Source organism: Amia ocellicauda, chromosome 2 (assembly GCF_036373705.1).
Source record: "Amia ocellicauda isolate fAmiCal2 chromosome 2, fAmiCal2.hap1, whole genome shotgun sequence".
Lineage (NCBI taxonomy): Eukaryota > Metazoa > Chordata > Actinopteri > Amiiformes > Amiidae > Amia > Amia ocellicauda.
Window position 1 is genome coordinate 43,563,440 of NC_089851.1, and position 144,179 is coordinate 43,707,618.

The window sequence follows — 144,179 nt, forward strand, 5'->3', positions numbered from 1 at the left end:
CCCTAGTTGGGAAGAGCAAATGAGGTTTGGATAACCTGCCATTCCGATTTAATTCACAAATCACTTGCTCTGTGTTGTAAATCACTGTGGAGATCCAAAGCTGTGCTTGGATATTTTATTTTAATTATTATTTTATTTTTAATTTTGCCATCTGTTATGGCACACCGTTGTGGATGCTGGAAATAAATAATGAACACAAATAATAAGTAAACAAGAGGCATTTTGTGTCAAGTCTTTTTTTTTTTTTAAGACTTATTTAGTGATTTCGTTTCCAACAATCAAAGCCTAAATAAGGAACAACTTGTTTTTTCTTACATTGTTGTTTAACTACATTGAAAATTTACTGTGAGTGCTGTAGTTGTGGCATCAGGTGCCTCTCATGTTTCCTTCTGTATTAAGCTCAGAGGCAGGGTCTATTTGAAACACTTTTACATCTCCCTACCTCATTTCTTCTCATTTCCCTCTAAGAAGATTTTTTTTCACTCACTTTAATTTCAGAACCAGCTGTCTGAGGTGAAAATGGCAATCAAAGCAGAAACACAATCACAGAGAACACAATAGGGAAAGAAAGTAAGGAATGCATTACCAGGATATACCGTTACATCAATTACCACCTTGTGCTTTTCAATAATACTTCAAGCATATGCTACAAACTAGGAAGTAGTGGATCTAAAACTGAACCATGTACAACACAGTAGCACTAAACATATGGGCTGGAAAGGAAATGGGGATAGGGAATCGTATATATGTGTATCATTTTTTTATTCAATTTTGGAATGTAATTATTGTGGAGTAGGCACTGATCAATTAACTGTAGTTTTTAAAAACAATGTCTTCTCTTGGCCTTCATATTAATCCATTACCATAATGAATGAGAACCAATGGTGACAAACAGAAATCGCTGACATTTCACCGGCTCTATATCATTAGTAATGTGTAATTATAAACGAGGAGCAGATTTAGTCTCCATTTTTTTAAAGTAAATGTTTTATGAGAACCGCGAGTGACATGCATCCAAAATCCAGTGGCCCTTAAGTAAGAAATCTTCATATTTTCATTGTACATCTGTATACGATTGCACTTTCTATATAGGTCATTTTTTTCTAGCATGTGAGCGGCAGAATGTCACAATGGCACTTCGTATGGCATTATGACTCCAGTGAAGAATGTGCTGAGAACATTGCTTCGGGCTCACAGTAGCTTTCACTGGCTGCTCATGCTTCATTAAGCTTAGAGCCATATGAAGAATATGTGTCATACACTTTGCCCTTACAGTCCTTGGGTTACAATCCACCTGATAGGAGTAAATATTTAATGTCACATGAAATTACATGTGCCTCTTTTTTTCAGACATAAAGATGGCTGACACATTATTGGCATGTGCTTTGTCTTGTTGCCAACTTGACTTTTATCAGACTGCTTTCAAAGATGTGAAAAGCAGCTGGTCAGGATAGCGGGGGCTTTCACACCTCCCAGGTATGCTCTGACATAAACACACCTACACAATCACTAAGGCTATTTTGTTTCTCCTATACTTGTCCTATTTTTAGCTATGTACTATTTTAAGAGAATGGTAAAGACCATTTGAAAAAAAACAGAAAAGGAAAGAAATATGAAACCTGATTAATCTTTATTGCTACAACTTTTTAAACAGTATTTCATACAGATGGAACTTACTTGCCCGGGTATGTACATGTCAACATGCTGGTGAAACTGCATAGTGTTTCATTGATCATTCACAGTTCATAAGGAATGGAAGCGACCTGCAATGAACTGGCACATGAGGCTTAGTACTGCAATAGATCTTTCCTGTGGCTTGACATAAGAGCCCTTGCAATTCTCTGCCCTTCAGAGGTGTTGTGTTTGCACTAAGAAGCAGGTCCTGCATTTTGCTCTGTACACTGTATCTAGAGTGTCTGTTATATAGAATTCTAGTGTATACAGTAAAACGGTCATATATTTCAATAAACACAAATAATTGTTTTCAAATAAAACAATGCAACTCAGGGAATGTCCCCCATTGCATTATCCAATTCCATATTGTATACTTGGGTTGAAAAAAGGCTTATTGCTAAGGGGAAGAATGTTATCAATAAACACATTAAGTACAATCTGACTTTTGCATCACTATTCATAAAAGCCCCATCGGCAGACTACTTATATTCAGATATAGTTTCTGAGACATCATTGGGTACTAACGGCAGCTCTCCGTCTTATGGTCTCTTAAAAATAACAAAAGTGATTATTTCAGAATCCAATAAAGTAACTATATTTAACTAATATTTTTAAAAAATACAAAAAAATCTAATCGATTCAGCATTGAAAACTTTGAAAATGTTTAAAAATGTATATATAGTAACTGGGATATGTGGATTCTGAAGAGAACATTAGCCTTAGGCAATACTCTTGTCCACCAGTCCATACATCTCAATCAGAAACACCAATCAAAACCTTCTTCAAATTCCACTTAACTCAATGAGAAAATGAAGCAATAGTAAAACAAATAGATACAACATTCATGTAAATGCATTGAGGAATAAGTCTCCCTAGGGCTCTTTTAAAAGCCCTTCATAACTTATGAAATGTGACAGATCTTCTTGGCAGATATATGGACAGCGATTCCTATATATTCAATAATCCTTCAGGGATATTTTAAGAGCCATCTAACATTTCACACATAATAGATCCAGTTGCGTCTTTGAGTGATTTTTCTACACTTTCTGTCGGTTCCAATATGATACGTGCTTTGCATCCCTTTAAGAACAATCTACATTATGAATGCTAATAGAAATTGCTAATCAAGCACCCAGTTTGAGAAGAATTACTTCTTTTTGGTTTTCGAAATGAACCTAATTGCTGTCTATTTTTATTTTTCAATTTATTTTTTACTTCATGTAAGGGTTACCTTTTACTGTGAAAGGTCACTTCTACAGTTACGTTTGTATTGAATGAAATTGCATTTCCCATGAAACATGGTAGACTTGTCTTAATGAAGAGACCGACTCACAAAATGGTTACCCCTCACAACAGACAAATCAAGCACTTGTCCACTGAAAAAAATCATTGCTAATAGCTAATAATAATACTAAACCAGTTGCAAAAATGTAAGTCAATGGCCTGAATTGTCAGTGCCAGTGCCCAGTCTTATTCACTACATAACCCTACTCACAACAATTAATTGCTTTGTATAATTACAGATTCTAAGAGAGAAACTTGTTTTTCTGAGTATATAACTATTTTATAAAATACATACATATGTTGGATAAATTAAAATGATCACTTGTGTTTCTATTAAACAGAATCCAGAGACTATGTACTATGTACTATGTACTATGAGAAGTACTGTTGTTTCTTTCAATCTCTCAGTGTATATCTGTATATTTTGTTCTGTATATGTAAAGCCTGAATCTTTCTTTCTTTCTTTTTCCTTCTGACATGAGTGAAAACTTCTATCCTTCCTGTTAGGGTTGATTTGGGGAAAACTGGTGTTGGAATCCTTCTATGTCAAAGGAATTTAATTAATTTAATTTCTCGATCCTGTATTTAGATTCATACATATCCTGTGACTATGGCAAGCATTCACCTCCTTGGACTTTTTGAAATTTTTTCATGTTACAACCTGAAATTTTGAAATATTTTACTTTCTTAAGAAATATCTTCGTTCTTGCCACTCTTCCATAAAGGCCAGAATGGTGAAGTACCTGAGCTATTGTTGACACATGGAAAGTTTCTACCATCTCATTCATGGAACATGGGTCTTTCAGGGCTGTCACTGGCCTCTTAGTGGCTTCTCTGACAAATGCCCTTCTTACCTGCTGCTCTGTTTGGGAGGATGGCCTGCTCTAAGAAGATGCTGGGTTGTGCCATATAGCTTCCACTTCTTAATGCTCAAATTGAATGTGTTCTAAAGGATATTCAATGTCTTTGAAATCTTTTTATACCCCTCCCCTGATCTGTACCTTTCCACAACCTTATCACTGAGATGTTTTGAAAGCTTCTTGGTATTCATGGCAGTATATTTGCTTTGCAAATGCACTACCCAACCTTGCAGAGAGAGGTGTATTTAATCTGAAATCATGTGAAACATTTTGATTGCACACAGTTGGACTCTGAAGGCTATTAGTTGCACATGAGCTTATTTAGGAGTGTCATAGCAAAGGGGGTGAATACTTTTCTAATGAAGACTTAAGAATTTTATTTTTAATGTATCTGTTTTTTATACTCAACATGTGGAAAAGTACAAGGGGTATGAATACTTTCTGTAGCCACTGTATTTTACTAACCACAAATAAGGGAGGGATTCATACTTGAAGAGAAGCAGAAGATCCAGACATGAAAAATATGCCCATAATAGTAAAATAGTGTCACACTTTGGTAATGACAACATAATCTGACTATGCCACCTCAATTGATAGGCGAGGGAGGAACTCGCTGCACCCCTTCGTTTTCTTTCCCCGGGCAGGCTCGATGGGACCCCAAGACACAACAGCACGAATAATAATGTTTTATTTTTACAGGGTTACTTTCCAAGCACAGGGCACGAAGGCTGTGCTGGACCAATCAAAATACAGCACACAAAATAGAATAAACTGTACACATGGGAAAGTTAATATACTGGTAAAACCTAATGCTAAAACTCACCTTTAATGATCAGGGCGAATAAAACACTAAAATGTCCTACCCAAAATAACAAACAAATAACAAAATAGACTAGTAAAAGTACATCAAATATATGTTTCCATCCTGTAAACAATTACACACTTTTTATCAGCAAATTAATCAAAAGATGTGCAATAGCAGAATAATGCAGCAGCAAAAGGATAGATAATAGATTTTCTGTCTCATCAGGTAAAGCAGCAACACCACAACAAGGACCACCTACAGGTAAGCAAGATTCATACTACAGGATGGAAGTTAACCTTCGGTACCTCCAAGACCAGTAGCCATTTCGGGCCAGACAAAACCCGGACTGGCTCCACACCGATCGACTAGGAATCCAGAGGTGGTACAGGTAAGTCAATGTCATTGGCAGAAGCCGTTGTAGATGTGCAGATCAAATTTATTAAGGTTTTTCTCTTCTTTCTTAGGTCAGGAAACCGGGAGCGGACACCTGAGGGTAGCGAGTGGTGACAGCAGCAAGTCAAGGATCTAAAATGCAAATGCTGATCTGGTCAAAGGATAGTCATGCAATGTCAAATACCACTTCCTGTGGTGTATTTAATAAAGCACTTGAATACCAGTGTCAGTGTTTCCCAATCTCAATAACACAAACATGGTTTGTCTAGCAAAAATATTAAATATAGGTACTTATCCACGCAGGGAGCCTCTGCTACAGTCCTTCACAGGTCTTGTTCCAATGGTTCTTTGTGGCTACATATCCAGTCCAGTTTCTTCATGCTATGTCTTTGCTGTCTATTTTCCTTCCACTCTCCCCTCCAGCCCTTGCCCTTGCCCTTGCCCTTGCCCTTGCCCTTGCCCTTGCCCTCCAATGCTGCCAATGTTTCTTTCAGTTGCAAATCCAGTGTGAGGTCTTGAACAACAAAACCATTCAGCTTATATAGCCGAGAGGTGAGTCCACGTGGGAATGCAACCAGCTGGCGAGCGCAATTAACTTAATAAGACACACGTGAAAACCATAAACCATTTAAAAAGCAATAAAGGAAATAAACGTTAAAGAAACCAAAAACAAGGTTACAGTAAAATATAATAATGAATTGCACACATCAAACAATTTAAAACAAGTAAAAAACTGCAATCAATAATTAAATAATAATAAGGTTATTAAGCCAGTCATGCCCTGCTCATGACACTAGTAAAATCATATACACTTAGTAGGACTCACAGGATTTTTTCAATCAGAATGATGAATTAATGACCAGTGACTTATACAATAAGTCTTAAACAATAAACCAACTAATTGTTTTTTATGCATGTAGTAAGAGGACTATAGTTATTGTCAATGCTTTGGTAAGGAGAACCCTACATATAATAAAAAGTAAATAACTATTAGAGTCTATGAAAAAAATATGAAGAAAATAAATAAGAACACATATTGTGGAAAAACAAACCAGTTATATTGTACGTACTGGCAGCAACTGAAGACTTAAGGATTGTTGTTCCCCCTAACAAGCAAGACTGAAAGAGTTAAGGAAACAGGGAATCTATACTTATTCATGCCTTGTGATAATGTGACATTACTTTGCACTGTTGCCTCAGGTAGGAACAGCAGTGTAACAGCTGCATCTAGCATATTGCGTATAATGAAAGCAATGTCATTGGATTTCCTTGGCATGACCATGTGTTAATGTATGGAATTAATACCATTTCTCATATCCCATTTACTGAAATATACCACACACACACACACAGGGAAACACACATTATAACACAGTCTGCAACTGAAGGATACTTCCATTAGTGTGAACTTAAACTGAAGGAAAAGGAAATGACGATCTCGGTAATGATGGAGATATAGAGTAGATTTTGTCAGTTGCTCGTAAGACCTTTTACAAATGATCTCTACTAAATACACTGTCGTGAAAATACAAACGTAATCTTCATCTATTGTAGACACCCATCCCAGAGCTGGGGATCTGGCAACTTCTCAAATGTGTTTTTTGATGCGACTGGTGGTGCATGATGCATCTCTTAATTTCTGCAGTCAGTTTAGTTTCCAGAATGTATGAATCCTTTGAAATGATTTTGTAAAAAGTTGAAAATGTTAAGTACAGTAACATGTAAACCATCCAGCCATCCATCCATTTAATGTAAACACTTCCTCCAGCACAGGGTGGCGGTGAGCCAGGGCCCAAATGGGCAGAGGGTACAATGCTGGGGACACCCTGGACAAGACAGCAGTTCATTGTAGGGCAGCACACACACATACACAGGACAATCTATAGTAGCCAATCACCATGTGGAGCCTGTCTTTGGGATATGCAAGGAATCAGAAGGCAAGATCACGGGGAGAACATGCAAACTCCACATAGGCAGACACACAAGGCCAGACTCATATGTGGGTCCCAGGAGCTGTGAAGCAGCAGCTCAAACCCCCCTGTGTAAAGCAGTGGAAACAATATAATTCAGTTCTTGGCTGGATCAAAAATCTAGTTCTGCTAGGGAGTCCCTTGGATTGGAGTTTTGGGAATCAGTTGTGCACTATTATTATAATTATGTCCTCATTTTATGGAGATCCCACAAGAAATGCCGACAACATTGTTGATTTACTATGTGAGTTTAAAAGATTGCATAAAACTAACAAGCTGCAGTTACTGAGGAGCAAATGCTCAATCCGTTTCTTCTGCAGAAAGCTCCACTTGTTTATTTTTCTTCTGAGCATTTGTCACAACTCCTACTTAAACGTGGATGCTGGCACTTTATCGCTACATGTAGCAACTTTTCAGCTCTGCACTGCTAACACTCCAAATATTAAGGCATGGATTTTGCCATGCCAGAATAGATGACGTTAAAGGTTAAGAACATTTGTTTTGCTCTGACAAATTTGATTTTCGCAAGCCAGCTATGTACACACACAACGGAAGGCTCAATACATTTTAAACCATTATGGGCTGGAAATGTGTTTGCAAGGGACCCACAGCCAGTGGCAGTGGTTCATTCTGCATTAGCTGCCTGAATTATGTTGACAACCTAATAATGTCTGGCTAAAGGCAAGATGTAAGCGTCCAGGAGACAAATATGTTGTTTTCCTCCATTGTACCATTGAGAAAGCCACAGAGATTAATTCAAATAATTTGATCTACAGCAGCAGCACCAAATCAATATACATTGCATATTGTAAGATGACTCAAAGACACTATTTTTTATTATGTGAAGTTAATCAATGGCTATGGATGCATACCCATGCTGTAGATTTCTTCAGCTTTTCTTCCCCCGTCTTTATTATGACCAATTAATCATTACTTGGTTTTTGCCTTAATTCCTTTAAGATTTTGCTCAATTAAAAAAGGTTGATTTTAATGATTAAAGAATCCCAGACTGAGTCATTTCTAAACACAGTGGGTGGCTGTATGTAATACTGAAACATATTTGAATAGCTAAAACATATTATGTGACAAATATAGTAGACTTTTTTTTTGGGGGGGGAATAAAAATGTGGTTGAAATAATAATTGACTATATATATATATATATATAATTTAGAAATGCAGTTGTTTTTTACTTCTATTAGTGTCAAGAAAATTAGTTTTGAAAGCATAGAGGCAGAACAATTATTTCACAGAAGACAACGCACTTTTTAGATGTTTATTTCACAAGTTTATAGCTTGTGATAGCTAATTTATAGCTAGATATAAAGATAAGTATAATCTTATTATAATGTGAAATCATTCTCACTGCTTCTGTTTAACTCGATTAAAAACGTCGCCCTTTTTGCTGGGGTGAGGAAATATATATTAGGAATGTAAATATTCATATTATTATGTTTAGTTATTAATCACACAGAATCCATAATGTGTAGACATTCAAACCAACATACATGCTAAATTACAATTCTTGAAACCCAAATAATAAATAATGGTATTTATTTATTAAACTTTGAAGACAACCTCCATAGTGTCACTAATTTTATACAACTAGAGTTGCTTTTACATTAGACAGTTGAACCCAAGGCGACCCCATTTCGAAAATCAAGCGCTTTCACATTATTATTTTAATCCCGAGACGAAACTCTGAACCCGGGGTGAAACACGTTAATGTGAATCATATTGTAGCACAAGGCCAATGTGATTGCAAGCAGGGCTGATGTCAGTCACCCTGGGGCCGCCCTGTATTCACTCAACATGGGAATAGATGGTGTAGCATGAAAACAGCTTAACTGACACCACTGACACCCTACATTCTGCACCTTCTGATCTTATAGTGGTCTGGTCAGGCCACATCCTTAATGATTTAATTAATCATTGCTGTGTTTGATTGAATAACAATAAATTGCACAACAATATAAAATAACCATCTACAATGTCATACCAATCCACAAGAAAGGGGGCAAAACTGAGCCAGGAAATTACAGACCAATCAGTCTCAACAGGAGCATCTGAATGAAAACCATATTCTTGGAGATAGTCAACATGGGTTTTGGGTTGTTTAGAGGTTTTTGAACATGCAACTACATATATGATATACTTAGATTTTCAAAAAGCTTTCAATAAGGTTCCACACCAAAGACTGATCCTCAAATTGGAAGCTGTTGGCATTAAGGGTAATGTAAGTAGATGGATTATGAACTAGTTGATATATAGGAAACAGAGGGTGTTGATTAGAGGAGTTGCTTCTAACTGGAGTGAGGTTGTTAGTGGAGTGCCACAGGGTTCAGTACTAGGGCCTTTGCTTTTTCTAATCTATATTAATGACCTGGACTCTAGGATTGTTAGCAATCTTGTCAAATTTGCAGATTATACTAACATAGGTGACTCAGCAGATACAATCTCGGCAGCACAGGTTATTCAAAGGGACTTGGATAATATTCAGTTGTGGGCCGACACCTGGCAGATGAAATTCAATGTGGACAAGTGCAAGGTAATACATGCAGGTAACAAAAATGTCCACTATAATTACACTATGGGAGGAATAGAACTAGATGAAGTAACACATGAGAAAGACCTAGGAGTCTACGTGGACTTCTCACTTTCTCCATCCAAGCAATGTGGGGAAGCAATAAAAAAGGCAAACACAATGTTAGGGTATATTGTCAAAAGTGTAGAATTTAAAACAAGGGAAGTAATGTTCAGACTGTACAATGCACTAGTTAGAGCTCATCTGGATACTGTGTAGAGTTCTGGGCTCCACACTTCAAGAAAGATATCGCTGCTCTAGAGGCAGTTCAGAGGAGAGCAACCAGACTTATTCCAGGTCTGAAGGGAATGTCCTACTGAGAGACTGAGGGAACTGAACCTTTTCACCCTGGAACAGAGGAGACTATGTGGGGAACTGAATCAAGTCTTCAAAATCATGAAAGGCATCGACCACATCAAACCAGAGGAGCTTTTCCAGATCAGCAGGGACACAAATGGAAATTGGGCTGCAAGGCATTCAAGACAGAAAACAGGAGACACTTCTTCACACAGAGAGTTGTCACAATCTGGAACAAACTCCCCAGCAATGTGGTAGAAGCTGAAAATTTGGGAACATTTAAAAATAGACTGGATATGATCCTTGGATCACTTAGTTATTAATGGATGAGCATGATGGGTCGAATGGCTTATGTTCTTATGATATTCCACAGTTTTTGATTTTGGAACATTACTTACTGTGATAAAGTATTGGGCAGGCCTGGAAAAGTCCACCTTGAATAGCACTACATCTCCCAGAAAACTCTGGGCATGACTACCTCTGGGGGAAGCAGGAGGAAAGCCTGGGATTGAAGTAAGGAGTGAACCTGTATGTCTTTCTTTTGACTACACCAGCACTGTTAAATTATAATCACCTCCTTGCATCATATTTCCCCACCTGTGTGTACCTATGTACCTAGACCCCACCGAGTCTCAGACACTGTTTGCAATCCCACACACTATCACTCACCATACATACATATGCACATTTCCTAACTGGGAATAATATCAGTTTGAATGAAAATCATATCTTTGATCCCAGGACAATAGCACCTGCTGCCTCAGAAAAAAACCTGTCATTCTATATTTACTTACAAGAGGAAACTTCACATGGAAAATTGAGATAAAAACAAACAATCTTATTACAGAAACATATTTGTTGCTCTATTGATTTGTTTATGTATGTTTGCATTCAACAAAACAGTAAAACACTGGGGGTTAAAAAAGAAATCTGTAAGGAAAATTAATGGATGCAAACATCTGAAGAGATTAATTAATCAAATGTTCATGACTTCAGTGCGCATTAATTCTTCATGTTAGTGAATTCCCTAAGCATTCATCAGCACTCTGATAGATTGCAGAATGTTACCAATAGACTTTAGGGCAAAAATTACATTCATCTAGATCATAGTAACTGTCAGTAAGCAGCTTGATGTCCACTCTGTATCAGATTTTACTCTTCCTGCTTTTACTGTTCAAATTGCTTTTCATGAATGTTGATTTATGTAGGAAGAAGTAATAATAATAATAATAATAATAATAATAATAATAATAATAATAATATTCATAATAAATAATATAGATCAAGCCAATATTTTGTTTCCATTTTTTTTTTTTTACATTTATATAACCCAATCCCCAGCCCCCCCCGCCCCAACCACGTTTTTTTTTACCCCCAAATCCTGAGTTGCCGATTTGTTAATCTTTTGTTAGTTCCTATGATGAGATGGGACAAAGAACAAATCCACCGACTCACATATAATCAAATAATTCTACTGTCTCCTGCCCTTCAAGCTGAGGATGCCAACAGCCCATCTAGCACTTCAGCCGGAGGATTGATGTAAACCAAAAAGCTTCACACCCAGGCCCAGCAGGCACCTGAAAAGACCCAGTCCTTACTCCGTCATTGAAATTCTTGGAAGGACAAAGTAATTTCACTTTTACATTTGTCACAAAAAAATGTTTAGAGGAAAAAATAAATAAAGGTGTTATACTTACAGGTTAGAATTTGCCTTAACTTAGTGAAATACATTACAAGAGTCTGTGTTTCCCTCATAAATTTGTATAGGCAGGGCAATCATTTACTACCGGATCGTAAAGGAGGATGGGAGACCGGGTTGATTTTGAGCGGATTGTCGAACGGTGGGAGTGTAGTTGTAGCAAAGATGCCTATAAGCCGAGGACAATGGTGCCTGCTGCATTATATTAATCTTTGATCCCGAAATATTTCATTAATATGAGACCCAAATGTATGAACAAGAAAACCACAATTCATGCTGTGTCTGAAACATTATTTATTGTCTTGATACTTTGATAAAGCAAGAGTATGTAAACCCATGCTGTACATAGCAATATTCATTAATTTTAATGCAGCCATTTATCAAACATGAAAATATTATAATCTTCTTGAGGCTATCAGTCTAGGCCTTCAGATGAAAAAAAAAAAAAAGATGAATCTAACTATATAGGTGGTCTTAATAATTTATTGGGTTATGAATGATGATTTTCTCCAATTGAAAATTATTAGATGGGTTTGCCCCAAGCTGTGAGTGTAGTGAATGAAAATAAAGAAAAATAGATGTCACAAACACATAAGTTTAAATCATTTCAACTAGGTCCTTTTGCTGTAAGCTGTGACAGATTCTTCATTAAGCTGTTGATGTTTATGTGACTGAGAGCATTTTTCTCAACAATATAATTGAAAAATGCAAATTGGTTATGTACAAGGGGTGCGATATTAAAATACAGATATATTGCTGTGTCCCTTTGATCACAATCAAATGTTTTGTTATGACACAGATGTATGACCTGGAGGCAGTTTTGCTAAACAAAAAAGGGATGCCAACCCATTTAGGTGAGTGTCTGCTTATCCTGTTTTTATAACTATAAATATTTGTTATATACAGAATCCTGCTGTATATAAATGAGCCAAGACAATAATAATAAAAAATAAAAAATAGAAATAATACAAACTGCTGCAAAGCACATTGCACATATCAGAGTCGATATAAGCCCCTTCAGGTCTAATAGCTTGGCCTTATGCATGAGCAGAGCCTGACATCGAGAATTGTGCAGCATTCACTTAAGACTAATCACCACACAATCATAAAGAAGGCTGATGTTAATGGCATTGGAGTAGAGGTTTGAGGCCAAAACTGGATCTGATCAGAATGTGGGATGGGAGCCTTAAAGATAAACTCAAGGTACTACAGAAAGTGTGTTTGTGGACTAGTGTGTGGCAGGCATACCTGACCTGAAAAGTGGAAAGAGTGATTGGAGAATGTATTCCTTATTATACCAAAGAAGTACTTTTCTTGAGTGGCGTCTGCCCAGGCTGGTCCACTACTCAAATGTTGCATTGACCTTGGCAGTCCATTACCAGGAGAAAATTACGTGAAAATATTAAACCCAGTCATTCCACATAGGTTGTAAGTGGATATTAGGTGGATTTCCAATGCACATTCTTGGCACTTCCTCGTTACAAATCTGCATTTATTGGTCATATTCCACGACAAGCTGAACTTCCTTGGTGCCCTGCTTCAAAATGAAGGCAAGTCTGTATTTTCTTCAGCAACCTCTGTTACCTGTTTATTAATTTCCAAAACCATGTCTAATCTACATCTTTCCTAAATATATCAGGAGCAGTGATGATCAAGATTTCGCACAAAAAAGTTTCACACTGGCTCATAAAAATCAAGCACTTTATTTCTAAATAGATTTCCATCCACCCATCTTGAATTCATTGCATTAATATTCATATCATTGCATAAATTAACAGAATGTGGTGGTTGCCATCAATTAAGCCAGTGCAGACGTTTCAATCTCATTTCATCAGCGTTTAAACAGGAGTTTAAACAGTTACGAAAACACAGCTGTAAATGTTTTTTTTTGTTAAGTATATATTCTCTCTTTCTGTCTGGCTCTCTGCCTGCCTGCACATTATTTTAAATCCATATTTTCACTTTCTCTCTGCCACTCTTAAATGAGTGCTTACTGACTTCAGTCTTACTCCCCCAGGGGATTGATTGGTTCAGCGAATGCCAAAGCTATATGATGTGAGCCTGCACATTGATAAAAGGATCCTCACGATCACATTTTATCGCACAATGGCATTAGTTCAGTAACATGGCTGGTGCTTTACATGCAAATGCACTTGTTGTACATTTTTGATAAATACAGCTCATTGATTTGTATATTGGGCAGCATGTCTGCAACAGTGATATTAACTCAGACCCCATTTTATTTCCTTACTAAATACTATTGAAATAAATCCTTCAGTGAATATACATTTTCTAATGAGCGCCATAAATTTGACAGCCTTGGGAACTTGCAACCTACTTGCCAGCAATTACTTACATGTTTATAGTTAGCTTTTCATTTGCTGGTTGCCTTTTGCTTGCTAAGTTTTGTTTCAAAGACCATAAAACTCAGGCAAAAGCCTTTGTTGTGGTTCCTGAAGTTCCCTTAGATCATGCGGAACCAAACCTCTGGAGTGCAACCATGAAAGATGTTTAAGATGAATCATAAAACACTGTAGATAGCTCTCTAGCCATCCCAGTATGGCAGCAATGCAAAAATTAGAAGACATCAGCTTTCTGAAATTAATACAGTCCTCCACACTCTTTCAAATCGAGCTTCTGAAAGTATAAATATAACCTTCAGTTGTCATTTTCTAAAAACTGACCTTTTTTCTGTGTGTTTTTTTCCCTTCAGTTATACAATTATGTGTTGGTCATTATTGCTGTAGGTCTTTTTCAGTTCTCTCCTTTCCGACAGTTTTATGATAATGAGAATGTGAATTTGGCACCTAAATGCTGCCGTTTCCTATTCTTTTCAGAGATTTTCTTTTTTATTTCCCTTTCAGTATTCTGTCACAGATTTTTTTCATCCTGGTAAGATAATAGAATGACTCCCTGAACAGAATAAGTGAGATGGGGAGGAGGGGAAAGAAAGTAATGACAATATATTTCAGAGTTCACGTAGGTTGATTAGGTGCCAGTAGCTGTGTCGCTTCTCAGACACTTTAGAAAAGATGTTTCAGAAAGATGGATGCGTGATTCTGCCGTTTATTAAATATTAAAGGTTCATGGGTAAGTGCAGGGCAGCAGTGCGCATGGCAAGCAATTGTCTATATAATTAGTGTTTATCTTTACGCAAAGCTAATACGAATAGCATGCAGTCCCCTTTGGACAGTGCGATACCATTTAGTGCAATCTGCCCTTTTCTGATGTACAGCCAGGATGCGTCCAGAGTGACACAAAACACTGTAAGCAATTCATGTCTGGACTAGTTTGAAGGATGTTCTTTGGACATGTCAAATTTTCTACCACTATCTAATATTCATGCTTTAATGCTTCCTTTATTACTATTTTTATTATTATTATTATTAGTAGTAGTAGTAGTAGTCGTAATAGTAGTAGTAGTAGTCGTAATAGTAGTAGTAGTAGTAGTAGTAGTAGTAGTAGTAGTAGTAGTAGTAGTATTGCAGATTTATTTTAAAATCTGTTATTTCTCATTTGTAACCAACAACATTGGTGTGAGTGTTTGAATTGTAATGATTATGAATCTATGAGGTTGTCTATCCACCCACTGCGATGCAGTCTACTTTATGTGAAGTGGGACATTTGGGTTTTAGGTACTGAGTAATTACTCGAGTACTTACAGTGTATTTACAGTCTCTGGTAGAGATAGAATTGCTTTTTCTTTCATTATTTACTCATTGTTTATGGTGTGGTCCAGATATGCACTGCACACACAGTAAGATGGCATACTACACTTTTCAACCACAACGTCTCCTTATATCCCATAGTAATCAAACAATAATTTGACACCATACCCATTTGGCAATTTTTTGTTTTTAAGTCTCTAGTGCAGAAATGCTTGTGTGTTGAAACCACTTCTATACTCTTTGGCCAGTGTCAAAGCCATAGGATGGAAATGCATAGCAGTGTTGCTGACAATCAGTTGCCATGAACAGTTGCAGAAGCCAGTCATTTCCAAATGTATTAATATTTCATCACTGTTTTGAAAAAACGACAACTGTTTTTCAACTCAGCTTACTACCCAGACCGTCATCTTAACATGGGAGGGATTATGACAGACAGGTGTTCTCCCCTGGAGCATGTGCTGTCAAGCTATCAGCTTCTTCTCTCACCGAGAGTCCACAGTACAAACAGGAGAGCTATAAGATCATAGGCAGTAGTAATTGAGCTCCCCAATAATAATGTGGACTGTCAAGTGCCTAGAAAGCTGCAGGGCTCTTGGTTTATGGGAAGCTGAGGAAGCATTGACGATCCAGACACCCAACATAAGCTGTGTACAGTGTATTGTCTGGTGCTTTGTGAGACACAATTGGCTAAGCCATAGGACCGTCATGAAACAGTGATATCTGGAATATAGATCTCAACCTGTGCTGGGTGGTGTGGATATTTCCAAATTTAAATTCATGAGAATATCAAAGCTTTGAGCTCCATAACATATTTTGTTCCCAGTTTCCTTGAAAGTGATGGGAAAGTTTAAAGGTGCATTCTGGCAGGAGATAGTGTTGTGAGTGTAGGAAAATCGAAAGAGAAAGTTTGGGAAGTTTTTTTCTTTCACAATGGAGCATGTAAGAACATATTTGGTGAAAAGTATGAAAGTTCTAAACTTTTGCATACATATGAAATACAGGAAGGCCTTGTATTCATTCAAGTATTTTTACAGCTCAAAATGTTTTTTGAATAGAGACTGATTTTCTTTTGTATCTATTATTTTCACGCGCTGAAACATTGTGAGAGGCCAATCGAAATCCACTCTCCCTGGATACTGCAAGATTAAAGATAAACAGGCACAGGTGGTGATCCTTTCACCTCTGATACAGTTACTTATACTCCGTAATAGTCCGTTGTACGCTGCTGAAGAAATGTGGGTTATCTGATCTATTTGTTGACCTCAGAGGTGAAGGGCCTCTAAAAACTGAAACTGATCGGAGGCAGTTTTATTCTGAAGCTTTTTTTTTCTTTAAACACAGCAGGAGGCAACATCTATCTACAATCTGCACTCAAAAATAACTGCTTGGCCTGCTTCTCTACATCTATTAATGTGCTTGCTCATGCTTACACCTGAGCCATCTTATTGGGTTATCATGTGCCCACAAAGACCTAGGGGCTTATACCACCAGGCCTACCAAATTGACACAGTCCCAGTATGGTCTTAGTGAAAAGATCAGTTTGACAAATGCTTCCTTCCAGTTTCAGTTCCAAGGTTGACTTTAGTCAGTGCATCTCACTATAACTATGCCTTCAGTAATCACATTCATTTTTTTATAATTCTCCCTTTAATACATCTGAATACAAATCTTCACTAGAGGGACAGCCTTGCTGGAAACAATCAGATGCTTTGGTGTGGATCTGTTGCATGCAAGGGAAGGGAACAGCTCTCCAGCAAGGAAACAAAAAAATACATTTCTGGGGAAGCACAGGACGTACATGCTGAAAATTCAAGCGAAAGTCAAAATAGGTTTGTGTGATTTTCTATGTACCACAAATGTAGTTTAAAAAAAAAAATGAAAGAAAATCACTGCAAAGAAACATGAAGATTAGGATGGATAACTCGGACACTAAGGGACTTGTGAAAACTCTTATCAAGAGATGTAGGGAATACAAAAAAATAATAGAATAGTCAATGAGGCAATAACAATAAATGTACAGTAGCTAAAATATGTATCTGCCTGTTTCATGGGCAAATATGTATGTGGCTCAATGTAGAAGAATACGAAAATAATCCCATAGCAAGCACTGTACAGCTCAGCCACTGCAGTGCATTCATCTAATATAAGGGCTCTCAGCTTGGACACTTTGGTCCAGTTTTATGTATGTATTTTATGTATCATTTGTTTTAATACGCACACCACTTTATGCTCCACACCAAACACCCCCATGTTGCATATCACTTACAAGTGAGGCCATTTAAGTTTTAAACAACATAATTATTATGACCAGCTAGTGGGATTAAAAAATGGAACCTCAAACACTGGATCTCACAATCTCTGCACACGTCAGTGGGAAAAGCATGAGATTTTTTCTTGAGATGTCTGTTGGTCAAACAAGCGTACTCAACCAACACTGGGACCCCAGCTGTTTCTGTCCTGAGCACTCTTTGCATCATACATTAGTTTCTTAGTGCTACATTGACATCAACAAGCCACAGGGATGGCTACGTCTGGAGACCACACTGAAATGGCAAGGGTGTTAAAATATGAATTTAAAAATATAAAACATTGAAATCTTAAAGTGAGACAGTAACAAACTTCCTTGGTGTCATCTCCGGACAGAACAGCTACATTACTCATGGCTGATGTCTCTTCTGGAATGCACTCTGATTGGTCAAGGCTCCTTTCTTTCTTTTTTTAGTGTTCTCGTGTGGAAGTGGAAGTTGACCCAGCAGTGCAAGTGTGATAGCTTGAGCCATGAACCATTAACTGTTCAAAGCATGTATTTATTTATCTGTAAGAGACATCCTTGTATTTTAAATCAAACCAAAGCAACAATCTTTAACAGAAGTAACTGCTTGTGGACTACCAATGTATTAGAAAAGTACTGTGTTTCATTTTTCATTTTTCCTATCATGTAGCAAAGCCTTACTTCAAAGGACATCTCCTGTTTGACTTGCATAGTGTAATATTTGTTATATTACAACCACACATACCATATTTTTCCCCAGCAAATTGGCATTACCTATGCTCTACTTCTTCCACTTTGTCCACTTTGAAATGGCTGTGAAGTGAAGTAATGAAATGCCAAAAGCATAATGCCTGGCTTCTGACACAATGAGGAAACAAGAAAAGAAAAAGAAAAAGAAATAATCAGAAATGTCTTTCTTTCCACCCATAGTAAAGTTAAAATTCTTATCAAAATGAAGTGTTATTATTATTATTATTATTATTATTATTATTATTATTATTATTATTATTATTATTATTATTATTAATATTATTATTATTTATTATTATTTAATGGTTAGCAGACATGCTTCCTCAGGGTCACTTAGTTGCCACAAGGTCTGAACAGGAGGGTTTTGATCGGAGTGGAGTTAAATACTGACATCGAATTACCAAAATGTGGGGAAACAGAAAACGGTAAACACAGGCTTTTTTGTGTGTATATTAAAAGCTGAACCTTTCTGGCGGGAATACTATTATTACTGATGATTTATTTCTCAGCAGACACCCTTAACCTACAGTGTTCACAAGAAACATTTTCCATAGCAAAGTGCAGTAAATACAATCAGTACAAAATACAACACAATAGCATACATCCTAGTACAAATGAGGTAACAAGTACCAGCATATAATAGTTATGTCCATGGTATGTGCTAGGGGGTAGGGCAGGCATATAAGAGAAGATACAGTAAAATGATAACAGTATGCAAGGGTCTGTGTTCCTCAGTCACTGTTTTGCAAAGCTTTGGGATTTGACAACATCAGCTTCTATTTGATTATGACATGAAGACCGGTTTTGACATACCAGAGCAAAGAGATTTTCACTGTGTCTGGGGGTTGTTAATGAACTGTGTATGGCTTACTGACGAAGGGACTAGTTTTACACAGTGGGGAAACAACCTGTGTAATTAATTTGGTATAGAGTGGGCAGTTTGGCAAAAGGTTTATTTTTAACGAGATCATTAAAAGTGGGAATTCTGTGGAGCTAGGTTTATCCTTTTGAGGGAATGTCATTTAAATTATAAAATAATTGGATGTTGTTTGTAAAGAGATATTTATACAATATCTCAGGGTGCCAGAAAGGCTTTTATATTTTGAACTTTAGCATTATAAGTCATTCTAATATTGCCCACATATATTCTGTATGATAACTGTAAACAAAGTGTTTTTCACTGAACTGTTAATACATAAAGAATGGCAAGATGTTTCAAAGCATGTTGATGTGAAAACCAGACAAGAAAAATAAACTGCACTAAAAGTGGAAACTCAGACCAGTACAAGCCAGAGTTGTGTTCTAGACAGACCAGGCAACACTAAGGACCAAAGCAAGAAGTTTTTGCCATGAAGTAAACATGTTCTTCTCACTATTAAAATGCAACACTATACCTGAAGAGCACACATCGGTGCTACAGGAAATGAACAAAGTGAAAGTGCACTCGCGAAAATGAACAACTAGATAGGTCTATAGATTATAGATAGTCTATAGCACTATAGATTATTAATTTTCTGCCCTCTTCCAGTGGCCACATGGAGCTGGTCACCATGACTGAGAATAATAACCTAATGGATGAGCTAATTTAAAGTAGATGATGTCATTACCAAGCTTAATACTTCTAATTAATACTACTACTAATAATAATAATAATTCTAATAACAAAAAGAAAAGTATAAATACATGTATAATACAAGCTTTAAAAATTATACTTAATGTCAATCTTACCTTTACCAGAGCTATAATAATCCTTTACCTCCATTTAAATAATGATTTGTACAAACATACGCTAATGAATCCCAATTACTCTGGAAAGTTAAATAAATGATTAGCTGACGAAGGACGCAGAGATGAACCGATCTCAACGATCTCCAGACTGCCAGACTTGAATGAATAATTTGTCCTGCAGTCCTTTTTTATTGCTCGAGTCTAAAAAACACAATTGCCCTTGTCTAGCTCGGGGTGATCTGAGCTCTTCAAAGCGGCTGCCCGAGGTTAGACTCTATAGATTTAAATAGTGCAAGCAAAATTAATTACAGTAAACAGAATGGAAGGCGGCCAAAAGGGAGGGACTGCAGCAGGCCCCTGGTTGCATCCTGCTGCTTGGCTCCACACTTTCTCCACAGCTTATGCAAGAAGGATTGATCTCTGAAGATGGGCTATAGATCTGTTTTCATTCACTGTCAACCGCCTGACAAGGATTTATTTACTACGTTGCCTTGCAAGTTTAAGTTAACTAAGTTTTCTTAAAGCAACATAGGGGCTTTGATTTGCACATCAAGCCTTCTGAGCGAGCAAATGACATTTCTGCTTTATTGACTTCGCTTCGCCATGGCATTTGCTCTCTGCGCCACACACCTTCTCCAGTGTTGTTTGCTCACGAGTCGATGACAAGCCCTGTCAACAGCTCCCACTTAAACGTGGGCATGACCTTGTTGTTTGCACTAAGCGATCTGTCCCCCTTCCTGTACACACATCAGACTGAAGATGCATATCGTTTTGCTGAAATCGTAGCCACCTCTTATTGACATGTGAAGGAGAATGCCATTTAACAATTGAAATTGTTTAGGGGATTGTCAAAACAGCAATCGTTCTATATACAGCATGGGCTTTAACATGCTGCCTGAGATGCCTGCTTGCCGACTGTACACAGCAGCTGTGGACTACATAGTGATGACTGTAGTATTGGACTTCCTGTTTGCTGTTATTCGCTACATCTTTTCCTACAACATGGTGTTAGATGCCCTGCAGTCACACACCTTCCCTCATGGGTCTACCAGTAGGTATATGGTGATTCCATGGCCATTGGATTTCGTAATTCGGTATTTTCCATTCTCTTTTTAGGAGTTATGTTGGGTCTTCTTTTCTAATTCCCCTTTTCAGCATAACAGCCATCTTTCTCTTCATTCTCCCCCAGCTGCTGTATGAAAGGCACACATGGGGTTTGTTTTAAATGTAGGCACTATTATATTCTTAGTTGTTTAAGAAGAGCAGTATAATGTAGGTTTAAGATACCTACACAATGACTTATTCTGTAATGGTGTCTCCCCTGACCACTGAACTCCAACATATGGGCAGTAGTGTAGAGTCGTGGTTAAGGCTCTGTTCTCCTGAGTGGTGTACCGTGGGTTAAAGCCCAGATGGGGTGATGTATACATTTATAAAACTAAAAAATAGTTATATATCACCATCTGATAAGAAACATTATAATATGGGGAATGACACAGCACAATCCCTGCACAAGGAGCCCACCAGAAGGCCATAGAAGTCTTAACCTTCCATTGGATTCTTATCAAGATATGCACAAGATTGATGCCTCTGCTTTTACATTGCAGCTTCACAGAGCTCAAGTACAAAGAGAGATTAATACTCATCACTATGTCCTTAATCTTTTCTAATGTGCTACTGACAGCAGAGTGGTAATGTAGATGTTCAAGAACATTTTTTTGTTGTGCTTGGGTTGTTATTTCTTCCATGCCACTAATTGATACAATATATATTGCCAACTGTCAAACAGTGAGATATTACTGTGGTTTGTTTAATGCCTCCCTACCTTAAACAAGAGGTTTTGACAAGATGCAATGAATGAGAAATCTTTAAGTGGAGGAAGTATTGCAATTTAATGCTTATAAAGAGGATGCTTTATTGACTGCCTGTAGAATACCAACAGGTGGCTTCATTTACTTCAGAAAATGGATCCTGTTCGTACATTGATACCTTTATTTGATCAGATCACAGACTCTGCAGTTTGTATGTTTGCATGTGTAAAATGTTACATTTTGAATCAATATATCTTCTTCACAGAATCACGCAGCAGAACAACGTAAAATGTGACTAAAAGATACTCTAAAATCCTGTTAAAGTTGCCTCAGACTTGTCAAAAATTTCATTTACTGACTATTGTCAAATGTCTCCGATTTGCTGATCTATCACACTCTGATATTTTCTTGCAGCTTAGTATTTAAAGACAGACTTATTTCCAATTCAGTAATTCTGACTAACATTTTCATTGCAGTGACCATTTTATTATTTAAATGATCTCAATTTGTGTGTGTGTGTGTGTGTTTGAGAGAGCGAAAGAGAGATACATTCAAATCATAATTATTATTATTAATCAGTTAATAAGCAGTCTCCTTTATGCAAGGTGACTTATGGGTCATGTACATATGATATTTTACAGAAACACCACATTACAAGTATAATGACTTCACTACACAAAATCATCTGCTGTACATTAACTAATTGACCTGCCTCCAGTGAACTGTAAGGACACGGATGTGGGTCTGTGGCCTACTGCGTAAAGGGAGTACAAGGCGCCGTATTGAGGAGAGTCAACTGGAGATGTTTGTGCACACGATTAATTGAAGAAGGCTTTTCAAATGCCTGACTTTGCTACGACCTTGATTTCAATTATCTGCTCAACCCCTGCCTACGGTTGCTAATTGCAATAATTAATTTTGTTGGTTTTTCATGGTGTTCTCCCAAGTTCAGCGAAGCTGCTTTGAAATCATTCAGGGAGAGGGAAAAAAAATCGTTTCCAATTAACCCGTAAGCATTTTCAAAAATCTAATGCATTTCCCTGATGATTTAGTATTTTATCAATAATAATATAGCCTCTGGTTTTTGGTGCGTTGTGATAGCGGATATCACCAGTTGCAACTGTTGCTCATCTACATGTGTTAATTAAGTGCATTTTTGGAATCCTGGGAAGAAGACTTACCCTACATTTCTAGAAGTTGAAAGATAAAACTGACCTTGGTTTAACATACGCATTTATTTATTATAGTTTTGTACTTGGCAATCATGCTGATCAGTGAATAATATCAAAGTCGTCAAGGCAGCAAATTGTCAACATTTTTAAAAGTACTGTAAATGTAAGCTGGAGTCCCTTTTATTCGATAGACCTACAGATATCAACAACGCTGCAAATCCATGTTTGATATGTATATTATTATTTTTTAGGTTGCTTAAAATGGTCACGGACATAAGTCGTTATTTAATAATTTGATATCAGCTTCTGAATAATCACGCAATGGTAGACATCCTCCCAGAGAACGCCTTCTCTCATATCAAGTTCTGGGAGGCAGAGATTGTGTCAACTCAAGAGAAGATGAGCTTTCTCTTTCAGCATAAGCAATTTAATCTTGTTGCCTTGTGTCTGCTTATTCCAAAGCCAAAGTATCATCTAAGTTCGAAATGTCGCATTTTCCCCACGTCCCTAATGTAAACCTTCTCTTCAAGGTCAGGGAAACTGTGCATACTTTAATGATTTTGTTGCTTACCAAAATGCATAGACTCAGGTAAAAACCCCAATTTACATTTGGAACATATTTTCAGTGTGTCAGCATGAGACTGTGTGGGTGTTGACACTGTTGCTACATCCATTGCTGTGAGGAAGTCTTACTTACCTTTGTGTAATTCAATTCCATCTCAGCCTGACCAATCATCCGGTGTACATGCTTTCAAAATTGGTAAAAGCACATTCATAGGCATGTGACCGAAACACTTCTGTGTAGAATTTATTTGCTGCGCATATGAAATCAAACCGGTTTTATCAAAAATCGTGGGAGACCAGCAATGGATAATTTTTGCTTTGTGTAGTCTCATTTATAACTTAAAATAGGCAAACAGAAGGAATGGCCATAAAAGGCAAAATGCAATGTTCTTCAGGAAATAGGTGGTAATATGGATCAGCATGCATGCTATAGTATTTTAGTCCATTGTGCAATTCCAGCTGGGAAGGAGCAACTTGGGTAGAATGTGATAATGACCCACTTGCACACCTCCAAGGAATTGTAACTGGATTTTCAGTTCTGAATTAGTCTCACCGAAGATGAATCTGCAGAAAGGAATATTTTCTGTAGTAAATTAAAGTTTTCTGTGTACAGTTTGGTGTGTCCTGCGCCAATCTCACTTCACTTGGGTGTTCAAATCCAATTGGATGTGCTCGCTACGGCACAGTTAAAATGGATTACACACCCTCACCCTCTTGTTCATGAGGAGCTGGTGTATTCGGGCTTAATGACATCACCAATCTAGGTATGGAAATTAGTACAATTCCCCCTCTGTCACCATAACACAGGGTCGGACCACACACGGCAGACTGATTTCCCTCACATATCAATGTATCAATGAGTGCTCCTCAACCTGTGTATTGTTCAGTGAATGCACTCTAAAATACACCGATCACCTGCCTAATATTGTGTAGGTCCCCCATTTGACAACAAAACAGCCCTGACCTGTCGAGGCATGGACTCCACTAGACCTCTGAAGGTGTGCTGTGGTATCTGGCACCAAGACGTTAGCAGCAGATCCTTTAAGTCCTGTAAGTTGCGAGGTGGGGCCTCCATGGATCGCTCTTGTTTGGCCAGCACATCCCACAGATGCTCGATTAGATTGAGATCTGGGGAATTTGGAGGCCAAATAAACACCTTGAACTCGTGATTCATCAGACCAGGCCACCTTCTTCCATTGCTCCGTGGTCCAGTTCTGATGCTCACGTGCCCATTGTAAGCGCTTTCAGCAGTGGACAGGGGTCAGCATGGGCACTCTGACTGGTCTGTGGCTACGCAGCCCCATACGCAACAAATTGCGATGCACTGTGTGTTCTGACACCTTTCTATCAGAACCAGCATTAACTTTTTCAGCAATTTGAGCTACAGTAGCTCGTCTGTTGGATCGGACCACACGGGCCTGCCTTCGCTCCCCACGTGCATCAATGAGCCTTGACCTCCCATGACCCTGTCGCCGGTTCATCGCTTTTCCTTCCTTGGACCACTTTTGATAGGTACTGACAGACCGGGAACACCCCACAAGAGCTTCAGTTTTGGAGATGCTCTGACCCAGTCGTCTAGCCATCACAATTTGGCCCTTGTCAAAGTCACTCAGATCCTTACGCTTGCCCATTTTTCCTGCTTCTAACACATCAACTTTGAGGACAAAATGTTCACTTGCTGCCTAATATATCCCACCCACTGACAGGTGCCATGATAACGAGATTATCAGTGTTATTCACTTCACCTGTCAGTGGTCATAATGTTATGGCTGATCGGTGTATATTGTCATTGCAGAAGACCAGGCTTTTCTAGTGCTTGTGTTCGAGAGCCCTGGACACCAATAATCCATGCCACTTCTTATTTAGTTCAGTACTGTAATTACCTATGCAGTCAATATTACCAGCATGAGCATGACACAACACTTAGACTTGTGCTGCATGAAAGCAGTTTTAACATTGCTAGATTGCTCCTTGTGAGCTCAAACTAGTGCTCTAAAATGGAAGGGGGGATTTTTTTTTACAAGAATGATGCCTGGGCAGAATTGGGAGCAGAAGGTATGTAAATCTATTCTACCTGTTAATATAGATTTTTTCCCATATGTGATATTGTTTTTTGTTTGTTTGTATTGGCATTGCTTTTTCTAATTCAACCAAATGTTTTTTTTTTAATTGCTTGCTTAGTGAAAGAATGTATCCTTGTGATTATGATTAAGATGCTGATAGGCCACAGCAACAGGGAACTGCATTCAATCCTCACAAGCGCTGAGCGTTTGAGTACCCCAACGTCCTTATAGAGATGACTTGCCAACTTCATAAAGGCATACTTATGTTTTTTTTTTTTTCTTTTAAGTGCAATTAACTGCCAGTAAGTACTGCTACATAATTAGAGTAGCACAGAATAAGACAGTTGTGAATAAGACAGTTGTTCCAAACAGAATGTGTTTACTTCTCTTTGGAAAGTGTAATACATATGTAAATATGATTTAGACCAATAATATGCTAAAAAGCTTAGTACTCCCCCTGAGACAAATTTAGTAAATAATTGCCATTGTGTTTCATTACAATCAATTTGAAATTAGTTATCCCATTTGGCTGAAGAGAGTTTGTATTGCTTTGCTTTGTTTCCATAGGGTATTCAACTTCACAAAATAAATAAAAATAAAAATAAATGAGGCCCAAGGATTTACCCCAAGGTATGACTACTAAAACCTGTTGGGTTAACCTTATGAAACAAGGTTTCTCTCTCTCTCTCTCTCTCTCTCTCTCTCTCTCTCTCTCTCTCTCTCTCTCTCTCTCTCTCACACACACACACACACACACACACATTATATATATATATATCCCCTGATATAAAGTGAGTTTTTGATAAAAAAGTGTAGTTATTCATAACATTCCTGAGACTGATTTGCTGTTATTATTATTATAATAATTATTATTATAATAATAATAATAATAATAATTATTATTATTATTATTATTATTATTATTATTATTATTATTATTATTATTACTTCCAGCAGTTGTACTTAAAACAGTACTTACAAATTACATGGACTAATGAAGGATGTCACTAGATGTATTTTTAGTCCTGAACAAATTGTTCATTTCTTCCTGAAAGTGAGGATGATTCATTATTGCCATTCCACTTCTTCAACCCAAAGAAATGCTGAGAAGCCACAGGGCTGTGGCAAAAGAACAAAGTGGAGAACAATAACGCTGCAGTTGTCTTGCTAGTTCACTCACTAACATTTCAGCACATCCAACTCTAAGTGATGTTCTGGAGCCACCTACTGGCACACTTACCTCTTTCTATTTGATCATTTGTCTTTGTTGTGGGGTTTGTTCCATTCATTTTTTGGTGCACAAAATTGAAAAACTACAAAGAATGCTTCTTAACGAGTTCAAGAAAAGGAAAAGTTAAAAAAGAAATAGAATTCACAAGAAATACCTGGGTGTTTTTTCCCCATCGTGCCTTATTGTGTTGTCCTGATTTAGAGACTAAATACAAATCCTGCCATTCTCTGTCTAAGTGAATTAGCCTCACCACTTTGAATTCACTCCCTTAGATGTGTGTATTAAGGGTTTCATGTGAATAATTGCTGGATGCTGTAACTGTTGAAGTTAGACACCAATGGATCAGTCAAACGTTTCAACGCTCAGATTAATTAGCTGCAATATTTGGAGTTTCCTATAGGTCAAATCCATGTATAATTAACCAGGAACCATATATAATTAAATGCGTTTGATGAACTGATGCAATTCTCCAAAATGTTTGCCAGTATAAGTGTTTGAAGTTCAAGAGCAGATGAGTTCTGCAATCAAACTTCAGGCCTGGGAATGCCACAATGTTCCTTGTCTGGGAGAAAGTTGAGACTCTAGGCTTTAGTGTAGATTATTAACAAATAAAGTAGATGTAGATGGTTACCGGGCACTTTGAATCATATAATCCTTACCCAGTGCAAACTTCTAACAGGAATGTTGACCTGGTCAGTGCATATCTGGGCTCTGCTTTCAGACTGCATTGCCAACTACAGCAGATTTATATAACTTTCAATGCATGCCCTTTGAATGTGAGCACCATGGCAACTGGCCAGGGTGTTATGAAGAGTTGCCTGGGTGATCAGGATGGAGAGTCATTGCATGTGTTTTTGGCCGATTAATATAGTTTATTCTCTTGATTCAAACTCAGCTTTCTTTGGCTGGTGATGTTGTCTTTTCTGATCCAAAATAACAAGGCCTGGAACTAAAAAGTGTGGCTTGTTTCTGAGGCAAGATGCACCACTTGGGTTCAGAGGGTGTTCATAACCTTGCTATAATTACAGCTCTGCCAATTTGGAACACTCGTCTTTCTAATATTTTATTTTTGGGGTGTGGGGTTATTGACAATGTATTCAAGCCTGCTGTTCCATTCAACATGCTGCCAGGACACCCAGTGCTGAATTTAAGCATAAGCTTATCTACAATTTAGGGCCTCACATTATTGCAAGATCTATGTTTTATTAGATTATCAGTTTTTCATTGCTCCATCGGCTACGTATACATGCAAATACAAAGCTTTGACATTTATATTTTCATTGTCCTTTGTGTTAGATGCATACACTTTGGTTTGGCACTGCTATGAGGACTCTTAAATCTGTCATATCTTAAGACCTCAGGATGTCATAATCCAGTCGGGGGTCATCCAGTAAAATGTATGGTGGGGAAATATTGAAAAGGTTGTGGCCATGTTGCTTTTAGTGCAGTTCCCATTGGTATTTGTGAAATCCACTGTGTGTCTTTGCAAAGCACTGTAACAGGGTGCCCGAGGTTGTGTGTGTTTTCTCTTAATTTTCATTTATTTAACTTGTGTTGATTGATTGTTTTTCTTTAATTATTTAGTTTGATTATTACTTTATTATTACTGATTGGTTTAGTTGATAGTGTGATTGTTTTCATTGCGTGTTCATGTGTGTTTATTTGATTGCATGGAACCCTGACATCTAATGCGGCGCACCTGTCTCACTGAAGGGCACCCTACCCTTCACTCACAGCCACCACACCTGTTAGCACTTGGCACAAAGACTTTCTTCATAAAAAGCCTGCCCTGGTCAGAAGGAAAGAGAGCAGTGGAGAGACAGCAACTTGGCAATATTCAGCAGAGCAGCAGCAACCACGCATAGTTGGAGCCCACAGGACCGTGGAGAAGGCAGCACGGTTGGGCTGCGGACCACGGATCGACCGGCTGTGAGGGTGCCAGCCGGGTGAAAGCTAACTATCTGTGTGTGGAAGAGGGCTCTTGTGGTGGACTGTTGCTGTTTTGCTCTGCTCTCCTGGTGCTGCTTGCAGTGATATATCCCAATCTGAAATAACAAAGAGAAGGATTACATTGATACTTGGGCTTGATTCAGGTAATTTGGAGCTTACCTTGCAGGGCTGGTGTGACAGGGTCCCTCTGTGGCACAGCACTCCAGATTCCGGACCGGGCAGCAGTGGGTGAGAAGCGCAGTACAGGGGTGAGGAAGGAACGTGTCAAATACCATCTCCTGTGTGTGTGTGGGTGTGTAAGATCTGGCCGAGCTTGCACGGGGAAAACTGGTGGCTGCGAGCCCCCATCTTGCCTTAATAAACTTAGGTGGCGGAAAGGGACTATTTGCGGGTTCAGTGCTCACCGTCATCCGTGACAGCACAGCAGAGAGATGCTTCCCTCTCATAGGTTCTCTGTAGAGACTTGAATTCTCACACTCCTGTAGGCCGATCCTATTCCCCACACTGCTCTATAACAAGGGCTGTATTAAGAGCACAGATGAGCAATCAGTGCATTTTCTTTACACTCGGTTTAGGTGAATTCTTAGCTCTGCCTACAGTTTTCTCCCGCCTTCCCCCTGTCAAGCTGTTGACCATTTTGATCAAACTGCTTACCTAGAAGGGTTAACAGATCAGGGGCAGAACAGCCTGCCACAATTATAAAAGCACATAGTACCCTACTTGTGTCCATTTAAAACTTATAAAAACTTAATAAAAATGTTTCTCCAAGAGTGGCAGTAATAGATCCCTTTCTTGTGCTTTATCTATTCCCAATTTAATTTTAAAATACAACCAACAAATAGCTAACCAAGAATAATTGAAGCAAAACAGTTTTTTACTCTATTTTCTACCTCTAATTAACATCAAAGGCCTGTAATCCAGCCAGCCTTTTATTTTTTGACACCAAGTTTTGACAAATCTATAAATAGTTTTGTAACCTCAGTCAAACAGTGAGAAGCTGTCAAGTGACTTTGCAAATCGGAAGTGATAATGTCTGTCAGACCGGCTTATAGTTTTATCCTTGTCAATGTTCATACTTTTCTGAGTTTAGACACTATTGTCTGTGGCGGTTTATTAACTGCTGTGTTAGAGCAATTGAAGTGTTCAAAGTTCATGGATTCGTCTGAAGATAAAATGTACATGTTTGAAAGTATCATTCTCTTCGCTGGTAAAATATTAATACATTTCAGAGTTTGGGACATCTTTCCTAGAAGATTAATAACAAATGTTCATGCATTATGCAATACCTATTTATCTAAATGTGACTACAAGGGTCAAGTAAAATGTATTACTCATGTGCTTTGGCTCTCTTCAGTCCTTACAACATTTTTATTCTGTCAATAGTAAATGTTTATTGGTTTCCCCCTGTAGTTATGGGCTAATTGATTTTCTGGCAGCTATGTCATCTGACCCTCTACACATTTAGTTTAATTTTCAGTTATTGTTTTATAGGTTTCCTCTCTTTTCCTGATGTACATCATCTTGATTAAAAGTGAAAATAACACTTCTTCAAACTGACAGTTACAGATGTAGAGTTCTTGTCCCAGGCCTGGTAACATGTTTGTTTATAGTTGATCTTCACAAGGCATTCTTACAACGAGATAAAGAGACTCTGTTAGATATTCTAAGACTTGCTGTCCTATTTCACTTTTGCTTTTTGTAACTCAAGAGCATGTTTTCTATATTTATAACCCATAGAAGAAAAGCAGAATTTATGTTTGTTCAATTCTGGGCAGCAGTGTCACGTTTGTGGATCACGAATGGCAGGTAGTGGGAATTAGAACACTGACTAATGGGTCAGGAATCCGGTGCGAAGTATTGCAAGTTGCCATGGATAAGGGCATCTGCTAAGAAATATAATAAACATGCTGTGGTGGGGTGGCCAGGAATGGAGGCTCAGAGATGGACCACAGGTAAGGAAAACAATCCTTTTATTCAATAAAGAAAATAAACTGGCATGATGGCCAAACCAAAAGATACACGTAACAAAACAAAAACACAGGATGGTCAAGGACTTCACTGTGCAATGAAACAAAGCAAAACATGACCACAAGCAACACACTAACAATGCTTGCTTCCCCAAGCTCTCGCCTACCTTATTCCCAAAACCAACTCCCTGATGGGTGGCTGAGGTCTCCTTATATAGCAGGTGGCTGGGGTTGATTGACCTTAATTGATCAATCACCCCAGCCACCTGCAGTCCACGAGCAGGCAGGGAGGGACAATTAACCCCCTCTCTGCCACACATGCCTAACTATATTTTCCTCTAGAGACTACAGGTCCATATTTCATTGTTAAGCATGAAGTATTCTAAAGTATTGTCTGAGTGTGATTTTGATGTTCATCTTCACTCGTCCAGACCTAAGACATCATGTTCCTTTCATCTGTCCGTGTAAAATAAGCCATAGCAGCACTATTTCTTTGATAGTGAGTGGTACATATGGTGTCATAAAAGCAAATGTTGTGCAGACAATTCTAAAGTTTCTGTACAGGTGCATGGCACAAATACAAGATTAATCAAATTGGACAGGTTTTGGTTCATGTACTGACAGATCAGTGCTCCATTTGAGGTCTACGAAAACGTCACAGTAAATTACATACAGTATAAGGGGAATTGAATTAGTGATTTCAGAAAAAAAATACTTTTTCCGCTACAGACACAGAACACATGGAATGCCTGAGGTATCATCCATTCAATTAGAAATATTTATGAGAAAAATCTGTAATAGACCCCCTGTGACCTCTGAGTTAAAGATAACAATTTTTCTCTCTTGTGGATGAGATTAGTGAAACAATGGATGCTTACCACACATCACGCTGAAATGCAATTCCTGAACTTAATGTCAGTAGAGTAAAAAGAAAAAAAAAGAAAAAACGCTGTTGCTCAGTTGTGGCTGCTAAGGTGACAAATAAGGATTATAAATTTTTTAATGCAAAACTACATGTGCTCAAATCGATTGTGCCGCTGGACATTTCACGGCATCTAAAGGGGAATATTAAGAAGGGCAATCTCATTAATCAAAAGCAAAAAAAAAGGTCAGCAAAGTAAAACAGACCCCAAAATGAGGCCCAATCTATATTTTTCATTAAATACTCACAATGGCAAATTAAATGAAGTTTTATAAACATATCAACCTCTATTGTTGTGTTCAATAAACACCATACAAGGAGATGTAATTGAACTACTTTAGCATAGTGATTTTTAAAATCCAGTATTAGTAAAACTTTGAATCAATATATAAGTTGAGTTTCTGAGAGTTTTACACCCTTTCGGGGATTCCGTTTGTATTTTTGGTTTGTTTCTTAACATCTTGTTCATCCTGTACATTTTTTGTGTTTTTGTTTCTTCCATTTTTAAAATGTATTTCATTCATTTAGGTTGTTCAATTATATTTTAACCTTTTTTACCACAGTTTGGAGTTGTCAATTATTAAACTCTGCTCACTGCTACAGCCCTCAATTTTCTTCGACAGGGATGAAACCAAGCAGACATGACCTACCAATAAAACCATGCACTATTATTACTGCCAGTTCAGAGTGACATCTATCACGTCAATCAGAAGATTTGATGCAGGTAGAGCAGCTAGAACCACAAACCTGGAGGTTATCCCAAGACAGTGCTCACCCTCACTCTCTCTGCAGCACTCGAGCAATTGTGCACTGCCTTCTGGGAACTCCCAGCCATAGGGCATGTGTGTATTCTACAAATGTCCATAAATACTTTGGACAACAGATATGGTAAACCTATGCACAGTAGGGTAGGCACACTGAAAGAAAAAGCTAGTAGACAATTAAGAGAATAAACAGAACGGGAATGGAACTGAAGCAAGTCAAGTCTCATGCAGAAACTGAGCACAACTGATACTGGGAGAACAAGACTGAGACAGGGAAGGATCAGAAGCGATTTTAGCAGTATTAGATTGGAGAGTTCCCTTCAGCTGAGAGCTGCCGACAGTTGCAAGTCGACAATTATTCTGTTACAGACAGGAGACTGGGAATCCACAGGCAGAAAGAAAGAAGAGAATGTATATATTTTGCTACCTGCATGATTTTAATCGTGTCTGTGAAATTACTACTTGGAAGGCAACTTAGTTGAAATACATTTAACACATTTAGTTATAAAATGCATACTGATTATTTTCCTTTGGATGCAAAATGTGTTTTCATTTGACAAAAACATCTTGTATAGAATATAGGAACTTGAAGATAAATTAATATGCATGCACATATATATGAATATCAAAGGTGGAAGGTAAAACAGATTCTCTCAGCATAAAACATTATTGAATATACACAGACTGAGATACAAAAGGGGCCAATCATTTTCTTATTCCTTTACATTTAGAAAATAACACTGTGCTTGTAGATGTACACTTAGAGTTTTATGCAAATGACTTATTCATGCACATTGTTCATGCATCTCAGTGGATCATCTAGCTCTGCAACATCTAATGGAATGCAATTACACTACCACAAATAGATAATTTTCCAATAAATGAAAAAATCTGTCATTCTATGTCACAAGAAATGTTTCCTTTCATAAAAGCAACACTAAGGGGAAACAAGCAGAGCTTGACATCTCTTTGACACTCCTTTACAACTGTTTATCAAAAAAGACAGTTATCATGTAAAACTATTTAAATTCTCGTAAGTATTATAAAACAACAATACAAAAAACAGACAAAGAAAAAAAAGAAAAAAAAATGGACAGCTTTTTGTGTGTTCTATTATTAATATTTGTGGACTGTCTGCTTTAGTTTTAAAGTACCTACATTCATTAAATTTGGTTAATTCCAGCAATAATTGTTTGTTCTCCTTGTGGCATTTTCACTACTGCAATTTGAGTGCCTTTAGGAAAAACACTATATGGCATATTCTTATAGTAACTTTTAAAGCCTTAGACCACATGCTGAAGAAAATATGTTTAACAGTGTTCTTTGTATACAGTATTTTAAAAGCATAGCTTTACATGAGGCCAGAGCTGTACTGCTCCTAAGTGCTTGAATCGTATTGTATATCAAAGGGTTTCCTGGTTAAAAACATATACTTAATTTATTATTTTTGAGTTTTAGATTAAAAATACCACAGATGTACAACTGCAGCTGCAGTTTTTTGTTGTTTGCCTGTTTCTTTGTTTGTTTGTTTTGTTTTCTGTACTCTGAAAAAACAGAGGGTTCAGGTTCCATAGTTCTCCTAGTACTCTTTCTGAAGCTTAACTACATAACTATAATATATATGCAAAACTATATGCAAAGTTTATAGTAATGTTGACCAATATTTCATATTATGATTAATATTAACATTAACTAGTATGGCCATGCAACAGGAAACATTTTGGCATATTAAACATATTATTAAATTTGGTGAATCTGCCACATTGGGGGATATTGAGTTTTTTTTTGTTTTTGTTTTTTGTAACTTTAAGTAACACAACAATACAGTTTTATTTGTTTCTGTTTCCTGCATGGGGGTCTTATTGGTCAATTGAATCTTGATAACAGTTTCCTCTTTTCCTCCCTGCAACACATTCAGAGGGTGTGTTAATACCAAACACAATAACACCAAAATAAATAAATTGCGCACCAAAATGTCCTGTTATGCAATATTTTGTTCTTGTTGGTATTATGATTATGTGTGGTCTCTTTTATTACTTGATTAATAATAATAATAAAACTGTATTTATATAGTGCCTTTCATACTAAAAGTGTATAAATGGAATAGTGTATGTAATAGTATGTAAATAATGTGATATGATCATTACTGATGACATTTGATTTATGATATTTAAATGCAATTCATAATTTCTATGTATTTTTGTTTGTTTGGATTTAGATTTTTGCTGTTTACTATTTCAACTTCTCCTGCATTTACAACAGGTTTGGCATTTGTGTTCTACTGATCTGGATGCATTTGGTGTGAAAGCAACTTGACGGTGTCCAAAAAATCTTGATGTGGAGGTTTTGACGTGTCGCGTCCAGTGTGAAAGACCTTAACACTGTTTTTTTCAATGCTTGCAATGGTTGATGTGTTGTTTCATTGCCAAGGCACCACAACACTGCATATTTCTGATTGGCTATTCACAAAGACAGCACTAACTGCAGAGACCCACAATGAGGAAAAAGCGGCATGCAACTGTGGAATGGAATGGACTTTACATTGTTGGACTTGATTGGTTATTATGAAGTCCTGCATTTGTATTGGTCCTGAGAATGCAAAAGATCCAGTCATGCATCACAATGACATCCTTAGATTGCAGCTGTTGCATGCAGCCATTAAATATTTGTCTTCAAAATTGGTTTGACATCACCCTTAACTCAAAATGCCAACGTGAAAGACCTGTGCTTTCACTTCCTTGGGAAAAAAATACATCTGAATGATGCTAAGGAAGGACACAAATATAAACAAATAATCGCTCCTAGAATTGTACGTAAACATGTATCTTTTTGTTAGTCTTTATAGGTGTGGTTATAATGGAGTAGCACTGAATTTAGTAATAAATAAAATGAACATTATACGCGGAATGAAACTGTCTACTGTTCTTGAGGTTCTATGGTCCTCTTATCTGTGATTGACACAGCAAACAACAGAACGCCTGCAGAGAGTGATGTTGCAAAGACTCCACATATAGAGAAACCACTGTATCATGATGAAGCAAGAAAACTGCACTTAATCAGAATTCAAGTAGTAGCGTAAGTTGTGTTAACATTAATTAGTGTATTAAACGCTATCAAATACCTTAAGTATTAATAATACTAATTTATGTACAGTATAATGCTAATCAACAACATATGTTCACGTGTATTTGATTCTGTTTTTTTCCTTCTGGTATTCTACCTGTAACTCTCCTGCTTTACAGAAAATTCAGAATACTGGATGTATATTCCATGTTAACTACTTTGTATGAACAAAGGTGATTGTCTTAAACAAAAGTCCAGCTGTCTCAAAATTAGTCAAAATGGCAGTAATCTGTATTAAAAGTAGGTCATAGTTACAAACTGAAAAGCATGTTCACTGCTTTGTACACACACTGAAATAGTGAACATAAGGAAAAACAGCTGTTGTGTTGTTATTTTCTAATTTGACCATTAACAATTGTCATTTGTCAAAACAACAGTCAGCAATGAAGAAAATTAAAACACTAACAGTGGTCAAAAGACGACAGCACATTTTGCACCCATGACAAGTGTGAGAGTTGTATTCTGTAGTACATGGTTCTGCAAGCTGCTGCAGCACAAGGTTATTATACAAGTTTTTCTCTTGTCCTGTACCCCGAGCTATGAAGTTGTTCTAGAGCTGCTTTCTCTGAAAATAATAATTATTAAAATAAATATCTCGAAGAACATCCCAAAAATATATGGAGACTGATATTTTGTGATATGCATGTACTTTGCTTTCCACGGCTGGTCAAATGTTTGGCTCAAGCTTTTCTGTACCTCTGCATGCTTTATGATTTTGCTTTAATTTCCTACACTATTGTGGTTTCTTGTAAGGGTTCATCCCTTAGTCTTCCCCCAACTTCCTTCCCTCAGTCTCCTTAATTCCAATTCATACAGGGAGTGATTCACATGACCTTGTCAGGCCACTTTTGCAGATACTCCCTCTAGGCCACTGGATAGTTGCACTTGGCCAGCCTTCCTTGAAAGTGTGTGTATATTTTATTTTATTTTATTTTACTTTTTGTCAGTAGCAGCTCATCAGCAGGTCAAATAACTAAAGCTGATTAAAACGAAAATAAAACAAGGTCTGTCTGTATCTTCTTAAAAGTGAAGCTCAGTATAATCGCATATTGCTTGGTTAGGATATGCATATCCCCATGGAAATCTCCCCTCTTTAAAGAAAAATGTGTATATGTATACAAGTTAGATTACAATATGATTGTAGGCCTTTTTGCTTGTTTAGGTTGGATTCTGTTTCTTCACAGATTAATTATTTCTAATCTCAATTGATCTGAACTAAACAATATTGCTGAGCTAATTAATATGTGCCCTTTGGGTTCATGTTGGTAATTTAATTTTTGCAGTGATCAAGCTAAGCTCACTGCTTCTCTAAAGTGGCAATGCAGGGTACCCATCATAACTGGTTTGAGCATTGTAACCCATTGTAAGTACGGCCCTTTGAAACCTAACTAGTAAAGTAAATGAAAATGACTCACCTAGTGCTTCCTTCAAGACGTCAATCAAGCCATACCGATGAGACTTCATTAGTGAATAATTAAAGTAATCAAAAACATCAGCTACTGGCAAATAACAAAATATCCCTTGATAAAAAGGGACAATTATAGCCATTTCTCTCTCTCTCTCTCTATATATATATATATATATATATATATACCTACGAATGACAGCTATTTAATATGAATGTAATAATAATAATGTATAATACACTATGAGAGCACGCCACAGGGTATAGTCTCATACATACGTACATACATCAAGTATAATGTAACAGGATAATATAAGAGTGCAGAATAAGTCATAATGAAATATAGAACAATATATTAAAAAACAGATAATACCTGAAACAGACAACTCCAAGCTAAAAGCAAGGAAAATATGTCAACAAACTACATATTTCTGTAAAAATTATGTTTTAACTTGTAACCAGTATTTCACTTTAACAGGTAAAACATCAAGTATGAAAATTTCACTTTAAAAAAATGTGGCTCCCTTGATATCTTTGGACATTGACATGCACTGCACAGACTGCGTGTTAAGTGTAACCGCCAGAACACCAGAACACGGTGTGGAGGTCAGGAAAATACTGTAATGTCAAATCTGCATTTGAATGGCATTAAATAGAGTTTTCTCCAACCATTCAGAAAGCATTGAGTGAAAAGGACAGGGGCAATGATTGTTTGCATCTCATTAAATGACTTTTTTTATGTCTTTCTCTTTACACAGGAAAATTGAATTGGATGTGTAAATATTGATATCTCCTCATATGAAAAGACGCTGAAAAGATCTCTCTGTGTTTGACATGTGAAGTATGAGGACTAAGGACCTAATACTCCTAGTTTATTAACCTTTTAGTTGGTTGTCAATCAGTTTTGCAGGGGGGAAGTAGCACAGACCACAGGGAGGTCCAGGAATCTTATATGCAGAAAAATACATGCTGGTGCACATATATTCATATTTCTGGTCAATGGTCTGTAACTGCTCAGTCCTGCTCACTATATATCACTTGGTTACCTGTGGTGTATCATAACAGATCTCTTTCCAACAAAAATAAACTATATTATAGCTGAGAGGAAGATAGTTAGGTAGATCTCCTGTCTTCTTAATTGGCATCTGTGACACAAACCAAGGATAACACTAAGACAGGAGGACTCCCGAACATATCTTCTGAAAACTATTTTCGAACAATTTCTAATAGTGTCTATTGTTAATTGGGATGCTGGTTTAATCTCCATTGTGAATCCATTTAATCTCCTTTTTAATCTTTCCAACAAAAATAAACTATATTATAGCTGAGAGGAAGATAGTTAGGTAGATCTCCTGTCTTCTTAATTGGCATCTGTGACACAAACCAAGGATAACACTAAGACAGGAGGACTCCCGAACATATCTTCTGAAAACTATTTTCGAACAATTTCTAATAGTGTCTATTGTTAATTGGGATGCTGGTTTAATCTCCATTGTGAACTATTTCAGAGATATTCCAGGACAGTTACAGCGTAAACAAATGTTGCAGATGGTGCACTGGAGCTCATTATTGGTGATTATGGGTTAGTTATTTATTCCTTGACTTATATTGGCCTATATAGGGTTGTTTACTTTTTTGTGTGTTTTATGTTTTTATGCACTACTTGTGTTTTATTATCACTATTGTAATGTCTTTTTTTAACTTAATTAGTTAATTATTGATTTGCAAAGGTTTTTCTGTTACACTGTTATGAGCCCCTGAGCCCAAACACAGCGCACCTGCCACACTGGGTGTTGGCTCCTAACTGACCAATCCATGCACCTTTCTCCTTTCCTCCTCACCGCTCTGCAACAAGGACGTGGACTTTAAAAAGCCTGCCAGTGGAGCAGCAGGGACCTGGAGGAGTTGTGGAGTTGTGGAGTTGTGGAGTTGTGGAGTTGTGGAGTTGTGGAGTTGTGGAGTTGTGGAGTTGTGGAGTTGTGGAGTTGTGGAGTTGTGGAGTTGTGGAGTTGTGGAGTTGTGGAGTTTACTGGCAGCGGATGACCAGAGAAGTGAGACGCTGCAGTGGTTGTGAGGATTTCTGACCAGGAGACGCTAAGTGAACTTATATTAGGAATTTATACCCTCTTTGAGGTGTAGATGTGTTGATTTGGTTGGAAGCTGTTGCTGCCATGGACCTGCTCTCTCCATGGACCTTCCTCTCTTGAAGCCTCCTCCACTCCTGGAGAATAGGAAAATTGAGATTACTCAGTCCAAGAGAAACTTGCATATGACCAGTGACACGTATGATCTAGACCTTCTAGGGCCAGTGGAGTTGGGATTCCTCAGAAGACAAGTATTGGCTTGCTCAAGACAAACCTGTGGGGAGAAAAATGTAATTAAAGAAAGCGAAGTAGAAGGAAGGAGAAACATCCGTCATCATCCAGTGTGCAGAAGCGATTCAACCAACTTCACTGTTTTCTCTGCTTCGTTTTGTCTCCCAGTCTTCTCCTGGAACCAGCTGTTGGAGTGGCAAAGAAGACCGAACATGGAGCCATATACCAAGAGCGGGGTCTATTCCACTTGTTTTGTTTCTCTCACCAGTGGGCATTAGAGGAAGCCGACTGTGATCGGACAAGGAGGAAGGCAACACGGAGTACGGAGTGGTGTGAGACTGTCTTCTGGCCAGGGCAGGACTGAGGAGAATTTGATTTGGACAATTGGTCTCCGGTACCAGGTATTTAGAGTCTGGGCTAGAGCTGGCCTGGGTTGGTTTTCTTGAATTTGTTTTATTTAGTTGGGGTGGTTTTATAGATATTTTGTATTAGAATATTCAATTGCACATTTAAGTTTTCATGTATAATATTTTCTGTTTTTTTGTTTTCATCGCCCCTAGATTAAAGGCATTTTAAATAGTTTGTACTATTTTAAGGATAGCCCCGTCTGGACTCTTGTCCCTCCTGAAATACTTGCACAACGTCATTGTAATTATTTTTGTTTTCAAAACCACTTGCTGCTCCTGGTGTTTGTGTCTGAGATTCGAGCCGAGCCTGTGCAGGGAGAGAGATTGTGATGCCCCCTCCTCACCATAATTAAACGGGGGTGGCGTAGATTACACATTTGGTATGTAATATTTTATGCACCACTAGGGAAGTATACAAGGACTGTTTTAGTTTAAATGAAGCAGAAAGGCCAATGCAGATTTGTTTTGCAGCAGGAAGGGACTGACATAGAGTAGCAACTGGTTTGTCTCAAAACAAACTACTCTACCACGAGCCTGACTCATCGGGCTCCTTCAAGAAATGGCATAATATTGTCATCATGATACAGGATCTCTTGTGCTACTCCCGTCTGTCTGGAACAAAAGGGGGGGTGGATCTTGGCACAGAATTTAAGACTTTTTCAATCTCGGTTTCTGTAACCTCTAAATGAAAGTACTTGATTCGCACATTGCAAACTCAATTAGGCCATATAAGCTTGGCAGTGCATGGTTATCGGCAAAGGTCAGAGAGCTGGGGATAGCATAGCGGAGAATAGAGCAGATTCATCTTCCCCTTAGGCAGGCACTGTTCTTACCTCTGCATAGAGACAAGAGGAGTTGAGCAAATCTGACAAGTGGTTATCGCTGAGAGTCAGATCGATGATGTGCAGTGGTTGGAGGACGGTGGGGTTTACACAGTTCTCGCATGGATTTAGATGCATTAGGCAAGTGCAAATTAGAAACGTCATAATACCTGATATGTCAAGTATAAAAAAATACCCCCCCGCCAGCATTGTAGATGAGTCTCCATTACCAGTAAATTATTTTTATTGATGTATTTATTTATTTATTTATTTATTGTCTGATGCCTGTGTCCCAGTCCAACACTTTTTAGTGCTGTGTTGAACATTAAATAAAATTGTATTGAAAAATGTGCGGTTTAAATTAATTTGACCTAATTATAATTGGGTGAATATTAATATTGTTTCAAATGTAGCACAACCTGTGAATTGGTTTATCACATTCAAGTATCCTTTCAGAGTGTCACAGGGGAAGCTGTAGGGGGAAATAAGTTACATTTTATGAGCAAATAATGATTTAAACCTTTTAAGTCTCAAACCTGGTAAATCATTCTGCATATTAATCGTGTCTGGAAAGGTGCAAGCAAAGTCACAGCCATTGACCAATTCTCTGTGGACACTGAGGTACTCGGCATTCATAGATGTGGGGGGGGGAATAGTGTGTAAAAGGCTGTGAATTGATTGCTGGGCGCTTAATCTTGCCTTAATTTGTTTGTGTGATATGTCATGTGACCTAACCATCCAGTAAACTGTATACCAGGGCCTGTGATAATCTGAAGTGCAAAGAGTATTTCAATATGTCATAATTCTATGTACAATTGGGGAAACGTATTCAAGCTATTCCTATTTTCTCTGACACTCCATGGTGCAGACGGTACTATCACATGTTCTCTCCGTGTAGTCGGGTAACAAGCTTATTTGTACTACTGTAAAAGCTTGTGGCTCCATTGGATTGTATAATGCAATTGATCCTATACATATATTCTCAGTGTCCTGGCCTCAATTCTCTATAGTGCAAAGGTTACATATTGTATAGAGGGGTAACAGAAACTATTAAATTCAGTACAACATAAATCAAAGTGTTATCAAGTGTAGAAGCATGGTGCCAGTTACAGCTAATATAGAAGATGCACTCATTCACCCTTGGCGATTTGATTTTAAATGCTTACCACAGGTGTAAATCAATGCAATGTCAATGGGGTCTTGTGATAATGTACCTTTTTAAAATCAGACATTACTGGTTAAGCACAGTTGCAGATATAATTTTAAAATTTTGACCCCTTCCTGGCTGGCACATGTACCCTGCACACTTCTCTCATTCGCCTGCAGATGTCACTGTCACCTAAATATTAGTTGTGCTCATCTGGCTCCCTGTTCCCATTTACCTAATTATATATTTAATTGTTTCTTATCCACTCATTAAGCACACCTGTCCCTTGTCTCATTGCCTCACCTGCTCCCTGTATGTATACCCCTCTGTTTCTCTTTGTTTTCTACAAAGTCTTTACTATTCTTAGTATCATCACTGTGCATTTCTAGTTTTCCTCCTCTGTGTTTGACTGTGGATTCCCTGCTATTTTTTTTTCTATTTTTTTTATTATACCTGACCTTCTGCTTGAAACATCGACCACGATTCTTGTTTAGTCTACATTGTTCCCATTGCTGGCTCTCGACCCCTTTGCAAGTCTGACCTTTCATCTGCACCCAGCCCCTGGGTCCTCAATCCCTACCACGGACCTTCGTCACACTGTCATTGCAATACGACTAAACCATCTGTCTCTTAAGACTAAGTAGTAATGCCAGAATTTAAAATGAACAATCTCTAATTGTTTTGGAAATAGGCTCTTCCAAAGACCAAGCCTTCACTAAAACTAATATCCCAGGAAACATGTCAAACTCTTTTGTGGGAATCAAACATATTTTTGTCTACATTCACAGCTTCATATTTTCAGTGGTTATTATTTATATATATATATATATATATATATATATATATATATATATATTACACACATACACACACATCTCGTGAAAGCAGAAATTGTCTGCAGTTATGGTATACTGTCAAAGAATGTATCCTCACAATTGAGTGAAAGGCAATTCATTGGGTGCATACCAATGTTGTCTTGACTGAAGCATTTAGTTTCATTGAATGTATAAAGAAGTGTGTTGAAAATGGCTAGGGTGACTTTTTCATGATTTCAGACAATTGTTTAATACATAGATCAGTCTTTGTTCAGTTAATGTGAAAAACCTCAGTATTTGAAGCATTTGTCAAATGAGCTGTAATCAAGCAAAGTGTGAGAGTACTAGTGCTTTTAAGTCTTGGCTACAACAATTAATCTGGGGATAACCTCATTCTTAATGGTTTTGTTGGTTGCAGTTGGTTCTGAATTAGGGAACAGCTGGAGAGGATCTTCACGAAAGTAACATACTAGTCAGACTGCACATTAACTCACAGCTGGTGAACTAAATCCATGCATTTGTTGCAATTGTCCCAGAGTGAGTTTTAAAGACCGTGCCAACCCTTTTAGTTCACCGATGGCTGTTTTGACTATGCTTTCCCATTTCTGTTAAATTGATCAATTTTTCATTTGTTTTGATTTCATTACAAATAAATAATAAATAGACAAATTAAAGCAATTGATAAATATCTTCCTTTGCTTTGTTGTGTGTTGTTTCCCTGTCAGTTGATTATTCCCTTGGGAATCTCTGCAAATCTAATAAGAGGCTTTTCACCTTTTTTGTCTCCACTCCTTTGATGTACACTTGACAGTCATGTGCCTACTTTCACTTTTGCTAGTGAGCAAGAGTTTTAAATGGTGACATGAAGTAAATGTCCGGTTGTGTTAATAGTTGACAAACTTTGAAACACAATGGTAAAGAATTTTAACAGCAATCTCCTATCTGACTATAAAAACTGAAAATTATGAGGAAATTATTGAATGGGTCACTGTTATTTTCCTAGCATTTTATTTTCCATGCTTTTGTAAGTTGTAAACTTTGGTAAATGCGGTCCTACATCCCCCCTTCTAAAGTGTGTATTTTATGAAAAATGTTGTGCAACTAAGTGCATTACTGGGCGCGTTCATTCAAAGACACACAAAAAATATAAAACTAATACACTGAAATAATTACCTCAGCTCAAAGCTTTATGAAGACACCTTGATAAATAACTAGGGCTCTGTGTGTAAAAGTTAGTGAAAAAAAATCAACCGAATACACCCCTCAAAAGAATGATAATACAAATAAAATGGATTCAGGAGAAGCGGATTGAAAAATAGCTTTCCTAGGAGGGAGCAATATGTGTAAGCAGCTTACTTTGGTTGGCAGGTGTGAACTGAAAGCCTTGAGATGCTTGCCTTGCAGATTGACTAGCACATTCTGAACAGTATTTTTCTGCACCTGCGCAGACACTGCACACTTTTATGCAACTTTTACACAAGTTTTGTTGATTTTTAGGTGAGACTACAGCCTTGTCATAGAACATGTTAACTCAGAGAAAGGAAATACAGCTGCAAGTCACACATCACAAGGAAAACCTGACACTAAGAGGATGGGAGATTTTGTGATCTGTAACCAGTGGTACAGATTATTTTGGCATAACCAAATGCGTTCAATTAAGGATTATCACTTACCTTTCTAGATTGTTTTAATCTTTCATTTTCTTTCATGTTGTGGACCTTGATTGTGATCTATTTGTAATTATGCTATGTGTTAATACAAAGTAAGTTTCTGTGAATATTTTAGGTGAATCCATCTGTTCTCAATAACCGATTCATCCAGTATAGGGCCACGGTGAACTGGAGCCAAACCGGGTGGACACAGGGCACAAGGCAGGCCACACTCTTGATGGGACACCAGCCAATGATAAAGGAAAAAAAGGTGGATAGTTTTTCTCTGAGCAGTAGAGAAAAACTGAAGACACTAGATTTATCTCCATTCAATTCTCTTTAAATCTATTTGCCACTATTTATATATCAAAATATATATCAAAATTCTGTCACACTAGAATTCAATCTCCCATAGCGGCCAGGCAGTTATTCCATTTATATTTTTTATTGTCTTTTAAACCCCTTTCTATTAAATATTGAATATCCCACCGAGTGACTTGATAATATAACATACAGATAGATAGAGCAGTCATTGTGAATTTTATGTTGTCAATAAATACATCATTTGCTCTCTGTGGATAATAAGCAAATAATATCCTTATTCGTTGACCTCCTATAACCTAAATAATGCATTGCTCTCAAATTTTATAAATGGGGATAATTTAATCAGCTTTTCTGTATTTGAAGGCAGGTTTTTTGTTTAGTTTTCTTCCTTAACATTTATAATCTTAAATGTGATCTTTATAAGTCTTGCCTGGCTGATGAGAAAGAAGCACTACCCATCATATTGACTTCCTATGTATTGTATCCTCATGCAAATTCTCTCCATTTCTGTTTTTCACCCCATTCGTTAACCTCCCCTTTAAAGCTCCACCTCCTTTTCAGTGACCAAATATGACTTCTGTATCATTTCAAAACTTAGATCTCCACTACCTTCCCTCAGCATTGTGGCCTTTCCCTAATCTACACATTGCTCTCTTGCTGTGTGTGGACGTACTCTTGACATAATATTGGAGGGTTTAAAACAGTTCAAATTTCTAGGAGGTGCATCCCATATATATTTATAAGTATCTGTGATGTGTCTGTTCAGTCCCTATCAGATTTGCAACTTTTGTTCATTCACCAAAACCGTGGCGGTGGTCGAAAACCCAAAAGGAGAGCTCTTTCCCCGTTCCAGGATGTAACGCTCACCAGAAAGCAAAACAGACAAGTTCCAAAACACAGGATTCTTCTTGTCCCAAGGTAAATCACGTAATATGTTACAATTTAACAGAGAAATCACAGATTATTTACTTATACAGTACTACCACAACATAAGAAGGTTTGCCTTTAACTCTTTCACTCAAGAAATGGTCTGAAATTAATAATTGTCACTCACAACAACACAGAGCACACCAAGCTCTCCTTGAATTCCTCCACTCTCCTTTCCTGATGAAGTGCAGCACTGCAGTGTAACTAGTGAAGGCTGCCAATGACTTGATGTGGCAGCTTGGTACTGACAGTGCCAGGCTATCAGACCGTCAATCAACTCAGTCTGGGAATATAATAATGCAAACAACATTCAAGCATATTCCTTACACATTAGATAAGCTTTATTGAGGCAGCACCGCTCAGTCACCTTCAGTAAACCTTTAATATAATGATCATTATAATATTAATAATGATTGTTTGATTAAACAAAACTGTCATTAACCAGCAAGGGAAGGGATTATTCAAATTATCTCACCCACTATATCTTGTTGTGCATTGTATTTCACTTCCTGCTCCCCTGACTCTATGTGGGTTTTGACTTCATCTCAGGGGGTGCGGCAGTGCCTGCTCTGTTCAGTGATTGCTGCCGGTGATGGCACACTGAGCTAGGATGAGTTACTTTGAGAGCCGGCGCAGCTCTGTAGCCACGTTCTTCAAATCCATTCCTCAGAGGTCACAATCCAGCAGGTTTTATGGGTCTCTTTAAGTCTTCACCTGCATTACCCCCTGGGAGAGTGGTTAAATTGGCTCGGCTGAGTGAAGAATTAGTTCAATTAATGAACTGAACTCAGGTGGAATGAAAAGCAGAAGTGTTCCGGGCCTCGAGGACCGGAATCGAGGAACTCTGCTCTGAGACCAAAAGGCCAAATAAGGCAGTGCTTAAACAAAATTGCAATGTAATGTGTTGTCTATGCTTCAGTAAATCACACAGGCCAATATGTATATAAATGAGTTCTCCTGATTGAATTGTTTTTTTATTTTCTGACGCCAGATATGAATCGACCTCCCCCCACCATCTTGACAAGCACAACAGCCGGTCTGTCAGATGAAATAAAGGGGCAGTCTAACAGCATATAAGAGCCAATGCTAAGACAAATGGAAGACTTATGTCTCAGATGCCTTTCTCAGCTGATCACCTGATCTCATCCTAATTTTTTTTCTCACTACCAATCAGTAAAAAGAACTTCAGTTAAATGATTGAAATGTTTTGGTATGTCTTGTTGTTGTTAAAATGCACATAGCAAAATAACGTAGGAGGTATGGCTAAATCATAATAATAATAATAATAATAATAATAATAATAATAATAATAATAATAATGTATTTTATAAACCAGTGCTGCACAGCAAATATAGAAATTAAAGAACAAGAAAAACATTAACAGGCATGATAAAACAATTGTAATACATAAAAGCAGTTTAAGCATGGGGAATTTCGATAGTTTTTGCCTCTGCACTGTTTGACTTCTGAAGGGATTGCTTAATGTCTTTCCTCGTGTGCTGTCCCACTCTTCGCTCAGGATGTCCTACTGGATAAACGTTTCCGTATCTTGCCACATTGCAGGTCAGTGGTGTATCCAGAGTGTCTAAACTTGGTGTCCTGGTGGTTTCTGTTCATGGGCTCTTTTGCTCTTCCCCCCGAATAAGTTTCCCCTAGGCAATGTGATTAGACTGCACAGCCTCCTGTTCCACTCCTTGTGATGACTCAGATATACTTAAGGATTACCTCTGGATGTCTCTCTGGTGTGCTAACAGTCTCTGCATGCTTAGCAGATAAAGGGGAGTCAGTGACGTGCGCAGGACTTGGAAGGAGCAGGGCCGCTCAGCGAGGAAAAAAGGTCACTCAGCAGGTATCGCAAGAGAAGTTCATGCCTGGAGGGGCTATGGTTTTAGAGATGATAGGGATGCAGTTGAAACAGTCATTAGGAAGAAACACATCCACTTTTCTTCAGGATGAATTTCCCTTATTCGTTTTCAAAAGTATTGTTCCGACAGAAGGAGTCACATTATAACACAGAAGAACACGTATATTTTGAAACAATCTACCAACCGAACTGTGCCTGACCACCTTCTGGCTGCTCAAGACACATCTATTAAAACTGTACCTGTAACACTGCAGCCTAATCTCCTGGACAGCTCAGTACTCAATACACAGTACTCAGACAGCTTTTACACACTTTCTTATCAATCAATGCTCCCGATTACTTATGCATTTTTAACGCTTTTATAATTTTCCTGTTCCTATGCCAACTGTCACAGACAGTGACAGAAGGGTTTCTAATATTAAAATTACCTTTGTTGTAATTTCACTGTTTATTGATTTATGATCTGTTTGAGCTAATTGGGTGATTATGTGATTGTTTATTATAGAGGTATTTGCACGAGTTTCCATTAACCCAAATCACCTTAATGAGGTTCACCTGCACTGACCACAGCTAGCATCTTTTCTAGGAGCGAGGAGGGCATAAAAGCAGATGGACAGCGTTAAGGAAAGGAGACACAAAGAAAGGAAACGAGACTGTGACTACAGAGGGGGACATATCGGGAGCTCCTGGTTGGGAGCAGGGTGCAGCGGGTAGCAGAGCAGAGCAGAGAGGAGAGAAGGGGGCCGGGAAACAGGTGGGGGAATGCCGGGCACCCTACACCTCAATTGTTTGAGCCGCATGGTGATCCCCCGGTAAGAAGAATGACAGCAGGGGGAGTTCGAGAGCCACCAGCATGGGGATGAGCTGGTTCCTTATAGTAGGCGGCTGTGAGGTGGTCCAGCCAGCCGGCTACGCATCCTCCCGGTGTCTTTGAGATGAGAGGGGGATTTAAATGTGCTGGGGGATCTGCTGGACAGTTGGAGGACTAGGATGTTTCTGGGATAAGACTGGGGGGGGGCAGTGTTCAAAGAAGCAGTCTTTTTTGGACTGAAATGGGACTCCCTGAATAAGATCTGGACAGTTTTAATTAGTTAGATGTTTTGTTTAGTTGTTTTTTTTATTTTCTTTAATGTAAAGGTTTTTGTGTTTTTGTGCCTGAAGTAGTGACAGCAATTTTATCTTATTGGGGGTCTAATTGACTCCAGGGTCTACTGGTAATATTTTGAATTGTGTCAAATTAATTAATTATTTTTACCTGTTGTGTCTTGTGGTGCACTGCTGGGATTTAAAAAACCTGCATGGATGGTGGGTATATAAAGAGGGGGTGTTAGTGAGGTCCCCGTCCTCATATTAATAAAAATGAGGTGACGTGGTCGGGAGGTTTAGTGACGTGGGGGTGGCCTTAGTGGGGGTTTCCATCTAACCCCCCCGTCACACCTACACCACTCCTTGGCACATACCAGGGTCAGCCTTCTATTATGTTTGCGCTTGTTATCTCAAATGTATGCTTTGTATTTTGTCCTGATAGTACTGACTACACTGTAATGTTTTGAAATATTGGGCTTGTGAAACCAAAGTCACCCTACGTAAGGGAGTCCATCTATTCATCTATCCATTTTCAAAACCGCTTATCCTGGCGAGGGTCGTGGGGAAGCCAGAGTCGATCACGGCAGGCATAGGGCGCTAGGCAGGAATACACCCAGGACGGGACGCCAGGCCATCGCTGAGAAACACACCACATACACATACCTACAGGGCAATTTAGCATGGCCAATGAACCTAACCTGCATGTCTTTGGACGGTACGAGGAAACCGGAGTGCCCAGAGAAAAACGTAAAGGAGTCTTCTAATAAATTAATAATAATAATAATAATAATAACACGGAGCTGAATAAACCCAATTAGAAACAGTTTCTCTCCCAGTCTTTGTTGTATGCTGCTTTGTCAGTCAAGCAGTTTTCGCCTGTTTGATTATGACTGAGAAAAAAAGTAAAAGGGCCTTTTTTATTTTTTTTGTGGGAGACGAAGAGAGCTGGAGCTGTATATAGATGCCCTGCAGTATCTATCAGGAGGAGGGGTAGCTGTCCAAGAACACTCTTTATCTGAATGCATGTAGAAAATAAAGATATAAACCTTCAAAAGCAAGTCCCTTGGCTTTTCCACTTGATAACTCTTAGTATCCGCCATCCCCAACATTAGAAACCTTGGCCAGCTAATGGCAAGGGAATACTCCCGCCTCAGAGGATAAGATTTTTCCTCTTTTTTCCCCTTACAACCTGAACCACAGTAGTACTTCACTTCTTAACCCATGCTACTCCCTTCGGTAGGCTCCTGCAGTGATGAAATGTGGCAGTCAGGTTCGTTGCTGCTCTGATCTGCTAACCCTCATTGTTTCTGTGCTGAGACTGAGATCCCTTTATCTGCCCATAACTTCTGTGTCTAATTTAGTAGCACTAATGGGCCATTCCTTTAGCTGCCAACTTTCTCAGTGTACAACCCCCTTTCTGATGTTGCCCATATATGTAAAAATAATATTTTCACTCTGGCTTTCCTGTAACCCACTGTCTTATAATCATTGGGGTATTAGTTTCTTGAACAGCAGCCTCTGAAAAAATGAAGTCTTTTAGCAGTGCAGGGGATTAACCCTGTTTAGTTTCTTATTAATTTGCAAATGGTGTATTCTATCCGAAGGGAAGGGGTTTGGACCTGGGCACCATAATAATTAAAACAGAAAAAAAACACTGGTGCAGACATCCTTGATGATACAGCAAACGATTTGTGTTACTGATTTATATCCATGCCTGTACTAGGGGTGGCGGGGGAAGTGCTCCATACAAGTCCTCATACTCTTCACTGTTTTTATTCCCCCCAGGTACCATGATTCAGCATCTCTTCAGTTTCATGTGTCAAAGACGGCCATATTGTCACAGTCTTGTCCTCCTGTGTCAGAACATTTTATCAATATTAAATGTTGGACACAGCTTAAACCTTCTTCAACAAAATTCTGTTAGAACAGGGATAATATAAAGTTCTATGAAGAAGAAGATCAGTGCCCATAATCCACTTTTTTGTTGACACAAATCAGCATTGTCTTTTTTGGGAGAATCTAGTTTAAACAGTCAAGACAAGTACACTAACCATATCTAAAGAATGTTGGCAAATGAATTCGCAATTTTATGTTAATTAATGTTATTCCTCCAATTCAATCTAATGAAAGACTCCTGTAGACAAAAAAACACACTTTTTGTCGCTCAAGATACTTGATCTCTGGATTTCCATATTACAAGCAATCATCTCGAGATGAGTCAGCAATCCCCAGAGTTAAATTATCTTGTGATCTTGAGGAAAATAGTTTGCAATGTCAAAATCCTGAGAAAAATTATCTTGTGATGTCAATATTGCAGAATTTTTTATGGAATCATGCTGGAGTTGTTTGTGTGTATCTCTTTCAAGTGCAACTGTCTAGAGTCACCAAGAACATGTCAGTTTAACTTTAATTGACTCTGCTTGTGTTTTACACAGATCGGTTTTTATGGCCTGTAAAGTTGGTGACCCGCAGGCGTGTAATTTACTGAATGAACTGAATTGTTTTATCATGCCTGCCAAAGAACTCAAGTAATTAAGTCAGACCTAGTAGTTTTCAAGGTTGGTATTGTAATTATTACCATTGGTTCATCGAAGCTCATGATTACCTGGAATAAAGGCATACTTTCATAGTTAGTATCATCAGACAATGTCAGAGTATTAAGTTAGTCTATCTCACAAAATGGTTACAGGCCTAGAGCTGATTATTATATTATTATAAGGTGTGGATGTGGGGGGCTGACCCAGAGATAGAATAACAAACCATGGGGCCCACTTTGAAATCTGCCTTATAACATTTTCAGCTTCAGAAAATATCATACATGTTGTCCTTACCTGTATAGAGGCACAACATACAAAAAAATCTAAAACCTTAGGTTTTTGTTTCTAGTTCCTTATTTTATGTGCATTCACAGTTATTATGGTACCTTTAAATGATACTACTACTACTACTACTACTACTACTACTACTACTACTACTACTACTACTACTATTATTATTATTATTATTATTATTATTATTATTATTATTATTATTATTATTATTTTTAACTATGAGCAGTGCTCCATCAGACAATTGTGATTTTATTTTTCCATAAACTAATTTCCTTCCTTTGTATTGCTATTCCTGTAATATAATTATCACATGGAAGCAATTATTTGGCTAAGCAACCCCCTAAGGATAACATGACAGCTATTCAATATTTAATTAATTACACCTTTTTCAAGTTATGCCTCAGAAATGTTTGATACAGTTGTACACATCTATATATATATATATATATATATATATATATATATATATATATATATATATATATATATATTCACAAGGGATTCTCATCACATACAATCATTTCTTTCCCTGCCCACTTAAGTTCAGCCAGCCTATCGATACACAATTGTAGGGCTCAGATCACTGCACAATCAATGCTTCATAATCAACACAAATCCAACAAAAAAAACCAAATGTGAGTGAACACATATCAATATTTATGTCAATTATTATTTTGTTGTTGGAATTTTATCACGTTTTTCACCACAAGCTACAGTATTGCTAAAAAAAAAAAGCTTTTGATTGGTTCTTCTAAAAACACTAGATTTGCAATGCAACCCTGGTTCTCTGAAAGAGATAATACACCATCAGAATGGGAAAATGTGTCACACATATGGGAGGATCTGAATCTTTATGTGAAAGTCACTGATAGGCTCTTCTGTGGGGTAACAGAGGAGCCTGTTCCTGCTTCTTCCCAGGACCCCAATGAAAGTAATTTCCTCTTTTGCTTCGTAAGCCAGATGCCTATCAAAGTGACCCCTGAGCCAGGTGACTAGCTTGATCTTTTGGTGAAACTACGGTAGCCTTTGAGTGTGGACAAGGGTTAACCTTCGTCAGGAAAGCCTAAGAAAGCCTCTTGAATGTGTTGCAGGTTTCTGGTTATAAAAATTATAAAACATTATACAAATTATAAAATAACTCCATTCTTGAAGTGTACTTGAATGCTTTTGTGTGTGTGAGGGCTGTCAAATGTTTTTATTTGTATATATTTTACTGTCCCTGTTTAAATCTATTTCAAATCAACTGTTCTTGTATTCATTGTAACTGTAAAGGTTCCCATGCCTATGATTTATTATTTATGTTTATGTTCCGCCTATTCCCAAAGGTACTCGCAAACATTGTTCCACAGTCAAAGTTCAGGTGATCAAACATAGTCACATTTTTAGCGCATGAAGAACTCCCAGTTGATTTATGTTAGTAAGAGTCCCTTATGCAATACTGCCACCTAGTGGAATTACTTACTAGTACGCTTAAATGCACCAAAGTGTTATCATGTGCACTTTCAAATTAGAAAGTTTACACTTACAATCTGACCATTCGAGAGGACTTTGCCTTAACTCACAAAATATAATGCAAATTGAATCTGATCAATGTTAATTCTAATGAAGGCTTCAGATATTATTTTATTGATAGTTTTTTAACATTGAAAGTGTGGAGTAGGTTGTGTATATCAAAGGTTGTAACCTGAAAAAGTCCAAGGGGGTTGAATACTTCCTATAGTCACTGGGTAACTCTTTATTTTAACAGGTGCCTATTAACGATGAACAAACTATTAGTAAATACATGAATAAACATTAGTTACTAATCTTCTAACAGTTAATAAACGGTTTGTAACTTGTAATAGTACATTTTGGATATGTTACATATCAGTTAATAGACACTTTGTTACTTGATGTATTATAATTTTTCTAAATGTATGCTTTTTTAACACAAGAGCCAGATGGGGTGGTGGACTTTTTGTCTATATTCAGACACTGTTTGCTATTTTAGTATGCTTCTCTAGTTCACTAGTAGTATTATTCTGTGGTATTATTTTAGTTTTAGTTGTTTTGGTTGTGGATGCTTTAGAGGTGACCTCTGAACTTGTTTTTCTGGTACTGCTTGTTGACATGCTCACTGCCTTAATTGATTTTGAAATAAAATTAAAATGCCATCCCCTCGAGACCCGTAATGAGACTTTGCAGCCATGTGACCTAGAGAGTCATGTCCGTTATTTAGATGGTCTATTAACATTACTATGTCAATGCCACCAAACAACTTCAGTGCAAGCACAAATTTTAAATAATCAAAATAAACAAGGCATGTTTAGTACAAGTATGATGTCTAGGGAAACAATTATACAAACTGAACATTTCTCTGAAAAAGTCCAATACCCCATCTGGCTTTTGTGTTAAAAAAGCTTGGAAAGAAAGCACCTTATGTGGTTAATAGTTACCATTATGGTTATTATTATTATTATTATTAATAATAATAATAATAATAATAATAATAATAATAATAATAATAATAATAATAATAATGAACAACAAGTTAAATCTTTGGGTTCTAACAGAGGTTGTAATTGGACAGCGATTTGAGCAGATGTGATGTGATTGACACCATTAATCCACCATTTTAACTGTTCGAATGGAACAGAACAACAGATCCTAATACCAAGGTATGTTACTTTTGTTTGTTTAGTTGTTTTCCAACTTTGTTCAATTACATTATTTTGCCCGCCAGTCCTTGCTCAGACCATTACCGTAGCTCTGCATCTTTGCAAAATCATGATATCAATCTAAATGAGATCTCTGTGTCCTTGTTACAAATGCTCTAACCAATGTCACCACTTAACTAGACATACTTAGTGGTTCATTTGAAAACTACCTCTGTATAGCTTCTTTTCATCAGAAGCTACCTGGCTTCTACTGTTGATTCCCTGTACAGAATTCTAATTCTACACTGCACTTCCAGAGAGGCCCAACACATTACCAAGACCTTACACCGAGCCTGCCCTTAGCATGGCAGAGCACTGAGACTGGGAGTCTCCGAAGATGGGGTGTCCAAAGCTGAGATATGAGCATTGCAATTAACCTTTTGTACAGCAAGCCATTAAAAGCGATATCTCATTTCCACTTTCAGTGACTGTTCGAAAAAGAGAACACGCCTATGGGGGACTCCTGAATATCTCAAGAAGGCAAAAGCTTGTGTGCACTTTGGGTCAAACAGTGCAGACATTGCAGGTTGGAATTGGAGGGCTGTGCTATAGCCAGTGGGGATAGGAAATCCCTGAGAGGTACCACACAATAGTGCAGGCTCAAAGTTATAGATAGATAGATAGATTGATAGATACAAAAAACTAAAAATAAATTAACATTCAGCAATCCCTGTGTGAGCTAATTTAATCACATTCACCATCTTTGATTTCCATACCCTTCACTGCTCTTTTACAAATAACAAGGCATATAAAAAGGAAGAGAAGTGAAGAGATAGGGGAAAATATGTTTATGTTTTTGTTTTGCAAAGTTCAATTTATGATGAAAAGGACAGCAATTAAGTATGCCACGTCATCCGATAATTGGACAAGACAATTATCTTGGAAAGTCTTTCTATGTTTACCACTCTGATATACAGGGGGAAAAATTCAGTTTTTCAGTATAATTGGTGTTGCCATTCTAGCAATTGCTAATTTCTAATAGAAAGGTCAGAGGGTTAACAACATTTCAGAGTACATAAGCCCTGCTGCTGATAGAAAATACAAACAGTATACATAAAAAGAAGTGCTTATTTTAAAAATGTATTTTTTCCCGCTAAAAAGAGTTTAAATTGCCCCTCTCCGGCATAAGCTGGTCAATACATACATAATATGAGTCACATGCAATGCATGTGACTGTAGTCAACTATTTTTATAATAATTCTCACCCTCTGCTAATAAATGTAATCTTGCATGCCTCCCAATGTCCAGTCCCAATGTCACTTACTTATCATCAGCGATTCACAGCAGATCTGATTGCCCATGAAAGCAGTCAACTCCATTGTGGTTCATCCACTTTAAATATCAAGCTGATGGTGAATCTGAATGAGTAAAGCCTCCACGTTTTTTCGAGGGAGGTTTATTTTCAAGACGAAAGGATGGATGCTTGTAGGGAAGAGCTGGGCTGTCTTGGTAGGAGTCTTGATAATAATGTCACAACTTGATTGCTTTATTGCTTTATTATTTGCATGTGTGTTTTGTTTATTACTTTATCACCCCAGCCAATCACCTACCCTCCATTGGACATACCACACACTGTTCCTGGAAATCTTTTAATCATGTCCCTACCCACAGGTGGAAACAGGCTGGTTGGAGACCAAAGTGAGAGACAGATAAGAAGAGATCAGAGACAGAGAGGAGAGAGTGGAGAGACCATAGAGAATGGAGACGCAAAGTGGTGCAGCAGAGGTGGTGGATCTCTCTGGGCAATATTATTCATTATTAATTAATTATTTCTTAGCAGACACCCTTGTCTAAGGTGACTTATAAAATATAAGACCAATACAAAGTGCAATAAAACTGTGCAGTTCATGGCAAAATACATTTTACAACTTCAAAATTACAAAAAGTGTATAGGAGATATACAGTAAACAATATATAAGGTCTTACATCCTAGATTGTAAAAGCTGATGAGTGCAGACAAGATGTCAAGGGCCAAGGGAAAGGGAGCACAGGGGAAATCAAAATAAACTAGTAATGCAAAGGCAAGACTATGACATAATGTTGTATATGTGCATTCTTACAAGAGAGAAAATTAGTAAATTAGGTAACTCGGTGCAGTCTGGTCGAGACTATGAGGAGCCTCGCCATGTCACTTGGTAGGTCCGGTCGCTGAGGTAGGAGGAGAACCAGGTGAGAGCAGTCCCAGAGATTCCAAGGTCATCGAGGCAGGAGAGGAGGATGGAGTGATCGATGGTGTCAAATGCTGCAGAGAGGTCAAGGAGGATGAGGACTGAGGAGAGGGAGGCCGCCCTCCCGAGCACAACTGAGGGAGTCAGTAACTGCCAGGAGAGCAGTCTCAGTGGAGTGAGCTGTGCAGAAGCCGGATTGCAGAGGATCAAGAAGTGAGTGATGGGGAAAAAAATGCAGAGAGCTGACAGTGGACAGCACGCTCAAGGGTCTTTGAACGGAAGTAGGGAGACAGGGCGGTAGTTTTAAGATGGTTCAATAGATGAGTCCGGGCAGCTCATGAGAAGAGGCGACCAGAGAAGGGGGTGAGTGACCAGGAGCCAGTGATGGCAAAATGAGGCTTCATGAAGCACTGATGCATTCCAGCCAATTTACTCGACATTAGACATTACTCGAGGCCTTATCCAACACAGTGTTCACTAGTGACACCTGCTTGTTAAAATTCGTTAGAGTAGCCAAATCATTATAGGTCAGGGCAGAAACATGTAGTAGCCTTGTACTACTGCTGTAACCAATAAGGATTCTTGTGATATCACTTTATAATATACTCATAACCGATAATAATTATAGTTTTGCTAGGTTTGTTGTTGTTGTTGAAGTAATTAGTAATATACTAAGACTAACCGCCACCTGCACAGCTTCTTTCCCCAGGCCATAACACTCACAATGTGGGGAATCCCACATCCCTTCTCTTTGACCAGTTGCACATTTGTGCTCTTAACTGTACATATCTGCTACTCAGTGGTGTAGCTAGAGTGTCTGAGTGGGTAGTTTGAGTAGTTTTAGCACTGAATGATCGCTCCCTTGTTATTGTCATAACTGGTATGATATATAAACACATTACAAGTGACGTAACCCTCTGAAAATATCTATACAGAGCTAAGCCATTCTATATCAAAGTATAAGACCAAATGGATTAGTGGGTATAACATAGCACTAGTGTGCTTTAAGTACTGTGGTGTGAGGTTTGAATCTTGAGCATCCAGACTTGTTTTTTTCAAAATGTATTTATAATTGTGTTTTGTATATTATATATTCTTCTTCTATTTCTTCCTTATGTTAGTATAATTCATGTTGACACCTGCACCAAGACAAATTCCTGGTTCATCTTGTACGTTGGTGAAGAAAGTATCTGAATCTGAATTATTTGAACACTCCTCCAAAATACGTAAATAAATTCAGTAACAGCACTCGGCACTCTCTTTGCAACAACAAACCAATGACAACCCACAAAGTAAGGGGGGTTCCCTTTCAAATTAAAAGACAGCCAGTAGCGAATGGGAAGAGCCTTCTGACCTGCCAGTCAGTGAAAACATGTACCAAAGCTGCCCAATAGTGGCCCTGCTGGCAGGAGGAAGACCCGCCCGCGGCGTCTGTGAAAAGTCTCCTCCTGACAGCAGCTACCTTCCATTTCTTCTTTCACCTTGCTAGTGATACATGCTTTTGGTTTCGTTTCACTTTGCATATGTATTAAAAGTGCAGAAGTGTGCTCTCCTGCTCTTTGGAGTTTGGCTAATTCTTGGAGAACCTCTTCTGAGTGTCATTTGCAATTTTTTTACTCTCTCTTATTCAAGCTTTTGCTTCTCTTTGGAGGTAAGTGTGCAGCGGGAGTCTCGCTTGGAGCCATCTTCGGTCCCTCCATTGAGATATGCTTTATGATTATTACTTCCTGTACCACCCTTTCTTCTTTTCAGATTCGAGTGAAGGAAGGAAGGAGAGAGGACAGAAAGGGTGACGCTACTCTGGCTGGAGCAGCCTCCTGCGGTTGGTCAGCTGAAAGGAGGGCATGTTCCCCCAGACGGAGGTCCGCGAGAGCTAGATGATCTCAATCGCCCAGACGCTCACTAGGAGACTGAGGTGGTGAGTTCGGTGTCGGAACACTTTACAGGCCTGAGCATGGAGTTCAAGGCCTTGATGAGACGTGCGGCTGAGGCAGTGGAGATTCCTTGGTCACCTCTGGAAGAGGTGCCAAAAAATGGGCTTGTGAGAGAGAAAGCCTCTAGACCCTCGGAGACCAGTTTAAGGACAACGTGGACATTATCCAGTCCACTTGGAGCCAGCCAGCATCTGCTACTGTGACTTCCGGCAAGGAAGACGCTATGTACGCAATGGCGGGGGTGGAACAGAAGGGCCTAGGATCTTTTCCTCAGTGACCAGATTGGTGCAGACTAATGCTTTGTTTGGCAAGGATCCGCTTTGTCCTAACAAGCAATGTAGGACCACAGACGCTATGCTCAAAAAAGCATATTCCGCAGAGACTTCTGCGGTCTGGGCAGCGCACAGGCCTTGGGACACTTGGTAAAATGTATGAAGGAGCAGCGGGAGAAACGAGTGATACAACTAGTGGCCGACGAGGACTCTTGAGCAGGCTTATACTCAGGGTACTTCCTGGTGCCAAAGAAGGACGGAAGCTTCAGGCCCATTCTTGATCTGAGGGGCCTCAACATGTTTCTGAAGAAAATAAACTTCCAATTGTTGCATATCCTCCAGTCTGTCCGGTTGGGCTACTGGTTCGCGTCAATAGACCTTCAGGACACCCACTACCAAGTTCCCATCCTCCCAGCACACAGGAAATACCTGTGCTTCGCTTTCCAGGCCCAGGCATACGAGTTCAGTGTCCTGCCATTTGACCTCTCACTGGCTCCTCTCAGTCATCACCACAGACGCCTCCAGAACAGGCTGGGGCACTGTCTGGAATGAGATGGGAGTCAAAGGAGTGTGGAGCGGTGCTGCACCACTTTCACCACGGTCTGGCAGACAGACATGTCCTGGTCTGGACGGACAACACGTCGGTGGTGGCCTACATCAACCACCAGGGAGGCCTATACTCCCCCAGACTACATCGTGTGACATGCAGTCTTCTCCTGTGGGCACAAGACACTCTCCGCTCCATACAGGCAATACACCTGCCAGGCGTGTCCAATACAGCAGATACCCAGCGGACACGCCCTCCTTGCAGGAGGCAGTGCTGACAAGATCAGATCTATCGCGGTAACTGAGGTTGCTGTGGAGGTCAAGGGCCTCCACGTTAGTAAAGTGGCAGGGGTAAACGAGATTAGTCCGGAGATGTTTAAAGTGTTGAACATTGTTGGGGTGGCGTGGCTAACGTGCCTCTTCAATGTTGCGTGGATGCCTTTGGATTGGCAAACTGGGGTGGTGGTCCCCATCTTCAAGAAAGGGGGCCAGAGGGTGTGTTACAACTATAGAGGGATCACACTCGTCATCCTCCCTGTTAAAGCCTATGCCAGAGTGCTGGAATGGAGACTTTTCTACTGAGTGTGAAGTGGTTGGGATGAAAATCAACACCTCCAAGTCCGAGGCCTTGGTTTCTCTCTCAGTAAAATAATGTATTGCTCGCTCCAGGTTAGGGGGGAGCAGCTGCACATAGTGGAGGAGTTTAAGTACCTCAGTGTTTTGTTCACGAGTGATGGAAAAGAGAAGCGTGAGGTTAGCAGGCGGGTCGCTGCAGCGTCTGCTGTATTATGGGCGCTGTATTGGTCCATGGTGTTGGAGCGGGAGCTGAGTCCTCTGACAAAGCTCTCAGTTTACATGCAATCTATAACCCCATTCTCACCTATGGTCATGAATAGTGGGTAATGACCAAAAGGACGAGATTGCAGGTACAAGTAGCGGAAATTAGGTTTCTCCACAGGGTTGCTGGACTCACCCTTTGGGATAGGTAGAGTCGCTAATTCTCCGGATCGAGAGGAGCCAGTTGAGGTGGTTCGGGCATTTGGTAAGGATGCCCCCCGAGAAGTTATCTTTGCAGCTTTACCGGGCCCCACTGGGCGGAAACCCCGAGGCCAACCCAGGACATGCTGGAGGGATTATATCTCACAGGTGGGTGGCCTGGGAATGCCCGGGGAATTAAGGTCTGGTCCACCCTACTTAGTATGCTGCCTCCACGACCCTCACCAGGACAAGCAGTGTAGAAAATAGATGGATACATTTTTGTCAGCAAACTGCTGCAGTTAAAAAAACTACTTGTTGAATCAATCTTCTGCTTTCAAAATAAAATTAAAACAGAATAAATGCACACTGGAAAATACAATGTACGTGGTATGTGCCATATTATGCACCATAGTTACCTGTGTCTTTAAGCATCATGATTTAACAACCTCCTTTCATACTGCATGTCAATTTCAATTCTTACTTAAATGCACACCTTTTCATGATTTCATAAAAAGACTATTAAATGCACCTGGTCATCAGCCATCATCTCCAAAGTTGCTGAATACTGTTACATTCCCTTGGACAGAAGCATTTATTGGCCAGATACCCTTTTTTTACAGTTACCTTAGTTCATATTTTCACAATTATATGAAGTTAATATGAATTAATGTGGCATTTAAGGCCATATACATTAGTATGGCAATACTGTATATGCAAGTCCTCTCTAATAAGTGTATTGTGTAAATGGGGGAAATGTTCGGAAATGGGGGGAAATTGTCTCATCACTATTTTCGGCGTAGCATCTGGCAACCCTGCTGGTGTCCTGTCATTGATATGATTTTCCTTGTCTCCAGACCAGTGTCAAAAAGTAGCTGAAGGGTTGTTGCTCTTATACAGTGGTTGGTGTATCTTTTGCTAAGCTAAGTGGATTGATTTATGTTTAATTCTATTGAATTTACAGTTTAGTATTTCACCGCTCCAGCGGGCATTATCAAACGATCTGGAAGATGATTGGCTGTTGGCACACAATCGTTTTCTAATTACATTTATAGAAGGACCATTTAAAGACTATTATTTTCCTGCATTGTGAAAAGGACAATGTTATTATTATTTTATTGTTATTCATTTCTTGGCAGATGCTTTTGTCTAGGGCAACTTACAGATTGCACAAGAATTACAATAGTGGAGCAATGAGATTCAATACAAATATCAAATTTAGCATTAATACAAAATACAATTTAAGAACTGCAAAAGTTAATATGAAGGTAGAGGGTGCTACAACTGTCTTAATTGGAACGTGTTCCTGATGGCATACTGATGCCGCTAAACACATACAGGTGTAGATAATTGGGCACACTTTAAGCACACTTTCAAAGAACATGGAAAACATTCTCTATTGAAGCAGAGCATGGTTGCTGGTTGCTGGTTGCTGGTTGCTGGTTGCTAGTTTCTAGTTATCTGAGTAGAGTTTCCCTTCCCAGTGTGATGTTGTAATTGTTGAATGTTGATTTTAACAGTGAGCAGTAGATTGAGGAAACCCATAGTGAATGAGGATTTGTTGTTAAATGGTATGTGTAGGGCCAACTGTCTGAGGTTTATTAACTCTTTGTAGTGTTTTAGATGTATTGTAACCTGCAGTTCGCCTGAGGTTTGTGATCTGGTTTTACTTGTTTTTAAATAATAACGATTGTGGAAACACTTTTTAACTGTTGTTTTTGTCTCCATTGTAGAGGAAGAATAGCACTGTACTTTTTGCTGTCCATTGTGTTATGACTGATTTTATTAGGTTTGCATAATTTTTTATAGTTTTAATTACGACCGCTTGGAATAATATTTGCCTGGAGGCAGTTGACTTCCAGTCAGTGGGATAATGTTAGGGTCACAGGGTGTTTTGCATTGAGTTAATTTGTAGTTTGAGCACAATTGTGGTAAGTATTCATGTTTTACTTTCAATATATGTTTTATGGTTCTGGTGATCTGTTTGTTTTCAATGTTGCACTGGTTAATGTATGTGTAGTTTAAAAAAAATTGCACGAGGTGGACTATCTTCATAGTTTTTATATTAACATTAGTGAAGAGATTGCCTTGTAAGGATTTATATTGTTATCATAGTCCGTTTAGTTATTGATTGTGCTTCGGGATGTTCCCAGTTATAAATAAAATGCATTCAACTACCTCTCCTTAATTTCCTCTTTGAAACAAACATATACAACTATGCCCTTAAAACACATACACACACACACTCACTCACACACTGATTCCATGGATGACAAAAGGGTCAGACCATTATAAATGCAACCACAGATGCTACTTGGATAACTTGGTGAGTGTGTGCCTTTTTACAATCCCATGTAATTAGTATTCAAGCAGTTGAAGCATTTTCAAACTACCAGAAGAGAGTTACACAGGTTTAGGGACAAGATGTATCAACTCCCCCTGTGAGGGTCAGGGGTCACTGCACCTTGGAATGTTATGCTAGGAATTGCAGTAGCATTGTTCAAATCTTGTACAAGTACCAGCATGAAGAAAAAAAAAAAAAAAACTATAATCATCAGCAACTACATTGTTGGATTTTTTCAAAAAATATATATCCGCACTACACTGTTCATTAGGAAATAACATGAATAATGTATGACTTTACTATAATGGTCTGCTCATGCAGTGTTCATTAGGAAATAGCATAAATAAGTCATGACTTTAAAATAATTGGCTGTAAACTTGAAGTACATGTGATAAGCTTGTAAATAAGCATGATTCTTTACAAGATAATGTAACTTGGCATAACGCCGATTACAGCAAGAAAAAATACATTTTAAAATTCAAAATTGTGATGAATCCATACATTTTTGGCTTTTATTCATATAACCAGTTCTGATTTGTACATGTGATTAACACCATTTGTTCATGAGGAACATACTGGAGAAAAAAATAATCATAATTAATTCAAACCCTCTTAGTCGCTCGCCAGGGGGTTGTGAAAAATATGAATTAATGTGTGAAGACATGATTTATATATATGATCAACTTAATTTATTAAAAATGAATTCTATATGAATAAAAGCATTTCAATCATTATTAACTCACATGATTGAGTTAATTCACATCATGTATGCATGTGTTTTTCCTGTGTTGTAGTATCAGAATTCATGAGGAATTAATGCCCACTACTGTAAAGTGTTAACAAATGCTCTGAGGCACTGACACAACAAAATGTGAAAATATTCAAGGGGGTTTAGACTTTCTATAGGCACTGTGTATATAAGATTTTTAGTGCCTTGTGCTACACCATGCTCATCCTTCATAGACTGAACCGGGGAAGTTTATATCGCCTAGTCTTATAGGAGCCTCCCCTTGGAACTGCTAACTGCTCAAATGCAATTGAATAATAAAACAAAAACAAAATCTAATTACTATGTAACTGCATAATAATAATGAAACATTGTGTTTGTTGTTTAGCAATTTACTAATATTTAAGCAGAATATTAATCATGAAATATGAAAATAGGCAAACAATATGCATGTTCCCAGCCCTATTTGATAGCTCATATTGTCTGCAGCATTCCTGCTGAGCATCTCTCACACTTGAGCAAAACAGGTTTTCCTTTTTCCTTTTTCCTTTTGTTTCATTAAACATCCCGTTTCAATAAAGGATCTCTCCCTCATAGTTAAACATTAAACATGTTAACCATTTCCTTACTTTATACTGACTCAAAACTGTAATCCAGAAATGTTACCTATCCCTTTTATTTATTTATTTATTTATTTATACAGTAGCAATCTGGAACCCTTCGGGACTGTAATGCTCATTAGTGGGACTACAGTGTGTGTCCATCAGTTTTGCGTGTATGTGGAGTGGAAAAGGTCATTTGTATATCATCCCCATTATTAGGCGGCCAAGACATATATTTCAAATGACCATAAAATGAAAACTACTGAACAGAAAGTCACGAAAATTGATATGCTTTTAGATACCTATAGCAAGGGTGAGTGAGTGCATGAGTTATGTTATGTTATGTTATGTTATGTTATGACATATATTCAGATTTGTTCACATTGATCAGTCACATCATATTGAATTGGTCAAAAATATTAATTTATCTTCACTGAAATCGTTGGATGAGTGAAGTGACATTTTGCACACAAGACCTTGGCTAGGTCTTCTATCAAGTTTGTTCAGGGCAGGGTGATTCAGAAAACAAGATGGCTGCCATGACCAAATAAAATTACACCTATTGTCACTTTATATATATATTTAGAATCATAAATCACAGATCAGTTATTTTTATGTTTAAACTAGCATTACCACATGCCATATCCATACAGATATATTTCCCCCTCCTTATATTGTTCCTTGCAGCTATATTTATTTAATATTATTTATTTGTTAGCAGGCACCCTTATCCAGGGGGTGAATTGCAGTATACACAATAAACACTTCAAATCATTATAAAAGTGAAGTAATATAATCAGTACAAAATACAATAAGCATGCATCTTTACAATTAGGTAATGTGCAGATATAATAGAGTTATTCCAAGGAAGTCACAGTGAAACAGTAGAACTGCTAACAATACATAAGCACACGGGAGCATAAGGCAGCATATAAAAGCATATTTGGAAAAATGAATCTCTTTCATCAGCCCCAATTCTCTGTTCCCAACAAATCTATCTAGCTGGCACAAATGATACAATATATAGGTAGTGGACAAAAAAATGGAAACACCAATGTAAAGTCACTTAATAGGTCCTTGGGGCAGCACGTGCGGCAAGTACAGCCTGAATGTGCCATGTTAGTCTACCAGTGTAGATTAGAGTTCAGTGGGAGGGAGGTGGCACTATTCCATGAGCAAACCAATCAACTCACCCCTGGGGAATGGAGGATCAAAGCTGTGTCTCAGCAGTTGTTTCAGAATATACCATAAGTATATAACATCAGTGTCATGCCCATAAAACATTGGATGACCACACATGCTCTGTGGATGGGGGCATTCTCATTCTGGAATTGCAAAATACCGCTGAGAAAGCACTGTCTGTGACACTATTTGCTGAATTAATGCATGAGCCACACCTGTGTGGAAGCCCTTGTCCTTTTACTGTATATATTTATATAGGCTATATACATATATAAAGTAAGGGGAAAAAGTATTTGATCCCCTGCTGATTTTGTACGTTTGCCCACTGACAAAGAAATGATCAGTCTATAATTTTAATGGTAGGTGTATTTTAACAGTGAGAGACAGAATAACAACAAAAAAATCCAGAAAAATGCATTTCAAAAAAGTTATAAATTGATTTGCATGTTAATAAGGGAAATAAGTATTTGACCCCTTCGACTTAGTACTTGGTGGCAAAACCCTTGTTGGCAATCACAGAGGTCAGACGTTTCTTGTAGTTGGCCACCAGGTTTGCACACATCTCAGGAGGGATTTTGTCCCACTCCTCTTTGCAGATCCTCTACAAGTCATTAAGGTTTCGAGGCTGACGTTTGGGAACTCGAACCTTCAGCTCCCTCCACAGATTTTCTATGGGATTAAGGTCTGGAGACTGGCTAGGCCACTCCAGGACCTTAATGTGCTTCTTCTTGAGCCACTCCTTTGTTGCCTTGGCTGTGTGTTTTGGGTCATTGTCATGCTGGAATACCATCCATGACCCATTTTCAATGCCCTGGCTGAGGGAAGGAGGTTCTCACCCAAGATTTGATGGTACATGGCCCCGTCCATCGTCCCTTTGATGTGGTGCAGTTGTCCTGTCCCCTTAGCAGAAAAACACCCCCAAAGCATAATGTTTCCACCTCCATGTTTGACGGTGGGGATGGTGTTCTTGGGGTCATTCCTCCTCCTCCAAACATGGCGAGTTGAGTTGATGCCAAAGAGCTCGATTTTGGTCTCATCTGACCACAACACTTTCACCCAGTTCTCCTCTGAATCATTCAGATGTTCATTGGCAAACTTCAGACGGGCCTGTACATGTGCTTCCTTGAGCAGGGGGACCTTGCAGGTGCTGCAGGATTTCAGTCCTTCACGGCGTAGTGTGTTACCAATTGTTTTCTTGGTGACTATGGTCCCAGCTGCCTTGAGATCATTAACAAGATCCTCCCGTGTAGTTCTGGGCTGATTCCTCACCGTTCTCATGATCATTGAAACTCCACGAGGTGAGATCTTGCATGGAGCCCCAGACCGAGGGAGACTGACAGTTATTTTGTGTTTCTTCCATTTGCGAATAATCGCACCAACTGTTGTCACCTTCTCACCAAGCTGCTTGGCGATGGTCTTGTAGCCCATTCCAGCCTTGTGTAGGTCTACAATCTTGTCCCTGACATCCTTGGACAGCTCTTTGGTCTTGGCCATGGTGGAGAGTTTGGAATCTGATTGATTGATTGCTTCTGTGGACAGGTGTCTTTTATACAGGTAACGAGCTGAGATTAGGAGCACTCCCTTTAAGAGGGAGACAAAAGACACCTATAAAAGACACCTGGGAGCCAGAAATCTTGCTGATTGATAGGGGATCAAATACTTATTTCCCTCATTAACATGCAAATCAATTTATAATTTTTTTGAAATGTGTTTTTCTGGATTTTTTTGTTGTTATTCTGTCTCTCACTGTTAAAATACACCTACCATTAAAATTATAGACTGATCATTTCTTTGTCAGTGGGCAAACGTACAAAATCAGCAGGGGATCAAATACTTTTTCCCTTTTTATATAGACAAGATATTTATTTCACTGGATTTTACAGCTGTATATGACATTAGAACTGATTTTATTTACATTCCTTAAACATGAATGGAAGTAATATTTCAAATATTCAACTGCCTTCCACAGAGTTCTTAACAGTGAATGAAGAGAATTTTGTTGGAGGGTTGGAAAGGAACTGAATTTTTGTGTTTGTTTGTTTGTTTGTTTACATTAAAGTGTATCAGGGTGGTTCTGGATATGTGTGACCATGTTTAAATTACACCCCTTGCTTGCATTGATATATTAATGATATGTTTGAGGAACTGTAAAACCATACTTTAGCCACTAGATGGACAACTTTCATTACATTTGTGATATTCTTTCATAGTGAGTCTTACAGCTGGATTTTATTTTTGAGCTCATTTACACTTAGTTTTTCATTGGCACTTTGGGGATTTTGCTTTTGGTAACTTTTGGGAGCTTTCAGCCCTAGGAAAAACGATTTTAAAATATGTGAGATTGCAAAATCAAACAGGCCTACTGCTGAGCCCAGTCCAATGAATATATGCATAGATGTATATCTGTTTTCAATACAGTGGAAGAGGTAGTTTCAAATTCATGTACTTTATGTAATGTTTGTGTACAAAATCCCTTTAAGGAAGAATGGAAGATGTATTTATCTCTCTATTCTATTCCATAAAGAATGTCCTTGCCTGTAACTCCCAAACCATAACACATATTAAATGCTGACTGAATTAAGTTTGAATTAGCAAAATATGGCACCCTGGGGATTCACAGCTTATGCTATTTAATGGCACCTCTAGCATTTATTTTCTTTCTGAGCTGTGAGATGTGTCATTTGTGTACAGAAGGTGTCTCTCTCTCTCTCTCTTGCTCCCCAGTCAATGTCACAAAGCACTTGTCAAGTTTTTTTCTCCAGCAAATAATGAAGCAGTACACCCACACTGTGTGGCAAAACAAGTGAATTCTGGGAAATTAATTTGGTCTGACCATACATGTCGGTATACTTTACTGTGCTTTACTTATATACAGCTCTGGAGAAAATGAAGAGACCACTGCAAAATTATCAGTTTCTCCGGTTTTATTATTTATAGGTATGTGTTTGGGTAAAATGAATATTTTCTTTTTATTCTATACACTACTTACAACATTTCTCCCAAATTCCAAATAAAAATATGAATGGAATGGAATGGCTGCCATACATGTAGAGATGCTGATTTAAGACATGTGCAGTGGTCTCCTCATTTTTTCCAGAGCTGTATACGTGTAAGACCTTGGTTGCTCTAAGAAATGGAATGCATGATAGCTACAAAGATGAAGAGGAAAACTATGTTTTAAGAAATATATTCCTAGAAACTCTGGAAGTTTTATCTTTAAAATATAAATGTGAACCATATAAACATTAGGTAAACCTTTTGTACTTCAGACATTGTAGACTGCAAAAGGGAAGAAAGGTCAGTTCATTTTATTCAAATATCTTTTTACAGATAACTCATTGATTTTGTGACGTGACAAGCACACATTTGGCACTGTTATCTGAGGAGACTGTTTGAGCTGATCAAAGCAGGATTCCTCTATGTTAACAGGAGATTTGGTTTTCAAATAAACCACTGATTCACACATATAGACAGGAACTCTGGAACACTGATATTCAGCTAATACAATGATTTTACTGGATACTTATTTTGTTAATATTGCTATAAATATATACTGCACATAGAAAAAATATACAGTTTAAGTCCCTATAAATCATTTTATTTCCATAACCATGAAATCTATCTCTTTTCATTAGGAAATGTTTTATTTATTTATTCAGCATTACCAATGGGTATGCAATATTTTATTATTATTATTAGTAGTAGTAGTAGTAGTAGTAGTAGTAGTAGTAGTAGTAGTAGTAGTAGTAGTAGTAGTAGTAGTAGTAGTAAAGACCAAATTTAGTAAAAGCTAAAAGGCCAAATACAAACTACAATAATTTGGCTTTGCTATCACACTGAACTCGTCACTTCATCAAAATTCAGGATGATTGAACAGTCAACACAATTTCTCTCCTGCTGCGTTTACAATTGAGTTTGGGAATATTTGCAAAAAATACTTGCTAATTCTTCTGCAGATCACAGCAGTGATACTGGGTTGCTAGCGGAGAGATGAAGGCATTGGTATGCACACTTTGAGCAATGGAAAGTAATACATGTCTTGAAAATATATCTATTGGATGTTGTCTTCATCTTTCTCTTAGTGCAGGATATACAGTAATGAGCTGGGTTGAAAAGTAATAGGCAATTCCAAATGGGTAGTTTTTGAGGGGGATTGAATCAAGTGGGAAATGCATTACTGATAACATTATTATTATTTTTATTATTATTTCAAATGGCAGTATTATGAAGTGCAGATGCATCTAATAAAAAATATATTATCCAAAATTAAAATAAATTCCCTTGACACAATACTTCACATTGAACTGATGAAATCTGTCTTCATGAATATGGTTAAATGAACTTGTGAATCTCTCTCTCTCTCGGTGCATATATATATATATATATATATATATATATATATATATATATATCTGTGTGTGTGTGTGTGCATGTGTGAGAGGGAGAGAGAGCAAGAGAGAGACATGTATTAGATTTATCACTAGGGGGAGCTATAAATGACATTCTCAATACTGCAGCTAATTGGGTCCTGAAACATCCACAGCTGAATGGGATTTTGCCTTCTTTTCAGCAATCACTTCAAGGCCTGAATTGGGGTGTGGTGGCTCAGTAGATTCAGAGAGTTGTGATTTGATGGAGAATTGGATTCACTTGGCTTCATCAGCACCTCTCTGGACTTTTAAAGCCATCTTTATTTCCTTTCCTTCCTTTCCCTTCCCTTCCCTTCCCTTCCCTTCCCTTTCCTGGGATGAAAAGTAATTTTCAAAAACTCTGGGAAATGCAGTTTATTTAGCTGCAGAAACCCAGAGCAGGGTCTCCTTTGTGGTGGTTGTAACTACGTTTAGTTTTGTTGCTTCTTCCCTTGTTGGTGTTAAACTACCATCTGAATATTAGGTTTTGTCTGCTTGGATGATAAAGTTATTTGTGCTGCATCTTCTAAATCATTTCCCAATTTGACTAATCCCATATGGAAGCAATTATAATCGCTGAGCCGCATTAGGGGACAGGGGGGCATGCTCCATGCCTCCTGAAGATGACTGACAGAGCTGGCAATAGATGTAGCTTTCCTGTAACAGTGGGCATTGATTAGGGACTAGCTTCTCAGTGTGGAGGTACACAAGAAGAGCTTAGTGTCGTTTGTTTCCCTACCCCAGAGACATTGTTTATTTATCCTTTTCCATTAGAATATGGCAAAGTTAGTTTTGCAGAAACTGGCTCTAGGCATTTTTGGTAGCCATAAGCACTGATGATCACAGTTATCTTAGTAAGACGAGAAAATATACATTAACCATTTGATTAAGCAAATGTTTATCAATTCCACAAACAAATATACCTGTGGTTATGTTTTCCTGGAATTTTAGCTTGGTTACTCCCATACACCCATTAAGTATTATAGGACTAAATGGTGACTTAGTACAAAGCTGCAGGCAAGGCAGTTCTGCCATGTCAAACTATACCTTTTGTAAAATCAACCATCATAGGTATGTTTGAAATCTTCTAAATTGATGTTCATATGGAAATTTGAATTAAAATGTATTAAATCAGTCCCTCAGAAAAAAAAGATAAATAAGAATACCTTGGAGTTTAAAACATGTACTCCATTCAGATATTGATTAATCATAAATTGCTGTATTACTTTTAACTGTATATACTTCCTTGTACACCATGGCAGGAATAAATATGAGAATTCACATCCAGAGGACATTGAAAGTCCTTTGGTAGAGTGTTACATATGTCTCACTTTTCCAAGTCCACATAAACTCCCCTAAGATGTCTTAACCTATCTCTACTGGGAGAAAAATATAAGTCTAAACATTACTACTACTTTGGTAGTATCCCAGCCTGGATTACATAATGCACTCAAATGACATCAGCTCACACAGACCGACAGACTTTACAGTGCTTTACTTGTCATTGTTTTTGTTGTTTGTTTGTTTTTCTTGCCTTCCATCTCTCTGAACTAAATTAAATATTAATGCACTCAACTACATAGCTGGGGTATTTTTTGTTCTACATTTACCATTTTTGAATCATATTTTCACTGTATTGTATTACAAGTTAAGAGCTCATACTCTCTTGTCCTTTCCATCTCATGAATATTTATTGCAAACCCATACAAAAGCATTCCCACATTCAAGGAAATTCAGACCTTAATAATGATTCTTCAGATTCTTTCATGTGTAGCTATACATTACTGCCATCGTGCATTCTTTTTATTTTTTTAAGCTTCTTGGACCCCCAGAATCAGTACTTTATCCATTATGGATGATACTTAGGCGTTGTACATTATTCTTGTATTGCACAGTAGAGCAACTTTAGATTATTTATTATTTTTTTAAGCAAAAGATTATGAATGTGAATGTGTGAGCGTTTAAAAATTACATTGGGGAACAGGCAAATGCTTGTGAAAACATGGGGATCCTCTGATTTTCATTTCTATAAATGCAGTGTGGCCCATATACTCAGCTTAGACAAGGAATAACACACATTTATACTGCAGATAATCTTATTGCTCTGGAGTAGGAATCCACAGTATCCAATGTGGCTATTGGAATACAGCATTTGAATGGTAATTGGATTTTTTAAATGTTATACTTCTGACGGTATAGACAGTGATTCCTGCAGTTGCATTTCCTTGCATTTACATAGCCATTCTGTGGTGCTTAAATGCAGAGAGAGATTATTTCCTGTCTCTGGGTAAATCAGTTGTACATTTGCCTCCTGTCTTTTTCATCCTTCATAATGGTGTTATATACAGCTGCAGGCCAATTCAGAGCTACATGGATGCTGTGACTATGTCTCTGTACAATGTGATGAAAGACGCACTAATACGTCTGCCATACGTTTTAATTGGCAAGGGTTGCACAGTTATATGACAAGCAATAATTCAGTCTTTTTATTGATTAAGGAACAATTGCCACCATAATTTATATTTTTTCTTTATTCTCAGTTTTCAAGTAGTTACTGCAATAACAATACAGCACATTAAAATTGCATAACCTCTGCACGCTGTCTCACAAATTCAGTGCAAAGTGTAGCCTTTATTCAACACTTGAAAATCCTTAAGCTGTAAGGAATGCTATACAAAACTGAGCAGACCACTTTACTTGAGATATATTTGTACAGTTTATGATTCATAACTTCATAATTAATTGTACTATTGTTATAACAAGTCATTTTTGTTGTTGTTCTAATACCTTCAGTAAATAAACATTTCTGGGCACTGGACGGGCAAAAACTAGTCTTTATTTTCTCTTCATTGGTATTGTGTTTGTAGAGATTGTCCATCGGGACATATAGGAACCATAGATTTATTTTGCATAAAGTGCTTAGCCCTTCAATGTCTGTGTTTGCTGTCAGTGTTTGTATATCATCCCTGGCATTGTCAGTCTACAGCTGGAGCCAGGTCACTCTGTGTCTGTTGTGGTAAGTGTCCATGCACTGACTGGGTAGTTCGGTGAGTATATTGGAGTGGACAGGGATCAAATGCTTCACTCTGGTGTTATTAGCACCTCACTCATACCGACTGAACCACCCCAAGACATCCATTTTATACCACCACTCCTAAACAGCGATGTGCAAGACATTTCATGCAGTATACATTCTCTCTCAATGTCAATTTTGAAAGGAAAAATATAAAAAGTCACCTTTATTTCCATATAACCATGATGTGAAATTTATTTGCTCTTTGTAACAATACATTGTGCATGGTCTTAACTCAACAAAATGTCACATCTTCTCCAAACACAGCTCTTGCTACAGCTTATTTGTGGCACAGTCTTTCAAAAGCAATTGGCCCGTAAATGCCCCATGTGATCTTGTTTAACAGTCAAGCTTAAATGAAAGTCTGTGCTCTCAATCTGCTACCTTTTCTTTCCCCTTACACAAACCTGCTATGTTGTCTTTGCAAGCCGATCCTGCAATATATCCAACTCCAGCACTGCAGGTGTGAAGATGTCAAGACAATTCTTCCATTTGGTTTTGTAAAGTGATTAAAAATTACACAATAAAGAATGATTGCATGGAAATAACAATGAAAATGATCATGACCCAAAACACACAGCCAAACTAAATGACTTGCTTAACACTGCAAAAAAGTACAAGAGGTTTTTCATTTGCTATTGCTGTTCCCCTCACCTTAACTCTATTTAGATGGAATGAGAAGAGCTAGGCAGGAGAGTAGAGAAGATGTGATCAATCACTATCATGAAGATCCGAGAAAATGGTGATACACCATTTATTTTGACTTTTGAGAGGGTGATGACATTTCCATATGAATAATTATTATATATTTACTCTTGCTTTCTTAATTGTTTTGGAGTTTGTCATAGCATCTCTATAATTTAGATTGCCAATGCAAATATAGAGAACTGTGCATGTATGGCAACATAATTAAACTGACATTTGGGACCTGTCTAAACAAGTTGTCTGCCAAACGTTTCAAAAATGCATTAATGAAAGTGCCAATTTTATGAAAAAAATATTATTTTTTTTTCTTAAAATTTAATTCACATATTATTTTTGTATTAGATTTTCAATTATGGGTACCATGTACAAAAGCAGAAAAAACTAAGCCATAAAGGAAGATAATTTTAAAAAGAGCAGGAAAATCCAGTACTGTGCAATTTTATACTTTGAAATTTACCAAGGCATAATTACAACACCGCTTGCTAATATAATGCTGTTCCCCCTGATAATTAGCAAGGAAAAAGACAATAATGAGAAGAAAACACTGCTTAACCAATTCAGAAAATGTTAGCCCTGTCTGTCTGAAGGCCTCCCGTTATAATTCCAGATTGTTTTTATTATTATTAATGTTTACCCCTTATTCAGGGAGATCTGCCTGCATACGCATTTCTTAATTAGCACTTGCATATAGTGAACTAAATGTCATTGTCTTAAATAGTAATTGCATTATTATTGATGCATAGCTGCATTATGGGTAGCAATGATTGAAAAGCACAGCTCACTTGTCCCTTTATTGCTGATTATGAATGGCGAATATGCAAGGTGATCCATTATACTGACTCTTTGTCAATTTACTTTTGTAATGCGGCTCACATATAATTTGCATAGTACTTCCACCGCTTCTCTGTAGCAGACAATCTATCAGAAGAGCTTACATAAGCCGATTAGCTTTACAGAGCCGAGGACCTCGTGAAAAAGCAATATAAAAAGACTAAAGAATTATAGTTATATGGCTGTTATGGAGAGACTTAATTTAGTGGATGTGATTAGGATTTACTGTGGTACTACTCGATTTGTATAATAAGGACATTATAAAAACATGTGAATCGTATTGTTTTAATTGGGTCTGTAATGCGTTGTCTTAAGAGTTCCACCTGCTGCTGTCACAGCTACAGGTAAGTGAAATGCCTGCTCTGGGATGCAATTTCTCTTCGGTGATTCCACAACCGGTAGCCATTTTGGGCCAGACAGAAGCTCAGACCGGCTCGGCACAGATTCCCCGGATTCCAGGAGAGATAAAGGTCAGTTATATTCAGAAAACAGTCTCTGTGCAAAATAAGCAAATATGAATGTCTTTCCTTTTCTATTATAGGTTGTAAATCCCGGGACAGGCACCAGAGGAGGGCGAGGGAGGACAGCAACAGTTAAACAATGCAATTGCAATTGCAGTCCTGGTTCCAAAAGGACTCCTACCATCTTTTACCACTTTCTGTGGTGTTCGAAATAAAGTCCACTAAGTGCCGTGTTTAAATCTAGTATTGTCGCAGTCTCTACAGAGAAACAAAGTACTTATCCATGCTGAGCAGGTCCATCTTTCTCCCACAGCCTCCGACCTCCGGTCTCTGGTCCACTGTTAGTCGGGTTCCATGGCTCTTCCTTCAATACAGGTCCCCGGTGTCTGTTGCTTCACTGTCCAATCACATGCTGTGCACTTGCTGGCTGTACTGCTGGTGTGTCTCTGGCTTTCTAGTGAGCAGCACTTCCTGCTTTTATAGGCAGAACAATAGGGTCAGGGGTGCAGGTGATGGTAATCAAGGAGGTGATGCGGGGAAGTCCATGTGGGAATGGTGGGCGGCGTATGGTTGGCTGTTAACTTAAATAACACTTAAGTGAAGCAATAAACCAATTCAAAAACAATTAAGGAATAAAGAATAAAGGAAACCAAAACAAGGTTATTAATAAATGGAAATAACAAAGAGAAACCATAAAATAAGATAATTTAGTGCACTCAATAATAATTAGTGAAGAAGGAACCAACAAACAATAATTAAATAATAAGTGATTAAGGCCAGTCATGCCCCGCTCTTGACACTGCTTCTTTGTCTTGCAAGCATCTCTACATGATGCCTGAAGGCTCAATTCAGAATAACTTGACATCCATCTGACGTGATTGTGTGTGACGGTGTCCTGCCGAAGGTGGTGAAGTCAGTGACTCACCAGTCTTTCAAGCATTCTTCATCTGGAGCTCTGATGTCTTGTCACTGAGCCTGAGCTCCCACAGCAAAACCTCGGCACATCATCTGGCCACAATTGCAGAGCTCTGCAACCAAATAAGAAAGATCTACCCATCAATCTGTCAGTGTATCAGTCTGTCTGTCTATCTGTGTGTCCTTCCTAAAGGCCTCGATGCTTGACTGACCCCAGAAGAGCAAAGGCATTCAGTCACGTGGAGTTCATTACACACAGATCACACAGCTGGTTTTCCCATCGTCCGCAGTCTGCACTGTATCACACTGGAGACTGGATATGAGTTGAGAGGCCTCCATCCAGCTCAGCTCTGCTCATCGGCATTAGACCACATTGAGAAAATGGAGCATGACTTGGCACAGTTCTGACGCTTGAGAGATTTTGCACTAGAGGCCCTGCATTGACAGGAGCAGGCTTCAAGCTCAGCTCAGGCTCCCTGAAATTATGATCTTTCCATGGGACAGCTGTGGTCTGCTTACGGCTCCTATTACAGCTCAGGCAGGAGAAGCTTAGGAGTTAAGAGTCAAGAGCGAGATGGCAGACTTTTAAGACCAGAAGAATGCAGTTTTCAAAAGGGTCAGTAAAGTACAGCCAGTTTTATTCACTATAATGAAACCCAATTTACAGTGCCATTAGTAGGTATATATCATGATAAAAGAGTGAAGGTGTCTCATAGGAGTGTACCAGCTGCTTAACTTGTAATGTAATTGGAGCACTGTGCTGTAATCTAATGTCACCATTTATTATCACACAGAGTTTCAAATGGTCTCTGTTGACTACAGCAAAGGGTGGATGTATTTTATTTTTAAGTTACACTACTGTGCGCGGGCTGATGATGCATTTGTAACAGTTGCTGATCCTTCCTTGTATCCTGTTGAAGTATTACAAGGGCCACCATTAATTTATTTTCCAAGTTTCTTAAAAGACATATATATTTTTGTGGGGTTTTGTAGAAATGCAATTACTTAAATCAAATATGAATCAAATTAATCCACAATATTTTATATTGCAATTTTGTATAGATTAATTAACTTTTATTGATGACAGTGAAGACTGACTTGACTTGACTATATATATATATATATATATATATATATATATATATATATAAAATAATGTATACATTATTTAATTTGAGAGAAAATGTATGTATAAGTTGTGATTTAAGAGTTATGCGAATAGGGCTCATTTCAAGCTTTAATTTAATTGTGTCATCGTGTTTTCTGCAATTTGCATGTAATTCAACCTTAAGAAATGGGATTTGAAGAATTCTGGACATGGATAATTGTAATAAATAAATAAAGTACCGTACAGTAATATGCACCTACCAAAGGCACATGGAAGAGAGCTCTTTTATTATGAATCTACTGAAATTTTCATCAGAGCTCTCTATAATCCTATAAAGCAATTTTTATTAATGATGAAACATGGTTCCATCAATAAAATATTCATTAAACTTTCCTGTCCCTCACAAGAGGACTCAAAAATCTGTGGAAAAGCTGACTTGTGACTTTGTGAATAATTGTCTGGCAGATAAAGTCAGATTTACTATCGTTGGAGGCACTTAAAAAGTTAATGTGGTGATCTATTATTACACATTTATTTTATCCCTGTCTAGATTTCCCGGATATAAGTGTAAGTCCATCTGCAAGGATCTGTCCTAAATGTCAAGAATCTGTGCAGAGTCCCTGACCTATGACTACATTAATGTTAGGGAATGACACCAGGATGAATACAGAACGGAAAATGTGTTATATACCCTTCCATATTTCACAACACAGATGTCATGAAGAATGCTTTCTCTAATTGCTGACGTTCAAAATGAAAGTCCTAAAAATGCAAATCTCGAAACCAAGGCTTCGTTTCTTGCTCATAATCAAACATTTTCACCAAGCTGGCCTTTGATTTATACAGTGTTTTAGCAATGCAAATTAAGAGTGTGCTGTAATACAATAGTTTGGGCAGAAAACAAATGGGCCGGTATTATGCATATATTTGCAGGTAATTATATGATAGTTTTGGATTTAAACTCGCCGTATATTGCTTTAATTTTATTTCTGATTGTCCTTAATATATCAAACATGTTGGCTGTGGAATGAAAGAAACTGAAACGGAAATGATGGGAAAATGACAATTGTGTATGAATTTGAAAGCCATGCACATGGAGAAAAATAAAAAATAAAAACCCTGGAATTATTCAGTACACGGTGCAGTTTCCAGTGGTTACAGTGGTTCCCTTACACTCCTGTATGTGATGTTTAAGGCTTCCACAGAAATTGCAGTCCAATACTTCCAATCCAGGCAGACACGGAGGCATACATGGCTGACCTATAACACAGATTTTAAAAATTAATAAATTAAAAAAAACATTCCACATTTCCAATGTGACCTGAAATACCTTCAACTGAAATGACAGAAAACACTATGAGCTACAAATGACATGCTCCCTCCCTTCACCTGCCTTGTCAAGGATAGCATTCAATCAAAACATTAAACTACCAGATGGGAGAAAATACAAAAACAAAACAAAACAAACAAAAAAACCTTGAAATGTGATACGGTACAAGTAACAAAAGCTATTCTTCCAAAAGGAACCTTCTGAGTTCTATGAGGTATATACTCAAATAAATTTGGTGAACGTACATGCATTATGAGGGAGTTTTTTGTAACAGGAATCTTATAACTCTAAAATACAGTGTGATGGCCAGAATAGTACAATACATGTAGGTAGGGGAGGCCAAACTGCCACCTATACCTGGCATCTTAGCGGAAGGTTGTTTCCTAGACAGACTTGCAATCCTTCAGTGAAGAATGTTTGTATGGTCTCAGCCCCCCTTGATAGCGGTTAGTCTACATTTACAACTCAATGCACTGTATACATGACACACACAATCTCCTGTCCTTCTCTGTGTAGTGTATAGTATTGTAACGAAACCTGTCCTAGTAAGGTTGTGTTGTAACTGGGTTTGACAGAGTAGCGTGTAGCTGCCACCACCTTTTACCGGGACGGTCTGGTCAAAAAACCCTGAAAGCTGGAGGTAGTTGTGTAAAAGGGGAGAGTGAAATGCCAGGAGGAAATATATATCAAAGTCTTTTTAATAAACAATTAAATAAAAGCTGGGTACACAAGGTGCAATTTAGACAATAGAATACAATCACAGTATCACTAGACAATCCATAAAAAGTCAATATCCATTAAATAGTTCAGTTAATTTCTCAGTCAAATCAGTCCTCATACATTGAACCAATTATGACCTAACCGCAAATAACCTTCATAAAAATACTAAAATAAACCATACAATAAACACCAATGTAAGTGAAAAAGAACCACAATATAAATGTCAAATAAACCATACAATAAACACACCAATATAGATAACCACAATTCCAACTATAGAAACCAATGCAAAGTCTTCAATATGAACCCAGGATTCACAATAAACCAAAAATAGGTTAATTGCTGTTTTAGATCAGTTAATTGGAACAATGTAATTAAAAGGATCCAGCACTGTTCAATCAATCACTTGGCCCTGTTACACAGATTGATTAACAGCAGTACGTTTTTAAGTCTAATTCAAAAGTTAATGAGTAAAAAACTGCTCTTATAATGGACAAGGACTAGCATAAAACCATATTAAAACAATGAAAGCATTCAATCAATTACACACAATTGCACATAATCCCACAAACAATGTACATAGATTTAAAATGGAGCCAGAGAACTTCCCTTCAGTTGGACAGCTCCCCCAACCAGGATTTGGCACAGCACACGGCACAGAGGTTAGTCTAAAACAGGCAGCCCCATATTCTCTGCACACAGACCAGCCCCAAACAGGGCTAGCAATAGAAAAGTCTCTCCCCTGTATCTTCTGAGCACTGCTTATATCCTCATCTGTTCCTCATATGACCCATGACTGGCTCATCACAGTTTACATATAATTTCTATATTCCTACTGAAACTTCCCTACTTTGTGTCACATGTGTTGTAATGGCTCCCATTATCATGTCAAGTGCTCCTATGAATATGCACACGTGAATATATATTTACACAGGCATCTTGGTAATTCTGATGCCCTCTGTGCAAATGTTTGTGTATACATTTCCTTGCAATATGTTTTACAGATAGGAATATTAATACTGAACACATTCCTGCCATCACTTGAACATTTCCATAGTGAATAATAAACAAAACCATTACAGAGATAGTCTAAATGCTTAAAAGCAGCCTATCTATGCAGCATGCATTAAATAACCATGTCCCTCCTGTGCAGAGAAACATAATTATTCATGTGTCCATCGGAAAGCATGTAATAACATGATCTTTGGAAAGGATTATTATCTATTATTACCATTAATAATATAATTTTTCTGACACTTTTCTCTAAGGCATCTCATGCGGGTTCCCATTCATACAGGTGTCTTTAAACCGAGCAATCTGGGTAAGGACTTTGCTCAAGGGCACAACAGCAGTGTCTCGGTAGCAGCTGGGATTTGAACACATGACCCTATGCTTAAAAATCCTAACTATTACTCTGAAATATGTCTCTCTTTTACAGTGAGGGAAAAAAGTATTTGATTTGATTACAGTGAGAGACAGAATAACAACAAAAAAATCCAGAAAAACGCATTTCAAAAAAGTTATACATTGATTTGCATGTTAATGAGGGAAATAAGTATTTGATCCCCGATCAATCAGCAAGATTTCTGGCTCCCAGGTGTCTTTTATACAGGTAACGAGCTGAGATTAGGAGCAGTCTCTTAAAGGGAGTGCTCCTAATCTCAGCTCGTTACCTGTATAAAAGACACCTGTCCACAGAAGGAATCAAACAATCAGATTCCAAACTGTCCACCATGGCCATGACCAAAGAGCTGTCCAAGGATGTCAGGGACAAGATTGTAGACCTACACAAGGCTGGAATGGGCTAAAAGACCATCGCCAAGCAGCTTGGTGAGAAGGTGACAACAGTTGGTGCGATTATTCGCAAATGGAAGAAACACAAAATAACTGTCAGTCCCCTCTCGGTCTGGGTTTCCATGCAAGATCTCACCTCGTGGAGTTTCAATGATCATGAGAACGGTGAGGAATCAGCCCAGAACTACACGGGAGGATCTTGTTAATGATCTCAAGGCAGCTGGGACCATAGTCACAAAGAAAGCAATTGGTAACACACTACGCCGTGAAGGACTGAAATCCTGCAGCGCCTGCAAGGGGCCCCTGCTCAAGAAAGCACATGTACAGGCCCGTCTGAAGTTTGCCAACATCTGAATGATTCAGAGGAGAACTGGGTGAAAGTGTTGTGGTCAGATGAGACCAAAATCGAGCTCTTTGGCATCAACTCAACTCGCCGTGTTTGGAGGAGGAGGAATGACCCCAAGAACACCATCCCCACCGTCAAACATGGAGGTGGAAACATTATGCTTTGGGGGTGTTTTTCTGCTAAGGGGACAGGACAACTGCACCGTATCAAAGGGACGATGGACGGGGCCATGTACTGTCAAATCTTGGGTGAGAACCTCCTTCCCTCAGCCAGGGCATTGAAAATGGGTCGTGGATGGGTATTCCAGCATGACAGTGACCCAAAACACACAGCCAAGGCAACAAAGGAGTGGCTCAAGAAGAAGCACATTAAGGTTCTGGAGTGGCCTAGCCAGTCTCCAGACCTTAATCCCATAGAAAATCTGTGGAGGGAGCTGAAGGTTCGAGTTGTCAAACGTCAGCCTCGAAACCTTAGTGACTTGGAGAGGATCTGCAAAGAGGAGTGGGACAAAATCCCTCCTGAGATGTGTGCAAACCTGGTGGCCAACTACAAGAATCGTCTGACCTCTGTGATTGCCAACAAGGGTTTTGCCACCAAGTACTAAGACGAAGGGGTCAAATACTTATTTCCCTTATTAACATGCAAATCAATGTATAGCTTTTTTGAAATGCATTTTTCTGGATTTTTTTGTTGTTATTCTGTCTCTCACTGTTAAAATACACCTACATTAAAATTATAGACTGATCATTTCTTTGTCAGTGGGCAAACGTACAAAATCACCAGGGGATCAAATATTTTTTTCCCCCACTGTACACACCCTTTAGCCTGGGATATAAGTATTAAAACAATAGTTGTAGCCTATGCCATAGGTTAATAAAGACTTGAGTGGCTGAAAGCTGTCACCTACTAACAACAACAAAATGAAAATCAGTAGGATGTACACATCCCAGTGAACTCTGCAATGCAATTTAATTGCAGGGAGCAGTCAAAAAAAGTTGTAATCTGTCCTTAAAGCATGCTTAATTTAATTTATGCAATACAGTGCTGCAAGGATCTAGGTGGACAATGTGATTTTGATTTCTAATTAAAAAAAAATCTTAAGAAAAGGCCTTCAATGACAAAAATAATTTACATTCAAATGCATTTTCTGTTTGGTAATTATGGACAATGACGATGTGGAAATGCCATCGGAGTGGAGGCCAGTCTGAAGGTTCTTCAATATATCAGCTTCATGTAAGTGCAGAGTCTGGGATCAGACAATACACTCAGGCTGTTGTTACACATGCATTGCCGAGAGTCGCACTATGCAAAAGTGGCAGTTTCACACTAATCATGAGGAGTAAGCACTCCATGATAAGTATATAAAGTATACATACACTTAGACCTCCAGGTAAAGCACAGCCAGCAGTTTAACCATTGCCTCATACAGTCACCTCCAAAATGATTGGCAGCCGTTGATAAAGATGAACAAAACAGGCTGTATAATATAAACGATACAGGTAATGCTTATTTGTATTGTAATGTTCCAACATGTGGAATATATTGTATTTTATTAATGATTCATGGGAATCAACCCAACTTACACATTTCTCAAATTATGCATTTAATTCAAAAAACATTACGTGTCACAATTATCAGTACCCTTGTTTTCAGTACTCTCGTTGTGCACCCTCCCTAGCAAGGATAATGGCACTGAACCTTTTTTCCTATACTTTTTTTTAAGGTATTGGAGAAAATATTGGAAGGGATCTCAGACCATCCCACCATACAGAATCTTTGCAGAACCTTGGAATCCTTTTGGCTGAGCTTATGGGCCGCAGGAATTCAATGGAATTGAATAAGACTGAAATGGCCATTGGAAAATGTTACCTTTGTGGTCAATTAACCATATCTTTGTGGATTTGTATGTGTGCTTGAGTCATTGTTTTTCTGAAAGATGCACTTTCAAGTTTCAGGCAACTAGGTTTTTGGCTAAAATGTCCTGGTAGAGTTCATGATGCTGTTAACCTTAAACAAGGACCACAGGACAAATGGAAGCAAAATGGACCCATAACATCAAAGATCCACCACCATAATTTACAGTAGGTATGAAGTTCTTTTCTACACATGCATCCTTCTTTGGATGCCAATCCCACTGCTGGTGTGTGTATGTCACATCATCAGTCTGACTGACTGGCAGTGTGACGGCTATTGATTACATTTGTTATATTTTTGAATTTCTTTTTATCTTATGCACTGATTTATTTTTCTAGATGCATTTTCATTTCTTTTTGTATGTAATTAATCACTTTATGGTTTGCTTTCCCAATTAGTTTAATTGCTTTATAATTTACAAGTATGCTTTTTTTATTCACTTACACACCAGCCAACCACTTGTCTCCCTTTGGGACTGCCCGCACACTTCCAATAGAATTCTTCTGTCACGCCCCCACCCGCAGGAGGCTAAAAACTGGTTGGTACAGTTTGAAGGAAGCAAGAAAACATGTGTAGCATAAGGAATGTTAATTGGAAGATTGCAGGGTTAGTACTGTAGCGTAAGGTACACTTATAAATTTCAATTAAAGAAGTGAATTTATAGTATCACCTTATCACGAATCCTGGAATCTTGTAAAACTCAATTTCTGTAATAATTGGACGCAGACACCAATTCCAAAGATATAAATTGTCAAATTTATTCAAAAACAAAGACTAAATGTAGCACTACACTAATTATACAAAAGGGAAAAACTAATTAAAATTCAACTCAAGATCAACAAATCAAAAGACAAATCACTTCCGTGACCAAATCAAAGACCATGGGATCGCATATGATATCACACAAATCGTTAAACAAAAAAGGTTATAAACACATTGACTAGAATACCGGTTAGTAAGACGAAGGTGAGTCTCTCATTAGTATTGTTAGTCAGACATTAAATAACTACGCAGGTTAGTATTTATGTCAGGTAACTTCTCGTTATATATATATCAGTCTCATTTACGTTTAGGTGCCGAGAAAGATCCTATCATTACTTGTTACCACAATTTCCCTTAACTGATTATTATTCAATGATTAAGGATAGGCAGGGCCACCTATAATCTGGTGTCTATTAACTTGTGTCAATTTCAGACTAAACAGTTAAACAGGAATGAGAAGATATTTCTCGGCGTTGACAGATTTTATTTCTAAAATTATCAACAAAACAGTTTAATGCAACACACATTTATATTTAAGAAAACTAAATGATATTACACATTCTAGAGTTATGAATCACAGATTAAAATTTCTGATTGATTTCTCAAATGTCATGAATCACAAACTCCAAACTGTTAAACTTATCTGAACTTCGTCGCAGAGAGGCCTCTCTGGCTTCGGGCTCAGATAACAGCACACGGCACGAGGTCCGTGTGGTTGGAACAAAGGCACTCCGGTTCGGCTTTGTCCAATAACTTCCACTCAGTCGATGCACCTGGAAGTTGGGGTTTCACGAAAGTAGAGTCTTTTCCAAACAGATTTTCCACTGGTTTGAAGGCTCCAAGGTTGTGCACAAAATCTTCTTTGTAAGCAGGGTCTCTCACCGTACTTATTTGAAGACGAAGTCTTTGAGGAAAGCAGGGCCCTGTTCGTTCCAAGGGTCAAGTTTCTTAAGACTCAAATAGCTATTTAAATGACTGACACTTTCGTATTCAGTCGACTTCAGTCAATTGTCCAGCTGTAAAACTCCACTGATCAGGTGGGCACAGGCGGGCATGCGCAGTCTGTATAGTTCTTTATTTAATAAAGTCCTATAAAATAATTCTTCGTACGGCTCAATCTCTTCTCCCAGTTTAACTCTTCTGTTGCCGGCAAAGACTTAGTTGGTTTCTGGTTCTGGTTCTGGCAACAGAGCTACAGGTTGAGCTGTGGCAGCGAGTTTCTGGTTCAGGTGAGAGAGAGAGAGAGAGAGAGAGAGAGAGAGAGAGAGAGAGAGACCGTGCGCTGTTCTTTATACGCCTGTCAGATCAATAGGTGATTGGTTCTTGAGTTTGTGAGATTGGATCGCAAGAGCGAGAAACCAGCGCCGAGAAGCACAGGGAGAAAAATACAGGCGGCAGCTCTCCCTGGGCAGCACATGAAGCAAGAGCAAGGAGGAGAGGTGTTCAGAGAAGTGGTGAGTGACCATCCACTCAGGGAACCAGGACGGGTGGAGGAAGGAGTCGTGGACCCCGGGTTCGCATGCCCCTGCCCTCTGCGCCTGCATAGCTCCAGCCGGGAAAGCACCGCCCACAGTGGGAGAGGATGTTCCTTCCAGGCAAAAGCTAAGTGACTAAACTCTCGATACTTTGGATATGCTTGTGTGTGGAAAGAGAAGACTGGAAACTACAAGCATCTTTTATTGGATATTTATTGGATAATGCCGCCACTGTCCACTCCTCCCATGTGCCTTCCTTGTTGGCCCCCACGGAACACTCGGGTTATGTACCTATGAGAAAAAGACTGGTTAATTGTCATTTTGCACATTTCACTGACCCTTTTTGTTGAACTACTGGATTATGTACTGACTGTAACTTCTGGCTAAGACTGCAAACTTCTGGACTTATTTATCTTCATCAGCAGAAGTGTCTTGATTAATGGTGCTGCAATTCTGCCCTCCTCCGGGTTGCGCACTGCTGAAGAGAGAGAGTGAGAGAGAGGCAGCCGGACACAGTGCAGAACTTGGATTGCAGCATCAGGCGGAGGCACTTACCTGTGGTGGTGAGGAGTACTTTCTGGTTTGAAGCATCTGAATGATAGTTTGCAAATGCAACCCCGGTTATCTGAAAAAGCACAGCCCAAGGGGGAGGGGTTTCTGCGCACATCCGTAGGAACCTGATCGAAATCACTCTATCAAAACTGCCATTGGTCCCTTTGCCCATCACTCAAACAGGTCCTGTAGCTCCCTCCAGTAGTCAACACGAAGCACGAGGTCTTGGTTAAAAAACGGGGTTTTATTTCAACAACATATCATGTCAACCCGTGAGAACTCGTAGGCTGCTTCCTACTTAGGAGGGGCTAAATCTCAAAAGCCTTCTTCCTTGTCTTCTTTACTCGGATAATATACATTTAGATATCTTTATATTCTTAATATTTACTTAGCTCGGAGAGCTCTTGCGATGCTATGTTTTAGCTCTACACTTTAGATGTTGTGCCCCCTTTAATTACGTGCGGAACACAAGGATGGCGCTAATTAGTTCCGCCTCTACGATATCCTATTAATTTTAGGTAGGAACCAAAAAAATAGTCACAAACTTAACTAAAGCTGAGAGGCAGTTACACTCCCACCAAATCACAAGTGATTTCTCAGAACAGCTTGGAGACACACATACTGCATATAAACTGCACATAATATTAATTTCAAAGTACTAACTATTTACTTATTATCTTAACTTAAGAACTAGTTGAAAGCTACAAGTTGTTTTGCTGCAAGACCTCTTGAGGCATGATCTGCTGGATTCTCTTCGGAAGCCACATACCTCCATTGCGCAGACTCCGTACTTTGCTTGATGCGTTCCACACGGTTTGCCACGAACACATGAAATCTCCTGGCCTCGTTACTGATGTATCCGAGGACAACCTTTGAATCGGTCCAGAAGAATTCCTGTAGGCAATCTATCTCCAGTTCCCTTTTGAGCATGTCACTGGTGCGGACGGCTACGACTGCTGCTGACAGCTCAAGTCTTGGTATGGTGGTAACCTTAGCAGGGGCTACTCTTGACTTCCCCATTACCAAAGAGCAGTGGACTTCACCTGATGCACTGACTGCTCTGAGGTACGAACACTCGCCATAACCTGACACGCTGGCATCAGAGAAATGATGGAGCTCGTAGCTCTGAACCTTAAAGTTTAATGGAATGTAGCATCTCTGAATCTTTACACCAGCCAGGTTTTGCAGGTCTTGGAGCCAAAACTCCCACAGGGGTCGAAGATCATCAGGTAAGATGTCATCCCAACTGAGCTTGTTATGACACATCTGCTGCAGAATCTGTTTTCCCACCAGGATGAACGGTGCCACAAATCCGAGTGGATCGTATACTGAAGCGACAGTGGATAAAACTCCTCTTCGGGTAAGTGGATTTTCTTTCACAATCACTCTGAACTGGAACTCGTCAGAAGCCACGCACCACTGTATGCCAAGTGCTCTTTCCACGTGTAGCTCTCCCAGGGCCATGTCCAGGTCTTGGGCGGCTTTTGCACATTCTTCTTTGGGGATTGAGGCTAGGACTTTCTTGCTGTTGGAAATGAACTTGTGCAGCCTGAGTTTGCCTTTGTTGCAGAGCTCTCTTGCCTCCTTCACTAACTGAATAGCTTGGCTTTCAGACGCTAAGCTTGACAAGCCGTCATCAACGTAAAAGTTCTTCTGAATGAACTTGATGGTGGCTTCACTGAAGTGTCCGTGTCCTTCGGCTGCGAGGTGCTTGAGTCCATAGTTAGCGCAGCCAGGTGATGAAGCAGCGCCAAACAAGTGGACCTTCATCCGGTAGATGGATGGTTTGGCTTCAAGATTTCCATTCTCCCACCACAGGAATCTTAGGTAATCTTGGTCTTCTGCTTTAACGTGGAACTGGTGGAACATGCGTTCAATGTCACACATGATTGCCACTGGACCTTTCCGGAAACGACACAGAACTCCCACCAAGGTGTTTGTCAGCTCTGGACCGGTCAGGAGATGGTCGTTTAAGGATGTCTCTTGAAATCTCGCCGAACAATCGAAGACAACACGTATCTTCCCAGGCTTTTGGGGATGATACACCCCATGGTGTGGGATGTACCATGCTGGAGCTTTATTGAGGTCTTCTTCTGGGACCCTTTCTGTATCTCCACGTGTTATGATCTCATCCATGAAGGTCTTGTAGTCTTTGTAGTACTGTTTGTTTCTTTTCAGCTTCCGTTCTAGGCATCTGAGACGGTGGATGGCGCACACCATGTTATCTGGTAAGTTGGGTCTTTCATTCTTGAATGGCAGTGGCATCTCATAATGACCATTGTCCTTGAGCCTGATGCCTCTTTCCATCTTTGACAGGAATCGGAGATCCTCTTGAGAGATGTGACTGTCCTCCAAAGACCTTTCGACAAAGTCCGATTCCAGCACCTTGATGACATCTGCAGGTGAGACTACCTCTTTGACTTGAGTTCTACAGACATAGTGAACTTCGCTTGTGAGGTTTGAAGAGGACTGAAGACCAGGCATCACTTGCCTCACGATGACCTGGTGACTTATTCCAATTTCATCTCCATAGTCAAGACAAGGGTTGCCATAGCCAACTACGCTCCAGCCCAGGTCTGTTCTCTGAGCAAAGGGCTGATTTTCTTTACCAGGCACCACTTGCCTTGGGACAAGAGCTTGAGGACAGTTGTAGCCGATTAGCAGGCCCACGTCGCAGCTTTGTTGAGGAGCAATCTCGTCTGCGACGTGTTCCAGATGAGGCCATGCCTTTGCAGTCTCTGGTGTGGGAATATGATCTCTGTTTGCAGGGATGAATTCTCTTGAGTAGGTCACTGGCAGAGGAATTATCTTGTCTGAGTAGAATCCTCTCACTTGTAGTCCAGTCAGTTTCCGACAGGACACAACTGTGTTTCTTGAAGCCATTGTGGAGAGCTTTAGCTGAACTGGTTCCTTCTTTGTGTGAAGAGTCTTTGCCGTTTCTTCCAGGATGAATGTCGTGTCGCTCTGTGTATCGAGGAGTGCATACACAAGAACTTCACGATCTGGCTCACTTGTGACTGACAACCACACTGGAATGACTGTGGATGTATGAGTGTCTTTAACATTCTGTAAAACTCTGTTGGATGTTGACTCACGTGATGATCTTGCTGCCCTATCTTGTGGCCGCTCTATTTTCCTTTCCCTTGACTTGCCACTGTTCCCTGCTCCACTAAGCCGTGTTGACATCCTTTCTTCTTTGGTGCGATTATCATGGAGGCAAGCTGGATGTCTTTTTTCACACATATCGCAGATCTCTCTGTTTTCACAGTCCTTCGAGCGATGGCCAAACTTCAGACAGCCGAAACACAATTTCTTCTCTTGAACAAACTTGACTCGCTCTGAAATAGTCTCATCCATAAATTTGCGACACTTGTGTAGACTGTGACCTGCCTTCTCACAGAAGACACAGCTTGTGGTAACAGCTTTCTCGTCTGAGTTGGTTGCCAATACCTTTGCTCCATGACCTCTTGTCTTTGAAACCTTGATCTTCTCATTTTCACTTGGTTTTAGAGCGTGGAGGGACGTTATTGGGTTACAGGCGATTTTGGCTTCACGTGTGAGAAACTTGACGAACTGGCTAAAGCTTGGGAACGTGTGACTTTGTTCTTCCACTTCTATCACCTTCCTATTCCATCTTGAGGTCAGCCAGTCTGGAAGTTTAGAGAGTATTTTCTGATTTTCGTTGCAGTCGTTGAGTACTTCAAGACCTCTGATCTGAGACATGGCCGCCTCACAGCTGCGAAGGAAGTCAGCGAGTTCTTGAAGTTCCACACTCCCCTTAGAGTTTATTTTGGGCCACGTATCAAGCTTATCTCTGAAGGCCTTGGCGATAAGGAATGGATTGCCGTATCTCTCTTCTAGGATGGTCCACGCTGCACAATAAGCTGACTCTGTGCCTAGCAAGAAGTAGCTTTCAATGGCCTTTTTGGCTGGTCCACCCACATACTTTCGCAGATAGTATATTTTCTCTTCAGCTGGTATGTTTTTCCTGTCAATAAGTGTCTGAAAGGAGACTTTCCAGTCATTAAATCTGAGTGGGTCGCCGTTGAACGTTGTTGGTTCAGGTACGGGAAGACGACTCGCACTGATGGACTCTGCGAATGCTCTAACAAGAGCTGCAGTATTGTCTTCTTGTTTTGGTTGTGTCAGAGAGTGAGGTGGGGAGCAATGCTGCAATAGGCTACTTTCATGCTTGACTTCCTCATTCTCCTTCGGAGGGACACATTGATGGAGCAGCCCAAATATTTCTTCATCTGAGCATTCACTTTGTTCATATACTTGCTGTCTCGCCTTAGCAGCCTCTAGCTTCTTGATTGTCTCCAATCTTTCTAGTTCTCTGCGCTTGGCTTCCAGCACCCTTTGTCTTTCTGCATTTTCAGCCTCTTGATTAGCTCGTAAATTGGCTGCTTCAGTTTCGAGTCTTTCAAGTTCTTTGATATGACGTTCTTGCTCTAGCAGTACTTTTAAAGTGGCTTCATTGGCAGCAACTTCAGCAGCAGCATCTCGTCTTGCAGAAGACTGGCTTGAACGGGATGTTATTCTTGAGTTAGTTTGAGAATGAGCAGACGACTTGGTGCGGTGAGAGTTGATGCTTACTTTGTCTGAGGCTGCAGCTTCAATTACAGACTCTATTGATTTCACTCTTTGTTCTTCACCCCCTCTTGTGTCTAGAAGAGCCTTTGCAGTCTGGATGATTGTTCTTGTTACTGCTTCGCAGGTGTCTGCTCTGCGACGTGTGTCTTGGTCGGGAATGTCAATGTGCCTTAAATCTTCATAAACAACGTTCAGATTATCTGAGGCATTGCTTATCTTAGTAATGTGGTCACGCAGCAGGTTGTTTGAGCATTGTCCACTCAGCGCTTGTTTGGCATCCTTAGCGATAGCTTTCCACTTCTCGTAGCTCACACTGAAACGGTGTGCAAATCTTCTTACTTGCTGATCGTGCAGTTCTTGGCCCCTTTCCGTAACCTGCGGACCCTTTGGCTTCTATGTGGCTCTTGTGAGGAAGTGTGGTTATCTCCTGTGCCTTCAGCAGCTTGTGGTTGCATGTCTGCGCAGTGCTGCTGCGCGTCTTCACCTGCACCCTCTTTGTCACTCTCAAAGAAAAGCTCAAACTCTGACATTTTGCTTTAGTTTGGTTTAAATCTAAACTTGTTTTTTAGTTGAGTAAATTACCTTGTTCACAATAATCTAAGTTATGTTTAACTTAGCTTAAGCTCAATTGAGTAGTTGTTTTTAATCTCTGATATGTGAATAGTCAGCCTTTAATTACTTGCAGCTACTGACACTACTTTGGAGAAAAATTACTCTCTGCAGCTAAATTAACTTGCTTTTTCCAAAATAAAAACTGTACTAACTGTACTCAAAGACTAGTAACACTCACTTTGTGATCTATGGAGCTATGGTCTTCTTGCCTGATAACTTGTTATAGTTATATATGGCCTTATTTAAATCTTAAATTACCACAAATGAAATTAAACAAACCAAAAATATTAACTCTTAGTTAAACTTGTACATATACCACATTAAGTAATAACCATTCACTTTTAAGTCTAAATATGACCAATTCTGCCTTACTCTCGGTACTAATAGTTCTTAATATTCACATCCTACTCATCAGTAGACACAATATCAACACAGTAGCAATATCAATCCACTTCAATTTGAGAAAAGGTAAGTAAACAAAACATTAACTAATGGGAAATGCAAAGAAATGTCTCATTCTCTTGCCCAGAACGCTTAATGTCTCTGAATTACAGCTTAATTTGCGTTATGAAACCTGATTCTTCCGTGGGCACTGCCTCTTCTCGCGCTGGAATGTGCAGATGTCTTGGCCCGACCACGACTCGCGCTTTCCGATGCCGTCTGTGAAGGCGCGCGCTGCGATGGAGATGTCTCAGCCCAACCACGATTCGCGCTCTCCTATGCCGTCTTCCTCGCCTACTCATGCGGAGCAGTCGAGTTCTCACTGTAGCTCCCTCCAGTAGTCAACACGAAGCACGAGGTCTTGGTTAAAAAACGGGGTTTTATTTCAACAACATATCATGTCAACCCGTGAGAACTCGTAGGCTGCTTCCTACTTAGGAGGGGCTAAATCTCAAAAGCCTTCTTCCTTGTCTTCTTTACTCGGATAATATACATTTAGATATCTTTATATTCTTAATATTTACTTAGCTCGGAGAGCTCTTGCGATGCTATGTTTTAGCTTTACACTTTAGATGTTGTGCCCCCTTTAATTACGTGCGGAACACAAGGATGGCGCTAATTAGTTCCGCCTCTACGATATCCTATTAATTTTAGGTAGGAACCAAAAAAATAGTCACAAACTTAACTAAAGCTGAGAGGCAGTTACAGGTCCCTTCCCACTTACTGTTTGTATAAAAAGTGAAGTCTGCACAGGCTCTTCCTCTTTTGCCGGGAGCTAGGCCTCCCAAGCTTGGAGCCACAACTGGGCCTCCCAGGAGTGAAGACCGCAGTCACGCTTCTAACACTCTTAACTGCCTACAATCAGCATGTACAAAGGTCAACTCTTACACCCTCTGCTTACAATAGCAAGGCCGGTTGCTCTACTAGTGCAGCTAGGAGTGAGGTCGTAATCTACTTGCATAATATATGGCGCGGGGCATTTGGAGCAATTTGTGCACCCTCCATTCATTAACGTGGCAGTGGACCCCTGATCCTGCAAGACCACGGCCACAAACCCACTGAAAATTAAACATAATATGCAGCCGGTTAATCAATTAGAGTAGCCGAGCTGTACACATCAGTATATAAAGCATGGCAGCAGGAACAGCACAAGAGCATCCTCGCTCAACAGAACAGTACAGAGGGCACAGCTCCCCTGCGCTGCTAAACTTGTCATACAAGTGTCATACAAACAAACTATGCGCCACCCATGGAACACAGGAGCAGTTGACGCCTGCTGAATAGCACAGATAACCCAGGGCAATGACAGCTCTGTGTTAACAAATGTACACAGCGGGGCACTAGAGACAGCTCGAGTGCTCTCAGCTGAGGACAGCAGCAGCAGTCCCCTTGCTCCATGGTGCACAGCCAGAGCGGCCACAGACCTGCTGACCAAGGAACTATATACACTAGGGCTGTAATGGTATTTTCAATTTCGTGGTATCGCGATAGCAAAATTGTCTTGATATCATCGTGGTCACATGACTGTATGAAACGATAAGTCTTCCAGGCAAAAAGTGTAGTTTTTTCAGCCCAGTGGAGCTGAGCGGAGGGAAATGGGAACTACAATTCCCATCGACCCATGCGTGCCCATCATGCTTTGCGCTCTGCTGCCTCTACAGATGCAGTAGAGCGAAAATGGCGGATGCTGCTAGTGGCGAAGGAGAAGAGAGAGATTTAGACATTGTGGACGCTAAAGCGAATTTTAAATCTGAAGTGTGGAAGCATTTCGGTTTCCCCTTGACAAGAAACGAGAAAGGAGAAAAGGTGACGGACAGCCAAAAAACGATATGCAGACACTGCCAGACTGTGGTGAAATACTCGTTGGGGAATACGACTAACATGAAGAGCCACTTGTTAAATCATCACCCCGAAAAGTTTTGTGAATATACGAGGAACAAAATCCAGCTGGGCCAAAAGAATATAAAGGAAGCGTTTACAACCTAACTCTCCCATAACAGCGCGAGAGCGCAAGAAATCATAAGTTGCATCAGTGAATATATAGCCAAAGACCTACAGCCATTTTCGGTGGTGGACAACGAAGGATTTAGGAGGTTAGTAAACACGCTGGAGCCAAAGTATAAAATCCCATCACGGCCAAAATTTAGTCAAATGATATGACCAGCTCTCTACAAAGAGACAAGGGCTAAAGTTGCACAGAGCCTCAAACAAGCGGAGTGCATCTCGCTTACCACAGATGGGTGGATGTTAGAATGTTAGAAAAAAATAATAGATGTTTTTGTCAAGGTCCAGCTGGTGCAATTATTTTATTTTATAAAAGGGAGTTTTAGGTCATTTAACCCATCTCATACTATACCTCATACCTCTAAGCAACAGTTATGATTAGAAGATAAAGAAAAGGACAGGGTATGGCATGGTTAATTTGTACATCATTGTAATGTTCAATCATTGTTTAATAAACACTTATGGCTTTTTTCCAAGTCTTGATTTGTCTTTTTTTTTTTTTTTAATATCACAATTAATATTGTACCGTGGACTTTATATCGAGGTATTATCGTACTGTGAGATTTTGATATCGTTACATCCCTAATATACACAGCAAGGCAGAGAGAATAACTCGAGTGCCATCAGCTGGAAACGGCAGCAGTGGCTCTCCAGTCTACTAGCAGCTCTAGGACAGGCTACAGTCCTGCTGTCTACACATAGTACATACAGCGGGGTACAGGCCAGACGCATGCTCCACCACAACCTAATGCAACAATAATGTAACAAAGAACAAACTATATACAGGGCAGCCTCGTAAGGAGACGTACCTGGAGGCTGCATGACCCTGGGAACACATCGGCAGGGCTGTCAGCAAGTCCAGGAGCAGCTTGTGTGGGTGCTCGACTGGAAGGCATAGCTTGGTAGGAAGGGAAAACAGTCAGGAGTCAGAGCTCGTAGGCTACTGGGTTTCCAATGGAAGGAACCGGTCTTTCCACCTCCAACCTGTAGAACAAATGTGATTGGCGAAGCCCAAGCTGCAGAGGCACAAATGTCTTCCAAGCGGAGCGCCCTGCAAAAGGGACCACGATGTGGCAACGCCTCAAGATGAGTGGGCCACCAGGTGTTCAGGCACTGGGGTCCCAGTTGATTCATAGTTCATGGTAATAGTGTTCACAATCCAATGCAAGAGGCACTGCTTTGAAAGCGCCTGGCCCTGTGTCCACGCCATAAGACACAAACAGTTGGTCTGAGCACAGAATGTCCGCACAGGGCAGAGCAGGTGAAGCCGATTCTCCTACTCCAAAGAAAAGGGTGGAGCATGGAAAGCCATCAACTCAACAGGCCTGTTGACATGAAATGGAGACAGCAGTTTCAGGAGGAACACTGGGTTAGGCCATAGTGTGACCCTGGAGCCATCTCCCGCAGAACAGAGACACGATGGGTGTTTCGGACACGGTGTGTAACTCGCTCATGTGTTTTGCAGAGGTGATTGCCAGCAAAAACGTAGTCTTAAGTGACACCAGCTTCAGCTCAGCTGAGTTAAGTGGCTCAAATGGGGCTTGGGAAAGTGCGTCCAGCACTACATCAAGGCGCCATGTGGGCAGTGAAGGAAAGGGGGGGGGAGGCCGTTTCTGTTGAGCTACAGTACATTGAGCTAAATTGACCCCCAGGTGCGAAATGTCCGCCAGCAGTAGGAATACTGCTACCTATAGTTAGCAGTCAATAGTTGTCAATAGTTACAGGCGCGGCACCCCAATCTGTTCCGGTGTGCATCTTCAGGTGTTTCAGCTGGAGTGAGGAAAATCAATTAGTAATAAAATTAAAGAATAAACATGTAATTGAAGTGCAGAAAAACAAAGAAATAAGTGATAAATGAGCTGTCACCGTATGTGACAAGATATTCCTTTTGTTTCCCTGGTCATGGCTTCTAGAATGTACTGTATATCTTTCATAAGCAATTGAATGATCATTCAATAAGTGGCTTTCAGAGCAACCTATTGGTGCTGGAGGACTGAAATACAGGTCACAAAACACAGACAAGATCAATACAATGCCCTACTAATATTGTTCACATCAAATTTTAGAGGGAGTATCAAAACATAGATAGGGAAAATATTGGAAAGTAAAGGAAGGGTTGTTCAGAAAGCTGTGTATGTGTGTGCATTTGTTGGCTTCATTATTAGAAGTTTGAATTAAATCAGTTAAAAATCAGTAATTGTGGATGATATGAGAAAAACTCAAGCAAACTACAGTGTATGATGTAGACAAAGTTTCTAAAAAAAAAAAAAGAAACTACACAGTCTGAATAGAGCCAGGGTAATATGTTTCTCACAATGTCTTTGTCAGAACCAACAATAAAGGAATACAAAAAAATAAAATAACTACAACCTTGCACAATGTTGCCAGAACTAAATGTGTTAGCTGGGTCTCATCCACACAATTTCTCACATCTAGTTATATAGATACATATATATCTGTGTGTGTGTGTGTGTTGAAGGTTACAAAATACAGACACACAGGGTTTTCAGGGATGCAGTACTGTACTTTCTTGTTTCTGAGTAAGTGACACATGACTTACTTTTGTGTCTGAATTATAGAAGCCACATAGATATTGGGAACCCAGCCTTGGCTGTTTGAAATCTGCTACTCCCACATACATTTCTCTGGAATCTACATACTCTATCACCCAGACTCTCAATGTCTAGCGCGAGCTGACTTTTCATTGCAATTTATTAAAGGCAGAGCGCTCCAAATGTGTACCAAATCATCACAATGAGATACCATGAAAAAAGATCCATGGGGGCTTCAGACTCACATTCCTGACAGATAGATGAGACTCGTCACATTAAGATCTCCTGATGAAGTCACTGAAATACTGATTTATGGGTTGAAAGGATTTCCCTATTTATCGGATGAGCAAATCAACCTACATTTTGCTGTCCTCAAAATCCATTAGTAGGCCTAAGGGTTAAGCTGTCTCAGAATGAGTCTTTCAATACAGTGCAATTAGTGAGAGGACAAAGAGTTGTGAGATAAAAGTCCAATTCCTCACCCTGTCCAAAAAAAGACACGGTACCCATTTTCTCTGTAGTGACTTTGACTTTTAGTGCTTGTCCTTCCCCATCACATCATTAAACTTGTGCTAATGTCTGCTCTCAGCCCCCAACAGCAGCGTCTGGCACTTAATTCTTTCCCAACATTACTTATCAGTAATCTGTCTTCTTTTCAACAATACAACAATACACAATTGAGTAAAATGTTATAAATGGTAAAACCTGTAATCTATAATACCGCTTTTAATTATCAGTGTGAATGAAAATGCTAAAATGTCCTATCCAAAATAAACAATAAAGAAATAACAAAAAATCACTAGTAAATGTACATAAAAATACTTTCCCACCTGTAAAAATGTTCACACACTATAGCAGCAATAACCCAAATACAATTGCACAATAGAGTAGTAGCAATAACCCAAATTGCAATATGCACAGTAAAGTAGCAGCAATAACCCGAATTGTAATATGCACAGCGAAGCAGCAGCAATGAATAATCAATGAGTCTTATGTTGTCTGCCACGAACCACAGCAGGAAAGTGGGATGTGATGCCAACAGGATGAATAACTAATCTGCGGCACCTTTGGAGCTGGTAGCTATTCCTGCCAGGCAAAACCCAGACAGGCTCCCGCACCGGCCGGCCAGGGATCCTAAAGGGAAGTGCAGGTGAGCGATAGTCAGTTAGAACCATTCGTTGCGAACTCCACAAGTCAAACTAATGTCTCTGTCTTTCTCTTTTACATAAGCGGATCCGGAAGCGGACATCGGAGAGTAGTGAGTGGCAACAGCAGTAGATCGAGAATCTAAAGTGCAAATGCAATTTCTGTCAGCCAATAGACATAAAATGTCAATACCGCTTCCAGTGGTGTATTTCAATAAAGAATTTTAATTGCCGTGTCAGTACTTTCTAATCTCAACAACACAAACACTGCTTTTGTGCAAGAGAATGAATAAAGGTACCGTCTACCACAGCCTCAAAATGCCAGGTCCTTGCTTCCACGGGTCTCATCCCACATCTTCTTGATAATTGTAATCACAGTGTCTCCAGGCTGTGTCTTCACTGCTACTGCCGCATCCACTTCCAGTTCCACTTCCACTATCCCCTCCATCACTTGCCCTTTGCTTCCCAATAAACTGGCAGTCAAGTGTTCCAGTCAAGTGTAAGCTCCTGAATTAACAGAGCCCCCAGATTATATATCTGGGAGTTAGAGTCAAGGTGAGAATGTGGCTGGGCGGCGTGCGCTTGGCAATTAACTTAATTAAATACACAACCAATTCAAAAGTTATTAAGGAAAAATATTGTGAAAGAAACCAAAAACAAGTTCAAGAAATAATTCTAAATAACAAAGAAAATAGTGGAAAATAGTATTGAAGTGCACACATCAAATGAAGTGAAAAAGAAAACGACACTCAATAATTGAATAATAATAAGTGATTAAGGCCAGTCATACCCAGCTCATGACATCTTCATGTGATCCTTTGTCTCCTAACAGCCTGCAGCTTGCTGGGATCGAGCTCTGCTACGCCTCCTCGTCCATGTGTGCAGGCCTTGGTTTTAGGCCTAGCTTTGGCTGGTGGCCTACTACCCTCGGCCCCCTCCGTTCCCGGACCTGTGACACCCAGTGTCCCCGGAAACCCCGGCACACATGGTGTGGTTAAGCCTACGGGCCTACGCGGTGCTTGTATCCAGCACCTGATGTTTGGATACACAGTGTTCTGTCTGGCAACAGCAAGGTTGCATCTGGTTGACGTTGCAGTGTCCCTGTGTCCATAAACATTGCCAAGTGGAGACTCTCTTACAGCGACGAGCCCACTCGAGCCCACTCGTCGTGGTGGCGATTCAGTTGTGGTGTGCCCCTGGTGCAAACACTGACCGGAGCCCCCACTCCATGTTTTCTGGTTCACGCACGTGTGCGCTCGGCGATGAGCTCCTCTCGCCCCGCTCCTCTTGCACCACTTGCAGCTGATGCACCTTGCCTGCCTGGAGTGGTGAGGTCCTCTTCCCCGTTTTCCAGGTCCGCTACCATGCGACTTCCAGGTCCAGTCTCCCACCGGGTGCCACCGCAACCCGCAGCGAGTGACGGTAGGGGCTCAGTGGCTCTGAACCTCCATCTCTCCCCAAGCCCCTCCATCTCCTCCTCCAGACACGCAGCCTCGGAGACAGCCGCGCTTCCCATGCCCGCTTCTCCGCCTGCGTCTGCCGCCACGAACCCCCTGCCTGATATGCCTGCAGTGCACGCCGCTACGGCCACAAGCACCTCCACGCAAGCACGTGAACGACAGGGAAGAGCTTTTAACAGCAGGATGGACAAAATCTGCGCTCTGCTGGCCGTGCAGGCAGCACATGCAGCGCAACAGGTTTCACCCCGCCCCCACCATGATGCTCCACCGTCAGCTCACACTGAGCCGCTGGAGTCTGGAGCCATCCCTGGATGAGGGCAGCAGACAGGTCACCTTGGAGGAGAACCGCCTGTCTCTGGGTCTGCATGTGGACTCAGAGCTTAAGGCTGAGCTCATGGAGGAGCTGGTCTCACCCACTCCTCCTCCTCCGTTGAGTGAGGACATCCCTCCTGCTCCTGCGTTACAGGACCAGGAGTGCTGGGTGCTGGGCCGTGGAGTGTCACCAGCTTCCGTGGCCCTCTGACCCTGCCCCGCCACACTCCAGGTTTGAGAGAGGTCAGCGCTCGCAGAGGCCCACATGGGCCCTCCCGCTGCTTCCTGTCCTCTTTGATGAGGGCCACCTGGGACCATCCGGCAACAGACCCACCCTAGGCAGGAGAGGGGAGACCTATGCCAGGACCCAGGGTGCAGCAGAAGTGAGCCTGGTGGACTTCCCATAGGTTAACTCCACCATTGCCACGTTCGTCTTCCTACCTCTGCTGTTCGTGGAGCCACGCGACCTGGCCTGCCCTAACAGGCAGTGTCGCGTCACGGAGATGCTGCTCCAAAGGGCGTATGAGGCAGGATCCCAGGTAGCTCACCTCAGAAACACTGAGAATCTGCTGGCCCTGTATTTGGCTCTGCTGGCTGAGCCCTCAGAGCACGATGATGCATCACCAACCCCCCCCACCCTATCTCGGAGATAGTGGCAGCGACTGACCAGCTGATGGCAGTGATGCGTCAGGGGGCAAGGGTGACTGGGCGATCCCTGGCAGCCATTGCGGCGGTATGCCGCCAGATTTGACTTGTCCCAGGCACGACGGGTCCCTGAGGCGGACAGTAGCCGCCTCTTGGATGCCCCTATCTCGCCGGGCTCCACCTTTGGCCCCTCTGTGGAGGAGATGCTGTCACGCACCCTCCAGGAGAGGGAGCAGTCCCTGCAGCTGGTCCGGGTTTACCCCGTTGCATCCCAGGCAGAGCAGCGCAGGCAGTCTGCGGCAGCTCGTCGACAGGGAGGCCCCCCGATCACGGCTCCCACGCCACAGCCTAGGCAACAGCCCCGCCCTCCTGCCGACCTCCACCGGCATCTTTCTGGCAGGCAGGTGCCCCCCCAGGCTTGCCACCCTGGCCCCCGGCAGCCCATACTAGCTTGCAGTAGAAGGAGGCCTGTAACCCTGAGCAGTTCCAACAGCCTCTGGCCCACCCTTACACTCCTCAGCAACTCTCAAATTGGCAACTCCGCACCCAAGATTCTTTTTCCGCTGTGTACATAGTTAATTTGTCAGCACAGTAGAGTTAATGTTGCCCTGCGTTAGCTGGTCTAATTAGCAGGCGTCAACTGCTCGTGTTCCGTGGGTGGCGCGTGAGTTGGTTCCTGCGCCCTGTGGTGTATATAGTTTGTTTGTACAACATTTTAAGTTATCAGCACAGTGGAGCTTTCCACTCTGTACTGTTCAGCTGAATAGGATGCTCCTGTGCTGCGCGGAGGCAGCATGAATGTTCCTTCTGCCACGTGATATATATTGTTGTTTTCAGCTTGGCTACTCTGTTGACTAGCCGGCTATGTATTATGTTGTTTTTCAGTGGATCTGTGGACCCGCTCCCGCTCCAGATCAGGGGTCCACTGTCATGATAATGTTTAGAAGCCACACAAGCTGCTTGATTGCCCGCGCCAAATATTGTGTAAGTAGCTTAAGGCCTTGCTCCAAGCTGCACTAGTAGAGCAGCCGGCCTTGCTATGACAGTTTCTCGCTTGACAGTTTCTCGCTCCTGGGAAGCCCAGGTGTGGCCCCAAGGGACCTCTGTGGCTTCTGTCTGGAGCCTGTCTAGCGGTCACTTCGGGGCAGGCTCCCTTATCAGCTCGCTGCCTTCTCCCTTGTGACGGTTTTGATATACTGTAACCCCTCCCCCTTAGACAGTGCTTCCAACTTGAAAGATAACGATAGGTTGCGAATGCAACCCCAGTTATCTGAAAAAGGAAGCACTGCCCAAGGGTTGCAAGGTCACGCGGGAGTCCTAACTCCCGGCAAAGGGGATGAACTTCCACAGACGTCACGTTTTAGGGAACAGGAAGTGGGAAGTGCCCCCTTGGGCAGTGCTTCCTTTTATCGTTTCAGTTAAACTGTTATGCAGATTGGCTGGATATCATACATAGAAAAAAATCCTTTTACACTTTAAAGCAAAAGGTGCACAATGGCTGCTCAGGATTAATACATTGATTTTAACTACAAGGGCAATCACCTTTATCAATCAGTCAATCCACTATTTAATACAGCGCCCTTCGCAGAGTTGCCACAGAGCGCTTCACACTTTATTTTGAGCGATCACATTTATCAGTCTTTCTGGAATTGCTCCAGCTGACACAACACAAGGTGGTTTGGGATCGTGATTAATCTAAAAAAGCTTAGCTGACAGAAATATCACAGATATGACTATTCTGACTGTAAACATGGAACTGCCCCAAGCTGTGGGTCTACTTACAGCTCTCCCTTAATTATAGAGGAATAAATGTGAAATGTTTGCCTAAATCCCTTCTGGTCTTATTGATTCTGTTACTTTGCTTCCCATCTGATGTCAGTGAACCTGTGAACAAAATAATTCAGCATTAAGCTTTAACATTTAATTAAAAACAGAGTCCCTCCAGAACTGAAGTGGAATCCAATTGCTGTATAGCCAGAACACCTTATGAATGTAAGGATGTTAAAACCAGTGAAATTGTCTGGGAATTTGACATTTTGACTTTCTCCTCCAACATTATAAAACACATATGCAGAGCCTTGTATTTCTCTATTCATACACATACTAATGCAGGGCATATCTTATATACTCAGATATAGGTTACAGCTCTGTTTGACAGTGGTCTCAACCAAATTCATCTGCACTGATCCTCACACGCACCAGAAACTAAGATTTAAAATCATTAGAACATGCCTGGGATTAGTGATACGTGTTCAAATAATATTCAGTTCTTATTCTGCCCGTATAATGGCTTGATATACATTAAATAATAGAGACATCCACCTCTCATGGCTTAGCTGTGATGTCTATCAGAATCAAAATCAAAGAAAGTAGTTATCGTGTAGTCATAATGCAGGTCAATGGGGAATATATCAACTTAAATCAAGCCCAGAAAGTCAAGTAGGAAATTAAAATCTTTAGAGATTGTTGGGCCAGAAGCAGCCTTGGGTGTTGCCAGGAAGCCACCCAAACACAACCGTTAATATTAAATTGCACAAGCAGAAGTGGCCTTATTTAAATGAGCTTGAGCACTGAAATGTTTTGAAAACCTCTTCAGCATCATCAAAGGATTTATTATATGTTATCTTTGACCCCCTTTAGGGAAGCCCTGCCTGCTTCTTGGAGATCTGTTCCTTTCACAGCATTAGACGCTTGGGAATGCAATGTTTCTATAAAGAGTGTGCGTCCTCATTTGAAATTTACATATGAGAGGAACATAAACTTGCACTATACTCATGTGTACTACAGTTCTGGATTCTCTCTCGTAGATTTTCACTCAGTGGATGATATGTCTCCGCAAAATGTGTCGCTTTACTGATATTGGGAGGGGGAATGACAGAGGCTGCTGCCAGGCTGTGAAAGAAATGAGGGAAAAAAACTCTTCTAGACCTTGAAAACTTAATATATCACTAAGGGCACTTCGTACAGCAGCTTTGTCCCACATCTGTGGCAAAATTAATAGCAGGCCTGTTCAGCTCCCGCTTAGTTTCCCTTGTTGTTTTTATTGCTGTTCAGCTAATAAATTTCTACCAGAAATCCACTTACTTTACAGATGTTGCTGTTCAGATAATTGTCCCTAGTTAAGCGCAAGCCGTCCTTTGTTTTCTCATCAGATAGGGATTGAATTGTTAGCCTGTTTAATACCGCCAAAGCAGTCCTTATGCTGGTCCATTTATTTTATTATCCTCAACATCTGGCAAGTCAACTAAGTAAAACAACAAAGTATGAATACAGTATGACTTATGCTAGAAAAAAAATGACCTGTCATTACACCCTCCTCATTCAGGTTTTGGGAATGAGAAGGGTTTATTGTCCTATAATGTCACTCCCCCGAATCTTTGGAGAGTCCTCTGTACCTGGGGACCAGTCTTAATTAAGTGTAATGCATTTGTCTCTTGTTTGGGCTGGGAACAAACATGCCCATGTGGAACAAGCATATATTATAGATATCTGGAAAAATGTGTAATCCTTATCTTTCTCATATGCCAAAACTGGCCCATTTTTGTAATTTAAAAATATATGGGATATAAATTAAATATATTTTAGTTTGTGATCCCTATATGTCTTTACTATTTTCAAAGTATGTGGTGAGGTTCATTTCTACAATATATTTGGAACACATCAAATAAATATATGCATTACAGACTCAAACATATTTAAAATGTATCTCATAATTTAAATATACCAAAAAGGGGGCAATTTTGGCATTGGAGAAATATAAGGATTTCACATGTCTACCTGATATTAAACATACCTGCTTGTTCTGTATAGGTGGGAACTGGAATGTGCTACTGTAATTCAGATTTTAATCTGAAGTCTGATAACATGAACAATCACAATGTGTTTGGTCAAATATTAAAAAAAAAACTGTCTTTACACTGACATTGATCAAATGGCTGAGCTTAAGACAGGAAGTGGCTCATTAACTATCGTTTAACAGCAGCGAGCATTTGTGTTAATATTTTGATTGTGCTGTGTCTGTAGCCACCTTATGTTAGTGTTAATATAATGATATAATATAGTTAATATAATATAATATAAGTTAATGGCATGTTTATAAATATAGCTGGTGGGTTTTGCAATCTGAATTGTTCTCTGTGTATTTCTGTTTAAAATATTTAAACTGGCATCTTGTGATCTGTCTGTATTTGATGTAGCAGCTTGATAACTTTAATCGTTGTATGGTTGTGAAAGATCTTTTTTTTTTGTCAAAGTTGGGTTTGACCTTTCAGGACTGTAAACCTGTGGTTTGCATGTTTAACAATTGTTGGAAAGCAAAATACAGAAAAATTCAAAACATACACAAAAACTCCCCAAGCAACCTTTGAAGATGAGAAAAAAAGATATTGCTCTTGGTACTCAATGCACCAAGGAATTCCCTTTCATATAATATATCCTTGAGAAATATGGATTGTGGATTAGAAAAAAATCAACAAAAAAAGCTGCACTGAAGTTGGCAAGGTACAGAAAATGTTTTTGATGCTGGTGCATGAAACTCTTTGAATTAAACACACAGTGAAAAGCCCAACAATCCACATGAATTTGACACAAACACAAAAAGCACTACCGAAAGGCAGGATAGGGGAAAAACTGTCAAAATGCACAACACGCCACAAATAAATGGACAACAAACTGCAGTAGGGTGTTACCAAATATTTTCCACCAAGATTACATTAACTTCTGCCTTGCAATGGACTTGCATCCCATCCAGGATGTACCCTGCCTTGCACCCTGTGTCTGCCAGATCAGGCTCTTATTGAAAATGGCCGCATTTACAAATGACAATTTAACAGCTATAGTGATGAGTTTTAGTGGCAGGGATTGACTCAAACAGTCTACAGATTGTTTACTTTTGTTGGATGAGCACAAAAACACACACATGCATATATATATGAAGGATGAACTCCAGTACAATTCACTACCAGTGGTGGGAGGCTTGTACCCTGGTAATTAAAAAAAATATATGAAAGGAACAGTATATGCAAAAGCAAATGTGAATATTAGGGGAAATCTCAATAGGCTGAATGGTGATGGAAAGGGTTAGTGCAACAGCCAGAAGCCAGTGGTCCCTGCAGGCATGTTTGTAGGCTTCCTGTGTGTTCAGTTTGCTCTGTGATTTAACAGGTGCCCATGTTGGACATGTTTGAAGAAGGGAAGCATTTTGGATTGAGCATCTTCTTAATGGCAGGAGGTGATAGATTAACATGTTTTTACGGTGGGCAGCTCTGAATATCCTGTCTGTCCTAATATGATTTTCCATTAGATAGATAGAGACTTGTCCACTTAATTTATATTCAAGTGTTTACTCTGCCCTTCCTCTTGGTAGATCTTTCTCCTGCACTCCACAGTGGAACAGTTAAACATAACACACAGAATACCAGTTACTTTCAGGCTGTGTATGGAGAAAGAAAAAATAAAAAGTTTTTAATAGTATTATCAATGATATTATTACATTGGGATCAGATCTTCAACAGAAATGATTTACACGTGCAATATGGAAGGGAAGCAGGGCACCAATTCATCACCTGGCACCTTGAATAGCAGGTGCCACATAAGGACAATGGCTGTATTTGATACTTTCTTATTCAATACTGAAGGCGGTTCATGAAGCTGACTCTCAGATCCAGGGCTCTCGGGCTCTTAAAAGGATAATCACATTAATTATCCATTTAACTGGATCAGTTCAAATCTTTTCCTGGGTTTAAAGCATGCAATAATGTAATTTGTCTATAAATCCTGCTGGATTGGAGCCCCATGGAATTGGATGTGGAGAATACTGCCTTAAGGCATCAGCCTCTTCTTCCGTTGATTTTCTGACCTGGTCAACAGTCTCACTGGTCTTGATTTTGCTAACATATGCATTAAGTTTGGGTAGGGAATAGTTTTCCATTGCAGCTTACGACAGTGTACCGCTGCATTACAAGGCAAGTAGAAATTAATGTCATGTCAGTGGACTGGAGAATAATAAAAAAAAAATACTGTAGTGTTTATGACTTTGTTGAGCAATCTGAGAGTTTTATGTGAAAAATGGTGATGGCACAGAGTGAGAGAGGCAACACGTTCCCAAATCATTAAGAAGGTGAATATGCAAGTGCTTTAATAAATGTGATTTATGAGTGGTTATGAGCATCTGGTCACCCTAGCCACATAGAGAATATGACTGTAAATCTGGGAGCAAATTAGTTTTAACACTGGCAACAGAAGTCAGTAGTGGCAGACTGAACAGGCCCACAGAATATATTAAAATTGAAGTGTACTTGAAGTTGATGTGATCAGCAGATGGAAATAAAGCTTTTGAAACTATACAATACATTTATGAGGTAAATGAAAGCATGGCTAATCCCTTTTGCAAAAGTAAACACTTTGAAAATAATTTCAAAAGTAATATAAATATAAGAATTAATAAAGAAATACATGTATACATGTAATAGGGCTGTCAGCCTTTTAGTCTTTCTCTTTATATCACACAGTTCAGTTAGGTATGTGTAGTCCCCTGATTGGTAGTCAGCTTTTAACTATCAGTATGTGCCTTTTGCATTAGCTTCTCGTGATATCCAGTGCAGATATGCCTCATATGTAAGTGTTCCCTCTTGTTCCCATTCATAGTCACAAAGACCAGTCTGCTTCTGATGGGATTTAAAAGTCTTAACAAAATACAAGGTGGAGTGCAACAGGTGACCATTCAAAAGTAGAGTATTGCTATGGAGAGCATAGTAGACCATATGGGGCAGAATCAGCTGTGTGATATTGGAAAACCATATTCAAATGACGTGTCATAGTGATGGGCAGAACAAACACATATTTTAAGTGAATGAATAGAACTGACTCATCTCTCTCATATGATTAGTTAATTTGACTCCCTTGTGCTGCTGGCCTGCAGCTGCTTGCTAGCTCACTAACTCTCCCTTATTATTGAGTGATGTATCCGTCAGCCAATACAAACTCAGTTTTGTTTGATTTGAGTGTTGCGGGCTTCTGACTAAGCAGCAAGTGCACGCCCTACCAGAGCTGCAGAGAGCCCCAAATGACCGAAGAGCAGAGAGTCGTTCGGAATCTGTGAACTGAAAGAACTGAAAGACCCAAACGAAGTTGCCAGGGTTGCCAGATTGGGGAGAAATACTGGGGATTGTTTTTGTCAATGTAATTTCCCCACAGTGCTGTCATGAAGAGGTCACTTAACTTAATAATATATATATATATATATATATATATATATATATATATATATATATATATATATATATGTAGCGTTATGTTGGGTAATCCCGACATCCCGAATCCCGACACGAACCCAGGCCAACCGGCATTTCCAAAAGATGGCATGGATTGACATCAGTCATAAATCAAGCCCCCCTCCAATAGGACACTGGGGGCTGAAACCGAAATCCAATCTCAAGAACTCAGGGACCAATCACCTATTGATCTGACAGACTATAAGGAACAGCGGACAGTCTTTCTCTCTCTCTCTCTCTCACCTGAACCAGAAACTCGCTGCCACAGCTCAACCTGTAGCTCTGTTGCCAGAACCGGAACCAGAAACCAACTAAGTCTTTGCCGGCAACAGAAGAGTTAAACTGGGAGAAGGAGATTGAGCCGTACGTAGAATTCTTTTAAAGGACTTTATTAAATAAAGAACTTTACAGACTGTGCTGCCCGCCTGTGCCCACCTGATCAGTGGAGTTTTACAGCTGGACAATTGACTAAGTCGACAGAATACGAAAGTGTCAGTCATTTAAATAGCTATTTGAGTCTTAAGAAACTTGACCCTTGGAACCAAACAGGGCCCTGCTTTCCTCAAAGACTTTGTCTTCAAGTAACTACGGTGGAACCCTGCTTACAAAGAAGATTTTGTGCACAACCTTGGAGCCTTCAAACCAGTGGAAAATCTGTTTGGAAAAGACTCTACTTTCACGAAACCCCAACTTCCAGGTGCATCGACTAAGTGGAAGTTCTTGGACAAAGCCGAACCGGACTGCCTTTGTTCCAAACCACACGGACCTCGTGCCGTGTGCTGTTATCTGAGCCCGAAGCCAGAGAGGCCTCTCTGTGACGAAGTTCAGATATGTTTAACAGTTTGCAATTCATGATTCATGACATTTGAGAAATCAATTAGAAATGTTAATCTGTGATTCATAACTCTAGAATGTGTAATATCATTTAGTTTTCTTAAATATAAATGTGTGTTGCATTAAACTGTTTTGTTGATAATTTTAGAAATAAAATCTGTCAACGCCGAGAAATATCTTCTCATTCCTGTTTAACTGTTTAGTCTGAAATTGACACACGTTAATAGACATTAGATTATTGGTGGCCCTGCCTATCCTTAATCATTGAATAATAATCAGTTAAGGGAAATTGTGGTAACAAGTAATGATAGGATCTTTCTCGGCACCTAAACATAAATGAGACTGATATATATATATAACGAGAAGTTACCTGACATAAATACTAACCTGCATAGTTATTTAATGTCTGACTAATAATACTAACGAGAGACTCACCTTCGTCTTACTAACCGGTATTGTAGTCAATGTGTTTATAACCTTTTTTGTTTAACGATTTGTGTTATCATATGCGATCCCATGGTCTTTGATTTGGTCACGGAAGTGATTTGTCTTTTGATTTGTTGATCTAGAGTTGAATTTTAATTAGTTTTTCCCTTATGTATAATTAGTGTAGTGCTACATTTAGTCTTTGTTTTTGAATAAATTTGACAATTTATATCTTTGGAATTGGTGTCTGCGTCCAATTATTACAGAAATTGACTTCTACAAGATTCCAGGATTCGTAATAAGGTGATACTACACTTCTTTAATTGAAATGTATAAGTGTACCATACGCTACATATATATATATATATATATATATATATATATATATATATATATATATATATATATACAGTGGGGGAAAAAAGTATTTGATCCCCTCCTAATTTTGTACGTTTGCCCACTGACAAATTAATGATCAGTCTATAATTTTAATGGTAGGTGTATTTTAACAGTGAGAGACAGAATAACAACATAAAAATCCAGAACAACGCATTTTAGAAAAGTTATAAATTGATTTGCATGTTAATGAGGGAAATAAGTATTTGACCCCTTTGACTTAGTACTTGGTGGCAAAACCCTTGTTGGCAATCACAGAGGTCAGACGTTTCTTGGAGTTGGCCACCAGGTTTGCACGCATCTCAGGAGGGATTTTGTCCCTCTCCTCTTTGCAGATCCTCTCCAAGTCATTAAGGTTTCGAGGCTGCAACTCGAACCTTCAGCTCCCTCCACAGATTTTCTATGGGATTAAGGTCTGGAGACTGGCTAGGCCACTCCAGGACCTTAATGTGCTTCTTCTTGAGCCACTGCTTTGGTCATTGTCATGCGGGAATACCCATCCACGACCCATTTTCAATGCCCTGGCTGAGGGAAGGAGGTTCTCACCCAAGACTTGACAGTACATGGCCCCGTCCATCATCCCTTTGGTGCGGTGCAGTTGTCCTGTCACCTTAGCAGAAAAACACCCCCATAGCATAATGTTTCCACCTCCATGTTTGACGCTGGGGATGGTGTTCTTGGGGTCATTCCTCCTCCTCCAAACACGGCGAGTTGAGTTGATGCCAAAGAGTTTGATTTTGGTCTCATCTGACCACAACACTTTCACCCAGTTCTCCTCTGAATCATTCAGATGTTCATTGACAAACTTCAGACGGGCCTGTACATGTGCTTTCTTGAGCAGGGGGACCTTGCAGGCGCTGCAGGATTTCAGTCCTTCACGGCGTAGTGTGTTACCAATTGTTTTCTTGGTGACTATGGTCCCAGCTGCCTTGAGATCATTAACAAGATCCTCCCGTGTAGTTCTGGGCTGATTCCTCACCGTTCTCATGATCACTGAAACTCCACGAGGTGAGATCTTGCATGGAAACCCAGACCGAGGGAGACTGACAGTTATTTTGTGTTTCTTCCATTTGTGAATAATCGCACCAACTGTTGTCACCTTCTCACCAAGCTGCTTGGCGATGGTCTTGTAGCCCATTCCAGCCTTGTGTAGGTCTTCAATCTTGTCCCTGACATCCTTGGACAGCTCTTTGGTCTTGGCCATGGTGGAGAGTTTGGAATCTGATTGATTGATTGCTTCTGTGGACAGGTGTCTTTTATACAGGTAACGAGCTGAGATTAGGAGCACTCCCTTTAAGAGAGTCTCAGCTCGTTACCTGTATAAAATACACCTGGGAGCCAGAAATCTTGCTGATTGATAGGGGATCAAATACTTATTTCACTCATTAACATGCAAATCAATTTATAACTTTTTTGAAATGCGTTTTTCTGGATTTTGTTGTTGTTACTCTGTCTCTCACTGTTAAAATACACCTACCATTAAAATTATAGAATGATCATTTCTATGTCAGTGAGCAAACGTACAAAATCAGCAGGGGATCAAATACTTTTTTCCCTCACTGTATAAATATATATATATATATATATATATATATATATATATATATATATATATATATATTTATATTTATATATATATATAGAGAGAGAGATAGAGAGAGATAAAGAATATGTATAGACATTTATTTTATTAAGTCAATTCATTTATTAAATCAGAAAATCAGGTTGGACAACTCAATGTAACTATTGTCTATTTAAATATATGCAATCTATTTTGTGAAAGCATGACTGCATGCACATATTTTGTTGAAATAGATCACCAGGGTTTCATGCATGCACATAGCACAGCAGCAAGCAGCTGTGTCTTTCTCTTTCAGTTCACCAAAGAACTGGAGAATTTGGTTCTTTCAGTTCTTTCAGTTCTTTCAGTTTACTGACTCAGAAGACACGGTTCTGTTATTCGATCTGTTCATTTGGGGCATGCACTTGCACCTTTAATAGGCTCATAGGGGCTGATGCATACACTCAATTCAGTCAGTTATTGAAGAGTTGGTGTACTGGTAATGTAAACATTAGGCGAAGGTGAAAAAGCAGTGTAAGACATGCAACCATATCCAGGTAGTTCCGTCAAACACCAATTTCAAAACCTTTACTTAGAAAATACAACACACAGTTGCTGGTGTGGCTGAATTTACAGAGCTAATGTACCAACTGGAAGTATTGAACAAAGCAAATAGTCTAGAGACCCAAATCTTCATACTGAACTGAATCAAAAGATTCTGAAAAGAACTGTAATTCCCATCACTGTGTCAGTTTAGAGAACAACTTAAAGGAAAATGAATTGAAGCAGGACTCCTGAGAGCATTCATTCTTATGTTCTATGTGTGTGTGTGTGTGTGTGTTTGTTTGTATGTTACTTCTTTATGTATATATTCATGTCCAGTTGGTAAAAGACATTAATAAATACAATGTAAAACTTACATTTTGTATTTTTGACTGCTTGCTTACCCTCTAGAGCATCTAATCGGTTCCTGAGTTCCTGACACTTTGTGAGAATTTCACTTATTGTCTGCTGAGATGCTGGGCCAACGTGCGGCTTGAAATGAAAGTTCACAGTCCACTAGCTGCTATGAATTTCTAATGTACCGTGACCTAGCTGGGAAACAAAGGCATTACAAATTGTTGTGATTCTCAAGTAATTATCTGCCTATTGGAGCTCTGAGTTGTGTTTAGAGTATGATTCATGATATCCCCTAGCAACACGGCTTCTTCCTCCATACAGCATCACTAACCGTCCATCCTGGTTTGGTTCATTTATCATTAGCAGGAGTACAAATGACACTTTTTTTAAGAAACTAAAGAATCATTCACTTTTGACTCCCTACAAATGTTTAATACAAGACCAACAAAAAGGCTCGCCTGTGTGCTTTTTCCATCATTATTTTTGCCATGCATTTTTATTTAAAGCATGCAAATCACATGCACAATGCCCACTATGAAAAACTGTGGGCAGGTTCGGTAATCAGGAATGAGAGAGAATCAGAATTGTATTGCTTAGAAACAGCAAGCAAACGCTGATGGTCAGCAAGAGATTTGTGAATGGTGCAGAGGAAGAGCGTGTATAATGAAGTATAACCTTTGACATAGTGATATTCAGAAAATAGGTGCATTTTGTGCATTGTTTTTTCATTTATTGTCCCGTTCGTTAATAATATTCTACATTTTTTTCTGTTGTTGTGTTACTGAATAGATATTTATGAACAGGCCTGGATATGTAAGTAAGCAATTAAGAAAAGCCAAGGGTTTAGGAATGAATGCATTGTGTTTTCTCCTCAGAGAGATTCTTGAGTATATGGAAACACAATAAGCTCTTCAATTTCATTTTCAATTACAGCACTCCACAAATCAATGATATCAACAGTGAACCTATAGTTGTTTGTTTTTGAATTATTCTGTTAAGCTAAATGTCTCTGAAGATAGTGGGGTCCCTTCTGCAATCCGAACGACAGATATATACACTTCGCAATGTCAGGAATGTGACTCCTGACTGGGTGGCTTGTAGATTAATTCCTCCGAAAAACAGGAATTATCATCATCGTCGTCGTCATCATCACCTCCTGTGACAGCTTCTCCTCTTTCGTGGTGTAACACGGGCCTGTATTTCTCCACCTGTGTCAGCTTGGCTGGGCACATTTTACTTTTCCTTCATCTTGTAACAGATTGTCCCACTCCCCTGGGAAGAAATACCCCCAGCAGGCTGGCATCATTCTTGATGACTTCATTAACCAAGATTTCCAGCTGTTCTTGCATGTGGTCACCTTACCGCTCAGAGAAATGTGTGTGAGGACCTGATCAGCATCCATAATGTATTTTGGTTGTTTTTTTTGTTTTGTTTTTCTATGGGGCTGTTAATCATTTTCAACATTTCCATGAAAGTATCTCTCTCTCTCTCTCTCTCTCTCTCGCTACCCTTGGTGTCACTGCTCAGGGGGTGGGCCACTGTAAGCAGTACTCGGTGAGATGCTCTGAATTAATTTCCTGCATCTGTAGTTACATATGGAGATGACAATACTGCCCTCTGAAGCCTTCCTGATACATGGTTACAGATCCCAGCATTCGCACATTGTTGTAACCGGGAATGAGAAAGAAAGGAGCAGAAATGCCCAGCTTGGGCAACATTTAATTATGGCCACGAGAGTACAGATGTATTGTCATGGTTACAGCAGTGCAACCAAATAATATGCCTCTTACAGAGATAGGTACACTCTCACCAAAAGCAGACAAAGCTAAGATCAGGTAAACGGAGTTCTTACCAATACATCCGTTTTACCTCAGGTAACCAATAACAGAAATACGTGCCATGCATTCTAGTACACAAATAACTGTGGTTATTTAAAGAAACAATTACTTCCTTACCTGTAATAAGAATGAAAAAACACAGACAAACTCTACTTGATCAGTCAGAATGAATTTGTATTTATTACCCTAACCCTGACCCTGATATACTGTATTATGTCACTTTCCTTTTGTTTCTTTGTAGAGTTGTCTGATTTATCTATATTTCTTATTCACTTCTTTGATGTCAAATGTTTGTACTGATGTTATATATTAACTATTGACCTGTTATGTGTTCTGCTATTGTACATGTGTAAATGTTTGTCAATCTTGGTCCTAACTCAAAGTTGACATGGCATACTAGAGGCTTGCCCTCCTTGTATTGTTCTCGCTCTCCAAAGGCCTTTGTAATAAAACCTGTTGATTCCCGACTCTGAGCTATGACTGCATTTGTGGAGGAAAATAGTTCTTCATATTCTTTAAAATTATAATACCTGTCCACCACGCTCTGAAAAGTACGTTGCCCATGTAGGTTTTATGTGAAGTTCAAAAATGACAATCAAGCCTTAAGATTTTAACTGCATGTTCAGTTGGCCTTTTTATCATCAATAGAAGTGAGAATTCCCTTGCAGAACTTCAATTTATCTTTAACCGCCCCTTGAACGATCTATAGGGTCAAATATTGGATTTTGCAGGTTTTAGACTTGCAAGTTCAAATCATTTATTGTATTTAAGCATGAAAAGAAAGGGGGGGGGGTTTATCTTTGAACATAGAGCATACAGAAATCCCTTGTCAGGTCAGCCACAATGTGGTAGGTATGTGGTTTTCTCAGTATCTCATTACAAGAATCCAAAGAGTCGGAGGACAAGGCCAGATCCAATTCATCTGTCAAAGTGTTCAGAAAATTAACTACAATTGCTTTGAATAGGTAGGACAAATTCTGATTAATTCTCACGGGTTTCTCTGTTTGAAGATAGGCCACCACAACCTCAAGGGAAATGAAAGAAACGAATGAATGAATTTCAGAGTCCTGAATACATCAGCATTCACTGCTCTACTGGTGCATTCAACACTCCAGTTTAATACCATAATGTAGTTCTTTTGACAACATCTCAACATCGGTGGATCGGTGCTACATACGCCTGACTCAGAAATTGGCCATTAAAAATCAATTTTGCTTATATTATGAATGTTCAGCAAATAAAATGAGTGCTGCCATTTTCCACCAGAGACATTTCTTCAACCCTTGCCTTGATGCAGAGTTAAAAATCACATGAATTTACTTTTGCTCATATAGTTTTAAATTCTTAATTGAAAAAAATAAATGTAAATAAATGGAGTGTCTAATAATGAAATAGAATATCTTAACATCCATAAAAGAATAAAGCAAAAGAACAACAACAATAAAACAAGATTGTGTAACTGGTGTCTAACATTTGTGATAAATTCAAACGTAATTTGAACTGCTACAAATATAAATCTGTTCTCTGCAACAAATATCTGGAAATTAATAACACATTGGCTTAATCAGTGCTGTGACAATCATGGAAGTGTGGAGGAAGTGAGAATTGATATGTCTGAAAGTCCTTTGTGTGATTGGGAGGCTGTTCAATGACACCAGAATCATTACGTGCAATGTCGTAGATCACGATCCATCCATGAGGTGCCAAAGATGGCTGACTTTCCTCCTGCATGTTTATGTCAACTGACCACCTCTTCTGTGCATCTGGACCTTATTGAGAGTCTCAACACTGATGCATTCTTGATGGCCTTTCAATGGTTTGTGTCTCGCCAAGGTAAGCCCTGGTGGAATCTGGGAGTGGGAGATCAAGTCTGTTAGGAATTCTCTGTGTGTGGTGCTGGGCGATCACACCATTACTGAGACTGTATTGATTTGGGAATCGTAAACACTGGGGTACGTGTCTTCAGATGTTGTTGATCCTGATCTGATAACGCCCAATGTGCTTATGAGGGGACCTTCAGATGCATCACTTCCTTAGGTGGTATACCGGTTAGATTACTTGCTTAGCAGACGCTGATGGTGCCACAACCAAATCCTCGCCGATCAATTCTGGGCCCAATTTGTGAGTTGTCACCTTCTGGACCTCCAACTTCGACAGAAGTGGCAGGTGGACTGTGTGGACTTTACAATTAGTTAGGTTGTCATAATCGTCTCTTTGACCTTGACTTACGGATATCCTCGGGCACTACTGTTTGCCAGCTTCGACTCTTGCCTGTTTCCAGGCCTTGTGTAACCTCTGCGCTTGGGTTCCTCTTCCCTGTCAGTCTGCCTGTGACAATTACACTTAATATGTTATTAGGCAGTTCATGCTATGTTTCCTCTGTTTATGTAAACATATTACTGATGCAGATCTTATTGTAAGAAATGCTATACTTCTGTTTATTTATTGACCATGGACAATTTACATAATAAATACCCAGTTGTGGAATACTGTTTCTCGTTTGTCATACTGTTTGTCATTATTATTATTATTATTAATGGTCATAGTCAAGAGCATACCTGTCCTCAGGCATCTGTTTAATAATTAAAAGCATTTCTTACTTTATGATAACATTGTAGGGCTGCTAACTAGTTTCAAGTACTTAAGCTGGCTCAGACACTACATTGTCGCTAATGGTGTAATAATAATAATTTCAAAAAATCTGAAAAAGCTGTAGTAATGAATGCTGTGGCATATTTTATAATTATAACGTCCATGGTGCCACCAGCCCTGCATCACTCCATAAACTTAGATGCATGTCATGTATTGCGATTGCAGCACATTTTTTATCTTTTCATACAGTCTGCTAACTACTCATACAAGATACAGTTGACAAGTATAAAACTATGTATTTAATCAATTAACAGAAGAAACAATGAAATGCATATGTAAAGAGGTCGAATATTAGGGATTATATGGGTTTGGTTAATTGGATAATAAGCAACAAATGACAATGCTTGAAGTCAGGGCCGGCGCTACCTATAGGCAGAGCAGGCAATTGCCTAGGGCCTCGGGCTTGGAGGCGGGGCCTCCATAACATCCCTATACACAAGTCCAGGGGTCCCAAATTTTATGGGGGGCGCGAGTAAAGAGCTGAACAGGTAAAAATTCAAGACGAGACACAAGGAATCCCCGAGGGTATCTGACAACTGTTGATTGCCGCCCTGCTGAAATCGCACTGGATAAACTGATATATTTTTCTACACTTATACACATTAAAGACAAACTGTACTGTCGCGAATCACACAAGTGGAAATTGGATTCGTCCATCTCCAGTCCTGACCAATCACAGTAGAGGACTGTCAAGGAGCAGCGTCTGTGAAGCCGCTGATTGGCAGTTTCAGATCAAAATACACAGCAGTTTATATGAGGTGATAATTACGGCAAAATAAATACATAAGACTAACTTTCAGCTCTAAAATGTCATCGAGTGGAAACGAGCTCGCCAGGACTCTCTGCAGCAATATTTTGGAAACGCATTAACAAAAAATACATTAATGCATTAATTGCAGCAATGCAATGTGACATTTTTTGCAATTGCAATAAGTTCTGAATTTTATTTTAAAATACTAATCTAACGCAACAACTTTATTAAATACATTCGGAAACATACCTGTTCGTTCAAGTTCCAGTGAAAAGAAAATATATAGCAATAGCTGGCTGTGTGTGTTTTAATAATATTAGTTTGTTGCTCCTCTTTCCTTTTCTGTCATAGTGTTGCAGAAGGGTGTTTTGCTTTTAGGTGGGTTAACATACCAGCTGTAGATTTGTGGTATATTAATTGCACTGCACATATTATACACTTCACATTGTTTTAATTTACTTTGTCAAAGTATTTCCATGCAGAAACTCTCTGAGAGGAAGCCCTTGGTCGCGTTCTTGTAGCAGATCTGATCTGCAGAATTCCACCGATCCCATTGGCGGAGTCGCGCAGATCTGTCATTGTCAGCCAATCACAGACAAGAAATAACAAGTCCCACCCTCCCGTCAATCTTCATTACAGCTACAGAGAGAGCCAATCAACCGACAGACTTTAAAATAAAATCAATATTATTATTATTATTATTATTATTATTATTATTATTATTATTATTATTATTATTATTTTAACTATCGAATATTAGATTCACTTGTCGATAGTGGCCATTTTTAATGAATAGTTGAATTTTCGAATATTCGGTCTCATCATATATATATATATATATATATATATATATTACATAACTAGTAAAATTGTATAAAATGGAAAGAGAGCGTTACTGTATCTTCTGTAACTGTTGATTCAGGCTCATCCGTACTAGATGGAATAAGAATAGGTTCATGCATAGAGAGATTCCAATTTAAATGGGCAAATAAAATTGTGAAAAGTGAAATGAAAACAAGTTTTAAAGTATATTCATCTTTGGGGGGGGGGCGCGACCTGTGACCCAAATGCTTTTTGGGGGGCGCCACCCAGAAAGTTTGGGAACCACTGCACTAGTCCACCAATCAAGACGGGGGCCTCCAACATAAATTTTGCCTAGGGCCTCCAAATGTCTAGTGAAGTGAAGTGATGGCTGCACCTGTATAAAAGTAGGGAGGGATGTTTGGGAAGGGAGAGGGTGTCAGGGAAAGCGCAGACAGGCAGGTTGCGGGAGCCCAGAGACTGAGAGGTGTATGCAGCATAGCTAACTGCCTTGGGTGGCTTGGTGAGCTGTAGAGCGACTACATCACTGCATTATTGCGGGAGTTTGGTGCAAAACTATTGATAGCCTTGAGGAGGCAACTGGGGTGAGAATAATCTGATCCGGGAGTTTGATTGGCGGTGTAGTGTCTGCGCTACCGCTGATATGAACTTGTAGTCCCGTAAGCAGTGGACGTGTGTGTCTGGGTTCTGGCAAAATCCCGTTGTGGGCTTGGTTTCTGACAGTACATGTATATGGTATTGATGGGGATATGTGGATGTTTTTATTAAGCAGATAACTATTTAACTGCGATTAGGTAAGCGTTCAAACTGCAGTTTCTTAAGAGTATGTATTGGGAAAATGTTTATGATGGTGTGATTTATTTATTGTGTGGTGAAATGATTGTTCTCTTCATTATATGAATTTTTTCGGGTTAAGTGCAATATTCCAGTGTATTTATTGTATGGGTGATTTAAGGACTCTTGGAATGAAGTGTGTGTTAGTGTGCTGCTGATTTGATTAATTATTCCTTTTTGTAAAATAAAATACTTTAACTTTATGCTGGTTGCTGGTGTCCCTGATCTATATCCCAGTTCTAGTTAATCCCTGTAGAAAATGGATCTGTGGCCTAGCCTAATAGGAATTGATTGAATATCTCAAGTGTTAAAGTCTGACTGGCGTAGTCGGAAAGAGGTGTAGATTAATTGATTAATTAATTGGTGTGTCTGGTCGGCACCAGGTCTACACATAGGCTACAGTTATCGCTGTTTGAAATGTGTGTTTTTTTGTTTTTAGACAAATGGAACAACACATGAAATGTTGAAATGTAAATGTAAATGAAATGTAAAAACAAGAAGCTAGTGGTATAAAGGCATTTTCGTTAATTTAACATGGGTCTAATTACAGATCAACAGGCTTAATTGGTAGTCAAAACATTATTCGGATTCACATGCTATTTGATGATCTGAATTTGCTCTGTAGCCTATACGGAAATTAATAAGCAAACAGTTCAGTAGACATAATGTGTGATAATGTGTAACTATTTTCATTTTAATGACTGTGTTCTGCATAATGATCCTAATTTCGGAGCAGTGCGATTGAGTATATGGATCGCAACTGTGAGTGATAAGCACACCTGACCTACCGCTGTTCAAATATGCAACTCTGTCAACATCAAGATGTACAGATTTTACATGGGAAATACATATTTCCACATTTACCGGTTAGTTGGTAAATGTATACATTTACCACCCAGTTGGCAGATGTCAGTGGCGCAGATAACAGACCCTTCCCTTATTATAAATTAAATATTGCTAAAATGTACACTAACTGGCTTGTTACATTATGTTAGCAAAATGTTTGTATATTTATTTTAAATGATTTGGTTGAAGAAATATGCAAGTGCATTGGTTTTACTTGTTAAAATAATTCGTAATGAGATAAAACAACAGTTTTTGATATAGAATTGTTCTAAAGGACTAATCACACCTAAATATGATTTTTGGATGGCAAATACAGCTTCTATATACAGTACACAGTTTTGAGGCTCATTGTAAAAAGATGGAAGTCTGAGCAGTGTAGTGAAGTGAATTGAATACTATGAATTATTATTATTATTCGTTATCCAATGATTAATGTACACCACTTTCATTCCACGAGGACAGAGGACCTATGCCAGTGGCTTCATGTATATTTCAAACAAAGTAATCTATGTTGTTGTTGTGTAACCGTCTTCTTATTTATAAACTGATACAAATATACATTATCAACTAAAGGTTGTGATTCATCATTATTGTCACTATGTTTTGTATTGTTTAACTAATTACATAGTAATAGTATTACTCTTCATGTTTGAGTCTTCTCTTGCAGGATCTTCTTTAATAGTAATTCTTCTTCTTCTTCTTCTTCTTCTTCTTCTTCTTCTTCTTCTTCTTCTTCTTCTTCTTCTTCTTCTTCTTCTTATTCCATTCAGTATAATTGCTCTACACATACCAAACTTGTACAATATGTTGCTAGTGTTTTACCCCCTCAATATGATCAATAATTCTTTATAATCAACTTAACCCCCTTCAGAAAACAATGGTGTACATTTCAGCAGTAAAGTGTAGTTTCGTGTGCTGTGGTAAAAACACAGTAAAGTGTAATGTGGTTTGATAAAGTGTGGTAGGGTTTACCATGGTATTAACACTGTAACATGCCATGTGGTATACTTCAAATTCTGGACCTCTGCTTAATGCTCTATAGAAACCAGTACAGCCTGTATTCCCATTTAAGCAAGTGAACGAGCACAAATATAATTATTTTAAAATATAATAACATAACTGTCAAACACAGTACATCTGTCCTTTCCCTATAATGTAATATGTATCATCCACTCCATCTCCTGCTACAGCACTGGCCTTTTGCAACGGTTGAAGACAGACCTGACTGGAGAGCGATAATAATACGGACTGAGCCCTGTTCTCTCTCTGCACTCTGAAGAGATGGAAATCCATTTGCAGAGTAATAATAATATTAATAATAAAGTTTTATTGTCCATTAAATAGAACATAACATGGAAATTTGTTTTCAGCTCACATCAGGGCATGATAAACTAGAAAAACCTATAACACTGAACACTCAGCATCAGTAAATAATCAGTATTAAAAGTAATAATAAAAACAGTAGTCCATGTTAATATAAATACCACAGCAGCAGCTCATTGTTGTCCAACTACATTCTCAGGTTCACATTGCCCCCCAGGTCCTCCTATTTGAGCCACAGAGCCATGCAGAGTATGCCTGTATATGTATTTAGCCCTTTACCTCTTTCCATCATTGAGGATTCAAATTGCAGGTGGGATACATTAGCTTTATAACCGTTTTTCGATGCAAGCGTAACTTTAAAATACCAACCTGATGGCAGTAACACGGGATTCAGAGGATGTGTATCATCATTAGAAATTTGAGTAGCTTTCCTTCTTCCTTCCTTTCTTCTAGATATAGATCTAATGGTTTCAGTTGTTTGGTGCCAATTATTATACTTGCCTGGTTGACAATTCTTGCCAGTTTTGTTTTATTTTTTACTGAGAGATTGCCTTACCACCATACAATATTAAAAAAAGTCCCTATAGATGTTAAAACTTCTTCATTTCCTAAGAAGAAAAAGTTGCTACTGTGGCTTTTTGTATAATCAACATTATCAGAGGTTTTGGTCAAGCACAGTGCCAAGATATTTAAAGCTAGAGACTTGTCAATTTTTTTGCCCTCTATCCTAAGGGGCTTAAGAGGGGAGATTCTGAGCCTAATGCTTGCCTCCCTCCAAAACACATTTCTTATGATTTCTGAATGTTTAGTTCTTATAAGCTTACAGCAGTGTCAAAATACTGTAGATACTGCTATAGTGAAGATTCATCTTCCAGACATGACACTAGTGCCAGATCATCTGCATATTTAATCAAGGTATAATCCCCAGTGTTGCTCATCCTCTTTTATGTCAATAAAACAGGAGACAAGACACAACCCTAAATTGTGTCCTAATGTGTCCGAAATTATCCTAATGCACAGGACATGGTTTGGATTTATTTGCAAATCACACACGTTTCAGTAATGAATGTAATTGAATTGTATTAAAATCCATAAACAAAATACATACAGTAGTGCCTGAGATGTCTAGATGGTGTAAAGTGCCTAGTGAACCTCTCTTCTGGAGATAGATAGATAAAGGAACATTCTAATTATAATATTTACTCAAATGGATTGTACTTGATTACTTTTTATCTCCTTGGATATTACAACTCACATCTTTAATGTGCACTTCCATAGGGAAATGAAATGCATTGCAATATATGAAAAATATAACATAAAAGGTAACACTTTACAATAATGGGCATTAATTCCTCATGAATTCTGATAGTACAACACAGGAAAACACATGAATACATGGTGTAATTCTTGTGAACTCAGATGAAATTCATTTGTAATTCTAGTATGTGAATTCATAATGATTGAAAGGCTCTTATTCATAGGGAATTCATTTTTAATAAATGAAGTTGATCATATATATATATATCATTTCTTCACACATTATTTCATATTTTTCACAACCCCCTGGCAAACGAGTAAGAGGGTATGAAGTCATTATAATTCATGGTTATTAAGGGTCTTCTTTTCTCCAGTATGTTCATCATGAATTCATCCGTAATTCCTTTGCAACAAATGGTGTTAATCACGTGTACAAACTGGCTCTATGAATAAAAGCAAACAAAATGTATGGATTCATTACAATTTTGAATTTTAAAATGTATTTTTCTTGCAATAATCAGCGTTATGCCAAGTTACGTTTTCTTGTAAAGAATCATTCTTATTTACAAGCTAATCACATGCACTTCATGTTTACAGCCTACATGACATAAGTCATGACTTATTCATGTTATGTCCTAATGAACACTGCATGAGCAGACCAATATGAAATATGTCTGTATAGCTGCTTCATGCTATGCTGTAAGGGCATACAATGATTTGTTTTTAATGAACACTGCATGAGCAGATCATTATAGTAAAGTCATACACCATGCATGGTATTTCCTAAGGAACACTACATGATCAAACAATTATAGTAAAGTCCTTAGTCTAGGGGCAAGAATGTAGACTGAAATATGTGGGTATAGGGGTTATCTTTCAAGTTGGAAGCACTGCCCAAGGGGGAGGGGTTTCTACATACTTCCATAGGAACCTGATCGAAATGTCAATCTATCAAAGCTGCCATTGGCCCCTGCGCTCATCACTCAGAAAAGGTCCCTTCCCACTTCCTGTTCTAAAAAACGTGACGTCAGCGCAGGTTCGTCCTCTTTTGCCATTTAGCTGGACTAGAGAACATAAGCTGTCTGTTTGAACTCTCTATTCAAACTGCGTATTTCGGCTGGCTGGCTCACTTCATAGTGTTGTTCACCACCATTTTCACTACACATCATCTCTGTCTTGTCTGTGTTTAATTATTATTGATAGCTAATCCCGATTTTGTCCCATCCGCACATCGGAGGTCCGGCTGCGCTTTCAATTTTCAGTTTCGTTCACAAGAAGAGCCTTTTAAAAATAATAGTCATGTTTATATAGTGCTATATATATTCCGACTGCTTGCTGTGTTGGTTTTTTGTCCACAGCACCTTTTCCTCCACAGCAGGAGTGCTAGCAGCGGCAGTAAAATCCGAGGCCTGGCTGCCTCGCTGGAGCATCGTAAGAGATCTTGCCCACATGAGGTGCTCCTCCGCCGGCTTGCGCCTGCACTACAGCCCACTTCTGTGGCTGTAGGCGATCTCGCTCTCTCAGTTCGCTGAGAACGAGCACTGCTAGCCCTCCTGGTCCGTGTGTGTAGGCCTCGGTTTTAGATCCCGCTACAGCTGGTAGTCTACTACCCTCAGCCCCCTCGGTCCCCAGACTACGCGTCACCCAGTGTCCCTGGAAACCCTGGCACACAAGGTGTGGTTAAGCCTACGGGCCTACGTGGTGCTTGGTATACACAGTGTTCAGTCTGGCAACGCTCCCTCCTCGCACCCCTTCACTGCCTGCATGGCATCTTGTAGTGCTGAATGCACTTTCCCAAGCCCCATTTGAGCCACTGGACTCAGCTGAGCTGAAGCTGGTGTCACTTAAGCCTGCGTTTTTGCTGGCAATCACCTCTGCAACATGCGTGAGTGAGTTACACGCCCTGTCCGTACACCCATCGTGTGTCCATTTTGTGGGAGATGGCTCCAGGGTCGCACTAAGGACATTCAGCGCTCAGACCAACTGTTTGTGTCGTATGGACACAGGGCCAGGCACTTTCAAAGCAGCTCCTCTCGCATTGGATTGTGGACACCATTACCATGGCCTACGAGTCCACCGGGACCCCGGTGCCTGAACACCTGGTGGCCCACGTGACTTGAGGTGTTGCCACATCTTGGGCCCTTTTTCAAGGTGCCCCGTTGGCAGACGTGTGCGGCTGCAGCTTGGGCTTCTCCGCTTACATTTGCCTGGTTCTACAGGTTGGACGTGACGGGACCAGTCCCTTCCATTGGGAACCCGGTGGTGGCTGCAGTCAAGCCCAAGTAGCCTACGGGCTCTGGCTCCTGCCTTTCCTCTCCCAGTCTGCCCCAGTGAAGAGCAACCTGAGGGAGCTAGTGAAACGTGTCTTCCCTTCCACCGGACTATGCCTTCCAGTCGAGCACCCACGCAAGCTGCTCCTGGACTTGCTGACAGCCCTGTCGATGTGTTCCCAGGGTCTGTCATGCAGCCTACAGGCACATTGCCTTAAGAGTCCTCCCTGTATATAGTTCGTTCATTGTGCATTGTGTCGCAGTGGTCCATGCGTCTGGCCTGTACCCCGCTCTGTATATATATATATATATATATATATATATATATATAAAATGTGTTAAACAGCAGGACTGTCTGACCTGTGCAGCATGGAGCTCATTGCCACTGTTTCCAGCTGAATTCCATATGATTAAGAGCCTTTAAATCATTATGAATTCACATACTTGAATTACAAATGAATTTCAATGAGTTCATGTATTCATGTGTTTTTCCTGTGTTTCCAGCGAAATTCATGAGGAATTAATGCCCATTATTGTAAAGTGTTACCCCCAAAAATACACCTTTCTTATATCGTAGTAATATATTAGGAATATAGTTGGTTGTTGGTGCCAGACGGGCCGGTCTGAGTATTTCACAATCTGCTCAGTTACTGGGATTTTCACGCACAACCTATTCTAGGGTTTACAAAGAATGGTGTGAAAAGGGAAAAACATCCAGTATGCGGCAGTCCTGTGGGCGAAAATGCCTTGTTGATGCTAGAGGTCAGAGGAGAATGGGCCGACTGATTCAAGCTGATAGAAGAGCAACTTTGACTGAAATAACCACTCGTTACAACCGAGGTATTCAGCAAAGCATTTGTGAAGCCACAACACGTACAACCTTGAGGCGGATGGGCTACAACAGCAGAAGACCCCACCGGGTACCACTCATCTCCACTACAAATAGGAAAAAGAGGCTACAATTTGCACAAGCTCACCAAAATTGGACAGTTGAAGACTGGAAAAATGTTGCCTGGTCTGATGAGTCTCGATTTCTGTTGAGACATTCAGATGGTAGAGTCAGAATTTGGCGTAAACAGAATGAGAACATGGATCCATCATGCCTTGTTACCACTGTGCAGGCTGGTGGTGGTGGTGTAATGGTGGGGGGGATGTTTTCTTGGCACACTTTAGGCCCCTTAGTGCCAATTGGGCATCGTTTAAATGCCACGGCCTACCTGAGCATTGTTTCTGACCATGTCCATCCCTTTATGACCACCATGTACCCATCCTCTGATGGCTACTTCCAGCAGGATAATGCACCATGTCACAAAGGTCGAATCATTTCAAATTGGTTTCTTGAACATGACAATGAGTTCACTGTACTAAACTGGCCCCCACAGTCACCAGATCTCAACCCAATAGAGCATCTTTGGGATGTGGTGGAACGGGAGCTTCGTGCCCTGGATGTGCATCCCACAAATCTCCATCAACTGCAAGATGCTATCCTATCAATATGGGCCAACATTTCTAAAGAATGCTTTCAGCACCTTGTTGAATCAATGCCACGTAGAATTAAGGCAGTTTTGAAGGCGAAAGGGGGTCAAACACAGTATTAGTATAGTGTTCCTAATCATCCTTTAGGTGAGTGTATATTAGACATATTTTTGAAGTATTTATAGGGTGTCAAAAATATATAACAATACATTTTGATTATATATTATTTCTAAATATATTCTAGGTAAAAATATATTTTATGAAATATTAACAATATATATTTTTTCTGTATGGGCTAAACCAAAATATGGGCCCCAACAAGCTTATTTTAGTGCTTCATTTTTAAATGTAACTAATTTAAGGATGTATCAGCCAGGTGGAGGCACTGCATTATATTGAATTACCAACTAATTTCTACAAGTAATCTGCCAGTAAAGCAGGGGGGTCAACAGCCAGTCTGATGCTGGGAACCAGGGTCTTCTGAATGCGCTTAAGATCAGGTATATTGCAATGGTAGGATAGATTAACATCATTATTGTGCTTCAAAGTGACCAAAATACATAGACCTTTAAGAAATGCAAACACACATCACTACAAGTGCTCTGTCATGTTATTTACTGTTCTGTAATAGAGATTTACTTTTGTTCAGCATCTTCGCCACCACGGTACATCTTTAAGGATTCCTGGACTCTGATATCCAGGGTACTTGTGGTTTTATAATAATGAGCACCAGCCTGCATTGGCAAAATTGGTTATACATGTATAGTGGGCATGTGGAATATAGAACTGAGCAGGGCCCCAGACATTAGGCTAACTTTTGAAGTTTCAAAATATGCGGCTGAGTAGACCGCAAGAACTGTTAGAAATTGGGCTGATATTGCTACCTGCACTCTTATCCCATATTAAAACCTCACAGGACTCGGTGATGGAAGTTTCTCATTTGCAGCAGGGATCCAGGGAGCTAAGAAAGAGAACTGGAGACGTGATGTTTGAGAATCAGGCAGGGTAAAGTCAATTTAGCCACAACAGTGTTTTTACATGATTCCCAGAACAGTCCAACCATGTTCTTGGAGTTGATTTTTCAGCGAGACCTGAAGAAGTGTATTCACAGCTGCGTCCTAATCGAAACTTCACTACTTAAATGTTTATATTGCATTTTACATGTAATGCACCATTTAAGGAGTAATAAGCCTTACAGTGCAAGAAATCAGACAGAATCTGATATCTATGCTATAAAATGAATGCTCTGATAGAATAAGATGGCAAATTACAAAAATAGAATACATGTTTGACCTTTTAATAAACTCCAGATCATTTTCTATGGTTAGATTTATGTGGAGAACAAGGAAATTTAATATTTCTTCCATTTCTGTGTTTGCATTTGTTAGATTTACATCAATGAATGTTTAAAATTAGTTCATGAAAGTTTTACTGTCGAGCAAAAAACTCCTCTGGACTGCCACAGAGTAAGAGAGTTGACCTCTGGCTTGATTGCTTTACCATAGTGTTAAAAAAACGGTAAACCTAGGACTAGTTTTGCATATAACATATCCATGGTTTATTTTGTATTTTACTTTTGCAGGACTGCTGCCAAAGAATTTGAGCAGACTTGTGCTGTTGCCTTTGCTTTGTTTTGTTTTGTTATATGATGAGTGCTAAAATAATTTCAGCTGGTATCAACTGAATTATTTTTAAAGATGAAAAATATCAGAGTGTTTCACTGGTGCTATCCCCAACAGGATGGCTTTCTCATTGGCATGCAATATTAATGCAGTTTAACAAATTGGAATAGATTTCAGGCTAGGCCATCCGCTGGGATTCTTCAGTTACCTCCCCCTTTGTCTTGATGTAAAAATGCTTAGCCTCATCTCTTTGCCAGAAGACCACCTCTTCTGTGGTTTCTGTGCCCACATTATTTATGTCGGGCTACAGTAGCTGTGTATATTTCTTCAGCACCTCTTTGCCAAGAATGACCTTCTGTCACCTGGCATCTTTTTCAAATGCCTTTTTCTGATTAAAAACAAACTTATACATGTATGAGCAAGAATGCCTAAGAGTTTTGGTATAAGATTTTGGATTACATTTAAAGATGCACAATTTAGCACATACCTGTATAGCATTTTCTGTACTGCAGAAACAATGTTCTCTCTTAGTTTCCAAATTGTACAAGATATATATATATATATATATATATATATATATATATATATATATATATACTGCTCAAAAAAATTAAGAGAACACTCCAAGTTCAGAAATCAATGTTAAGTGTTCCCTTCATTTTTTTGAGCAGTATATATAGTCACACTAGGGGTAGAACAAACTACTAATTTTATGTTACTTCCAGAGTCATGCAGTTTTATACCAAAATAATTTCTGCTTCATATAAAGAACCGGCTGAAGTACTGCATGCATGGACATAGTGAAAAGAAACAAATACAAATATAAAGGCACTGCTGTTAAACCACTGTCTTTATAATTATGTATTAATATTCACGTTAAAAACTAATAATTAGTTCAACCAATGCGCTCATGACTTACAGAAAAAAGAACTAATGTGCATGTGTAATCGCAATGCTTGTCATGGAAAATAACAAAATACATTATACAATGCATTATATATATATATATATATTTGAATATATATAGCTTATATATATATATATATATATATATATATATATATATATATATATATATATATATATTGTATATACATTATATATAGCCCCCACCCCCCGAACTGCACACTTTCACAGCAAAGGATTAAACATTTACTGTTACCACCATTAAATGTGGGATTCTGTTTTTCTCTGGAGCTAAAACCTACATTGGATTGGTATTTTCCTCACAGAACAACCTCACTTAATTCCTCCTGCATTCCTAGCAGAATTGATTGGGGTAGCAGTACAGTCTATAAAAATGCAGAAAATTGTTGCTGTATTTTAAATCAACTTTAGTATATGATCTCAGCACTTTGATTTTCTACTTTTATAAAGGCTGAGAAATGATCCTACTATTTGTGAAGGATCCCTAGATAGATATATGATTTTGGAAAAACAACATTGAAAATGGCCATCTGAGATCAATTATCTTGTAGTCCCAGAGAGGCTTTTCCAAATTAAAAAATGTATTTAAAACTGAGGGGGGACAGGGACGGGGACTGATGTGTCATTCATCTTTAACTATCCAAATTTATTAAACACTTTTAATTTACTGCCATCTGCTGTGTATTTTCATGATGCTATTCAAATATCTTCTAAAACTGTCAGTGATGGGATTGGAACAGATATAAAAAAAAAAAAATAACAAGCTGTTGAGTTGTGCTACATTGTGGCAAATGTGAATTGCCACACTATGCATATTAATTCTCTGCCTGGGGTATTTTGACCATCCCTTCATGCACAGTAATGCAATATGACACCTTCAATTTGTGCAAACATGCTCCATGGATTCTAGAATGTTCTGGGAGCATTCTTTCACCAATCAAGTTGACAAATGCCCTTATACCTAGAACGCTGTACCAGAGATCTGCTAAAACATGTTGGGGCCTGCCATCTTCAGGTCAGGTCTTCCAATGTGTTTTTTAGTTGGGAGGTGTGGGGTGGGGTGGTTTTCATGTTTTGTTTATACTTTGTGAAATGGCAGCATGTTAGAACACCAACTGCAGTCTATTTCTGCAGACATAAGTGCTTGCTTTTGTGTCCTGACTGCTAGTCTAACTTCTTTCTACACGGACTACACAGTGAAAAGCTGGTTCTTATTCATCAGCCTTGCATGATAGAGGCAGGTTTACAATGCCATATGCATTACAGTATCATCAGAACAAAACTGTGCTTGTATTAAACCACAAGTACGCACAGCTGCTATCAAAGCAATTTTTAATTTGTTTTTCTACAGCTTGTGTATCACAGATACCAAATTAAAAGCAGTTATGAGGTTGTGAGTTTGTATGCAGATCTGAGGTAAATTATGCTTCTAAAGGTAGCTTTGGACACTATGGAGACTACCTGTTGCCTTCTGCATTTTAGAGCCCCTCTCATGTCCACACAAAGCCCATCAACTGCAAAGTATTTCAGTATATTTTTCCCAATGCTGCATTTTCTACTCTGCTTTGAGCCTAAAAGGCTGTTTCAGTAATTACAGCCATAAAGCGCACACAGAATATATTGTGCTATTTTGGGAGATGAAAGTCCCAATTGAAGAGGTATAACAGAAGGACTTCACCATATCAAACACTGTGTACCTTCCTTTTCCTCACTACTCGACTTTACAATCGTCAATATATTATAAATCTGCAGACAAAAACTTTGTGGTTTTAGAGTAGGTCTCATTCATTCTGGAGAGTGGAATCCCCCCAAAAAAGAATTTGGTCATTGTTTGATTATGTTTCCCAGAAGTCTAGACTGACAGTACATTCTGCGTTTAGATTGTGAAACAAAAAAATAAGTATATTCAACTGAACCACATAAAACCAAAAACCAAACATACAAAGATAAAAACAAGGAGCAGTTTGCTTTCCCTACTGTGGTATCGTTCAGCTGGCAGTCTTATTAGCGTTTGCTGTGCAAACTCCTGTGCTCAAGTCGGCACACGACTGCATTTCAAACAACTCTGAAAGTAAAAATCAATTCATGTCTGGGCTGACGAATATGTCGGCAAATCTGTGAGGCCAGGTTTAATAAAGCTTCAGCAGAGAAAAATGTGTGAGCATGCTGAGCAGTTTGAAGGTGCAATTTCCCATCAAGAATGCCTCACTGAGGCATGTGTTGGACTATAAATAATTTTCCAGTACAATCACATCTTTGCTTTCAGCTACAGACCTGCCCAAAGAGCTCTAGGCATCATATTTAGCTAAGGTGACTATTAGTATACAATTGTGGCCACACTGCATCAGTAATGTGCCATGGATGTGAAAATTAGACAGAAAAGTAACAGTAATTCAGCGGTAGATGTAGCCGAGTATCTCCGAATACTCCTCAGTTGTGGATATTATTTATACTGTTAGACCAAACTTCCCCAAGCCTGTAATTTATCAGTGAACCATGAAATTCCTGGGGCTGCAGAGACCAATATTAATCGCTGTTTGATGATTGAGAATGTTCTGCGGTATACAATTGTATTGCTCAGTAAAGTCCTCAGGGGACACAGTGACTCTATCTAGAGGATGAAGAAGATATTGAATCTGCAACATAAATCAATGCCCGCAGACTTAAGAGAGCAAAAAGTAATCAGTCTCTTTTGTTCCAGGAGTCACTTGTGTGACTGTTACTGTTCAGCAAATTGCTTGTCATTAAATTATATACTGTAGAAAACATTGGTAAATTATTAATCATTGTGGAGTTGCACCTTACACGTGACAAAATAAAAAAAATACTTGCTACCGTAAATCAAATGTTGTTTTATACTCAAACAGACCTGGAATAAAATGTAGTATTGCAAACATAAGAACAGGACAGGTAATAAAAAATTACTATGTTTCTGTATTTTTCTTAGAAATGTGCAAAAAAAAACAAAAAAAAACATACTTGGCATAATCAAATACATTTAGGTTAACTGGAACAATGTGAACACAATAATGATATGTTGAAGAACCTGCTACACATAATAAATTAATTACAATTTCAAGCTCATAGACAGCAGTGAGAATTAAAGGAAAACTCGCATCAGTTCTAAAATCACGGAGTTGTTATAGTGTATAAGATACATACCACTCTTCCAAATCAATTATACCATATAAGCAACTTTTAAACATTTAAAATGTAAAACTTACCAAATAATGGTGCATGTAAAACTTAAGCATGTATGCTCTCTTTTAGTTTGTTTGGATATATCATGTCATAACTTCCTGGATTGTGGAAAAACTACAGAATCACCAGATTTGTCTTCCCCAGGGCCAGTGTGCTTTAGCATCATGGTCTTACTCCATGGTATAATTATAGTTTCCATTAACAACATTACGTGTATGTGCTCACATCTGCGTGAAAATAGTGAAGTCGGCTATATTCCTTTATACTTTTCAAAAACAGAAGAGATTGTTTGCAATAAGCAAAACAATTACTAAAAAACTGCAATCTGCAGTAATCACTGTGATTGCAATGTATTCCAATATGTACATCCCACGACCATGCAGATCACCTACGCTCATTTGTATGATTTGGCTAATGCACAGTAATGTGTATTACAGTAGTTTGTTTTGTCTTTTGAAATAGGCTAACAAGGGTCGTTTAAAATAAACGCTATCCCAAAAATCAAGCCTGAGGTGACTGACTGCACCACCTATACAATTAAAAAAATGTGTATGACCATAATCATCATAATATCTACAAGTCCATCATATTGCTTGTAAATATTATTGTCTATCAAGTTCTGTACACACTGAAATGAAAACATTCACTTATGTAGGTTTCCTGACAGAAAAAAAGCACATAATGACAAATTACTTAGGTACACTGGCAGGTTTAACTGGCAGGACTTTCCTTTAATACCAGCCTGGCATTTTCTGAATAAAAAGTGAAATAAATAGTATCGGAACGTGATGAAATAACAGTTAATAAATAATTAAAGACAAGGCACTGGCATTTCCTTTTCTTTTTTTTTTTAAGTGCCCAAAAACGATTGTGAAACAATTCAGTTTCATTGAGTTGACACCCATATATATCTATAGGACACACTCTGTAGTCCAAGAAGAAGGTGAAAGAGCAGGAAGGAAAGGAAGGAGGAGGAGAAGGAGAAGCATTAGCAATATGACATATAACACCACATTCTAGGTTTGCTGGATGCTGGGCTTGTGGAAAACAAATCAGTCATAGGTTAGCTTTAGTTGGTGTTGTCAAAGCCTTGTTTGAGTTTGCATATCCGCAGAAACAAGTATATGGTACATTCTGTATGATAATAATCTTTAAAATGATCTTGCCAATGTTTCTTATTGCGCAGGAATATCAATCTTGCCTTATTTCAGCCATGTTCCAAATAGGTTTCTGTTATGAGTAAACCACTTCCGAACCGAACATTGGAAAGAAAAGGGTTGTAGAAAATAAATATATGTGCAATATACACTCACCTAAAGGATTATTAGGAACACCATACTAATACTGTGTTTGACCCCCTTTCGCCTTCAGAACTGCCTTAATTCTACGTGGCATTGATTCAACAAGGTGCTGAAAGCATTCTTTAGAAATGTTGGCCCATATTGATAGGATAGCATCTTGCAGTTGATGGAGATTTGTGGGATGCACATCCAGGGCACGAAGCTCCCATTCCACCACATCCCAAAGATGCTCTATTGGGTTGAGATCTGGTGACTGTGGGGGCCAGTTTAGTACAGTGAACTCATTGTCATGTTCAAGAAACCAATTTGAAATGATTCCACCTTTGTGACATGGTGCATTATCCTGCTGGAAGTAGCCATCAGAGGATGGGTACATGGTGGTCATAAAGGGATGGACATGGTCAGAAACAATGCTCAGGTAGGCCGTGGCATTTAAACGATGCCCAATTGGCACTAAGGGGCCTAAAGTGTGCCAAGAAAACATCCCCCCCACCATTACACCACCACCACCAGCCTGCACAGTGGTAACAAGGCATGATGGATCCATGTTCTCATTCTGTTTACGCCAAATTCTGACTCTACCATCTGAATGTCTCAACAGAAATCGAGACTCATCAGACCAGGCAACATTTTTCCAGTCTTCAACTGTCCAATTTTGGTGAGCTTGTGCAAATTGTAGCCTCTTTTTCCTATTTGTAGTGGAGATGAGTGGTACCCGGTGGGGTCTTCTGCTGTTGTAGCCCATCCGCCTCAAGGTTGTACGTGTTGTGGCTTCACAAATGCTTTGCTGCATACCTCGGTTGTAACGAGTGGTTATTTCAGTCAAAGTTGCTCTTCTATCAGCTTGAATCAGTTGGCCCATTCTCCTCTGACCTCTAGCATCAACAAGGCATTTTCGCCCACAGGACTGCCGCATACTGGATGTTTTTCCCTTTTCACACCATTCTTTGTAAACCCTAGAAATGGTTGTGTGTGAAAATCCCAGTAACTGAGCAGATTGTGAAATACTCAGACCGGCCCATCTGGCACCAACAACCATGCCACGCTCAAAATTGCTTAAATCACCTTTCTTTCCCATTCAGACATTCAGTTTGGAGTTCAGGAGATTGTCTTGACCAGGACCACACCCCTAAATGCATTGAAGCAACTGCCATGTGATTGGTTGGTTAGATAATTGCATTAATGAGAAATTGAACAGGTGTTCCTAATAATCCTTTAGGTGAGTGTACATAACCACCGTATTTCTCAGGATACCTTGTTTTCTTATAGCACTGTATGTTGAAATTATATTAAAAAAAAAAACTATTAAATTCAACTATGACTACTGTATCCTTAGGTAATAGTTACATTGGAGATCAAACATCTTTTTGCCTTCTCAATTCATTAACGCCTACTACTACTGTTTTTTTCTTATATGATCATTAAATTGATTTTAGTCTGGTAAATTGTCCCCTACAAGTATGCTATTGAATAATTGATATTGGGGTCAATTCATTAGCACTAGACTAGGGCTGGAAGCAGGAGACATAGCCAGAAATGGAAAACCATTATAAGGGCTTGTGAAATACCTTCAGTACTGATATTAGCTGCAGTTGGTTGTTGCCCAGGACTTATTAGGCTGTGTATATTATTATTATTATTATTATTATTATTATTATTATTATTATTATTATTATTATTATTTATTTCTTAGCAGACACCCTTGTCCAGGACGACTTACAAAATATAAAGCAATACAAAGTGCAATAATGCAGGTTACTTGAGAGAATTTGTTTGGCTGATAGGCCTCCAGGTGTGACTACAGTTTTTATTTATATTCAATAAACTGCACTTACATGCTTATACACTTATTCTCAGTTGAACTAAAACTGCCCTGTCATTTAGGTCAATAAGTGTGTTGTGTTGTTTTTCCAATACTATTCATGTTTTGGCTTACCGCAGGCTAACACGTTCCCATGGCAGTGGTGCAGCAATAACAAAGAATGCCCAGTTGTGCTCCGTTTTAAGTGGAAATGAACAACCACTGTGTTTTTTCTTCACATTCTTGAACTATAATACTTGAGATACTATGGACGACATGCTAGAATAAAAGGAAAGTACATGTTCCTACACTTTAGAAAGCAGTTATTATTAGAAAAAATATATTACCAATAGGGTTTAAATATTACATCATCGTCATCATAGAATGATAATTGAAAGAGTTAAACTAATTAAGGCTAATCTTCAAAACAGACAGCCTTTTGACTTTTCAGAGGAAAAGTTTCGCCCCATTTCATTACATGATGAGTTCAGCCTTCCCTCTAGGCTGAGCACAATATCCTGTGTAATTAATTTATTGTGTGGACTAGGCAGTTTTGCCCAACGACTTGTGATTATGAAAGATTTCGAGGCTAGACTAAATGAAAGACTAAATGAACTGAAGCGACACTGCAGTTCTGATTGGACAATATTGTTTTGTCCCTCCTCATCACAATCTCAAGAACACTGCCTTGGAAAGCTGCATTCCTATGGATTTATCGGTTAGCATTTACTATGGAATGTAATATGAACACTTAATTGAAGGAAAGCATTGGACGTGACCTTTTTAAAAAGGCACCACAGGCTCTGAAATGTCAATGAAATAGCAAAGGGCTGTTTTGCATATCTACTTACACCGAGCCATTTCCTGTTGATAAGTGAGTGCGTGGCATTTCCGTGAAGCTGGCAAATCCGACTGAAAGGTGTTCATTAATGCAGGGACCTCAATAGAAACATAAGACAGATGAACTTCGGCTGACTAAGAAATTCTGAATGCCGAGATAACTTTAAAATAACAATTACAGACAGGGGGGAAGCTTTAGACTCGGGTAGAATTTGGAGATGGATGCAAACAATAACGTCAGCAGAACCTGCATTCAGGTTTCAGTTTCAGCTTGATTTTCGTTGGCCTCTTCCACAGCGTGCTGTCTCACAGGAAGTGCTTAAAGGAAAGAACACGCTACTCCAAATTATTTAATTAGGACTGCAATAACTCCATGTCAAATGTTAAAAGTATTTAAAGCCTTGGCTTTTTCAGTTGGCAGAGGTTTCTACCTGTAGTTATGTCACTTTTTATTTTTTATTTTTTATTGAATACATATTAACAACAGCATGTGTCTATTTAAATAAAACATTCATATACACTAAATATACTCTGTTGTAAACCTGGGTGGTAGGGCATTTTGATTCCAGAAGAGAATATTTAAAATGCCTTTTTTTTTGGCAGTAGTGTTTTAATCCTCATGTGACAATAAACTATTAAGAGCACTTGTATGCACAAGTGATTCTTGGGGTTAATCCAAGCTTATTCATTAGTATAAACAATTCAAGGCACAAACTTTTAGTAAGCTTGACGATTGAAAAAGGCAAATTATTAGTTCAGTTAAAGTATCAATAAAGTACCCATGAGCTAGGTTGGAACAAAAACCAGCAGGAGAGTGGGGCCACAGCAACCGGACTGAAAACCAGTCTAGGTAGACTTTGAGTCTCATTTGGGATGTGGAAACCATGCACCATGCAAGAGAGATTCAAGTCTAGGAGCCTACCTGACTTTCACATTACACACCAAATGGCTTTTGGTACAGGGCCTATTATTGCTCTTTGAAGCACCGCAATATTGGATTGCACTATATGTGTGCATTTGAGTTTCTCTCCTCTCAGTTAGCCTTCTCAGGGCATGGGTGAGTCCTGCAAGGGTACCTCCATCTCTCATGCCAGCATGGGGATCAGATGGCGTGATGGACACATAATTAACTCTCCAATGTGCTTGACATTCTGAATGGGTAGATATGACCTATCTAGAACTATATGTCACTGCGTATGAAAGGGATTGATTATGTCCTAACCTTTACATCTGTATCCAGTGAAATTTGTATTAATTAATTTGTGTATTCATTTTGTGATTATGAAAAAAAAGAAGCCGCGGAATAAATAAAACTTCCCCTGGCATTAACAATGGTGCAAGACGTATGCAGAGCACTCGCTATGCAAAGGTGACCGATTAAGCTATTCAAGAGTGAGCATCACTAATGAAACAGTTTATAAGCTGTGCCTCTCAGAAACTCATTTGCGGCATCTGCATTTTCCAATTATTTCAACCGTCAATCAACCCAGAGCAAATAAACACTTTCCCGCAAATATTATCAGCCCCCACTCCTGACTGTAATAAAAAGGGCATGGTAAATAATAATAATACACTGGGTTTATGTATGATAAATATAGGGTGGCGATGTTGCTATCTGTCATTAAGTAGTCTGATAACTCATGGGAAATGTGTAGCTCAAGTCCTTAGCCAATCGTGAATTATTAAGTTGCTGTGGAGGACAGAAACGGAAATTCAGTTAAGTTGTAAAGGCTTGGATCCGTCTTCTCCAAACATGGTCTTGCTTTAGCAGGCTGAATGATTAAAAAATAATAAAAAAGAAAATCTAAAATGACTTCTCTAAATGGACAGGTAGAGGTAAAACCAGAGATGAGAGTGTAGTTTTAAATATTTGCTGGGGACAAAAATTAATGACTGATGGGTGTACTTTACCTCTTATTAAGCTTAGTTAAAGGTGTGATTTTAGCAAAGGGTAGTAGGCCAAGTCAGAAAGCAGAGGGAGAGAGAAAGACAGACAGAGAGAGACCAAAACTAAATATAATAAAGACAATGTCGCATTACTTATATAACAACATCAAGAGAAAATGCATTAAACATCCTCTTAAAAATGTCCAAACTGCTTGTTCATTGTATGGATTTGTCTTTAAAACAAGACTGTAAAAAATACAGATGGATGAATTTCAAAATACATTTCTTAAGATTACAGTAGTAAAATAGTAATGATAATAATTTAACCTTGGCTCATGTTGATCAATCATGCATATATTAAATGCCTGATTTTCACTCAAGCTTAATGTTCAGAGAACTTGCATAATAAATGTAGTCTTCATTTCTCACTCTCCTGTTTAGCCTTTATGTTTGTAAGTCATAGGTTTCCAAATCTCAGTGCAGCAAAATTAGAGTACATTTGCATTTAAACCATTTCAATGAAGCCTTCTAGTGGTCTTAACCCTCTAGTTGCTTTAGAAGATTTAAAGATGTCTGCTTGTAATCCAAGAGCCGCCAGACAGTAAACAGGAAGTATTAAGTCCAAGGGTTGATTTTTTGTTGTTTTTTTTAAACGCTGTATGATTAAGAGTTTCAGTGCTTTTTTGCATAATGCAATTATAGGTGACAAAACATTACAATTTCATTATCTGATTGAAATGAGCCCATGTTTCTTTGCATGCAGAATCTTGTTTTCTGACACAAGGATATAATTGTATCTGAGGCATTCTATTGAAAAAAAATTAAAAAAATAGGAAAGGCAGATTTTTGTACTGACTTAGAATGTCAGATAAATTGAGGTGTGGAATCACAGAGCCTTTGTGCTTAGGCTGAGAATACCCTCCGAGTTCACTGCATGGTCTTCAAAAGGGCACAGAACTCCCACTGAGGGGGGACATTTTATCAGGGGAGTAGATCAGTCAGGTAACGAGGTGCAAGGTCATTCAGGGATTTATTGGTCCATGGTAAAACCTTTAAACAAACCGGATAGGCAGCCAATGGAGAGAAGCCAGGTCGCATGGTCATGCACCTCTGATTTCTTAAAACACGCCTGTGTCTTGGGGTGGTGGGTGTTTGGCATTGCAGTACGCGGTTACTGGAAAGAAACAAAAACACTAAAAAAGTTTCTCAGAATTACACGTGGAAAAAATGAATCAATCTAACAGAGCGAATGTTACGTCAGTGAAAGAGCATCTCTGGCTTGTCAGCTGTATTCTTTCCAGGCATCACAGGAAATGATTAGGGTATTTCCAGTGAGCGCTCCAGCTGACCACCGGCAGCTGTCATAGATTGTGAGGTCATCGCTAGAGTGTGGAGAGCTGAAGGAGAAAAAGGCACCCAGTATGTGCTCCCAGGGATCCAGTATGCATTCACAGAATTCAATCAAATCATCTAGTTGGCTGGGCTGCAGGGTGATCCTGCTATAGAGTAATAACTGAGATTAAGCGCTCTGGTTTAACAAGGGGTCCATAGGAATGTTTATGCCTTCTTCCTCAGCAATTATAAACTAATTTGAAACATTTCTTACTCTGTACCGCATGATGTGAGCTTTCGGTTATTTGACATGACTGGTTGTGCTTGTGTGACATTGCGGTTCTGCTCCTGAGCATTTGCCATTTGGCAGGTTTAATGGATTCATTGAGAGAACTCTCACCTGCTGCCTGAAGTCGCATACAAAAACTTTGGAAGAGAGTTCATCAGCGTGTAAGATTTATGATTGCATGCCCTGCTACCAAATTGAGTGCATTTCTGTGGATGTGCAATATTGAACTGTATCATCATGGGAAAATATAACTTAAATTGCCGGTAAACGGAAAACTTTTGGATGCTTCTGTCTGTATTTCTTTTTTTCTTTGTTTGAATACCCAAATATTAATGAAATATAATATGTTTTAATTATGTTGTTTACATCGATTGTTGTTTTTATTTATGTAGGGTTTTAAATAACCAGTGTTATGAAGATGGGGCAACAGGCCTGAATGATGTTTGTGTTTTTTAAAATATGTTTCTTAATAAGATTAAATTAAATTTTGAGTTTGGACTGCTATGTTTTCTTTAACACGAATCATTAAAGTCGGGGCAAAAGCGTCTTGGGTCGAGTAGTAAACAGTCATGAATATTTAATGTTTTTGTTATTAGATTCCCTTCCTGACATTGACAACAACCTCTGCTTCCTGAGCTGCCATCGCCTTTCATTTGCACTTCATGTGTACGTTGACACTTATCCATCCAGTATAATGTATCTCTCAGAGTCAACTAATACAGTAGTGGGAGCGGTTCTTGGCTGCTATTGTGTTACAATGTGTTCAGCCAGTTTCCTGTCAGAACTATTTAGACCAGAAATGACATTCAGGAAAAACAAAATATGAGGTAGAGGATTGTATTGCTAATTTTCCCCTCGATTTATCTTAACTTACTGTATGTCATGAGATCCCCCTCGGAGATAATCATCTGTTCCTTGCAATGACACCAGCCTGATATGGATGCAAAATCACCCAGCCATGCCTTCAGAACGTCAAAATAACAAAAGCAGTCTTTTTTTTCCACAGGAAGCCTCCATTTATTTATTTTCTGGAATGTTTGTTGATTAGCAGAGAATTCACAACCGGTGGATATTCTGTCTCAGGTTGTCCCCAGATGACCTGTGACCACTTCCCTCTTTACTTACCTGTTTAAAATGTCATGTAATTATTGAGGCGGTGGGAAATGTTATCAGTCACTTTTTATTTAAATCCTTCAGAGCTGACAGGAGGGGGAGGATCAGCGTGTGTATCTCTTAGGGGGACAGCCAGCAATGAGACTATTGGTATCAGACATTTACGGAATGGGTCAAGCATTCATCCATGCGTGGCACTTTCCATGTTTGTTACACAGAATTACGTGGATTTCCCTCTTGTTACTCACATCTTCAGTGTGGATTCAGGTAAAGAAGGGAGCACTGAACTGAGAAATACAGGCTCAAATGCTACAGCTAAGGGAGCAACAAGATACTTCATTTTTAATATAACTTATATTTATAACTTATATTTATATATACTTTTATTTTGATATAAATTATATATCCCTGACCACCCCAGTATCAGTGTATGCACTTCGGAGTCCATGAGGTCAGTGTTTAAATCAAGTGTGGAAATTCCTCAACCTCTGAAACTGGGGCAACATACTTAGTTCCCCCTAAGTGCCAACAAGTTTGTATTTTGTTCCAACCTCAGTAATTCTTAAATGAATGTATTTAATAATCCATACATCCATACGTAGAATTATTAACTATGGTTATTGTTTATTTGTACAGCTGATAGCTTACAACATGCCCTTGACACAAGATAGAGTACCCACAAATCTCACTGGTGCTTGAAGAGACTTATTCAATTAATCCACACCATCATACAATCAGACCAGTTAAGTAGCTGAGAGAGGGGATAGAAAAGAAATTGTAAGACACAGTGGCCCTAAAACGTGTCACTAGGTTTTGCTTGCACATTCAAGGATGAGCTTTGTTTAAAATAACTCCATGTTTTCTTGGTAAAATATTAGCTAGCTTGTCAGGTAGCTTGCAAAGCCGTCTTTTAACTCACGCCATTGGATGATTCAACACCGAAAGCCTCTCTCCTTTACGCGTTCCCACCATTCCCCCTTCTCCCGGTGGTCCTGGAGAAGGTCAGGAGAGAATGAGCAACAGTTCTGCTGATAGCCCCACGGTGGCCTCGCAGAATCAGGTTTGCAGACCTGATCGCCCTCCTCCACGGAGAGCCTTGGCAGCTCCCAGTGAGAGCGGACTTGTTGTCCCAGGTGCAGGGCATGCTTTGGCACCCCAATCCAGGCCTCCTCCAGCTCTGGGCCTGGCCCCTGAGCAGGTGCGACTTATTGCCTGTGGTCTGTCAGACGCAGTAGTGGCCAATATTCAGTCGGCGAGACCTCCCTCTACAAGGTCGCAGTATTCCTACCGCTGGCAGACGTTTAGCACCTGGTACCAAGACGGCGGTCAAGACCCAATGAATTGCCCCATCGGGGTCATATTGCAATTTCTACAGGAGCTGTTGGACCAGGGCAAGTCCCTGTCCACACTCAAAGTGTACCTGGTGGCCATCTCCGCATGTCATGTCCAGATTGATGGCAAGCTTCCTGGGTCTCATTTCCTGGCTGTGCAGTTTTTAAAGTTAGCTCGACGGTTGTGGCCTCCTCGCACCCCTTCACTGCCCGCATGGCATCTTGATGTAGTGCTGGACGCACTTTCCCAAGCCCCATTTGAGCCTCTGAACTCAGCTGAGCTGAAGCTGGTGTCACTTAAGACTGCGTTTTTGCTGGCAATCACCTCTGCAAAACGCGAGAGCGAGTTACACACCCTGTTCGAAACACCCATCGTGTGTTCGTTTTGTGGGAGATGGCTCCAGGGTCACGCTACGGCCTAACCCTGCCTTCCTCCCGAAAGTGCTGTCTCCATTCTATGTCAACAGGCCTATTGAGTTGATGGCTTTTCATCCTCCTCCCTTCGCTTCAAAGCAAGAGAGTCGGCTTCACCTGCTCTGCCCTGTGCGGGCCCTCAGGTGCTTTTGGAACGCACTAAGGACATTCGGTGCTCAGACCAACTGTTTGTGTCTTATGGAGTGCAGACACAGGGCCAGGCGCTTTCAACGCAGTGCCTCTTGCAATGGATTGTGGAGTCCATTACCATGTCATAGGAGTCCACCAGGACCCCAGTGCCTGAACACCTGGTGGCCCACATTGCCACATCTTGGGCCCTTTTTCAAGGTGCCCCCATGGCAGACATTTGTGCGGCTGCAGCTTGGGCCTCGCCGTTTACATTTTCCCGGTTCTACAGGTTGGATGTGACGGGACGGTCCATTCCATTGGGAACCCGGTGTTGGCTGCAATTGAACCCCAGTAGCCTACGGGCTCTGGCTCCTGCCTTTCCTCTCCCGGTCTGCCCCTGTTAAGTGCATCCTGATGGAGCTATTTGAACCGTGTCTTCCCTTCCACCGGACTATGCCTTCCAGTCCAGCACCCACGCGAGCTGCTCCTGGACTTGCTGACAGCCCTGTCGATGTTTTCCCAGGGTCTGTCATGCGGCCTACAGGTACGTTGCCTTACAGGGCCACCCTGTATATATTTAATTAATTATGCTTTGTGTTGCAGTGGTCCATGCGTCTGGCCTGTACCCCGCTCTGGATGTATATAATATGTGTTAAACAGCAGAACTGTGGCTCCGTTCTTACTGGTGTAGAATGGAGCTCACTGCCGCTGTTCCCAGCTGATTGCTCTCAAACTTTGCTGCTTCGCTGTGTACATAGTTTCTTGGTCAGCAGGTCCGTGGCCCGCTCTGGCTGTGTGCCATAGAGCAAGAGTCCACTGCCCGGTTCACGTGAGCGGTCTCTCATGTTCCGCTGTGTATATAGTTAATTTGTCAACACAGTAGAGCTAATCTAACAGCCGGTCTAACAAGCAAGCGTCAACTGCTCCTGTGTTCCATGGGTGACGCATGAGTTCGTTCCTGCACCCCGTGGTGTATATAGTTAGTTTGCACGAAATCTACTTGTCAGCACAGTGGAGCTCTTCCACTCTGTACTATTCAGTTGAGTGTTATGCAATGTTATGGCTTGATTGTCATAATTGCTGCGCTAATAGGTGACAACTGCTCCCGTGTTACGTGGTGGTGCATGATTGCTTCCTGCACCCCGCAATGTGTTTAGTTGTTAAGACATCACAGCGGAGCTGGATGCTCTGTACTGTTCAGTGAACGTGATTTTCCTGTGTTGTGCAGAGGCAGCATGAATGTTCCTGTTCCCGCCCCCGCCCCCCGACACAAACACACACTCTTTTCTCTATGAGATTCCACCCATCTATCTGGCCACCCTCTACCTATCAAAGGTCAGACTAGAGACAGAGTTACACTGTGTGCGGAGGTCGGTGTATCTCTCTCATATTCAATCCTGTATTAAGGTGTTCTGTGAATCCCCCCAAAAACTAAAGAAAACTGAGCTTCTGTATTGATGATTGTAAACGAAATACAGACAAATGAACATTTATTGATTTATTGATTGTTCCATTTTTCCCCCTGGGAGCACATTATTAAGTCTCGGTAACAATTCCTCCGTGCGACAATTCGTTCTAGCAACAATTCGTCCAAATTATAATTCTTCACCATCAATTCATTCTGGCGGCAATGTAAATTAACTAATTGCTATCCAGGGGATTATTAATTAATGAAAACTGTAAGAAATCAATAATAATAATAATAACAATAACAACATGCACTGAATTTAATAACAAATAAGGGAAACAAGTATACAATAGCTTACTCATGTAAATCACCAAGGATATACAGTGAGGGAAAAAAATATTTGATCCCCTGCTGATTTTGTACGTTTGCCCACTGACAAAGAAATGATCAGTCTATAATTTTAATGGTAGGTGTATTTTAACAGTGAGAGACAGAATAACAACAAAAAAATCCAGAAAAACGCATTTCAAAAAAGTTAAAAATTGATTTGCATGTTAATGAGTGAAATAAGTATTTGATCCCCTATCAATCAGCAAGATTTCTGGCTCCCATGTGTCTTTTATACAGGTAATGAGCTGAGATTAGGAACACTCTCTTAAAGGGAGTGCTCCTAATCTCAGCTCGTTACCTGTATAAAAGACACCTGTCCACAGAAGCAATCAATCAATCAGATTCCAAACTCTCCAACATGGCCAAGACCAAAGAGCTGTCCAAGGATGTCAGGGACAAGATTGTAGACTTACACAAGGCTGGAATGGGCTACAAGACCATCACCAAGCAGCTTGGTGAGAAGGTGACAACAGTTGGTGCGATTATTCGCAAATGGAAGAAACACAAAATAACTGTCAGTCTCCCTCGGTCTGGGGCTCCATGCAAGATCTCACCTTGTGGAGTTTCAATGATCATGAGAACGGTGAGGAATCAGCCCAGAACTACACGGGAGGATCTTGTTAATGATCTGAAGGCAGCTGGGACCACAGTCACCAAGAAAACAATTGGTAACACACTACGCCGTGAAGGACTGAAATCCTGCAGCGCCCGCAAGGTCCCCCTGCTCAAGAAAGCACATGTACAGGCCCGTCTGAAGTTTGCCAATGAACATCTGAATGATTCAGAGGAGAACTGGGTGAAAGTGTTGTGGTCAGATGAGACCAAAATCGAGCTCTTTGGCATCAACTCAACTCGCCGTGTTTGGAGGAGGAGGAATGACCCCAAGAACACCATCCCCACCGTCAAACATGGAGGTGGAAACATTATGCTTTGGGGGTGTTTTTCTGCTAAGGGGACAGGACAACTGCACCGCATCAAAGGGACGATGGACGGGGCCATGTACTGTAAAATCTTGGGTGAGAACCTCCTTCCCTCAGCCAGGGCAATGAAAATGGGTCATGGATGGGTATTCCAGCATGACAATGACCCAAAACACACAGCCAAGGCAACAGTGGCTCAAGAAGAAGCACATTAAGGTCCTGGAGTGGCCTAGCCAGTCTCCAGACCTTAATCCCATAGAAAATCTGTGGAGGGAGCTAAAGGTTCAAGCTGCCAAAGGTCAGCCTCAAAACCTTAGTGACTTGGAGAGGATCTGCAAAGAGGAGTGGTACAAAATCCATTCTGAGATGTGTGCAAACCTGGTGGCCAACTTCAAGAAACGTCTGACCTCTGTGATTGCCAACAAGGGTTTTGCCACCAAGTACTAAGTCGAAGGGGTCAAATACTTATTTCCCTCATTAACATGCAAATCAATTTATAACTTTTTTGAAATGCATTTTTCTGGATTTTTTTGTTGTTATTCTGTCTCTCATTGTTAAAATACACCTACCATTAAAATTATAGACTGATCATTTCTTTGTCAGTGGGCAAACGTACAAAATCAGCAGGGGATCAAATACTTTTTTCCCTCACTGTAGTTCTAAGGCTAAATTATTATTATTATTATTATTATTATTATTATTATTATTATTATTATTATTATTATTATTATTATTATTATTATTATTCATAGTAGTAGGCTAGTAGTAGTATTACAAACCTGTTACTTAAGAAAAGCTGTGTTAAAGTCTTATTAATCACCTTATAATTCTTGTTCTACTCTGATAGCATTTAACTCTTGGAAATTATATATATAATAATACAAAAACAAAATCCATACATAAGAAATAACGTGCACATCAGGTATTGAATGTGCAACACTGGGCTCATAGCCTGCAGGCACTGCAACCAATTGTCCTGATTAGTTGTTTAAAACTGAATGATAGTGTTATTTGAATTACAGTATAGCCTCAAATTAACTTATCAATTTAAAAATATATATATATAATAAG